Source organism: Ambystoma mexicanum, chromosome 7q (assembly GCF_040938575.1).
Source record: "Ambystoma mexicanum isolate Mex_15411 chromosome 7q, UKY_AmexF1_1, whole genome shotgun sequence".
In the NCBI taxonomy this organism is placed as follows: Eukaryota; Metazoa; Chordata; class Amphibia; order Caudata; family Ambystomatidae; genus Ambystoma; species Ambystoma mexicanum.
The window spans coordinates 404,896,645-405,040,823 of NC_090941.1; positions in this window are offsets into that span (position 1 = coordinate 404,896,645).

A 144,179-nucleotide genomic window follows, 5' to 3' on the forward strand; every position below is an offset into this window, starting at 1 on the left:
GGACGAATCTACAGATGCCTCTCATCCAGAAAGTGGCGATAAGGCCTCATTATGTGCCTTCGGTGCTGATGGATAAGACAAATCTGTTGAAATTGCTGCCCCCACTCTCTGGTGGGGGCGGGAAAATGGATATATGCCTTTGAGAACATTTTTGCAGGGGTCCCTTTATCTATAGGGGATGTCAAGAGTTTGCTAGTATCTGCAGTCGTTGATCAAGCAGATGGGGTGTGGGTGAAAGTGGGGTACCCGGGAGTAACAATAGATTGTGACCGACATGATGGGGCATCATTTAACAATGTGCGAGCACAGGTGTGGTATGCACTGCAGAGAACCTTCCCGGACAGCCCTGATTTACACTCAGTGATGCAATGCACAATGGGTGACGATGAAGATGCTGCGCAGTACATTTTTCGGGTGCCGGATATGTGGCGGGTGGAGACGGGCACTGCTTGGGACCAGTCAACCTCCCTCTTTTCCTTTATTATCAAAAGAGGCCTCCCGAAGAAGGTGCAGAAGGCCCTAGATAAAATTGCTGGGATTGAAGCCAAAGGTTGGCCAGAAATACAAAGCATCATAGTGCACCATTGTAGGAGGATCAAAGAAAGGAAGAAAGAAATCGCACAGGAAACTTGTACAAAATAGGTTGGTGAAGGTTGCAGCAGTAACAGCAGCCCTACCCACAGACCGGCAGGGAGACGGTGTAACGCTCACCTGATTCCCACGGAGGCGCGGGTCTTGGCAGGAAGGTGTCTGTGACTCGAAAAGTGATATGCAGGACTCGATTGGCTTCTGGGGGCGAACCTCTTCGCACTGTGTGTCGAACTCGAAGGGTGAGGTTTCTGCAGGTGAAAGAATATGGGGATTAAAGGTCTGGGTTGTTGAATGTCCCTATCTCTCTCTCTTCCCAGCTTGTCTGTAGAGCCCCCCTCCCAGGTCAACATGCTCACCTTAGATAGGTGAATGCTGGGCTCTCCATCTGCGTCTAGTGCAGGGTGCCATTGCCAGTTCCTTCACTGGTGAAACATTGGCCTCTTGACTTCAGAGGATGGTTACCGTCGTTGTCTGCACGACCGGTAAGTTTCTGGACACCTTTTGTCTTTATAGTCTTTTAATGCGTGGCAGTGAAGCGCCTGGAAATTCGTAAGTATGGCAAGCGCTCTAACTGTCTCTTTCCTTGCAGATTAGTTAGTGTTGAGAGGCGCCAGAGTATTTGCAGGCGTTTGATTGCGACGAGCGTAATGGGCGTGAGTAAGTACCTGCTTAATGTCTCTTTCTTTGTCTTTGCAGGCGACGATGCAGAATGAAGAAATCCGGAATTCGCAGCGTGCCGGTAAGTGTAACAATGCTGTTGTCTTTGCAGATGAAGATGCAGCGTGAAGAATCCGGAATGCACAGCGTGCCGGTAAGTATAATAATGATGTTGTCTTTGCAGGTGAAGATGCAGCGTGAAGAATCCGGAATGCACAACGTGCCGGTAAGTATAATTATGCTGTTGATCTTTGCAGGCGAAGGTGCAGCGGGAGACACGGCCGCTGCCGATGGATCAGGTGAGTAAGCACTGCGTGTAAAGTTCGTCTTGCTAACCTGTTGTTTCTGGTCTTTTGCAGGTGCTGATGTTGATCGGGTACAGGAATGGTAAGTATAATTCTTGCAGGTTCAGGATCAAAAGAAGAAAGGCTGGAACAGACTCGGTGAGCGTTCTGCTGCAGATGCAGAATAACGCGAAGCACGTTTCATCAATCGGGTGTGGTTTAAATAGCCTTGGAGTGATGAGGCGTCTTCTTCCACGGCCCCGCCTAGGTAAGAAAAGAGTTCCTGCTTCCAGAAGAGTTCCAGTGCTGTATCCAGGGAGTGGAGCTGCCCCACCCAGGTAAGAAAGTAGTCCCTGTTCACCAAGGGCTTCTAAGAGGCTGGTAAGTAAGCAGCATGGTCTGCCGCAGGTAAGTCCACCCAAGCACCTTCACTCCAATGATGAGCCCGGCGCTTCCAGTGCCGGGACCGATGCTTCTGATGAGCCTGGTGCCACCGGCGCCAGGACAAGGTCCAAAAGGTCCCTGTGTGGACCGGCTGGTGCCTAGGATTAGGGTTAGGGGCCTGCTTCCAAGGACGTTGGGCTGATCCTGGCTCCTTGGAAGCAGTGATCATGACAGTACCCCCCCTCAAGGCCCCTCCTAAGTGTGTCTTCTCCGGGGGTTTTGGCTTGTCGGGGTGATTCAGATGGAATCTCTTGACCAGACGAGGTGCGTGGACATGTTCTGAGGGTTCCCAAGACCTTTCCTGGGGACCGTATCCTTTCCAATCAACCAGATAGTATAATTTAGATCTGGAGATTTTGGAGTCTAGGATGTTCTTTACTTCGAATTCGAGTTCTCCGTCTACCAAAACGGGTTCTGGGAGTTCAGTCAATTGGGTTTCTGGTTGTACTGGTTTTAATAGGGAGACATGGAATACTGGATGTATTTTCATATGCGTAGGTAATTCCAATTTGACAGCCACCAGATTAATTATGGCAGATATGAGGTAGGGTCCAAGGTATCTCGGAATGAAGGTGCGGGGTCCTTTTAAAGGCAGGTGCTTAGTGGATAACCAGACCTGATCTCCTACAGCGTAGTGAGGGGCCTCTTTACGGTGCCGATCGGCTGCCTTTTTGAATTGAGCTTTAGCTCTTTGCAGATGGGCAGTGGCTTCCTTAAAAGCACAGGTGATCTCCGAATGCAAGTGATCCACAGCAGGTGCTTCAATTTCTTGGGGAGGATCCAGGTTGGAGGTTCTAGGATGGTGTCCGTATAATAGGAAAAAAGGAGTCTTCCCGGTTCCAGAATGAGTCGAATTGTTGTAAGCGTATTCAGCGATCCAAAGAATGTCCTTCCAGGGGTCTTCTGTTTGTTGGAGCATGCAACGTAGATATTGTTCTAGTGTCTGATTTGTCCTTTCGGTTTGTCCGTCAGTTTGGGGATGGTGACTGGTCGAAAGTCTTACATCAACTTGGGGTAGACGACAGCAACTGCGCCAGAAGTGGGAGATGAATTGACTTCCCTTATCGGAGACTAAAACCGAAGGAAAACCGTGTAAGCGAACAATGTTTGTCAAGAATTCTCGGGCCACTACTGAGGCTGAAAGTAGACCCTTCAGGGGTATGAAGTGAGCCATCTTGGAGAATAGATCCACGACTACTAGGATGGTAGTATATCCCAAGCATGGAGGTAAGTCCGTGATAAAATCCATGGACAGGGTATGCCATGGACAGGGAGGGATGTCAAGTGGCTGTAATAGGCCGGCTGGTTTCTGCTTTTGACTTTTATTCTGGGCACACACACCGCAGGAGATTACAAAGTCTCTAATATCCTTTTTCCACGATGGCCACCAGAAATGTCTTTTAATCTTTTCCAGGGTTTTGGTAATGCCAGGGTGCCCCTCCATTAGAGAATCGTGATAACAGGAGATTACTTGTTTTTGTAGTTTCTCACAGGGCAAGTGCAATCGTCCTCGGAAATATGGTAGGTCTTGGTCTACTGAGAATTCTTTTCCCTTTAATTGCCAGTCCTGCAAATCGGCCGGAGTTAGGAGTGATTTAACCGCGGTCTTGATGTCTTCAAAAGATTGAGTGCTGACCAAACCCAAAATCCTTTGGTCTGGGATTATGGGTATTGGATCTGGATTGATCAAATGTTCATCTACTCCCATCCGGGAGAGGGCATCCGCTTTTCCGTTCTTACTGCCTGGTCGATAAGTAATTAAAAAGTCAAATTCTGCTAGAAACAGAGCCCAGCGAAGCTGTCTGGAAGACTGAGCTTTGGCTGTCTTTAGATATTGTAAATTGCAGTGGTCAGTCATTACGGTGACTGTGTGTCTGGCTCCTAGAAGATAATGCCGCCAGGCTTTAAAGGCCGATCTGATGGCCAAAAGTTCCTTGTCTGTAATTGAATAGTTGATCTCGGGAGGCGAAAACTTGTGGGACCAAAAGGCAACAGGATGTAGTTGGTTTGTGACCGGATCTCTTTGTGATAACACTGCCCCCATAGCAAGACTAGAAGCATCCGTTTCCATGATGTAAGGAAGTTCTGGGCGAGGGTGTTTTAAAACAGGTGCAGAAATGAATTTAGCTTTTAAGTCTTGAAAAGCTTGTTCTGCTTCAGAAGACCACTCAAAACGTTTGTGCTTTTTCAACAGAGCGGTGATGGGCTGGACTATCCGAGAAAATTCAGGAATGAATCTGCGGTAAAAGTTAGCGAATCCTAACATGCTTTGAACTCCTTTTACAGAGGTTGGTGATGGCCACTTGATAATTGCATCAACTTTCTTTGAATCCATATGGACTCCGTTAGGTGACAATATGAATCCCAGGAACTTGACTTCCGTTACGTTGAAAACGCATTTCTCAAGCTTAGCAAAAAGATTATGTTGACGCAATCTCTCGAGAACCTTTTTAACGTGTCTCTGATGTTCTTCTTCAGACGATGAATAGACGAGGATGTCATCAATGTAGACAACAACACACACGTCTATGAGTTCTCTAAGGACATCGTTCATAAAATATTGGAAAGCAGCAGGAGCATTACACAGTCCAAAGGGCATCACTTGATATTCAAATAGCCCGTACTTGGTGCGGAAGGCCGTTTTCCATTCATCGCCCTCTTTTATCCGTACCAAGTGGTAGGCTCCTCTGAGATCCAGCTTTGTGTATATACATGCATCCTTGACTTGGTCCAGGAGTTCAGGGATCAAAGGTAACGGGTATCTGTTTTTAACAGTGATCTGATTCAGGGCGCGGTAATCTATGCAAGTCCTAAGGTCTCCTTCCTTTTTCGGAACAGAAACAAAGCCGATGAAGCTGGAGATTTTGAAGGATGGATAAACCCGTTAGCTAGGTATTGGTCCAGGTACTGTCTGAGGTGAAGGTTCTCTGGCTCGGTGAGGGCATAGATCCTGCTGCAAGGAGGAGTTGTTCCAGGTATCAGATCTATTTGACAGTCGTAAGACCTATGAGGAGGCAGGGTGTTAGCTTGATCCTTCCGGAAGACGCCTTGGAATTCCTGGTATTCGGGAGGTAATTTGGGAACCTCCTCAGAAGAGATCGCCGCCAGTGAAACATCAAGCCGAGGATAACAAGTGCTAAAACACTCTGGAAACTGAACCGTCTTTGCTCGCCAATCGATCTGAGGATTGTGCTTCTCTAACCAAGGGATTCCCAGAATGATCTGGAACTGAGGGGCCTTGATTACATCGAACATGATTCTCTCCCGGTGTCCATCTTGACTCACTAGCGTCACTTCTTGGGTGGCATGCGTTACTGGTCCGGAGGCTATCTCCGTGCCATCCAGAGTAGTGATGACGTCTTTTACTGCCTTAGGGACAAGGGGTAGATTCATCCTTGATACCATTTCACGGTCCACATAGTTACCGATTGCTCCGCTGTCAATGTAAGCTTCAATTGCATGCAAACGATCCGGACGTTCAGGACTAATGAGGACCATGGGTATCACGAAATGCGAGGTCATGGGACAGATCTTAACGCTCGGCAAGAGGACCTCTACTCTTGTCGGGCGAGGTCGTTTCCCTGCTCAGAATTTGTGGTACAGGTATCCGCGGCTCCTACAGTCTTCTTAGCTGGTTTCACTGGACAGTACCGAAGAAAGTGTCCTGAGTTTCCGCAATAGAGGCATAATTGCAGCTGCCTTCTTCTTTCCCGCTCTTTCTGGGTTAAAGGTCCTTTCATGCCCCCTATTTGCATGGGTTCCACAGTGTCAGCTCCCTTATTCGAGGTCTGTGGTTTAGAAAACACTTGGGTATCAAATCTGGAACGATCTGCCTTCCTGTTCTGTAGTCTATGGTCCAATTGGACAACTAAGTCAATATAGTCAGAACATTCTTGTGGAGGATTCACAACTTGCGCTAGCACATCCTTGAGCTCTCCACGCAGGCCTCTGTAGAAAAGCGTTACTCTCTTGTCCTCGGGCCATTGTGTTTCCACTATGAGTCTATTGAAAGAGGCTGTATAAGTCAAGAGGTCTTGATTACCCTGTCGTAATGAGAGAAGTTCATTGTCCAAGGCCTGCCCTTGTGCATGTCTTGCGAACAGTTTCTCCATGCTGGACTGGAAGGCCTGAAAATCATGTAAAACCGGATCATTCTGGGTGACTAAAGGGATCGACCAATCTGCAGCGCTGCCACTGAGATAAGAAAGCACGAAAGCCACCTTGGCCTGGTCTGTTGGGAATGCAGCTGGTCGACATAAGAAGTGCAGGCGGCACTGGTTGATGAACACTGCAAATTTCTTTGGATCACCAGAAAAGCGTTCGGGCGGAGCCAAGGGCACATTACCGGGCAGATTGATTTGCACTGGATTTGAAGCTGATGCAGAAGGATAACTCCCTCCTGGAACGGGCAAAGGTGTCTGTCCTGCCTGCGTTTGTAACAACTGCCTAGCAAGGTCCTCTGTTCGCTCCTTGGAAATGATCAGTTCTCTTCTTAGAGAGTTCGTTTCCTGACGAGCTGCATGTACTTCTGCTCTTAAATCCCCAAGCAACTGGGCTAGTTGATCAGTGTCTGAGGTTTCCATTGCGCCTGGGTAGGAGTTTTGTGGTGGGCTTCACGTTCTGTAACGCTCACCTGATTCCCACGGAGGCGCGGGTCTTGGCAGGAAGGTGTCTGTGACTCGAAAAGTGATATGCAGGACTCGATTGGCTTCTAGGGGCGAACCTCTTCGCACTGTGTGTCGAACTCGAAGGGTGAGGTTTCTGGGGATTAAAGGTCTGGGTTGTTGAATGTCCCTATCTCTCTCTCTTCCAAGCTTGTCTGTAGAGCCCCCCTCCCAGGTCAACGTGCTCACCTTAGATAGGTGAATGCTGGGCTCTCCATCTGCGTCTAGTGCAGGGTGCCGTTGCCAGTTCCTTCACTGGTGAAACATTGGCCTCTTGACTTCAGAGGATGGTTACCGTCGTTGTCTGCACGACCGGTAAGTTTCTGGACACCTTTTGTCTTTATAGTCTTTTAATGCGTGGCAGTGAAGCGCCTGGAAATTCGTAAGTATGGCAAGCGCTCTAACTGTCTCTTTCCTTGCAGATTAGTTAGTGTTGAGAGGCGCCGGAGTATTTGCAGGCGTTTGATTGCGACGAGCGTAATGGGCGTGAGTAAGTACCTGCTTAATGTCTCTTTCTTTGTCTTTGCAGGCGACGATGCAGAATGAAGAAATCCGGAATTCGCCGCGTGCCGGTAAGTGTAACAATGCTGTTGTCTTTGCAGATGAAGATGCAGCGTGAAGAATCCGGAATGCACAGCGTGCCGGTAAGTATAATAATGATGTTGTCTTTGCAGGTGAAGATGCAGCGTGAAGAATCCGGAATGCACAACGTGCCGGTAAGTATAATTATGCTGTTGATCTTTGCAGGCGAAGGTGCAGCGGGAGACACAGCCGCTGCCGATGGATCAGGTGAGTAAGCACTGCGTGTAAAGTTCGTCTTGCTAACCTGTTGTTTCTGGTCTTTTGCAGGTGCTGATGTTGATCGGGTACAGGAATGGTAAGTATAATTCTTGCAGGTTCAGGATCAAAAGAAGAAAGGCTGGAACAGACTCGGTGAGCGTTCTGCTGCAGATGCAGAATAACGCGAAGCACGTTTCATCAATTGGGTGTGGTTTAAATAGCCTTGGAGTGATGAGGCGTCTTCTTCCACGGCCCCGCCTAGGTAAGAAAAGAGTTCCTGCTTCCAGAAGAGTTCCAGTGCTGTATCCAGGGAGTGGAGCTGCCCCACCCAGGTAAGAAAGTAGTCCCTGTTCACCAAGGGCTTCTAAGAGGCTGGTAAGTAAGCAGCATGGTCTGCCGCAGGTAAGTCCACCCAAGCACCTTCACTCCAATGATGAGCCCGGCGCTTCCAGTGCCGGGACCGATGCTTCTGATGAGCCTGGTGCCACCGGCGCCAGGACAAGGTCCAAAAGGTCCCTGTGGAGACCGGCTGGTGCCTAGGATTAGGGTTAGGGGCCTGCTTCCAAGGACGTTGGGCTGATCCTGGCTCCTTGGAAGCAGTGATCATGACAGACGGGGAGGAGGGGCCAATAGCAATATGAGCTAGGATGGCAGCCACCTGGCCAGCGAATGGGCAAGAACAATGGGCCGGAGAGGAGCAGTACGGGTGGCCCCAGTGGCAAGGAGAACCTGAAAGAGGAAGAGGTGGATACCGGGGAGAGAGAGGGGGATATGGAGGACAAGGACCCCAAGAAGAGGGACAGGGAGCATGTTTGTCATATGGGAGGTGGGGCCACTTTGCAAGGGAATGTCACACCCGTCTCATGACGTATTATCAGAACACACAAGGATTTAATAATGAGCAACAGTACGGTCATCCCCACTCAGGCAGTCCCTATGGGTTGCCTATGGGAGGATACAGACAGGGAGAACAGGTCGACTCACGCTTCACACAAGAACACAGAGCACTGCCACAAGGGACACAACAATGACTAACCCACCAAAATCAAATGGGGAACTCACACAATAACCCTTTCGCCATTACTGCCAAAGGCGCACCAGCACTGTTTCGGGCAACGGCCATGGTTGGGGAAAATGCCTTTTCTTTCCCAGGGAAAAATACTCACCCAGACTATAACAGTCCACAGAGAGTGCTTGCGTGTCCAGTCCTATCAATACCCAATGTCAAGATGAGGAACCACTGGTGGGAGTGGAGATAGGAGACAGACAGTTCATCTTCATGGTGGACTCAGGAGCGGAAAACTCTTGCCTAATGGAAGGCAGGTTTCCGCTGTCGAGTAAAAATTTGGAAATGCAGGGATTTTCCGCGGGGCTGTGGTCACGTTTCCATACACTAAAGATTTGGATATAACTGTAGGGGGGGAAACAGTGCGAGCACCCCTATTGTATCACAAAGACTTGCTGATAAACTTGCTGGGAAAGGACCTCCTTAGCAAGCTCAATATGACAATTTCCTTCACTGAAAGGGGTATAGCATGTTCAATCCCAGCAATATGCCCCCTCTGGGTAATGCTGCTGATTAACACGATAGCCAATCAAGTAGCCGTCTGAGGGGTGCTCATCAACCCAAACATGTTTGTGTATGGGATACAGGTCCTGGCAAGAGTGGTGCCTGAAATAACACGATAGGAATGGAGAATACCTTCTGACTTTGTCTTCCACCCTGTAGCTGCCCCTGAAATATTACCAGGCACCATCCTCTCCTTAGATCTGCAGGGAGTACAAGTATCAGCTGGATGTATTGTGGTAATAGGTTTGGACACGCACGGATGCGAGTGGCGAAGTGTATTATGCATAGACCCAAACATAGCGATGCGCAATCTAACAGATGAGGAGCTGTTCACTGACAATGACAACGATGGGGAAATAATAATGGAAATATGTATGCTCTGTGACATAATGGTTCAAAACAGACAGGTAACAAACCCCCTCATGGCCATTGTCAGTGCACCTCTGTAATTTTTTGATGAAGACATGCAACCAATCCCTACGATGTAGGGCTCTTGCAAAAGGTGACACCCGTTAAGATTAAACTCAAGCCTGTTGTGTTGCTGCCCCATGTAAAACAATATCCCCTGTCACAGGAAGCAGAGGAGGGAATAAAAGAGACAATACATGCACTATTACAACAGGGCATCATCGTGCCATCAAATTCGCCGTGTAATACAGCGATTTATCCGATTAAGAAAGCGAAGGGAGGGGCTTGGAGGATGATACCGTTTTTACGCCCACTTAATGATGTCATACAGAAGGAGTTTCCCCTTGTCCCGAATCCCGCATCCATTTTGTGCAGTATTCCAAAATCGGCCACATTATTCACAGTGGTAGACTTGAAAAATGTTTTTTTCTCGGTACCACTCGATCCAAGCTCACAATACTTGACTGCATTTACACTAGGAGGGAAAAGGTACGAACATTGCAGATTACCACAGGGATACTGCAGGGATACTGTGAGAGCCAGAGTATTATTTACAGAATATTGCATGAAGATCTTGCCAATATTGATGTGAAAAGCACAGTGATACAATACGTAGACAATCTTTTGGTCTGTGGTGAGAGTGAGGAACAGTGCAGAGCTGGCTCAATTACATTACTAAACTTGTTGGCACACAAGGGATACAAGGTGGACAGAGGGAAGTTGCAGTACTGCCTAGCAGAAGTACTGTATCTGGGAGGATTCATATCAAAGGATGGTAAACGAATAATCCCAGACAGAGCAGCAGCAGTATGCGTGGCAATTAGGCCCCACAGAGTAAAAGACATGCAGAAGTTTCCCGTTACATGTACCTATTGCCGAGCATGGATACTTGACAATGCAGCATACACAAGGCCCCTACTGCAAGCAGTAAAGGAAGCACAAAAGGAAAAAGCAGCCATCACATGGACACAGGAGATGAACGCTGCCTTCAACACACAAACAGAACTTATTGGTACAGCCGCTATTCTAGCGACCCCAGACTATGAACGAGATTTCTACTTGTTGTCACACTGCAATGGAACACTCATGACAGCTGTCCTAACACAGAAAACATCTTTAGGGCAGAAGCCATTAGCCTACTACAGCGGCACCCTGGACTCCGTGATGCAAGGGCACTTCACGTGTGAACAAGCTCTTGCAGCCACCGCCTTTGCGATTGAAAAGAGCACCACCATAGTGATGGGATGCTCAGTGACACTGTTTGTTGAACATTCCCTGTTCGCAATTCTAGAACGGTCCAAGTCCACACTTATGACCCAAAGAGCAACCGCTTATGAAATAATATTTTCTTGCTCTAACATTCAAATAGTGAGCTGCAAACAGTAAATCTAGCCACATTTATCACTAAGCCATGCACGGTAGAAGGCATGCAAAATCTCGATAGTGCTACATACGAAGAAGAGGGTGACGACATTCCCAAAGCAAAGGAGAATGCCCTAGAAGAAGGTAAAGTGTATTTGTGGATGGTTCTGCATCTATTTGTACAGACACAGGTGAGAAGCATGTGGATGCAGCAGTAGTGAGACTGGAAGAGTGAGAGTATGAGATCATTGTACAAAATCGTCTACCAATGCACTACTAAGCACAAGCTGCAGAGCTTGTAGCACTAATTGAAGCGCTGCATGCAGCGAAGGGATGTGTAGTAACAATTTATTCAGATGCGGCATACGTAGCCACAACGGTACATGCTGGATTGTCTAGGTGGAGGAGGAGAGGTTTCAGAAGGGCAGACAGGTCCCCAGTACAGCATGCAGAACTTTTAAATGAGCTGATAGAAGCACTAGCAGAACCATCGGTAGTGGCCTTGGTAAAATGCCAAGCCCATACCAATAACAGTGACATAATCTCCTTAGGAAACACGGCAGCAGATGCCGTTGCAAAGCAAGCAGCATATTTTCAAAAGCCCCAAGCAACAGACTATTTACTGAAGGGTAACGCACAAGAGGAAAAAGTAGTTGGATATAAGTCACTGCCCATTACACAATTAATTGACCTACAAAAAAGGGCCCCAATTGAAGAACAAGGAGGGGTTGTACACAGTCACCCACGGATCTCCTTTGGCATCAAGAAAACACAGGTAAAGTAGTTATGCCTGTAGAATTATTACAGCTTGCATTCCAACAACTACATTTCCCGGCACACACTGCAAAACAAAACATAGCTGCAGACATCCAGGACGACTTGTTTGTCCCAGAACTGCAGGAATACCTCACGAAAATGACAATTGAATGTGTAGTGTGTCAAACATACAATTCTGGAATGATCCTCAGGACACCATGAGGAAAGTTGCCCTGTCCCATTGGACCTTCCTATGAGCTGCACATTGATTATGCAGACATGGGAGAAAGGTGCAATGGAGCAAGATACCTAATAGTGGGGGTCTTCCACTTTTCATGCTGGGTGGAAGTAGGACCCTGTGCGCATCTGGATGTGAAATGCGTGGTGATATTTTTGATGAGGGAAGTGCTTCCGCGTTGGGGCATTTGTGATGTCATACGCTCTGACAACGGGACTCACTTTGTCAACGACCACTTTAAAGAAGTAACAACTCTGTTAGGAATTAAACATAAGTTACGTTCAATTTTGCACCTGCAAGCGAACAGAGTGGTCGAGAAAATCAACGGCCTCTGTAAAAGCAGACTATCGAAGTTATGCCACACCCTTTAAAAGAATTGGGTATATTGCCTGCCATTAGCATTGTTTCAATTGCAAACACAACCAAGCAAAGAACACCACTTGTCCCTGCATGAAATAGTAACAGGAAGACGCCTGCAAACCACATTCTCGCCAATGAAAAGAGCATCAGATGCTCATAGGACTGCCACGATTCTGGCGGAGGAATTTAGAGAGTGTCTGACACAACTTACACGGCAGTGAGGAGTATAGCAAAGCAGGTTGCCCCATTCTTCACAAGGGAAAGCGAAACTGACACAAGCACTGCAGCAACAGGCAGTCCCATGACATAATGAATGCCCGGGGAGTGGTGTATGTTCGAAGTTTTGTGAGGAGATGGAATTCTCCAAGATTTCACAGCCCTTACCAGGTGGTATATTGCACCCCCTCTGCAGTGAAAGTTAAGGGCCTGAAATATTGGATACACCTCTAAGATGTTAGAAAAGCCCATGGCAGCGTACTACCAGAAGGGGAATAGCGAAATGAACAAGAAGTGGCTGTACCATAGGGGGATTCACTGAGTAGAAACAAAATATTTCCAAAAATATCAGCAATATGTAAAAGTGTACATTTAAGTACAACCAAATGATTAGTGAGTAGATGAAAGTGAACTATGAGTGATTGTATATACCTTTCTCTCTCTCTCTCCCCCTTTCCCACACTCTTTATGAAATGAACAAAAAAATGTTTTTGAATAACTGAAAGTGCACTTAAGCCATTGTATTTCACTCTGTAGGTACAAACATGGCAGAAACGAAGGTCCTCAATGACAACGTTACAAATATAGTTAGCAATGGGGGAAATGTTAGTGATAGTAAGGGTTCAAGGTCATCAAGGCGGAACTAAGAGCCCTACGGTTGATGACCATGCAAAATCGTTATGTCCTGGACCACCTCACAGCAATGGAAGGCAGTGTTTTCCGAAAAATCCAGAGTGCATGTTGCACATTCGTGCCTTCTGCAGGTACCGACAATGGGACATTATCACACGTGATAACTGCAGTACACAATCTCGGAGAAAGAATGAAGAAGGAAGGTGGTGTGCAGCCAAATGACTGGTTTGACATGGTTTTTGATTGGGTACCATCCTGGTTTGGGACTGCAATGAAGCTACTGGTACCCTTCATAGTATTTTTGCTGCTGATTTTGTGTGTGTGCCAGGTAGGGGTTCGATGTTGTGCAAACACTATGCCTAGTAGTGCAATGATGATGGTGACAATGGGCAGCCCAACAAAGGTGCCTCATGATGTAAAAGATGTACAAGTGCAAACAGGGGACAACCAGGAGCCCAAATACTGCACGACGGCTGTATACAACACAGGGGACAGAGTGGATCATTTGTAGCATACAACTATCAAGGAGCCCCATGAACTAGAATGGTATAAGGAGGTGTGGGTGGACCTAGCTGGGGATGGTGGGTGCATCTATATGACCTGTACTCCTGATGAATATGCAAGAGGGGGTCCAAGCCTGAGATCTGTGTGCAAGGCCTGGATGCCAATAAAAAGAACTCCAGCTTGGGATGAAGCAGTAATGGAGGCAGGGGAATGTAGGCGTACCAATAACCAAGGTTATTTGTTACTTTAGGAGTGATGAAAGGGGGGAATGTACGGGAGGAAGGGTCTTGTTGCCCCCCCTTGGACATTCCGTATGAAATAAATCTATTTGCTCATCCCATCACAGGGCGACGCCCCCCTTGTCTGTCAGTGACAACAGTAGAAGGAAGCCATTTGATGATACACTCAGACTCCATTTTGTGCCACCTCAGACTCCATTTTGTTTGCTAGGCCGCACAATGATCTCTAAGAAGCCTTCTCTCCCCTTGTCCAGAGCCACGCACAGCCTGCTCAGACACCCCTACCACCTCCTTCCATGTCTACACCACACCAGCCCTGTTCTCACGGAAGCCCAGGCATGAATTGTTGCAAACAGAAAATGTATTCTTTTTCTTCCTCTGAGTTCACTGCCCTGTGTGTGACCGGGGTGAATCTTGACTTGTGTACTCATCCGGCTCCACAAACCTGCTCCTGCCCCTTCGACCTCCACCTTTAGAAATGATTGCCTGCACAACCTTTTGCCCCTCTATCCTCCTTTCTCCTTTCATGTAGCAGTGGAGAGACCCTTCTCCATGGAGCACCCTAGATTGCCCCCAATATACCTAATCCTGCTTGATCATATATTCTTCATGGACTAACACCTATCAATCCATTCGTTTGAACCATGAGGCACCAGGACGAATAAATCTCAGATCGAAACCCCTAGATAAAGCACCTGGGAAGAAGAACCACCGCACCTCTGCCCCCACAAAGGCCTGAGTTAAGAATGTGTATATATTTGCCCATGATTTACAGGCGACCCCGCATTCTGGTACAAGTTTTATGTTTTGCATTACTCTTAGCATGCCAATGGGTATTCTGTAGTTTAGATTAGTTAGAACAATCACATCTTGTGGGACCAGCCTGACCTTCACCCCGTGGAGATGAGCCCAGCTGACCCACGTGCCCACAGACCACCCAAACTACAGCAATTAATTGGAGTCTGGCACTGTATACTGCAACATGCTGGGCTATAGGGGCCCACCAATGAACGCAGATATTTTGCACTGTATGGCATGACGTTTTTTGTGCATATAACTTACTCTTCATGTATCATTTGGCAGAGCGCTCTCAGAGCAGCAGAGTCTTCTGCGTGCATCATTTATTTTATATAAACTTTGTTCAACTTGCAATCTTTCTCCTGGTCTCATTCACTACTGGGGTGTGTCCATTTATTCTGAGTTTGGGATTTGCGTTTTGGGCCAATGACCAAGTTCACATGCTCAGGGGTCCCTGCGGGTGAGTCCGTTTTCTGCACTGGACTGTGTTTTGGCGTGATCACAGGTGCAGCATGCTGCTCTTCAACGGAAGAGGCACCTTCGTCTGGGGTGGTTGCACCTGTGGCAACTTCTACATCCTGTGGGCCCACGGTAGCTTGGGATGGGCTTGCTAAGGCAGCCCTCATGGCTTGTGGGCGCTGAGGTGGGGATCCACTGCTGGCTTGTGGGGGCCGAGGTGCAGAGCCACTGCTGGCTTGTGTGTGCTGAGGTGGGGAGCCAATGTTGGCTTGTGGGCGCTGAGGTGGGGAGCCACTGCTGGCTTGTGAGCGCCGAGGTGGGGAGGTGCTGGTGTGGTGGGGTGGAGATGGTGGTGGTTAAGGTACGTTTGTGTGGATGTCGTGATAAGCCTGCCTCCTCCTCATCCACGTTGCTCTCAGATGATGCCTGAATGCCTGTCGAGGACATAGGGTATGGCATGAGGACAGGGCATCTCAAATTATTTTCATGCATTTAAAGGCTTACCGCGGGGGGTTGTACAGGACAGTTTCTATCATGCTTGGCCCTGACCTGCTTAGTATTCATCATGTTGGTATTACTGGGGCATACTACGGGGGGTGTCAGTGAGGGTGGGTTGGTACTACACACGCCCACCTGACTTTGCTGTGGCCCCGCCATGGATGTGTGTGCCATGGTGCTTGCATGTGTCCATGGACTGTCCTACTCACAACTCTGGATCCCAGGCATCACCTAGGTGCACTGCTACAAGGGTACAGTCATGGGTGGCTGTGGTAGATCAGACGCACTGCACCCACTCACAGTGCCCAGCTCTCAGTCATGCACAACGGGGATGGAGTGGTGGCATATTTACTATGCAATTTGCAAGGGCGGGGGTGACTCACCTCCAGCCTCCTGGGTGCCGGTGCCTGCCTCGGCTCCTCCCACTCCCTCAATGGATGCCATATCGATGAGGGTGGTGCACTGCTCCTCCCATGGTGCCAGCTCCGGTGGTGGTGGTGGTGGCCCTCCACCGGTCGCCATGTTCTCACTCCTGTGCTGTGCCAGGAGACCCCGGACATGTACACGCAGGTTGTTGAAATGCTTCCTGCAGTCCTCTCCATCCCTGGGGACACGGCCCGCCACAGTGACCTTCGGGCTGATGTCTGGCCAGATGTGGGTGTGCCGCTGTGAGCTCGTCTTTTTTTGTTGTGGGCCATACAGTTTGTCCTGGTGGGAAATGACCTCCTCCATCAGTAAAATGAGTTCTTTGTCTGAGAACTTCGGTTTGTGCACCCTGTCCAGGGCAGACTTGGTCCTCACACGCTCCTGAGAAATGTTTTGCTGTTTGTTGGAGTGGGTGGCTTCCAGGTGCTCCAATTTTGGGTGGATTGTGATTTCCAAAATGGCCACCACTTTCTTTCACGTTCTGGCAGTGATGCATTTTCCGCTGCACTATTAGCGCGTGCTAATAGCGTGGCGATGCTATGGTAAGGCAATGTTTGCTGATTTTTCCTACTATTACTGCCTAACGCTATTTGCCTTACCGTTCAGGCCGTGTGCATGGGGCGTTGTTTGCGCCGTAACTCACAGCGTTAACGCAAAATCTGCTTGGTGGTATAAACGTCTGAATACCGCTAAACTTGTGATGAGGCCCAGTACCTTCAGAAAACATTACCAAAAACCTCATAAACATCAACGTCCTAATAAAGACATTCAAAAAAGTAATAGCTAAGTTTCAAAACACATCTGTTGAAATACCAGACCAAATATGTGTCTATTGTCAAAGACCGTTTTATAAAAAGAGCACAAAAATAATAGATCTACCCTACAAAATAGAAAACAAATAACAGACCCCTCAATAGTTTGCACGTACTGCATCACAAAGCTTGACAATAACCAAATGCCAACATGTGCTATCACTAATAACTTAGAAATATTTCCACTTGAGAAAGCTATCCAACAGCTTAACCTGTACAAGAGCATTATAATACAAACAGTCCACGCATTTCAAGCTATAATACGTCTTCAACCAAAATCAGCCAAATTACTTCCATCCAACTTACTAAAGGGCATCCGTGGCAAAGTAGTATATTTTCCATTAGATCTAAAAGAAAATGTACAAACTTTAGGAGTACAACAACCAATATATCAATCTTTGATAATACTAGTAAATGGTGTGCCAACAAAAGTCAAACAAATTTGGCAACAACTAGTCGACTTAAACAAAGTTAGACAAGCCCTACAATATATCAAAGAAAACAATGAATACTACAAAGATATAAACATAGAGGAAAACTTAAGAGAACTCCCCCAAATTATTCAAGACTCACCAGCAACTGGCCAATTTGAACATGTAGATCCTGTTAATGCAGCCAACATTTGAGACCAGTATCAATTCACCCACTATACTCCACAGACACAACTGGCGATGCATTAGAAACTTATCAAATGCATCAAGCCAAAAGATCCCCAATGAGCATATTGGAAAAAAGTGTAGAAGCACATTCTTTTCCTCTACTCTTTCCTACAGGAAAAGGAGGAAAATGTGAAATGTCCATGCGAATTAGTGCATCAGAATATCGCTCTTTAAGAATGTATTCTGAAGACCCCAGATTCAGACAAAATGTCAAATGCATTTTCCACCTCCTCTTTGAAAGTGAACTAGCAACTCTATGTTGTGGAGTTGCATACACATTAAAAACAAGATCTAACATTTTAGACATATCCGCAAACTGAACTGCTTGAAAAAATAAAAGACAAAGATGAAATTTTGCAGGCAAATATCACAAAATCTCTTGGCAAACATGCATGGTACAAAGAAATACTGGTTCCGACGTCACGCTGATGTACGTTGGATGCTAAGGAACCTAGGCCCACCCACATGGTTGGTTACTTTAAGTTGTGGAGAGTATTCATGGGATGATTTGCACGACTTCTTACACACTGCAAAGCAAAATAAAGACAGAATAGATATAAAAAACTGGAGAACACTGTTCTCTTGACACTGTCAATGTATCAAGGTACTTTCACCATTGCTTCATTGCCATGCTGCAGTTTATCTGCAATAACACTACCCATCCACTCAGAGAAGAGCATCACTTTTTTTTGAGAAATGAATATCAATCCAGAGGCTTCCATGTGTTAGAATTGCGGCAAAAATGGCCATTTACACAAAAAATCACGGCAAAAAGGCGGATCCATTATACCATTTAAGAGGAGCGGGGGACACCCCCGCAACTCCCACTCCCCTTAAATTGTATAATAGGGTTACACCTTTACTGGGTCAAATCACAGCATTTATGCAGTGATTTTTTGTAAAGTCAACATTTTTGCCATGATTTTATTACTGCATACCATCCAGAGGAGTACCACACATACACATGCTTTTGTGGTAAAAGATGCTCTTAGATTTGGCCATTATAGTGATGCCACTGTTTTAGAGTTTGTTGAAAAATACATTACCTGTGACATCCCTTCAGAAACCACAGATAGTGACCTACATACACAAGACTTACGCTTCCAAAAACATTTGTTTGACAAATACAGCTGATGTAGATATAAAAAAAGGCAAATACTATACTAAATGTCGCCTTGGCTTCCCTAAACCTGTTTGCAAAAAAGGACAAGCAAATAGCTTGTTGTCTTCTGTTAGACACAGCATAAAAGGCAAATCCCCTAAAAATGCATACAACATTAAAAGGGAGGAAGCATCCAAGTCCATCAATGATTACAATGCAATCAGACAATTCCAATGCAGTTGCAAGATATGTCACAGCCTATTTCACCAAAGCTGAGAAAATAGAACTAAAAGACCTCTGGGATGACATATCATCTGACAAAACACTATCACAAAAATTGGACAACTTCAGTATAAAAATGCTCTTCCATAAAGAATGCGGGTGCTACGAAGCTGCAGACCGTTTAACAGGTACAGCCTTACATGGCAAATCTGAACACATTGTCTGGCTGAACCTTGGACCAGCTTCATCCCGAAAAAGAGTACTAAAATCCTATCAAGAGATACAGAACATAGCCACAAATGATCCCAACAGCCTGGACATTTAAAAAAAATGATTTAATCGACACATACTACCCAAACAGAAGTACTGCTAAGGAAAACATGTATCTGTATGGCATTGCCCAAAATGACAACTACAAAAACAATGTCACACCAAATGACACAACTTGTAAAGAAAGCCTAGTGACACTCACCACACCCAGTCTAATTAATCATATAAAGTTATCATTCAAATTTCCACAACATAGAGAACTGTATGGCATGGCCCTACTACCAACTTTTTAAACCTTAGAAAAAAGAAAAAGAATTATTAGGTGACTATGACTGATTTGAAGCTGCCTTCAAAGCAAATGAAAGCAGTATAACAAATGACAATGTCAAACAATACAAACAAATGTTGGACAATGAACGCCAACAACAGGAAGAAATTGAAGCTCAACTAGAAAAAGACACTCCTAAGGGCAGTCAGCCTTCCCTAACAGAAAGCCAAGAACCACTTGGAGAACCACTCATTCTAAATAAAGCAGAAATAGCCATTACTGAGGTAGAAAATACCATGCATCAATACACACAATTTGAGGAAGACTTGTCAGTGCTGGAATCACAGCTAAATGATGAACAACTCACCATTTATCTAGAAGTCACTAACGAAATTGAACATGGTTTTAAACATGAAACTAAAACATGTAGCTGCAAAATTTATAAACCTCTGCTCCTGTATGTAAGTGGTGAAGCTGGTTCTAATAAAACATTCTTAATTAAAATAATCCTCAAATTTCTACAAAACTTAACAAACAACAATCTTTCGGCTCTAGTAACAGCCCCCACAGGTTTAGCTGCCTAGGACATAGGAGGTGTAACTTTACATTGACTACTGCTCCTCCCTGAAGAACACCAAAACCGATCAGATTACTACAAATTATCACCGGAAGCTGCTATTGAAGTACGCAGAATTCTAAAACAAATGAAGTGCTCGTGATAGATGAAGTGGCATGGTTTCCAACCTCATGTTGACTTTAATTCATCACAGAATGCAAAAAGTCATAAAAAAAACTACGAAGAACTGTTTGGAAGAAAACATGTTATTGATTTTGGAGACCTCCTACTGTTAACACTAGTGACAGGTCAACCTATTTTCAAAACATTAGGACAGACACAACGCTGTAATACCCTCGGCAAAATTGGAAATGTCAATCTCTGGCAACATTTTCGTTACAGAGAACTAACTCAAAACATGCACCAGTCTGCAGACTTCACATATGCTAACATATTAAACATATTAAAAAGCATTAACTCTGGTCTGCTTACTAAAGAAGCAAAATCCATCTTAAATAGTAGACTCATCCATGAGCTATATGGACAAAACACATCTGCTCCTGATGTCATGGAACAATTAACTCAACAAAATCTAAAATGCATGTCCTTAATGCCAACCCTGACAAGCTGTAGTCAATTCAACGAGAAATGTTGAAAAAAGGAAATGCAACCCATACTGCATATCATCTCCACAGACAAACTAGAAGTGCATGTCATGACACTTCCTATGTGCCAACAAGCAATAGTACAACTAAATAGCTTAGAAAAATGTATCTCCAACACAGCTGGATTGGAGAAAATATTGACTTTGTGTCTGTGGAGTAATTCTAAAATGTAACCTTGATGTAGAACGAGGTTTACTCAATGGAGCAATTGGTACAGTTGTTGGCTTCCAAACATATACACATGACAACAACATTCAGTTTGCCAACATCCACTTTGACAAAGGTAAATAAATTGGCCAGACAATAGCACATTTCCTTCTTTTCAAAGACATGTACATACTCAGAGAGCAATTTTCTCTATTTCTTGCATATGCTGTCACTATTCACAAATCACAAGGTCTAACCCTAGATCAAGTATTGATTGACATTAGCAGCACAGTCTTTAAAGAAGGTATGAGTAATGTAGTACTTTCATGTCTGTGTACACTCAATGGTCTACTCCTAGTTAATATTGATGCAAACAAAGTCAATGCTGATATTCCTTGCATCCCGGAATACAACAGGCTATGGGCACTAGACACCCCCAATCTAGATATGTACCCTGTACCTCAAAAACAAAAACTTTTAAAAAAACAAGTTATACAAACAGAAGCTATAGCATACCTCCCAACAATACAGCTAAAAAAACAACCACCAACTCCTTCTGCATCATACAATACAACCACAAAACGGTCTAGTACAAAGTCAACTGCTCGCCCATCAGAAAAGAATGATCCAAAATGTCTCTTCACCATAAACATCTGCAGGCCCATCAAAAGATCCACAAACAAAACTCTCTGGTCCATTTAAATTTGACAACAAGTCTTCTCTTTCAATTGCCACCAATTGTTCACAACATTTACTTAAACAGCTCGGACCAGTTGTGTTTGCAAATGCTCGTCCTTCACAGAAATGTCACAAATAATCCTGACAACACTTACAGTGTCTCAGGTAAAAGGCAAGAATTGGACTACTGTTCAGGAATGGTAACATTTACCATAAACACACAGGAATATCAACAATAATTCCTAATGTACTTACTAAAAGTACTGGAAACCAAAAACATCCCTAAAAATGAAATCTTCCAGATTTCATACATGTGGAAACATACATGCACTCTCTACAACCACAAGGAAAGTCTGGGGGTCATTAGAATGCAGTGCACTAGTTGGTACCACAGGTTTTGGGTGATATGAGGGCCTGCTGCGTTGGCACCCTTCCACTGGTGCCCCCTAATGAACACCAGGACAAGTAAATTGAAAGCTTGGCAATGAAGGTAAGCACAATGCACAGATCCAAAGGTTTGTTATTAAAGTCCATGGGAAAAGTCGTATTCAATGCCTTCAGTACACAGTTTATTGCTCGTAGAACAGCCGACACGTGTTTCGACCTATCCGGTCGTTATTAAGGCATGTATCCAGATTCAAGAGGAGCAAAATTGTGTGTAATGGTAAATGAGATTGTTACCATCCGGTAGAGCTCAAGCTTGAGATGATTCCAAGCAACGGTAAATCCACATATCCAGTCAGACTGGATATTTGGATTTACCGTTGCTTGGGGATTTGACCCCACAACTTGTGAGAGCATTATTGCTATAGAATTGGAATCATCTCAAGCTTGACCTCTACCGGATGGTAACAATCTCATTTACCATCACACACAATTTTGCTCCTCTTGAATCCGGATACACGCCTTGATAACGACCAGATAGGTCGAAAAACATGTTGGCTGTTCTACGAGCAATAAACTGTGCACTGAAACCATTGAATACGACTTTTCCTATGGACTTTAATAACAAACCTTTGGATCTGCACATTGTGCTTACCTTCATTGCCTAGCTTTCTCTCTACAACCATATTTCACAAGACCACATTCCTAATGAACGATTTGCATATGTATCCATACCAAATTCTGAATCTATTCCATTTCACCAGCTTCTGCAGAATGCAAATTATGGCATATTATGCCCTTATTGCAATTCAGACAATCGTTCCACCATACAAATAAACTCACATAGCCAATATGTCAAACTAATGCTTCTAAGGTACAATGCAGATGGTACCAAAAATAACGGTAAACTTACAGGCTTCACACATGGCCAATTATCTCTTGGAAAGAAAACCTTCACACCAGTAGGTATAGTATACCACACTGGTGCCACAACCACTTCAGGGCACCACAAGGCATATGTCAAATAAATAAGTGTTTGTTTTGAATGTAACAATACCTTTATTACTCCAAAACAGAGGTTACTAGCAAATTTAACAAATGCCTACTTAATATTCCTTCAACCCAAATTCAGTCACTAAACTATAGCACAATTAACAGTTAGAATACACCAGCAGGTATCTAACTACATCTATAATAATTCAATAGTACTTTTGAATGTCAATCTTGTTAGAATACACTAACAGGTATCTAACTACTTGAAAAATACCCTTCATTTCAATACACTTCAAATACGCCATTTCAATTCTTATAAGACAAAACAACTTCTAACCTCTAATGTAGTTAGAATACGCCAACAGGTATCTAACCACTTCAAGCATTCCCTTAATCACAACATACTTCAAATAAACATACGATCTCCCTTACACTCACGTAACTGTAATCAGGTTTTTTAATCCAGTATGGATTTTTGTCCAATGACCCAATGGTTATTTAATGTCAAAACAACAGCAGTGTGTCACACACTACTGTTATACCAAACATAGTACTTAGAATGTACTTTTTATGAGGGTCTAAAAAAAAGTATAGGTAAAATTGTATACTACTATAGCTTTTAAACTATCCTGCTCAACAAATTGTACAGTTTTTTTTCCACAGAAAATAAACCAGTACCATATACAGTCCTATTACATCATTCCTCCATATTACAAACATGTTGCACTCCCACTACATTACCTATAATTACTATACACATATTACTACTACTATGATGATTATGGCCATACTCCTACTACATTACCTATACTTACTATACACATATTACTACTGTGGTGGTTGTAGACAATGGACATATTCTTGGGGCCATGGCCTTCGGCCATGCCCCCAGAAACTGGCCACTGGCCTCAATCACCACAATACAATTGACTACTTAATCCTACTTCCCTATCATGTCTACACCCTCTTTCAGCCATCAAATAACCCCAAAAGTCTTTCCCAAGCTCTACCTTCACATCACTGTCTGCGAACTCCAGTGGTGTCTGCGGACAGCTACGACACTTGCCTGACCTTTTTCAACTGACAAAAAAAGCCCCACATCATCTTTTTTCCACCGCCCCACCCTTCCAAGCCCCACTTTCTACCACCAAATAACCCAAAATGTGTTTTGCAGACTTTTCCCCCACTGTGCTGTCCGCGGACAGCCGCTGGTGTCCGAGGATCCAAAATGGTAGGCGTTTTTAAAAAATATGACGCACTTCACGCTTTTTAGCAGGCAAGTCTGATGTCCGCGGACCTCACAAGGGCCCCTTGACCAATTGGAGGCCCGTCCGCTGACAGAACAGGGAAGTGAGTCTTTGGACCGAACTCAGATATCACACATTTTTTGTTACCTACTTTTTGGTCATATTAAATAAAACTACTGGACAGATTTACACCAAAATTTACAAAAGCACGGTTTCAGGACCAAGAGGCCACTCCTGCCGCAAATCTGGTGAAAATCCGTCCAGCTGTTTGAGCTGTAGGCGTGAGCAAAATATTTTTGCCATCGCGTCAATTGGAACAACCACACATTTTGGGACCCACATATTTGCCCCACCTGCACGAAACCTTGCCAGTCTTCACAGAATCAATCTAAGGGGGCCATATACTTTTTTTTTGCAAAGTTTCTTGAGGATTCAGCCAGGGGGATGTGAAGTTATAAGCCACCCAAAAAGTGCTCTTCCTGTGGTTTGAGTTAACCATAACTTCAGGGCCGCTATTGCAGGCCCTATAATGTATACCGATAAAATGTGGAATTGTTTTTGTTTCCTAAGAAGAAAATGTTGTGTTAAACTCTTTGCCACAAGTGGAGAGATAAAGACTTGCCGTCTAGTTGAACTGTTGGTAAAAGTCCAAGTGAACGACTTTTGAAGCGAGAAGAACCTTATAATCAAAGCTTGATTACAAAACAGAACTTTCCTATTTTTAACATGTGTTTGAAAATCCTGCTTTGAATCTGAAGAAGGTGAACTAACCCAGGTCACCAAAATATACGGTTATCAGGTGTGTGTTGGATATAACTGTGTTTATATTCCCATTATGAGTTTGATGCATGTATAAGTGTGAAGGACAGATTCCTTTTGTTAGAGTGTTTCCTTTAGGAGATGGAATGCACCATTTGTTGAGGTGAAGGAAAGAGGGACAGATAGAGAGACTGCACAATGCACAAGCAGTTGAGGAAGGCAGGTGGTTTAATGTGTAACTTTAGCAAAAAGCAAACGAGTGCACAGGTTCTAAAGATAGGGCTATGTTCAACCTTTGCAAAAAGCACACAAGTGCACAGGTTTCAAGCCACCCAACTGCCACAGCCAGGAATCAACCCACCATCTCTCTTGCCCCCACCCACAAAAGCCTATAAAGACACTATTTGATGTTTAAGCTGATAAGTATTGTATTGTTGTATGAAATATACTATCTTGCAAAACTCAATAAAATGTTGTTATGAAAAAGAAAAAAAAAGCACAGCTAGGTTCAGCTTTTTCAAAAAGCACACTAGGCCCAGGTTTTAAAAGCACAGCTGTGTTCAACTTTTGCAAAATGCACATGAGTGCACAGAAAATGGTTAGGGCAGCAGAGTGGCTTACATTGCGATGCAGGGCCAGGCTGGAATCTGGGAGTCAAGATTAGTAATATACATGGTAAAGGCAGCAGTATTTCAGAGCATGGAGGTTACAGAATGCCCATTAAGGTGTAATTGCGCAGATGCAGGAGATGAAGATGTTAACAGCATGGGAAAAAAAAGAAAGTCTGCATAGCAATTGGAAGAGTGCTGGCGACCAGGAGAGAAGTTCCAAAGACTGAGGCAGTCATAAAGTATGATCACGTCCTAATGTGGAATGGGTAACGTGTAAAGCCAGAAGAGGTGCCAGCAGCAGTGGGGAAGCATACCACAATACTAGATGTAGAGGGCTTACCGGAGGATGTGGAATAGTTGCTGCAGGAAGACAATGGTCCATGCAGTGGTGATGGTGGAGGGTTGTAAGGAAAGATTTCTCTTCACTGCACCTTTCCTTTTCATATTTATGGAACCCCTAAACGTTTTGCTTTTATTTTTGAATCTGACCTGGACAGTTTGCAGTGCAGTGAAGCCTTAAGCTTCACTACCCTGGCTTTTGCTCATATGTCATGGGGAAACTGACATGTCCTTCAGGCTGTCAGTACTGGGAAACATGGTTTCCCTTAGTCGTGTTACTGTGTTACTACTTTTGGTTACTTTTGTATCACTTGTGGTAACTTTTTATCATTGTACAATGCTGCTTACACTGCAGTACAATGGGGTGCATTTTTTGTTTTGCCCTAGACTAACCCTGAGAGGATTTTTGGTTACCATAGGTGTGCACAAGATTTTTTGCTTGTCCTTTTGCCATCTTGTTCTTTAGTCTTCTTCTTGGCCTGAGGGGTCAGGAAAATCCTTATAAGGACTTCCAGTGCACAGGGAAGCAGAAGCTTTGGGCAGGCTACTGGAGGGCTGTGTGTGTTTGCTGGCAGGATGTGGGCTGGGACTGTCTGGTCCCAATCCACAAACTGGTTTCGGTGTGTCTAAGTGGTATGCATGAATGTTCCCACCAGTGGTTCTGATTGGAACACTGCTAGGGTGTGTGTGTGGGCTAGTCCTGCTATTGACTAGTGAGGGCAACAGCTCTTACCAGGATTTGAGGAGACGAAGAGGACCCCTGCACCCATTCTTCAGAGATCCTGGGGAAACCTAAAGGAGCCAAGTATCCTGTCCAGCTGTGAGACCTAATAAGAAACCTGTGACCTGGTGACCAACTTCTGCATCTGTCCTGGAGGAGTCCTGTCTTGCTCGTGATTTTTAGCAGTCCTGTGTAGGAGCTGCGACCCCTGGAGTCGAGGGATCATCCATTCCTGATGTCTGCTCAGTGCCCTGCCAAAGGAAGCCTTTGGAAGGGCCCTGGAACCGTCCTGTGGCTGACCAGCTTTGATTTTGGGCTACCGTGCTGCTGGCATCACCGTTCCGAGTTGCAGCCTGATCCTCAGCTAGCCCTGCGAGGCTAACCTCTGCTAAATTTCGGCGCCCTAGCATCGAGGGGACCCGAGATAAGAGGGAAAGTCAGACTGTGGCTGCTGAATCCTTTTGCGTCACTGTGCTACAGTGACCACTGTCTGAAATCACTAACCTGACCAGAGTCCAGTCCTGAGAGCGGTCCAGCATCGAGTTTTTCTTCATTCTTCAATCAAGAGTCCTTGCAACATGAAAGGCACCAACCAGAGTTCAGCTCAAACCTGAAACTCCTGGCAATCAAGGACTGCGACCTTCGGAGGGAAAAGCAACCTCAGACCCTCTTGCTTTGTCCTGCCAAGTCCGGGGAAGAATCGGAGTATGGGGTAAGTTACAGAGCTTCTAACCTACCCCTATACTCCCATTATAAGTCAATGAACTTATAATAAACCTTAATTCTAACACTTTGGGCTTTGTGGACCATGAGTGCCTAATACATTCTAACCTTTCCTTTGCAGGATTGTAATTTCAGAGCTTCTAACCTACCGCTATACTCCCGTTATAAGTCAATGGACTTAGAGTGCCTAATACATTCTAACCTTTCCTTTTCAGGATTTTATGATATGTATCATGCCCTATAACAAAGTGAATGTATATATGGATTTAGTTTAATAGTGTTGTGTGATAACTCTACTTGCTAGTAGTCATTTTTCTATAGTGTGTTTTGGCCAATAAATAGTAACGGTATTTGTATACATCCTGTCTAAGTGTAGTTTGTGATTCTCATTGTATGACCTCATTGTGGAACCTTTACAAGCTCACCACCTCTGAAGATATTAGCCTAAACCGCCTGTGACTGCTACCTGAACTGGTTTGGCTACAGCTCCCCAGAGTTGTCCCTGTCACAATATAGGTTGGCCTTCTAGACATCTGTCCACCAGCAGTGAGGCGTGTGCACAGAGCCTCTAACCTTAAATCACTTTCCTCTGTGAAGCGGACCACAAAGGGACTGACAAGGGCAGTCAGCAGTACCGGCAGTGTGCGCTACCCGAGAGCGGTGTGTTTCTTCTACTTCTATTGCTGGAGGCGTGTGCAGTGAGGCGTGTGCATGGAGCCTCTAACCTTAAAATCACTGTCCTCCGCGAAGCGGACCGCAAAGGGACTGACAAGGGCAGCCAGCAGTACCGGCAGTGTGTGCTACCCGAGAGCGCTGTGTTTCTTCTACTTCTATTGCTGGAGGCGTGTGCAGTGAAGCATGTGCACGGAGCCTCTAACCTTAAAATCACTTTCCTCTGCGAAGCGGACCGCGAAGGGACTGACAAGGGCAGTCAGCAGTCCGCAGATCTGCGAGATCGCGTGACGGAAGGTGCCCAGCAGTAGAACTTTTCCGCCTTCCACTGCGGTTTGGGACACAGACTTGAGGAAAGCCATAGAATATACAGAGTCTGCGCAGTGGTCCCCAGTCTCAGTGGTCTATGGCAGCAGTGACATAGTCGCTAAAAAGGAAACCACCAGCGGACGCGTCAGAATCACGAAATCTATGCAGTGGAAAACTGCGTCAACCGGACCCCTCTGACAATACGTTTGCTTCCTCAGAGGGGACCGACCAGAATGCTTCCCAGGCGCCCCACAAGAGGAAAAAACCCTCTCCGGTTGTGAAGTCTGTCGGAGCTGAGAGGGCATCGCAACCACATGCAGTAAGTGTTTTCAATTTCCCTCCAATTGAGTTGGTGGGGACAGACCCCAGAAAAAACTTCCAAAGGAGTATTGGGGCTCCTGACTCTCATGAAGCCATTCAAACATCATCCCTACCCCTCTTACCTCCAGTCATAACAAAGGGATGCAGTCAGTCTCTTAACGCACCCCAGACGGAGCCGCCCCTGGGCCTAGGTTTACAGCCAGAGTCTAGTGGGGGCGGGATGGGGAAGGGACTGTGCCACGGCAGCTTGACTTGGTGGAGCTTCTGCGGCGGCCCCCCTTGGCTGAAACAGAGGCTGGAAGCATCGCCCCCGAGGACCCGTGGGCTGAGGCGGCCTCTGGCTTAGTGACTAACGGCAACAAAGCAGTTGTAACGATACATGACACAGGGGCCATGGAAAACCTGAAGACCCCTCGGGAGAGGAGGAGGCTCGCTATCCCTCCGTCCTCTCCTGCTCCTCCCCCTTTCTGTCTCCCTTTCTGTTCCTCTAAGGAAGAAGCAGCTTTTATCCAAGGAGAGCATCGAGATAGTGGTGAGCCCAAACTTGCCACGAGGAGTCTGTAGAACCCCTAGTCCCTCGAGACAACAACTTGGCGAACCTTCGACATTGAGACCTTGTCCTTTGGTGAACTTAGGGACCTCTATGGATGTTCCTCACTCTCCCCCTCCCCCGCAGGATGAACTAATGGCGGCAGGTGCTCCAGAACACTTCTCCTTACCGTGAGTAGTAGGGAGCTCCCATAAAATGCTTTCTAAAAGGTTAGTTCGACCAAAGGCTCTGACCAAGAGAAAGGGAGGGGTGGGAAAAGCCTCACACACTCGAATGTCGCAATCTCCATAAACACACTCAAGGAGTTTTTTGGTAAAAAAGGCGCCATGAGGGCGAATGCCAACAGGACTTTTCTGATGCAGAACTGTTGGCCATTGTTGAAGACACTGCGACGCACCTGTCCAACTTAAAACTATCTTCCAAGATTCTCCCCTAAGAGAGGGAAACACCAACAAGCAGGCCCAATCAAGTCCATCACCAGGACCAGTAAAATGGCACTATGGAAAGCCTCATCAAAGGTGCACTCACATGGAGGGAAGGGGGGCTGATGGGGTAACTGACCCCCCAGTGAAAAGGCTCCCACCTAGAGGAAAGGCCCACGGTTGATGCCCATGGCAGGCCTAACAATGCAGGTATTCTTCCTGAGGCAATGCCCATTGCTGAGGCTGCATGTGGGCGCAAAGAGGCCGTAGTAGAAGATTGCATCTTGGACTCTATCCCGTCTCTTCTGGAAAAGCAGATAAATGGTACACCGCCAACTAACGAGCCGCACAAGCTCTGCTCGCCTCAACTTACTTTGGAGAACAGTGCACCTTCACCACTCAATCTGGCCCCCAACAGATCCCCTCGAGCAAATAGCAATCATAATGGAACAACTAATGATGGGTTTGGCAACTTGAAATCAAAACCCTTGGGCCGGCACATAGTGTAAGATTTCCTCTGCAGCCGAGACGCTTGAGCGAAATCATGCCAAGGCCAGCACCGGATACACCTACAAAGAATCTGGACCCCATGACTATCTTGTCCACAGTAACGATTGCTCTGGCCCCTTTTGGGAAGCTATATGAAGCCATCAATGACACACTTAAAGATCAAAACACCTTGATTGCATTTATGCACACCAAACTTAATTACTTGGAACGTTTTGTGACTGCATCACGATCTTGTTGCCCTGATGGCCAAGATCATCTAGGAGCAACTAGATCGGCCCTAGCAGCTAAGGGGCCGGTTCCTGGTCCAAGGGATCCAAAAATGATCTCCTTATCTTCACAAGGAACTCAAACAACTGTTCAACACCAAACTAAGGGAGATCACATACCAGACAACCTGGGAAAACCTCCACTCGCTGAAGACTCAGCCCCTCAATCATCGCGAGTGTCATCCTTGCTCGAGAACCCTGCTTCCCTTTCACAACAGCAAGTTAAGGCCAGCCAAATAACATCACATTCGTAGCCCAATACCCTGAATAAAAATGGCTAGGTGGCACTTAATCTTCTGGAGGAGGTGTCAATCCAAGCAGCCTCCAAAGCAACAAACTTTACAGCAATCAAAATCCCATCGACCTTTCAAATTTTCCAGCACAAAGGATCTTCACTACCAGTGCAAACTAGAAAAAAGATCCAAAAAGCACGAACTCGACCACTGAGGGCTGTAGCGACATTGGTTGCCCCGACCATGGACAATACAAGAGAACAACAAATGCCCGACATAGACTCTCCACCACTGCAAAATAGAAGAGTATTTAAACTGAACCCCAGTGACAAGTGCACAGAAGAATTGTTCAGCCCAGATAGGTCGAGTGATGCCTCTAGCAGCTCAATAGACCTAATGAACATGAGTATCTACACCGTGGAAGAATCAGAATCGGAAATTCCGATTATCAGCCAGCAAAAAAGGAAAAAACCTGAAACCCGAGAAAATAGAGCAACAGAAGAGGCTAAAACAAAAGCTCTGCTTCTAGATTCTCCATCTTCTACTCCAGCGTCTCAGAATAAGAGGAATAACTACAGAAAATTGTCAACTCTACGGGAGGTCACCGGCTTATAAAGGGGAAAGATACTCATAAGAAAAGGGACGATCAGAGAGAGCATCGACAAAGCAGCGAAGAAAACTCTAATAGGGATGCCTCCCATGGCATCTCAGGAATCAGAGATAAGCCTGTGAATCATTTGAATGCTCATCAGGAAAAGATAAAGGTGAGGAGACACTCTGTGGGCAAAACAAAGGTACACTATAAATCCAGAGTTCATGACTTGAAGGGGCCAAACTTGGCCTCCCGTAGGGAGGAAAACCTTAGAATCACTCACCTGAATACAGGCCAAAAGATTGTTCAACGAGAACTTTTAAACTTCAAAGGATACAAGAAGAGCTTGACAATTGGACACTGAACAGGAGGGCATTAGCAAAACTGTTCCACAATTTCAAATATCTCTGCATCATCTTGAATAAAAGCAGTAAGGAAATGCCAATGCAGGACAACATTTTGACTAAAACACATCTTCTAATTTCTCAGTCCCAAGCAATTTCAAATCAATTCAGGCGTTTTACATTATCCCCAGTATTAATCTTCTACAAAACGAAAGTGGTCCCGAGCATAACCTACGGGGCGGAAGCACTTCCTATGCTACCGGCAACATTCTGGCCTAAAGTAGAAGGTCTCTTCTGGAGAATGGTCCTTAATCTCCCACAGTCCCTTCCAATTGCTTTGATAAGGAGGGAACTTTCACTCCAATCTTTGGGATCAATAGTGGCTCGGAACGAAATTATGCTGTATCGCAAAACCTTACTACATTGCCCCCCACTGATCCTGAAAGAAATACATCACACGTTCCTGTATTGGGTGGGTAGCTCAAGCGAGGAACTTATACACAATCCAGTAAAGGTAAAGCAACAGATTTTGGAAAGAGACTGGATTGACAAACCGGAAAAAGCAGCAGGCTCTAAATTGACACAGGATTTACCCCCCTTCTGGACTAAAGCAAACCAATCAAAATCTTACTTGCTAAAATGTCCGGACAAGAAACTCTGTGAGAATTTTTTGAAAATGCGTTTAAACATCTTACCCACAAGGGAAATACTGTATAGAAGAAAGCAATCCAAAGGAAAAACATGCAGATTTTGCCAACCTTCAGAGGCAATCGAAACCATTAAACACCTATTAATGCACTGTTCGGGGGTGTCAGCCCCCCGCTCTGCACACCTTGGATATTTGTTCGGAAATTCTAATTTCTATGATGAAGGTGAATGGTGGTGCCACCTAATGAGCAGGGAAAAGACGTCTTGGGTCATTTCAGTAGTGGGATTCTTTCAGGATATTTGCCTCCTAAACTGATGGACATGGGTTGCGGAAACTTATCTAGTCTTTACTTTAATTATAGACACTGGAAAAGCGGGGACAATGAGGCTTCAATGAAAGTCTGAAATGATTAAGTTTCATAAAAGGAAAAGGCTCTTGTAAAAATTGTTTTTTTAACAATTAAATCAAGTAATAATAAAAAAAAAAAGAAAATCAGTCCTAACAAGAGTCCTCGCAGCAATCCTTCCAGGCCGAGACAGGGCCAGGCAGGGAGAGCTCTGGCCCTTAGGTGAGGCCCTTTGAATGAGCCGGCGATGGCCTGCCGGCTGCTTCCCCTGCTCCAGGAAGTAGTCAGAGGAGCCAATCAGTACAGGGCAGCCATGTTTAAATAATGTTCCTTGGCAGATCTCAATCAAAGGTTGCACCGCTGAGGTGAGGTGTGCAATGGATGTTGAAGCCCAAATGAGAAAATAGAAAGACACTCAAACGGAGAGCAGCCTTTTAAACCCACGGCCTTTGTGGGGGCCAGTGATTGCTTGCCGTCTCCTTCTCCTGCTCCAGGAAGAAATCGGAGCAGCTGATCAGTGCGGGATTCGTCCCTGCCTAGCATAGCCGATGCAGATGCTGCGCAAAGTGACCATGTTTACATAATGCCCTTGCCCGAGCCCGATCAAAGGTTGCACCGCCAAGGTGCTGTGGGCAATGGATGATGAAGCCCAAATGAAAAATAAAAAGGTATTCCAACGGGGAGTGGCCTTTTCAACCCACAACGCTGGAGGGGGCTGGCGATCGCCTGCCAGCTCCTACTGCTGCTCCAGGAAGTAGTCGGAGCAGCGAATCAGTGCAGGGCACGTCCCTGCATAGCACATCTCATGCAGATGCTGCACGGAGCGGCCATGTTTAAATACTCTACCTTGCCATATCCCGATCAAAGGTTGCACTGCAAAGGTACTGTGGGCAATGGATGTTGAAGCCCAAATGAGAACATAGAAAATATAGGTTGTGTTGGTGCACAGAGTGTCTGAACAAGAAACAGAGTGTATGCTGTATAAGTGCATGTCTGAATGTGTATTAATGTGTGTGCATGAGTGCCTGGGTGCAGGCCTCTGAAATGGGGGCAGGCTACATTGGGGTAGCCAACATTGACGTGTCCATACAGTGGCCATAGCATTTTATCTTTTACCGGTATTATGGGCAAAGCAAACATTTGGAGTGTGTTTATGAGGGATGGGGGAAGGACTACGTTGCTGGAGGCAGCATGAACATGTTTTCTTACAGTGACATCACATTGTTTACTGCCATTATCGGCAAAGCCACCATCATAAGTGTTTTTACATGGGCATACTGGCCTGCATTGTGGCAGACAGCATGGATATTATTTTTCAGTGTAAAGGAATCTTTAGTGCATTATGGGAAAAGCCAAAATGAAGAGTGTTCTTACGTAGGCATACTGGCCTACATTGGTACAGCGAGTATGAACATGTTTTCTTACACTGGTATAGCATTTACTACTGACATTTTGGACAAAGGCAACATGATGAATGTTATTATATGGGGATTCTGGCCTACATTGATGCAGCTAGTATGGACACGTTTTCTTACAGTGGATGTCACTTTTTTATGGGCAGAGTCAAAAGGAGTACGTTCTTATGTGTGGATGCTGGTGTATATAGTCAGAACCAGCATGGACATGTTTTCATATGATATCATTACTGACATTATGGGAAAAGCAAACATGGGTACGTTCTTAAGCGGGGACACTGTGGCATATATAGGTGAACCCAAATGGACATGTTTGGGCAAGGTCAGCCTACAAATATTTTTACACTCACAGAATACTGGCATACTGCAGATATGGTGGACAAAGGAACAATGAAAATGTTGTTGGTAAATGCTCCTGTGAACTTTTTGTGACTTGGTATTGTGATGAAGCTGATGTCACAATTCCTTTCCTGGTGGTAGCCACCCCTCATGCGGCCAGGAGACGGGGCCCGCTACCTAACCCAGACCCTGGGGGTGGCTATGTGAGGGAGGATCGCATGAGGAGAGGTGACCCTCAGAGGGATGATCAGATGAGACATGGCATTCCCCCTTACCTTTTATGGATATTCCCTCCATTCCCCATGCCTTAATGGCATATTGTGAAGACCCCCTTCAGCATCCTGTAAAAGCTGCTAACAGACCTCATGAACATTTTCCATTTTGTGAAACAACATGTACAGAGACGAGGGAGAGGACTGCAGTGAGCAAGAATGTGAACCATAATATGCAGTCTAGTGTTCTGAAGAATGTGATTGGTGCAAGACACTTTCCAGCCTGGAGGTGGGAGTTTAACTCAGCTGCTGCGAGAAAATGGAGAGACTTCCTTTTCCAAGCGTCAACTTGGAAACCATTGAGAGACGCAGGGTGCAGTGCACAGCAGACAGGGTCCCCGACCGGGAACAAACCCTGAAGGGAGGCTATTTGTGGTGGCAAGAGAGGGACTGATGACCGAAGCACTTCAGGTCGGTCGGGCCAAGCAGGAAGTAGACGGGACAAAGAGCCGTGGCTGCAGAGCACTGCTGGCGAGAAAATAAAAATGGAGAGGCGAGCTTTAGCGTGGCTGCGTCAGAAAGTGGTGCCGCTTGTCTGTGGAGGTGCCCGAAGAAGAAGGAAGTTGAGGTTGGAACTGGAAGCCAGGACAGGCTATGTTTTGATGCAGTAAGCGAGAAAATGCTCTGTGTCACTTAGTGGGGAAGGCCGCTCGAGTTCAGCATATACCGAGGTGTGTACCCGGATGTGTGCTATTGGAGCGAGAGAACGCAGGTGATGTTGGTGAACCCAGATGGAACAAAGGAACTCTGAAACTGAGGCAAGGACAACCTGAAAGAGTGAATTGATTGCCAAGAGTGAGGAAAGAGAGAAATCCTCAATGGAATCAGTGTCATCTTCATCGTCTCTGTACATTGCCATAAAGTAACTTGGGGAAGACCCATAACCCCTCTACGGAATGAGAAAGAGAGGTTGTAACATCAAGTCCTGGCAGTAGAGTAAACCAGGCAAAGAGTGGATCTGGGATCTGCAACCGTAAAGAATTGTGATGTACAAGGGAACCTGGCAGGGGAGTACACCAGGTGTTTTGCAACTCTTGGATCTGCACCCAAATTGTATAAAGGAACTGTACAAAGAAGCCTGGCAGGGTAATATACAAGGCTTTTTGCGAGTCTGGGACCCACACCGAAATTGTGTAAAGGAACTGTATGAAATAATCTGGAACTTGCACCCAAGTTGTGTTATCTTGATAGGAAAATCCTGAGGAAGACTTGCGTCCTAAATATTTGAAATTGTTTTGAATGTGGAAAAAGGCCTGGGGAAGGGATTCATTTTCCCTAAAGTGAATTGCAACATAAGAGGAGGGAGTTATCCACTTTAACTATGAAGAACTTGGTTTATCTTTGAACTTCTGTTTTGGTGGAAAGAATCCTGGGGAAGGAGTCATTCCAACTGGAACTGCGAACATTATCCATTTGTAACTTTTGTTGGAGTTTTACCTTTTGTTGAACTTGAAAATGTGTCCACTTTCTAGGCAAAAGACAATACCTGTAATACCTTAGAATTCATTTTAAAATGTGAGGGTGTAGGATAGGATTTCGGACAGAGGCCATTTCTGCTTTGGACATTTTGACACTTGGCAGACCCTGTGTTTTAGTTGAGTTAGGGAAATACCTCCTAGATTAGGGATAGTAGTGCTGACACTGAGGGGGATTTTGCTTGATGTGAGATCTGGCAATAGTTGGCTCGCTGGCCTCACCTGCTTCAAACCCTCGGAATTTCATGAAAAAATACATCAGCACAGCTGCACCACTTTTTTTACTTGTAAAAGTAGATATACGACATCACAGAGTTAGGTGAGAGAGTTGACACAGCAGAAGCAGGACTCTCAGAAATCGCTGAAGACTCAAACCAATCCAGCGTGCTACTGGAACAGATTTCAAGGGCTACGCACAATTTAGAACTTCAAGCAGAGGATCATCCCGGAGATCTAATATACGTGTTAAGGGCCTGCCTGAATCAATTGGCAACAAAGATCTGAAAGAGACAATGCAGTTGTGCTTCAGTAGCCTCCTTGCGGACGTCCAACCGGAGGACATACAGCTTGACAGAGTGCATATAATCGGTCTCCCCAGGAAAGAGCCGGGAGCCAGGCCCATGGATGTCCTAATGACAATGACCTCCTACACAATGAAGGAGAAAATTCTCCGCGCAGCAAGAAACTCACAACCGGTCACCATCAATCAGGCCCAAGTCCAGCTGTACCAAGACTTGGCCCTCTCGACCTTACATAAAAGAAGACTAATGGCCCCGGTCACAAAGGCACTAAGGTCCAAGGGAGTCATCTACAGGTGGACATATCCCTTTGGCCTGCAATTCCCCTGGGAGGGCAAACAACATCGAACCACCACTTGCGAGGAAGGAGTTACGCTCCTACGCCTGGAAGAAGAGGAACAGCTCCCGGACTCAATCCCTGCCCGCAGCATCAGAAGCGTGAATCCAAGACAATGGAAATGGACCTCGATCCCTACAAAAAAGCGAGGAGCAGAGGGGAAAGAGGGAAGCCAGCTGTCGAAATAAACACGGTCACTTGGGAGGTTAAGCTATGTAGAACTGGTTAAAGGGGAGCATGCCTCCGGGACAATTGAGTAACAATTACAATGAATATCTCAGGGAACAACACTACCCTTGGACGGAGCGAGGGGGTAAACCATTTTGGAATCAATGCAGAACAGACACAGGTCCTGGCAGACAAACAAGAGGGAGGAGATTTGATACCCAACGCCCCGGCGCAGAGAAAGTTTCATGGAACTTTGTTCTGAAGGGTGCTAGGGGGTTCGGGGGTGGGATCCGGGGAGGGAGGGATGGGAAGCTGCAAAGTTATTCAAGTCTGAGGAACGGCATGGATCAGTATAGACCAAGGGAAAGGGATGATCGAGGGGGGAAAACAAATCAGAAGGCAAAGGATCACAGGCATAATTCAGATGGCTGAAATGAATATAGTCTCGCTCAATGTGCAAGGTCTCAATTCGACAGTCAAACGCCGTTCTATCCTGACGAGACTGATAGGCATGCAGGTTTCAATAGCTTTCTTGCAGGAAACACACCTCCTCCCTGAAGACGAGGGAAGACTGAAACACGGGGTGTTCTCCTGCCAATACGTCGCCTCTGGGGGATGGAAGACCAAAGGAGTTTCCATACTACTCGGGGCCAATGTGATCTTTAAAAAACGGGCGATGTATAAGGACCCGGAAGGGAGATACTTAATCTTAAAAGGGATGATACAAGATCAATTATACACACTAATTGCAATTTACGCCCCAAATGAGCGACAAGACTTATTCCTGAGAGAAGTGCTGAAAACTCTGGGGGGTTGGTGTGAGGGTCAGACAATAATAGGTGCCGACTTTAACTGTGTCATGGACCCCGCTTTGGACAAAACACTTCCACCCACAGCAGCAGATGCAAGAAACAGGCAGGCGTTGGGCAAACTCCTTAGGGGCCTGGGAGTTATAGAAACATGGAGGTTCTTCCATGGCCAACAGAGAGTTCACACATTACTCAGCGGTCCATAGGTGTATTCAAGAATCGACATGGTGCTGGTGTCCTCAACCCTGATCCCGTGCATTACCAAAGTGGAAATAGATGCCCAATATGTGTCAGACCATGCTCCAGTCCTGATACAAATGGAGATGGCCCAGTCCATCTATAAGAACCGTAGGCCATGGAGACTAAACAAAATGATCTTGAAAGACCTGGCCCTTAGGGCGCACATGGAAGAGACGATCCAGAACTACTTCCAGGAAAATGATAACGGGGAGACAAACTGGGGAGTAGTTTGGGATGCAGGGAAGGCCGTGATCCGGGGCGAATTTATCTCACGAACGTCAGCATACATGAGGGAAAGGGAACTCATCAAAAAGAACCTGGAAGCAGCACTAAAGGCAGCAGAAACTCAACACAAAGCTAGGCAATCCCAAAAAACACTTAGAGTGGTCATACTATGTCCAGGGGAGAAAAGCAAATAAGTTTCTGGCAGCTAAACTTCGCAAACAAAACTCCCGCAATCACATAGTACAATTAAAGAACCCTAAAGGGGAGCTGTGCAGCTCGGAGAGGGATAAACTCGAGATAATGGAAAGATTTCACCAAGGGCTGTTAGAAAGGGAGCACCTAGACCTTCAGGCACAAAGAGAGTATATCTCGAGGATCTCTCTCCCCCAGATCACACAGGAGGATAACGACACCTTGCAGGCCCCCATAACACCACAAGAAATTAGCGATGTCATTACTGCATTGCCCCGCAACAAAGCCCCTGGTTCAGATGGACTGGGGAGTGGATACTACAAAACATTCCGCGGCCAACTCCTGGGCCCCCTAACACTCTTGTTTAACCACATAAGAGAGTGCGGAACAGTCACGCCCGATATGGGAGATTCCACCACTATCCTAATACTTAAACCCGGAAAAGACCCCACAGATTGCGCCAGTTACCGACCGATCTCTCTACTTAACACCAACGCTAAGATCTATGCTAAGGTTCTCACAACCAGACTCGCTGAGGTCCTACACAAAATAATTCACCCTGATCAGGCGGGGTTCATAAAAGGGAGACACACACAAGACAACATTAGGCGGGCAGTAGATATAGTGGACCTGGGAAGTAGGACAGAGCAAAGGTTCTCCATAGCTGCTCTAGACGCCAGGAGAGTATTTCACAGCCTAGATTGGAAATACCTGGAGCTGGTGCTGCGGAAGTTTGGATGTAACCCCAGTTTCAGCAAAATTGTACTGGCAAATTTTCGCCTTCCAAGCATGACATTCATGGTTAATGGGAGCCCCACAGCCGCAGTTAAAAGGAACAGAGGGACTAGACAGGGCTGTCCACTCTCGCCCTTAATCTTCGCCATGGCGATAGAGCCCATAGCTGAAATAATAAGACAAGACCCTGACATACAGGGGGTTAAATTCGGAGGGAGCATACATAAAATAGCACTGTATGCGGACGATATAATGCTGTTCCTCGGGGACCCTGAGAATACACTCCCAAGAGCACTAGATACCCTACACGAATTTGCCACGATATCAGGCTTCAGCATAAACTTCACTAAATCTAATGCTCTGAATATTACGGAGAGGGAGGAGGTGGCCAAAGACCAGGGATCTAGATACCCACTAACATGGGAAAAAGAGTCAATAGAATATCTGGGGATCCAATTAACAAAGAACCATATAAATCTCTATGGGGCGAATATACCCCCATTGTTAAAACAACTGAGGGAGGACCTACACAGGTGGGACGCTCAGGAGCTATCCTGGTTTGCACGTATTGCGGCACTCAAAATGATACTGTTACCGCGCCTATTATACACAGTAAGCTTGCTTCAAATAGAGGTTTCCCCCAAAGTATGCAAAGCACTACAGGGAGACCTGACTTCCTTCATATGGCACAAGGCGAAAGCATGAATACAACGAAATATTCTAACAAGGCCACCACACCTGGGAGGCCTGGGGGTCCCGGATGTGGAGAGATACGCCCTGGCTTCACAAATAGCACCAATGTTGGCATGGAGGAGAGAGGACACATCAAAGGGATGGGTGGGAATTGAACAGGGTGTGACCACAATCCCGCTGGGAGCCTTGCACGGACTGCAGAAAGGCGACAGGGAGGCAGAGGGGTGCCTATTAGAAGCAACCAAGATTTCGCTGAAAGGTTGGGACTGGGCATTGAGAAGACGGAACATTACCCCAGGGATGGGCCCCTACCCCCCAAGGGCGCATAATCAAAGCTTCACGCCGGGCAAACGGCCCATGTTCTGGAAGAACTGGGGACAGGAGCAATCACTGTATTTGAAGGACTTCTTCCGGGATGGAAACCCGCTACTCTTCGAAGAGTGCAAACAGAAATTTGGTGTAGGAGAAACAGACAGATATACCTACATCCAGATCCGGCACTGGATAACACATAGGGAAATCAAGAAAGCAGCCACAAGGGAACCGGTGGGTCTGAAGCTAACGCTACATGAAGGGGATGAAGCGGGAGCTGTCTCCAAACCATACAAGCTACCGGACAAAGCTCAAATCAGTGACACCTTTCCATATATGGACAATTGGGCGAAAGACATAGGTGAACCCATTACTGAGGAGGAATGGTCCCAAATATGGACAAGGGCATGAAAGGTCTCCACATGCACAGTGATCAGAGAAACCGCACATAAGATTTGCTTTAAGTGGTATTTGACTCCCCACAGACTGCATAAGATGAACTCCAATTATCCTCCCACATGCTGGAGAAACTGCGGAGGCAACAGAGATTTATACCATATGTGGTGTTCCTGCCCGGAGGCGGCAATGTACTGGAAGGAAATCCTGGGCCACATAAAGGATATCACAGGGAAGCAGCTGCAGGAGCACCTAAAGATATACTCCTGGGCATGACGGTGGAAGACACATATGCGGCAACAGGAAACAATGCAACGCTTATCACCCATCTGTTAATGGCAGCAAAGATGACCCTGGCAAAGGCATGGAAAAACCCTGAAGGCCCAATAACAGCATGTTGGTGGGTAAATGCCTGGAACGTAATGGCCATGGAGAAGGTGGGGCCCTGAGGGACGGCAAGTACCTAAAATTCCGAGCTATCTGGGATCCCTTCTTCGATCACGTCAGAGACAGAGAGGCATACTTCTTCAGGCCAAACCTGCTAAGAGCAATTCACAATTGAACACGGACAAACCTAGCACAGGAGCCACGACGCTACAAAGAGCTCCCCCACTCAGAACATAACAATCCTAACCGATGGCAGAAGAACTGATCCATGCCAATGGGAAGCCGGGAGGGAGGAGGGAGTTAGGGGAGGGGTTAATGAACGGTTGCAGTTAAAGTTAAGTTACTTCCTGACACAATATGAAAATTGTAATTTCTAAAGTTGATATGTGGCCGCAATAATCGACTCGCACTAAGATACATCACTGGCCCAGATAATGTCTGTATATAAATTCCCCCTTTTTTTTTTCTTCTCTTCTCTCTCATTCTTCTCTTTCTTCTTCTCTTTTCCTTTCTCTTTATCTATTTTACCCCCACTCAGTCTAAAGAGCTACAGGAGCTTAAGCTACTCTATTTTTCTCCCAGAGGGTGCTTAAGATACTTAGAAACCCGATGAATTACAAAATGTTAAATGATACGCTGATGTTGGATAAAGAGATCAACTGCTGTATCATTTATAGTGACAAACTTTGAACTTGATCACTCACGAAAGTTAATTAATTTACTACAGCTAATGAATTGTGGACACTACGGAACTAAGTTGTGGATGCAATGAGTTGAGATGAACAGTGTTGTCACTTACAATGACTTCTGATGAATTCAAGGTTTTATTAATACTTCAACAAAAATATTGGCGGAAAAAAGAATTGGGGAAAGCAATGAATTATAAATATCTACAATGAGGAAATCTATGTTAGAATTCATTGTTACGGGCAAAGTATTTTCTGAATGCACCCTCATATGATGTTTACGTGATTTTAAGTTGGACTATGAACTAGGTTTGTTAAATGATGTGGGGGGAGGGTTGATTACTGTTTAATGAATTTATGATGTGATTTACTGATCTGTTTATTACTGTTTAATGAATTTATGAGGTACCTTATTGGACTCTTTATCACTGCTGCTTTCTTTGTTTTTATACACTGGAAAATCTAATAAAAATATTTGTTTTAAAAAAAAAAGTAGATACCATGCAATATAATGTTGGCCTAAGCACATACACATTGAACCGCGCTATGGCAGTTTCCAAAAATGCCATCTTGGCTGCTTTGCTCTAATTTTTGAGTTTTCATTCTAAACAGAGTGAGCGCTCGTAAAGTCACCGCTTTGGAAGCTTCCCTAAAGCATGCCCCCACACAGGAATGTCAAAATTACTGAGCACGCTGAACTTCACAACAGAGAACCTTGAAGCACTGGCAAGAACGTAGCTAATCTATAAATTAGGTGCCATTCTGTCTTCCTTGACTGTCTTGTTTTCCACAGCTAATTGTGAACGTGCAACCAGACAATTAAAGAAAAGCACGATTTACACCACATTCTGTTTCTAAGATGAACAGAGTACTGAGCAGACATGCAGACTGACCTTTCATCTTAGCACAAACATAGATAACGTAGCGTGAGGAATGTTATCTTGTACTGAAGAACACAATATCCTCCTACACTTGTCTTTGCTTTGCTTCCCAGACAGTAAATAGTCTATAGGATGGCATGGAGTGTTCGACCACATGTTGTCATGGAGAATTGCTCACGTTCGTTGGTCTTTAAGTCACAAGCAATTATCACATGATGAGCAAGCCGGAATTCGTCATGATATTGTAAGGGTGCATAAAACACCCGTAAGCACATACGTTTTTGCTCACTTTTCCTATGCTTGTATGCCGTGCATTTGTAAAAGTCAGTCAATAAACTGTTGTTTATACTTTTGTTCCTCGTGACTGGTGTGTCTTCATTGTTTTACAGTAGCCTCCTATTTCGGACTAACACAACCCCAATGCTGCACGCACCACTTCCTGTGCGTCTGATGCATCACTTAGCATAGTGAATGCCAAAAGTGCTCATATAGTTTGGCATAGCAGGCAGCACTCCAGTTCGAAGCAGAGTGTGCCATTCCTGCTTGCAGACAGCAGCACATGAACCAGAAGCACGCCATGTGCTGTCCTCCTCTGCAGCAGCGGTGTTCGGTGTGTTTGAGAGAGAGCAGGCTTTAGTTGAACTTGACCTCCTCTCAGGTGAGTTAGAATTCTGGGACTGGCTAGGCGGCATCGTGTTTCCCCAATTCGGAATCTGAATTCTCGCCTGAAAATGGAAATGAGCATTTTAGTTTGTTCAGCCAGCGTTCGCCACGTGTGTTAACTGGAAGGCCCTGATTCCAGGGCCTCGGCACTCCAGTTAACACACAGCGACTCATAACTGGCTGAACAAAATAAAATGCTCGTTTGTTTCAAATGAGCATTTCATTTTGTTCAGCCAGCACTCGCAGTGTGTGTAGGACCTTTCAGATAACACACGTGGCGAGTGCTGGGCGCTGACTGAAGCCTGAAGTTCAGAACAAAATAAAAGGCTAATTTCCATTTTGAAGCAGCCGGAGTCAAATCAGGGTTGAATTGGCCCATCTGCCACTCAGTCCGTAGCCGGGTCAAAATCATGTGTAGTCCCTGGGTGCTGGTTTCTGGCCACACCTGGGACGGTTTCAAAAATATATATGTTTTTAAACAAACAAAAAGCACCCGAAACAGCATAATTCATCAAAGCATGGTAACACATGTTACCTTGCTTTGATGATTCATTTGCATGCATGATATGTGCATCATAAATTATGATGCATGCATCATTCACATGCTGCTGCAGCATGCGGCCAACTGTGCACTAGACCTTCAGATGAACTTCACTGCTCTGCTGTTAAATCTGTTACCAGTTTAATGGTATCCACTACAGAACAATTGCTCATTTTACTATAGCCGATATGATAGCTCAGTGGGTTGAGCACTTGCTCCTGGGATGTGTGTGTGATCTGCAGGTTGCAGGTTTGAATCCAAACAAGGCCATCTCAGCTTCTCATCCTTCTGCTGTCGATAAATGAGTACCAACACAGGTTGCGTGATATTGTGTGCATATCTGTACCATAAAAAAGAGCTTAAGCGCAAGTGCTATACAATAACATATTATCATTTGGCGTTGGACATCTGCTTGCATTCACAATAATTAGACAATATGGATCTATACATAAATGGTACATATGGTGATCCATTCTTGTATGAAATGTATATCACATTAGTGAAATCATAACCATATTTTTCGTAGGGACAATGTTATTTGATGCCACTTCCTGTTTTGTCAAGGGTTGAAAGGTCGTGTTTCATCGCTTCCTGGGATGTCACTTTCGGGTGGGGTCAAATGACATCACTTATGGTGACATCATCAGAGGTCCAGGGTTGTGAGGCGAGGGGTGGGCCCCTTTTTTGAGGCGAGGGGTGGCCCACTTTTTCTTGGGTGTCCGGGCCTATTTCTTGTCCCAGTCCGGCCCTGAGTCCAACTGTCTGTAACTGTCTGGAAGTGAAGGCAATAATTCAATTGCTAAAAATAATGTATGTGAAACTGCCTGCTTGGCTTTCAATTTGTTCCGTAGGTCAGCATTGTGTTGTTAAACTTGACAGTCTTCTGTCTTTATTAACATACTTGCAACCCTCCCGATTTGGGTGGTAACCTACTGCTTTTTACATAGTCCTACCGCCTACAGATTTCAGTGTGCATTCCTACTGATTTCCAGGCCTGCCAACCTCAGGCCCAGACAGCCCAGCGTGAGCAGAGCAGCATCCCCGGCATCCAGAAGGCGGGCATGTTAAATGGGCCATTAATTTGATGGATGTATGCCTGACCAAACGTGACATAAAACAGACACTCTGCCCAGTCCCTGGGCACTGTGGGGTCCATCCAAGTGTTGTTGCTTTAAGGACCTCCTCCACCCCTTCAGATTACTGCATGTAAAGTACGGACACCAGTGAAATTGTAAAACACATTGGGCCTCATTACACGGTATGCGGTAACCATGGCACTATTAGCGCCATGGTTGCCGCCGGTATTTTACTGTGTCCGCCTTGGTGGATGGCGGAATTACCGCCCTACTCCAAGGTGAGCGGGGCGGTAATTCCCCATTCACCCAGGCACTTCCCCATTCCCATTTTTGACCCCATAGGGCTCAATGGGAATGGGGAAGGAGCTAATTATGGTACCGCAAATTGCGGTACCGTAATTAGCACCAAGGTCCCTTTGCAGGCCCGTTCCTTAACGACTGGTAAGACCAGCCGTTGAGGTCGGGTCCCGCAAAGGGACCTCGTAGTAAGGCGGTAAGGGTTTACCGGTACCAGTTCCCTTACCGGTACCGGTAAACCCTTACCGCATTCCGTGTAATGAGGCCCATTTTATTGTGCAATGGAAAATTGTGAAGGGTAAAATATGGAAATGTATATGTAAAACATTAACTGGTTTTTATGGAAACACTTCGACCCTGTGAGAGAAATACATGAAACACTATTTTATATAACTACAAACCACTGTGTTGACCATTTGCCATCAAATGGCTGCCCATGGCATGTCTGAGCAGGTGAACACTGCACCTAACTGGATGAGACTGCTAAACAGGTGCTTTTACTCCCACCTTGGTGATACTGAATCTGGTGCATCCTCAAGGTGGTACATGCATACCATAAGCCCACCAATATAGTGAACAGAGCAGAGTGTCTGTGAAATAAGGGGGCTGCTGCTCCTTAGCTGTTTGTTCCCCATTATTCAGGCCTACTCTAGACCTATTCCTGGGCCACTTGCACGTTCTCCACTCACCAGAGAAGTGTGTCTCTGGAACTGTGCTTGTAGCTCAGTGCACAAAAGAAGTAAAACTAAAGAACAGATCCAGGAAGGGAGGAGCAAGAAGCTCACATGTCAAGGGCAGTGACGGCATTGGGGGCCTTTCAACCTTTTCGGTTGAAAGAGGCCATTAGTCACAGGGAGGCACCCAGCAACTGCCCCATGTATGTTGCCAGTTAGCAGCCTTATATCACAGCAATATATTTCTCACTATATCACTTTTGTTCTGGTGGCTTGCCTCAGAAGCAGTATTTGTGGGAGCCCTTGCAGCCGACAATTTCCCTGGGGTATACAGAAGTGTTATCACCTCGTTGCTTTATCACACCGCTTCCTCTGCGGCAGGCACTTGCTGACATAGAACAATTTATGACTATTCAGTGGGTATTTCCTGTTTTAGCTCCCTGCTGCCTGGCCATCTTGTGATAATCAGCGGCTGTTAACCTCCAGATGTATTTCTTTGTCATTTCATTGGGTAAAGTTGATGTGACATCATTTCCTGTGATGTCATCATTATGCTACTTACAATTTTTGGAACGTTAAGTTTCCAACAGATTTTTGGTCACAGAATGTTAGCGTGTATGTATTAATTTTTAATTTTGTTAATGTTTATGTCGTCGTATCATGCGCCCCATTTATTACCAAGACAGCAGCCATGCCACGTGACACTGGACTAAAGGGAGCTGTGTGGCTGCATGCAGTGGCTCTAGCCCCTCTGCACCCTCGCTCCTGAAATTCTGGGCTACTTTGACTGGACCTGGCTGACCTACAGAGCCGTACCGGAAAGAACAGGACACAGAGAATAAACAGTGACTGGTGCCTGCGGCTGCACTGTTAGCAAAGGTGCAGAAATTTATATTGTGAAGTTGTAGAGGAGGTCCCAGACATGGCATGCACCCCTTCCCCTCATTTCGAGGTACCAGGAGCGTACTCGCCAAGGTATGTGACGTATGAAGAGCAAATGAGCCTACAAAGAGCTGCACTGGGACTCTGCCCAGCATACATCAGAAGATCCATACCGGTTGAAGCACCCATAACCAGACAACCCTGGGCAGCACGTTACCCTATCAGACAGCCATACCAGCCGCTGATACGAAATTAGGAGTACCTACAGACGGTCCATGAAGAGACCCAAAGAGCCCTAATGGAACGCCAGTAGAAATGACACAAGGGCCTGAACGGACTTGTGAATGACCAAAAGCAGCTATCGAAGATAACACGCCAGTGTGAGTAATTACAAAAATGAATGTAATGGACACAGAGAAGAGGCAATATTAAAACATGAGGAAACAGTTCTAGGAGACAAGATGGAAGCAACTGACCTGTTAAACGTGTGTAAATAGGCTTGAAACGCAAGATGCTAAGAAATTGATACTGCTTGCAATGCTTAGTAGAAGATATAGCGGCAAGCGCCAACCATATATCTACCTCAATAAGGCACATTGTACAAGTGCGACTCCATTTTGTAAAAGCAGAAATGTACCCAGGCGGCCAGAGGCCTGACAGGCCAAGTTTCGTAACCCAGCCAAAGGCAAGAGAAGGAGCGGAATCGAAACTCAACAAAGAGCGGCTCATGGCTAGGAAATCGAGGTCAACCAGAGAAGGGGAGGAGAGCGTCAGCTAACAAGACTCAAACTTCCGAGCATACCAGCCTGCCTCATGAAGGTCAAGATAAGGGGGGCCCATGCAGGTGGCGAGGCTGAAACAGAATTAAATGCACTAAAAGCTGGGAACTGAAGCAGATTCATGGTGAACTAACACGTGACCAGCCAGGCGCGAAGAAGTACCACCGCCTGATGTCATCCAGGAACGGGATTGCCATACCTTTTCCCGATAAGAGACTACAGTTTTGAGGCCATCCTTATCCAACTAATTGACACATCGCCCTAAAACACTGAACACTGATTGATGGAAAGGAGGCAGGGTGAAACTTGGGACACCAGGCACAGGGGTGTCCATTCTGCATGCTACTAATTAAAAGTGGAACTTTATGTCTAGGGGTGTAACCTGACAATGGACCAAGTTATCTGGAGTCCTATAGATACTGTAACCAATAAAACGTCGTAGTTGTAGTGACGTCTATCACGCGTGATGTAGAGGGATGGGCGTGTGCACTTTTATGTAAACCAGACCGTACATAAGTGGGAGCTGTGTGGCTGTATACATGCACAGTGGCTGTCACCAAGAAGAGAGCTTTTATGTACCGAAGAAAGCTCAAAAAGACTGACGTGTGTGGCTGCATGTACACCAGAACGTACACAGGGAGGGAGCTGTTTGCCTGTATGACCACCAGGCCATACACAGGGAGCTATGTACATGTGTGTGTGTCTGTGCTTTCAGCTCTTTGGTATGCGGCACAGTGGATATTTAGAGAATAATTTAGTTCAGGGTGTGGTTCAGGAAATGCACACTCAATAATAAGCCAGCCAGGGTGATCACCTATTGCACTTGCGTTAGAAAACCTGCGGCACAGTGGATATTTAGAGAATAATTTAGTTCAGGGTGTGGTTCAGGAAATGCACACTCAATAATAAGCCAGCCAGGGTGATCACCTATTGCACTTGCGTTAGAAAACCTACTATTTGCAAATCACCATGATATGTGCATCCACAATGCTACCACCCACAAAGCCCTTTATTGAAGACTGTTTCATCAGACTCAGCCATCAAGCTGCTCCATGTCCTGTATGAATACACATGTTTACAAATGAACAGGCTCTTTAGCTTTAAAGGAGAAAAGTAAAAGTTCAAAACCTTTTTCCTATTCTGGAGTCCATCACTTAAAACGTGAATTCCTCAGCCAGCAATGAGGTGTCAAGACTGGTGCTCTCAGAGAAGGGTGTTGTGATGATCTGAGACCCTTATGTGTCAGCACTACTTAGGCAGGGTGGGTCTCAGAGGGAGAGCCTCAGACCTGGGACCGCAGCATGTCCTCTAGAGTTTTTTGACAGATAAAATATACTGTGATAAGATTTGCCCGATAGCATGCACTTCATGTAAGTGATAAAGCCGGGATCGGAGACCAGTCTTCAATTTGGCAACTTGGCCACCTATCTTCTCAGGTTTAATTGGTAGATGTGAGCCTAAATAGTGTTTTGTGCTGAATCAACCGTGCTACTCAAGTGAAACATGCAGCGCAGCTGTGCAGTAGTACATGTACTAACGGATGTTTTTATACTTTGTCCTGCCCCTTAGGTCCAACAGGCCAGTCAGACGTGTAGACAGTGCAGGCGGGTTGTCTGGTGAAAAGTACAGTTTGGTCAAGCAGCAAGCAGTACTTGGTCTCCCAGAGAGATGCAGAAGCAGCCATCCCTATTTGCATTTTCAATAACCTGAAACATTACTTAAATTGTGCATCAGAAAATGCAGCTTCTGAATCAGTATCCAATATTCAGCTAAATGCTGAGGGTCAGTCTTCTTTGGATACAATGACTGTGACAGATAGGGAAGGATACAAGGTCAATGTCAATACTTATGGTGAGGAGGATGATACCTTGAGAGGCCGTGATGGTAACATTTACCACTATAAATTTGGGCTTGAATCTGAGCTACCAATTGGCTATTTCAAGTCACAATATTGCTGGTTAATAATTAGGAAGGGGAAGTTGGCATGCAGCGTGTGTGCTAAAGTTGGTAGCCAGAGTTTAATACACACACAGACCAGAAGAGTGCGATAATCTAAAGAATGGGTGCACATACTTGATTGCACGACCTCAACAAAAAAATGCCAACAAACTGCCCTTTGTAAGAAGATATATGAGCACACGGACAGCCATAGCCACCAGCAAGCACAGAGGATCAATCTCCAAGCAAAAGAAGGAGAGATTGAAAAAAACATAGAAAAACTAAATGCATGGCAAGAGGAAGTAACAAGTCACATTTTCCAGACTGCACATATGATAAGTAAACAAAACCGACCATTCACGGTCATGCCCATTCTTGTGGATTTGCAGATCTCAAATGGGTTATCAATGGGTAGAATTCTGCAGTCCAGGATAAGTTGTGCAGACATATGTGATTATATTGGCAATGAAATGAAAATGAAAATTACCAAGTATATTGTTGAAAATGATATGAAATTTGCCATTTTTATTGATGAATGCACAACTGTAAGTCACCTCTCAGCAATATCACTCTCTATCCGAACAATATTCAGAGGTGAGCCCACAACCATTTCTGGGAGTTACTTGAACTGGAACAAACCACTAAGGAAGCAATAACAAGAGAACTGCAGTACTGCCTCCTCAAGTATTTTCCCAAGATTAAGTAAAAAGAAACCTAATCTACTTCACTGCAGATGGTGCATCTGCAATGAGGGGACGGTGTCGGGGGTTGCTGCACAGTTGACGAAAACTGAAAACTATCCAGGTCTAATTGACTGGCCCTGCTGGAACCCTCGGTTAGCGCTGGCTGTGGGGTGTGCCTTGAAAAAGGTATCTGGAACAAACAACTTCAAAGCTTTTATGGATGGTCTTTATGCCCTTTGTCACAGCTCACCCAAAAATCAAAGGGAATTGCACATGTGTGCGGATCAGTTAGCGCTCCGTTTCCATGCAATAGGAAGAGTTCTTGATACGAGATGGGTGCATTGTAAAAATTACTTGGGACCTCTATCCAGCCCTTGCAGCTCACTTTCAATCAGCAGCTGCTGCTACAAAATGTGCTGCCCCCAAGGCAAAATATAGAGGCGTTGTGGAAAGGCTGACAATGGATTTTGTGAAGAACCTGGGACTGATGAGAGATGCTCTATGCGAACTGGCTGAACTGTCTTTGAAGTTACAATCCCACTAGATCCCTCTTCCAGAAGCACATATTTTAATTTGACATCAAATCAAGGTTTTTGAGGTACTGGCAGGGGGCATGCAAGCAGAGTTTACCAAACTAGCCACATAATATGCTAATACCCTAGAATTTGAAGGGGTGACATTGCCTGGATGGCAAAAGGTTGATATAGAAATCAACAGGCATCAATTCCTCCGAAGTCTAGCAAATGCCATGCAACATAGTCTTCTAACCACACCCTCATCATATGTTCCAGGTACTTCAGGGGACAAAAGGCCTTCAGAGTTTGAAAATGTGATATTGGCATGCAAGGTACTTTACCCCAGGTACTGGCCAAATGACTATGATATATTGTATGGGAAAACTCAAGTACTGCCACTTTGCAAATGATTTAATCTAACAGAAAGAGATATAGTGAGTGGTTTTCGAGAATATAAGGACAATGGTGGGTAGTGTGTACCAAAGGAAATGCTCCTGCTCATTAAAACACTGGAAACCACAGCCATATCTACTGCAGAATGTGAACGTGTGTTCAGTCACATGAACAATACTATCACACCAATTAGAAACTCACAAGGCATTAACAGAGCAAGCAATCTGTTTGTGCACCGCAATGGCCCGCCCATGATTGACTTCAATCCAGAAACGTAAGTGAAAAATTGTCTGCTGCAGGGTCAGCGGCATGCAGATCACACAGCTTGCCGGGCACGGGAGCACAAAGTTGATGAAGATGGGGGGAAAAAAGAATTATTGCTCATACTGTAAACTTTTGCTTTTGTCTTACAAGCATTTCTTTATTTTTCACACTACTGCTTTTAATTGCAATTGCACATGAACGTTTTTTTATCCTTAACTGAACTAAAATGCAAAATGCACACCTAAAATGCTTATGTTATCTAACAGATTATCTTTTTACTTTATCTGCCAAAATTCCTGTGAAGTTTATATCTAGAAAAACTTCCCCTGTTGATACTGGAGGCAGTTGGGCATTGATGGAACCCGTCCAGCATTTTGCACATGTTGCCACAAAGGCTGAATTTTCTCGGAAGCTAATAAGGGAACAGGAACACAGGGAGTTGTGATTTATACAGGATTACACGTTAAATTCATAATGGGAAAGCTGGCATCAGAATGTGACCACATAGCTTACATTGCATTCTTTATTGGTCCTAAATCAAGGCATGAAAATAAATCCAAACCATCTCAACTGCAACAGAGGTAAAAAAAAAAACTATGATCTAATTAAGGATCTAATTAATGCAGCTAAGGATGACTTATTCCCAACACACATTTATGCAAACTATAAACCTTAGCCACATGTTCACTGAAATAACAATGTTTTAAGTTTAAGACCAAATCTGTTAGTTGTAAATAAGCAGATGTTACTTACGTATCATCAGAGTTGCTCAATGTGTTACCCATTTTGACGGGAAGTGACCAGTGCATCTTCATAGTGACTGGTGCAATGTTTGTATAGTAGCCCAGCAGGCAAGTACAGGAAAATGTACAGGTTGGACACTGAAAATGTTGTCTTTTTGTGACCAATAAAGTAAGCCTGAGCAACAACATGTGCCAAGTTATTTTGGGACAGACAGGGTCTCTTTACTCAGTTTATATGAAAGTACGCCCAGGTGTTCAACAAAAATAAATTAAATAAATTCAGTCTACTTCCACTCTTAAACCTAACTCCACTACGCCTATGCCCGCCTCCGAGCACTTGCAGCCTTTCTCCACACACTATCAGATGATGGGATCCAACAGAGATTTAAGGGGCAATGACATAGATCGGGGGCACCATTGCCATGAAGTGATTTAAAATGGAGATGAGGTATGGTTTGGACAGGTGCATCATGAAATGTGCTCTTAAATTGTACCATCTCAAACAATTTCAAAATGTTTCTTAGTGTGGCACCCAACTCCTCCCATAGCCACACACGCACCCCTTAGCCACACCCGCACCCGTTTGGAACATTCGATCACTTTTGGGATCCCTCAGTAAAGAATTTCCATTTCCAGCACTGACTGGGATAGTGAGACAATTTCCAACCCCTTTATCATTTCAATAAATGTCTACAACAACACAATGAATCCTCTGTGTCTGTGTCCCATTCCTGGCTCCTCACAGCATCTTTTGAATTTTTTGTTTTGTTTCCCTATAAAAACGATTTCAAAATGTGTGGTATTTTGCACAATCTTTCACAGAAAGCGTGCAGCAAAATGCACCATTATAAACCATTTTTTGTCATTTGCATTTTGTGCACATGTTTATGGCTCTGCAATTAAAATGTCCACCTGCCACCACTGGGGTTAACTATCTGAGTAACTGCAATGCCTTTGATATAATCTATAGATATGGCTCATGTGCTGCACGTCTGCTACACTGGTGAATAACAATGTGATGCTTGTAATAATGTATGCTTACTCCAAACTCTAACTGGGGTCTGTTAAAGACAAGTGTGGGAAGATTTCTGATCCTGCCAGGGGAAGCAAATGAAAGATGATGTGTCTGCCCCATAAAATGTAAGTTTATCTTTTTTTTCTCCATTCACTTCCTCTTGGTTTAACCTTCTTCAATAGAAGCATTGAAAATTCATGTGTCTGTATTTTTAGCAGTGTTACATCGGCTTGAACAGTATATATTAGAACTTGCAATTCACAGTGCTTTACAGAAAATAATACCCTGTCATGTTAAATTACGGTGCCTGCTCCTGCCTCGATATGTCAAATTTATATTTTGTTTCTTTTCGCTTTTTTGGCCGCTGTGGCTTCTTTCATTTGTCAAAATGAACACTGTGGTTTTCTGCAGTCAGAAGCTGCACGAACCACAATGCTCGTAACAAATGACTGACGCCAGGGACATTCACTGAACAACAGGCGACAACACAACACCTGCAGTTTTACAGAAGAGGGCGGGACTGCTTGGAGAGGTATGGCTAAGTTTAACATGACTCCAATTAACCATCAACACCGTTTTCCAGTCCTGGCATTTGCTTTTATTTTACTTTAGTCCATTTTATTCAGTTAAATAGACAAAAAGACTACCAAGAACACCTTACACTGCTCTAGTCTCTCTTTTGAAAATATGGATTGGGTCTAGGTGGGTTCGGCAGGACCTGGTGACAGTAGGCCTCTGGGGTTCCCATTCTCTTCCCTTCATGGACTAGATTACAGTATATCCTGGAAGCCCGAACACTCTCCATTGTTTACAAACAGTCCGTACATTGGAGACAGAACTTTACTCTCTCCGGATTGAATATGAGAGTATTGTGTGTTAAATCAATATACTCAAGGGTTTTCATACAATCAATCTGAAGAGTCAGTAGCCATTTAGAGGTTGTGAGGCCCTTTCTTAGCCTATTACCCAAAAGGGCAGAAAGTCAGTTTTCTTGGTCGATTAGGAGATTTGGATACCAAGCCAATCTTCTCCAGAGCACTCTGTACTCCAAAGATAGCAGACCCAGCTCATAGCATATGGCAGTCATTGGGACCCCCTTTGGTAGAGAGTAAAAGATTCTACGCCACATTTTAGATTCCAACTTATATATGAGTCGTTTTGTTGCAAATGGAAGTATTTCAAGTCCGTAGATAAGTTTCGGCACAACTTTCAAATTATAAAACCTCAAAAGTGGAATGATCGAGTATTTGCAATATTTACATGTCAACTTTTTCATTTGGGAAATCAATTTGTCAGCTTTATCAAGATAGAAATTCCAGTACATGTAGTTGGTAGATCTACAGAACACTGGAAAGCCTAAATAGCATATGGCTCTTACTTTAGTTAAAAGACAGGTGTCAAGAGACCATTTGAATGTAGAGATTTTTTTCTGATTCGTAAGGCAAATTACTACAGATTTCTTTTCATTTATGACGAAACCATTTACCCCAACATAGAGTGAGAGGCCAGCAAGCTTTCTCTGAAGACCAATTGGAGTACCATCTACGAGTAGCAGGTCATCAGCATATGCACTCCAACTAGTTCTAATTCCCTCCACCATGGGGGAGATCAGGGAGGCCTCTTCGAGTGGAGCAGCCACATCGGAGATGTATACATTAAAAAGAGTCAGGCAAATAGGCACCCCTGTCTAAGGCCATTAAAGGTTTGTATCCGCCGAGAGAGGTTGCCTTCCATGTTAAGCCGGATGAATGGCAGATTCCTCATGAAGGTGAGAAAACAGAGGGTTCACAGACACACTGCGCCAAGGAAGTGCAAGCATTTACTGTGGTCTGATATTTATTCAAAAAGGTTGGGACAGCCTGACATGTGTTTCGAGCTCAAACATAGCTCTCATCCGAGGCTTAAAGTTGAATTGGGTAATTCAAAAGCCTTTTAAGGCATAAAATGCCTACGTTGGTGACAACTCTGATGCTTCGCGGATGTGGTCAATATCTGTAGGACAAAATAGAATGCTGAACTAAAAGGCTTGGTTCAGCATTCTATTTTGTCCTACAGATATTTACCGCATCCGCGAAGCATCAGAGTTGTCACCAATTTAGGAATTTTATGGTGCAGTGTGTCTGTGAACCCTCTTTTTCTATAATTGCTCCGTGGTAGTACATTGGCAGTGTACCCACACCTCACAGGACACCCGCTGCGTGGTGCTCACTTTAAATTTATTGTACAAGCGCTGTGGATATCTGTGACTTACCCAGCCAACCTTCATTATAATATCCTCATGAAGCTGTATCCCTCTATCACATCCGGCTCTATCAAAGGACACTCTTCCAATTCAGATCAGGGTGGGTACCCATTACGAGACCATCACATTTGATATGATCAGGACTGCACATTACCCAGTGATTTTGGGACTTCCTTGACTGCGCTTGCACAACCCGTACATTAACTGCACAGCGGGCACGTTCTTTCTGGGTTCAGAACACTGTGTCACCTGTTGCCTTTCACAGGGAGCTATAGGATTTGCTTACCCTTCTTTACCTACCTCAATGTTCCCGGTCAATCCCAAGGTTCTCAACCATGTCCTGGAAACCCCGGAGCCTTACATACCATATCAAGAAGTCTTTTCCAGCGCCCAGTACTCAGAACTGCCTCCACACCGCCAGTACGATTGTGCCATCACGCTAGTTCCTGACCAACCTCTGCCCTTTGGTCATATCTTCATTCTGTCAACCTGGGAAAAGGAAGTTCTAAAGGAGTATGTACACACCAATCTCCAGAACGGTCTCATTGCTGAATCTACATCTCCCACTGGGGCATCCTTGTTTTTTATCCCGAAGAAGAATACAGAGGAATTACATCTGTGCAGTGCATTGACTTTCGGGGTCTCAATAAAATCACTGTCCACGTTTGCTACCCCATGCCTTTCATCCTGGATAGTCTAGAGGCAGTAAAAGGCTCAAAGATCTACACTAAACTTGACCTACGGGGGGCTTATCATCTGATCCTAGTCAAAGCCGGTGATGAATGGAAGATGGCATTCCGCATGCCCTTTGAGCAGTTTGAATACCGATTAATGCCCTTTGGCCTCTCTAATGTGGGGATACAAGCTCATGTGTAGAGTAGTAGACACACCCATGAAGATATGGTAAATGGCGTTACGTTGATTGGCGAGTAGTTTCTAATAGCAAGCCACCCTTTGGGCGTGGTTTACACAGCGTTTTTCAATGGGACTTTCCCACTGAAAAGCGCTTCTGGAAAATCAGCTTTATTGTCTCAAATGACGTACTTCCCCTTACTAGCAATACATTGCGCGCGCGCACGCACACACACACGGATGCAACTCAACATAAAGCACCTCAGTGTCCTTTGTACCCCATCAAGAATAAGGCAGCTGTTTGTAATGATGGTGAGCTATGTTTTTTTAATAATATCACTCACTAATGGTAGACTGCACAATGGACAAAGCCTCAACTTTACAAAAAAACATGTTTTTAAAAGGGTTTCCTAGTCCAGCCAGATTACAAACGAGTTTGCTTTGTAACTATTATTTTTTTGAAAGTTTGAAGAGAATAGACGGTTTGAATCCCAACGGACATGAAGAAAATGGATTCTGTTGTTGTTTTGCAATAACTTCTGGGAATCTAATTGGCATTCCTAGTAGTTGGATCTATATCCGCAAAATAGAGTAATTGCATCACAGATGGGCGCAGGAACCGGAAGTGTAGCACTTTGTACCTTTCTCTTTTCAAAATTGATTGGTAGACCATCTAACTAACTGTCCCTTCAGAAGAATTGACTCTCCCTTAAGAGGGTAGCCAGGATTGTCTAACAATCTAACCTACCTCCGTCGACCCCGAGTTAATGACCCTAGAAAGGGGGGCGCCCACACGTGTACCAACAGATCGTAATACCATCCCTCACCGAAATTACCAAGGATGGTTAGTTAAGCACCCCCGCACCTGCCCCTGACTACGCCCATGAGACCTGATTGTTTGAACTTGAGGTATCCCCCGAACTGATGTATTGAGACACTCCAGATCGCATATCAATGTTCCGGGCCATGTATTGATCTAAGGTCAGTGCTTACAAGAGTTGCAAATCAACCAGACACATGAAGTGTGACGAATGGATGGGAATGTGTGGCCAAAAGGGCAAATGTTAGTTTAGTTATCAATCGTTGTTACAAGGCATGTCCGGCCCGGCACTACACCCCGATGAGCCCAGCTGACCTCCCACCCCACGTGGCGCAGCACCAACGTCCGCCAATCCTGGAGGAGCAGCTGTATACATTCTATACCACCTAGCCATCACCACCCAATCCCTAAGACTTTGTGGCCCCTATAGCTTACCTCATGCATGACGTGTATTTGTAATATAACCGACTGTCTTTGCTATTGTCAGACAGAGCGCTCTCGGAGTTTGCAGAGTCCTTTGCATGCCCTATATTGAAATATATAAAGCTCTTTTGATCTCACCTGCACGTGGTCCTGGCCTCATTCCCCTTCTGGGGTGTGTCCATTACTGCCTCTCACTAAGGGGGGTGCGTTTCTGGGGACACTTACATTCAACTCATACCCTGCATCTTTCAATAGCATTAAAACCTTGTTTGGCAGGCAGGAGATTACCATGTCCTCTCAAGAACAGTTGCTACATTTTCGCCAGGATTTGCAGGACCTTCTTACATATATTACGGGATTCAAACAAATGGCATCTGATACGCCTGGCTGGACGACGCACTTGTTACCTTATTCAGAAGAGGGCTTTCTGAGGAGTTAAAGGACGAGGTGTTGCGCATTCCACAGCCTGTAAACCTCACAGAAATGATGGCACTTTTCATGGAGTTAGACTAGCGTCTGCAGGAGTGCCATCAGGAAAGACGGAAATATCGGAATCCTTGTTCTTTGGCCGAATCTTTACCTGCTCATTCTAAACCAGTCCCCTGTGAGGAGCCGATGCAGTTGGGGGTTTATCATGGTCCTCTATCTCCAGAGGAACGGGTTTGTAGGTGCTCTAATGGACTTTGTGTGTATTGCGGGTCCAAGCATCACTTAGCCAATGCCTGTCCAATTGCTCCCCCCGATGATCGGGAAATGTCGGAGCCCGATTGTAGTGGGATCCACGATATGGGACAATTCTTCAGGTTCCCAGACACCAGACCCTCTCATCCCTGAGTGGGACCATTCACATTCCCCCATGTTAGTGCTTCTGGTTTCATTGTCCTCAGGGACTGTTGGAATCACAGAGGTCCCGGCTTTGGTTGATAGTGGGGCTGCTGGGAATTCCGTGGACGACCAAAGGGCCCAGAAGCAGGGGCTTCCCAGAGTCTCTAAGATTCCCATCAAGGCCAACTTGGACCATAGTCTAACCCTATTCACCTTGTCAAACGCGAGGGAGAGGTCAATGGAGGCCAAGAAAATAGGACTCGCAGATTTCTTACAGGCCTTTTCAAGGAGTAAAGTAAAAAGCAGGCCTCCTATTTCGGTGCCCATGCCCTTTCTGAAACCAAACTGGCGATCCAACAAAATTTGATTTGCTTCACTCCATTCCACAATACTTCTTAAGACTATGCCCGCAAAGGTTTTAGAGTCTGCGTCCATGATTGATATAGGACTGTATTTGCCAGGAGACCTCCTATCATCTTTTTTATAAACTGGGATAATATACGAAACCTTCCATGAGGCTCATTGTTTCACTGGGCTGACTCCTTAGCTCCTCTGTAATGGGTGAGGGGGCCACTGGGTGGGCACCCACTCGCCATTATGGGTGAGCCGCCAGGCTCGGTTTGGCCTATAGGGCAATAGGGCAATGCCTGTAGCAAAAATGCAAAATGCTAGTGTGGGCCAGTCAAAATGGGCCACCGTTTTGGCCAATATGGGCCACTTTGATTAGTTACTTCACTATGCAGTTAGTAATTTTGACCATTGTTGCTGAATAAATACTCTTTAAATATAACAATTTTACATTTTAACACAAAACACCCCCTTGGGTATATTCAAACAGTCTGTGACTAAAGGAATGAATATCCATTTATAACTGCGGGCCACTTTTTCATTGGTGCCTGAGACAGTTTCATGCTTCAGCCTGACCATGTGAGCCACCCCTGCCCATTTCTTCCAATCTAAAAAAAAGAAAAAAACACTTTTTTTTACCTTTCTTGCTGGGCTCTCACGGCCCCCAGGGATGCGGCTGCTGACCCGTGCCGGGCACGCCCCACAGTTTGAATACCGCTGCCTTAGGGGCAGCTATTGATTGTGGTAATACTAGGCAGAGCCAATGATACAATATCCACCAAGTGTGGGACTCCTCGATGTAGTAAATTAGTGATTCAATAGCAAACTCCTTTCTGTCCACCAAGGCTTCCATCCCTCTTGCTCAATTACACTGATTCTCTGGTATTCCTCCGTTCCCACTGCACCCCCCTATCCTTTGCCTTCAAATGGTGTGACTTCAACTTCGAACTCTATTACTCTTAGTGGTCATTCCTTAGGCACTACATCTCTCAAATCTGTAGACTAAACTGTTGTATTAATCTCAGCCTCTATGCATCTTTCCTGTGATCTTTAAGGTTTGGCTTAAGTCAGCCAGAGCGTTTGTGCCGTATGATGTGATTGGTTATTTATAACGCGCTAATTACCCAGAGGTTTCTAAGCACGGATCGAACCTGTGTTGCTCCTGGTCGTCTTGTTTCCAAGGTGTGCACGTTGCCCCTGAGCTATCCTCCCGAGAACGAAGAAATAAGAAATAAGAAAAGAAAAAATGTAAGAACGCGGTATGATGTGCCAAAAAGCCGTCACATGAATGCAAACAGAAGGTGCACCATTTTTCATTGGTTGTTTGGCGTGTCTTCTTTTATGGGACAAGGGGGGAAGAAGAAGGGGGAAGACAAAGCATTCCCCTCTTGAGTGGCTGGACAGCTTCTCCTGCCTTCTCTGATCGAGTGAGCTATTCAGCAGCAATTCCATCTCTCTCCCGAAGCCCATGCTCAACCAATGAAAGTCTACTTCATTGGGCTAATGTGAACGACTGGGAGTGCTGCAGCAGTCACAGTTTTGTCTGTGGTTTACCCGCATCGCCTTGGAGTCAGCTGCATTATGGGGCATGTAGTCATGTGGAATATTGTTCATGAATAAGAGTGAATTCTGGGTAAAGTGGGTAGGTATGTTAGGATCATTGTCAATGTCCAGCAGAAAGTGGGGTCGTTTGGTAGTCAATGACTGAAAGTTCGGGGTATTTTCTCCAAAGAAGCCTTCATCAATAATCTGTTTTTTTGGCATAGTCAAGATGAAAACACTATATTTCCCACAATGCATTACACTGATTCACTGAACAACCCTGAAAGATAATATGTACAGGATTAAGCACTTATGCACATGAATTCACCTCAATTCACAGTGATGCACTATGGGAAGCCAGGAAAATGCAATCTTCCAATCACAGGAAGACAAGGAACGTTAACATGAATTTTTGAGGCATCTTTTTGTAAATGGATTTGCAACGTGTTCTTCTGTAGGGTCCTCTATTCTAAGTTAGGCAGATGGTTCAAGTGCCATGTGACCCACTACCTGACTCTTCGGATAAAGGGTGGGATAGCCATGGGGGCTGGTGGCTGTCACCAAATAAGCAATGGCTTGGCGTGAGGACAGTGTAGGGAGAATTCCCAGGCTTACCCCACGACACCCAAGTTGTGTAGATGGCACTTGTCATATGAGGAAGACACATAGGGGCTCATTATGAGTTAGGCGGTATGTGTAAAACGTGCCGGAAATGAAATTAACGCCACTTTTAACATACTGCTGAATCATGAGTCAGTGTTAACACCACTGGCGGAATTAGGCCCGTCGGAATTAGCGCCGGTGGAATTACCACCAACATCTGGGGTAATTATGCCGGGGCTAATTCCACCAGCGGATTTACTGCCCAAATGAAAAACCATATTTCTGCCATATTACAAGTTGAAATACTACTGAAATACCACCAAAAATAGGCAGTAATTCCACCAAAACACAGTACAGTTACCTCCTTCTCTCAGGTGGAGGTACATGCAGATAGGTGCCAGAAATGAAGCCACAGGTGCACCCTATACACTCAAGAGGGCTACGCAAGACACACTCCTTCCGCAAACACACTTTCAACACCATGCTGCCACTAGCCAAGGTGAACAGGGACATGTATCTGCTTATGTTAGGCATTCAACTACAGATCTCCTCAAGTTCTGGAACCTTCTCAAGACCCTCCTTTTCTCTTCTTCCTTCCCTCTCCCCATCCACTGCTAATGTCCCCCTCTGACCCTCTGATGCATTTGATTGGCTGCCTGGTTCCTTCTGATTCATACAGGGCACCAGGCTCTCCTCACCCAGTCTACCCCAGCACCTCAGTCTCCCCTTTCCCCCCAACCTGCACTTGCCCTACCAACTCCCTACCCCTTTACTAGCCTGGCTGGGCCTCCACCCCTATTGAGCCCATTCAGCCCCTTCCTCACACTTAGCATGTGGACCTTCATTCCCCTGGCACTTGTCCACCCAGCCTCCCCTTAGCACTCTTCTTGCCCAAGGACCCTCCACCCCCGACTTCCCCCCTCCTGCTCCCACTTGCCCTTTCGCGTTCTCCACTCCGACTTGTGCTCTTTTCCCTCCTTAGTATTAGTGCATTCCGCTCTGACCGACACTTCCCCCCACTTCCCCACTCACCTGCACTTCTTGTTACTGCACTTGTACAATCTGAATGACACAAGGCTTAGTAGGGCCATTTTTGTTATTATTCATCCCTTCCCCGCCCCTTTTGTCTTGTTGCACCTTGAAACACCATTTGCTATAGGGGCGCATTATAAATATACAATAAATAAATGAAAGAGGCAGAAAGACCAGCACAGGGTCCAGAGAAGAGGAGGAGGAGGAGATGCCATGGAAAGTGAACGTCCATACCCAGGGTCAGGTTGTCACCCTGGACCATCACTGATGACGAGCTGGTCAACCTGTACCTACTGAACAGGTAGACCATAGGTGAGCTTCCCGCCGTAATTCAGCAGGACCTAGAGAGCAGGATATACATTAGTATAGCTGTGCCCACACTGCTGAAGCTAGCCTCTGCCTTGCAATTCCTGGGAACTGGCACCTTCCAGCACTCCGTTGTAGAGGAGCAGTTTAATACCTCTGCGGGAAATCCCAGCCCCTACCTCCTATATGTTGGAAGCCTGAGATTGTGCCATGCTTAATACCAGCAATTGTGCCAATTCCGCAGTGAGTATTCCAAAGAAGGTATCCTCTGAGAAAGTCCTATCAAATGTGTCCCCGAAGAGACGACATTCTGAGGAAGGATCTCCCTGAAGGAATATGAAAACGAGTGAAAGAGAAGCCAGTGATGTCACAAGAGGTGAGTGTGATGCCCTGAGGATACTGGCTGTTTGGATCTTGTGGAAACTGATGACGAAGGTGAGAATCAAGTAAACTTTCATGTGCAAAAAGAAGATTGCAAGTGTGCGACGCACTGCAGAAAATGCAAGCCGTTCAATGATTGTAAAGATGCTGTAATGCAAGTAGATTAAGTAATCTTAGAAGCTGGCTGTATGTAGTGAATAGACTGCAGGCAGAGCCGCCATTGTATAGAAACTGGACATCAGTGTCATTAATTTAGTAAGCCTGGACCCTCGGGAGGAAAGGCCAAGAACTGTGTCGCAGCAAGAATAAGCTGAGATTGTGGAAACAAATGTCGAGGCTGTCTGGCCTGGTGTCAAAGCTGAAGCAGCCAAGATCGGTTATCTATTCTAGAAGGCAGTGAACGTGTGAAGCTGAATCATCCCTTGTTAAGGTGCAAAGAAAGAACACCAAGCGTGCCAAGTTTTATTTATTTAAGATATTTAAATGCTGCAAAATGGACCGAATTGTGGCCTCCTGTCACGTGAGCCAAGGATGGAAATAGAGTTGAGTGTGTAGTCCTAGAACAACGATACTGAGTGCCCATACTCCCATATATTCCCTGATACAAGAATACTTTGCAAGGCCAAGTTCAAAAACAATCTTCATGGCAGAAGGCATGAGTGATGAGATGTTGGGCCAATTGGGTGGGAAAGTAAAGTCAAGTACACCTCCTAGCACCTGGGTCTGAGGTAACATGCTGCTAAGTGAACCAAATGTTCCAGACATAGCACGAGCATGCCAACCAATTATAGAGGGCCATATAATGGAGGGCCTTATAGTTTGAGAGCCAATGATATACTGTGTACTTAATAGTAATGAAGATGACATGTTTTAGAGGTAGGCATAAGTTGTCCACCTGACAGTAAATATCCAATCACAATCCCAGCCCATATAGAAAGTATACTTAGATGTTCCCCTTGAACCTATCACAATCCCACCACATGTGCCTCAGGAGGAATGTCCCTCTACCCCTTATGTGGACATGCCAGCCCCTGAAAAGGCAGACACACTGCCTGTGGGTGCTGCACTGGCAAGAAGTGGGCCGGAAGGGATCAGAGATGTACGCATGGTTCATCAAGTGCTCATGGACAATTTGTTTTTAGCACATTTCTTTCCACATCCTATGCACCACTGTCAATATTGTCACGTAAAAATTGAAACACATTTAAACAGAAAGGAATGTCCCAGCATTGCTTCGAATTAACTCATGTTTAATGTGAACATTTACAGACACCCTCCCCCTGCCCACACCTCCAACCCAGCACACTGTCCCCCTCCCCCTCCCTACAATGCATTCCTCAACACACCCTTCCCCCTACCCACAACAACATCCCAAACAGACTCTCCCCACAACACCATCCCCAACACACCCTCTCCCTTACCCCCTTCCCACAACAACATCCCTAACACACCCTTGTGCTTATCTACAAATGTCCAGTCACTTGAAGGCCTCTTTCCCTTACTGGTGTCCCCCAGCACATTTGAGGCTAGAATGTACCCTGAGAAGCGCATAGGAGTGCCTGTCAATAAACACTCTGTGGGGTGATGGAGCTGGATTGCTCAGACTCTTGATGTGTTGCATGGTCAACTGCATGGTGGCCTGCATAGCCTCACCAAAGGGTGTGATGCCTTCTGTTAATTCCTGCACCCTCCGTCCATAGACAGTAAGGGCATCAGATGTTGCAGCCACCTGATGTCGGTCACGGTCCATGGCCCTAACAATCCTGTGTGTGGCACCCTGGACACAGTCCTGCATCACCTGGAAGTGGAGGACCTGCATGTCAGCAAGTGTTTCCAGGTGAACCTGGCGCTGTTCCATCTGGTCCAGCCTCTTCAACAGTGCTTCATCCTGTGTGGGATGTGGGATGGGGAATGGGTTGAGAGCTATGGCGAGGGCCAGGGCTGAAACACAGTGACCCATAGAACCTAAGTCACCCTCTGACAACTGGCCATGCTTGCCATGATGCTGGCTGTCCGCTCAGATGACGTGAGGGTTTTAAGGGCATGTTGGGTGGTTGGAAGAACAGTGCCTCCTGCATGTCTGCCAGCAGCTGGCTCCCATTATGTCCACATTGCGCAGCTGTTGGGGGGCTGTTGAAGGTGCCAGGTGTGCAGTCCCTGTGGCTGTGCCCCCACCACTGCCAGTGGGTGCTGTGGTGGAGCTATCACTGGAAGGGCATGGTCATTTGCAGACCATTGCATATGAACACAAGGTGGTTGTAGTGGCTGCTGACTGTGTCCACGCCATAGGCAGGTGCTCTTGCCATTTGTGCTGCCAAGGTGACCGTTCCATACGGTTTGGCTGGGGGTCCACTTTGGCACTTAGCCTTTCTCTGCACACATGGGTGCTGAACACAGTTGCATGTGCACCCATGCAAATTCATACTGCTGTGCATGGTCACTGTGCACAGTTGCCCACCTACCCCTGCATGCAGTGATGGCATTGGCCCTGGCAGCGCACAGGGAAAAATTACATTCTGTGCAGCTACCCACCGCCCAGTGGGTCTGTGGGGCTTATGCCACCTCCCCCCAGGCGACTGGCTGGATCCCCCATGCTTGAACCCGGCTCTGCTTGGATACGCATTGGCCATGTGGAGGCCTCTTACCCTGTTCATTGGGCCTATCTGAGCTAAGGGAAACATACTTGGGTTGGTCGTTTGCCCAGTGCATTGTTAGGGGAGGGGGAAATTCAAACTCACCAGATTGGTCTTGGCTGCAAGCTCCGGCCTAAGCTCTAACAACTCTCTCAATCCCCTCCATATGGAGAATGGAGCTGGCCTTCTACTCCCACGGGGTCAGGACAAGGCGCTCCATGCTGCCGCCTCCTGTGGCCCATGACTCCTGCCAGCATTGTGAGAGGAGGCTGCGCACCCTGACCTTGAGGTCATTCCATCTCTTTCTGCAGTCCACCCCATACCGAAGGGTCTGTGCCCACAGCTGCCACCTTCTGGCTGATGGACACCCAGATGGCTGCCTTACCCTGCCCACCATCTCATCAGTGAGGACCTGTAGCGTTCCCTCACTGATTTTAGGTTTTCTGAGTCTGTGTTCAGGCACCTTGGCCTTAGATCTTTCCCGGGATATGATTCCTGTGTCCTGTTGCTGTGGATGACTACAGGAAGTGGGGGATTCAGATTGGATTGAGTTTTTCAAGATGTCCACTGCTGTGCTTCCCGTTCTGGCGATGATGCTATTTCCGCCGGCTGAGTTAGCACATAATGTACAGTGTTAATGGTAATTCCACTGAATAAGGGCAGATTTCACGTTGTGGGGTCCGGTTTTGGCAGTAATTACGGCAGGCAGTATTACCATCAACATCAATGGTGTGTGAATGCTCCCGACAAGTTGTAATGCAGTGGTGACTCTGCCAGACACCACTCCGTAACAATAATTGCACTGGGCAGAATTACAGCCGTATTACCGCCCAACTCATAATGAGCCCCATAGCCCTGTCCTTTTAGTGGACTTTTATGATTCAGAAAAACATAATGACAGTGTCAGCCCCCTTGTAATTATTGAACCCCAAATCATACCATGTTCCAAACTGGTGACCCCTCCACACGTCCCAGGCAGATTAGAGGAAATTATTACATAAGATTTAAACTATCCGTATTCCCGGTTTTAAACTGGACTGGATTCAAATAAGACAGGTGTGCACATGTGAACTACAATGCGCTCTGAAACATTCATCAACATACTCCTTTTTATATTTTGATAGGAGACATTTCTGCTGGTTCTTATTTAAAACATAGTATAGCTCATTCAATGATTTGATACAAAGTGTAGTTGTTTTGTTTACAGGCTTTTTCTTTTTAAATAATGCAAACTGAGGCCACAAGGGGCACAGGGATGACAGCAGCATGACCGTGATGCTCTAGGTCCACCGGGGAGAAACTGGCAGTCCCCAGTTCTACCCCCCGATCCACAAGCTCTGGCCAGATTCATCCATCCAAAACCTTTCCGGTCCCTTCAGTGAAATGTGGGTCCAATCCGAGCTTGAAGTGTAGAAAAATTGCCTGCTATTAGGAGCCACTGAACCCATCCGACGAGAGCTCCCAGGCAGACTCCACGTGATGGTTGGCATATGCACAGAACCAAACAGAGGCACACTAGGCCTCATGTCAGTGGGGCAACATGGAGAAGAGCCACTGCGGCCGCATATCCAGACGGGTAAAATGAGGTATTGGAATTACCCTTGTAGGCTGACTCACCAAATATCAGGACAGCTCTGTGACCACCCCTGGTGGGCTGGGCCATTACTCCTTGGTGTGTGCCATTATTGAAGACTCTGAGGAGGCAGTGTGATCTGGTGCTGGAAGAATCTGCAACCCATGGAAGTGCATGGGAGAGAACTTGGATCCTCACTGAGTGTAGCCGGTGAGCACAGTACGAGGCGCAGGACCCATCAAGGTCTCGACAGCCAGCCTGTTTCTGGAGTGAGGCAGGAGCCCAGCGGCAGTGACGCAAACTAGGGTGTGGCGTGGGACCTTGGTGCATACTGTCTCTCGGTGGGTCCAAGGGCTACCCAGAGTGGATGCATAGTCCTGGAAGCTAGTGCAAGCTGACGGTATAGCGGGACTCCGGGGACAAGGTGAGCGATATGACCAGAGAAGTGACCATAGTCTGGAGAGGCATAGGGACTGTGTCTACAGTCAGAAAGACTATTTTGATATTGATGAGAAAGAGGGTTGGGTGCTGGTGGTGGCGACTCCCCTCACGTCCATATTTGTAATTTCTTTGTGTGACCTGAGAGAAGGGGATCCCGAACACCCCATTAGGGAAAATGTCAGTGGCACGGGGCTGAGAGTGGCTGAGGAAGGTGGTACATTCGACTCTTGCTGATCGGTGCCTCTGCATCACGAGTTGACCCAGAGGCTGGGAGCCCAAAGGGACTGCTCACCCAGTGGGGAGCCCACCAGTATAGGAGTTCCACTTGGCGGGATAGGGTCCAATGGTAAAAGCCCTTCCAATTCAGTAACCTCCATTGACAGTAAGTGTAGTCTGGAAAGGAGAACTGATTTAAGCAAACTAATGGATTTGGAAGATCAGAGAGTTAATGGATAGGATTTCCCGTCTGAGTCTCTTTCCACTCATTTTCCTGGGGCCGGGAGCATACTGTGCTCTGAGCATACAAAGACAGCGATGAGAGCCAAACAGCATTTCTGGTCCACTTCAGATTGGAGGTACTGAATTGTGAGGGATGTGAGAAGGAGTGGATAATCCATAGATGAGCTGGAAAGACACCCTTCAGAAATGTAAATTCGCTTCCCCAGAACCTTCTATCCAACGAGTGATTTCTGCTCCAATCTCCAATGGCGGAAGACAAGATGTCAACAAAGCAAGATATAGCAGCGGGTATCCAGTCAAATTTTCGAAAACACATTTTCGAAATGCCATTTTGTTGAGAAAAAAATGGCAAAAAAAGAATTCTGATTTTTTTTATTTTATATGTTTTATTTTTGTTTTGTTAGTAAAAAAAGTGTCAAAAATTTTAAAAAACGGGGTTTGGGGGGGCCCCATTTAAAAATAAAAATAAAAAAAGAATATTCCACATTTTTTTTGACCAGCATTTTGTTGTTAAAAAAATGGTATTTCGAAAATGTGATGTTTAAAAAAGTGACTATAAACCATAGCAGCAATACTGGAAGAAATCAGAGGCATACGGTTGGATTTCGGCCATTGATTGGACGGCTTCAACAAGAAAGTAAACGCTATGGACGACATACTTCAAAGATTGGAGGCTAATCAGTCGTCTGCTGAAATCTTGGAAACCAAAATAGATATGAGACTCTCAAAAGTGGAGAAAAGGGAATAGGAGATGGCTCTTAACATTGTCAGCTTTGACAACAGAGAGGGACATAATAATTTAAGATTCTTTGGCTTTCCAGACAACGAGGGGTGGACGGAGAGAGACATTGAAAGGGCTATTAATGAAATGATCAAGACATTATTTGGCAATGAAAGTATTACCAAACAAACCATTGACAGACCTCACAGAGCAGGAGGAGGGGCTCGGGGACAACGATCGGTATTGTCCAGATTTCATTATGACTCAGAAAAAAAACAAGATCCTTGAGAGAGCCTGGAGAGAGCGTTGGCAAAGATTATCATATTCCAAGACCAATCTCCTTTTACTTTGGCTAGATGCAGGTTATATTCTCCCTTGACTCGTTGGCTCAAAAACAATGGGGTGAGATACAGATGAGGGTTCCCCTTTTCAATGGCATTTCAGTACAAAAGGTACAAATATAAACGAATTCCTCAAGGCGACAACCGCTGGGTTTCTAGTTTCTAGTCAATTGATGGGGGAAGAACCATCTCAGGATTGAGTTCAGCCCTCGGGAGTCATGGAGGGAGGGAAACAGGAGATCACTAGATGTAAAGGTAGACGGCGCATTCCAGGCTCCCATAAATTCAAGAAAACAAATACTCCACCATCTGCAAATTCTTATTCATGAGCCAAGGATGGAGTAATGATACATGCTAATGATTCCCAAGTGTTGACATGTCAAGTCAATTATTCTTTGTTTAGGGAACACTCAAGGGATTCTCCTTTGTGCTCACCGCGGGGGAGGCAGAGAGGAGGATGGTGTGTTGTGTTGATATAACATAGAAATTAGCTGCCTCTGACAAGGGGGGTTTGTTGAGATTTTGGGGTAAATGAATGGGAGAGCTTGGGTGCTCTTCATACAGATCAAGGGGTGGAATATGGGCTCGGGAAGTTGGTGGTCCGACAGCTACCGGTGATCCAGTCCAATCATGGTCTTGCCAATGGCACAGGACCAGACGCTGCATGGGGGGATTAGGGAAAGATATCCTTGGGGGGGTGATAGGGTGTTTAACAGTTTATATGTACTTGGTGGTCATTCAGCAATGGTGGAATACTTCGGGTAAAGTCAATTTGGTAAGCTACAGTCAGAAAAACAGGGAAAGAGGAGTAGTGATTGTGCAGCTGGGGGGGGGACCAATGATTAATCCAGATTGTGCACTGTATGTGGGCTCTTTAAATGTGAGAAGATTAAACTCCCTGTCTAAAATATCCTTGACAACTCGAGAATGTATTCGGATGAAACTAGATCTGTTATGCCTACAAGAGACCCATTGGTTGAAGGGTAAGGAGTCTTCACTGAAAGCAAGTTCCAGAGGGGCAGTCTACCAGGCTTCTGACACAGCTAAAAGAACAAGGGGTGGTGATAGTGGTGGTCGGCAAACTTGGCCTAGTGGTGGAAAGCGAACTCAAGGACCCAGACGGGTGTTCTTTCTTTCTTAATGCAATGGTGAAAGGACATAACCGTACAGTGGGATTGATATACTGTCCTAATGAAGGCCACATTGCATTCTGGGAATCCATTAAAAGGAAGCTTCAGCTATTTGTTGACGGCCCGCTAGTATTTGGGGGATTTTCTTATGGTTCTTGACCCAGTAAGAGAAAGAAGGTGACTGGCCAGACCACACAACAGATGTGAGTAGTGCAGTCTCAAAAATGTCAGGAATTAATCACAAATTGGAGCTAGAGAACTCCTGGGTCCACAGAGGGGAGGGGGACACCCCATCCACATACTACGCACAAGTTCATGACTCCTACTCTAGGATAGACTACATACATATTTGTGAATATCGGGCTGAAGAGATATGTTACTCACTCGGCCACCATACCAGTACTGTGCTCAAACCACGACTAATGGCCTGATTCACACAAGCTTTTTATAATGGCGGAACCCCATAGGAAAACGCTCTGTGAATCAGGCCTTTAGTGAAAATCGAAATTGGTGATGGATGTGCAATGATTTCTTGTTGGAAGATAAGGAGATTGCCCAAGGACTACTAACCAACATAATAGAATATTTCAAGTTTAATTACCATGGAGAGGTGGGGATCTCCGTAGAGTGAGAGGGATTTAAAGCTACGATAAGGGGTGAACTTTTAAGGATTTGATCCTGGAAGAAGAGAGAACAGCTTAAGCAGGAGGCGGAATTGAGGGGGAAAATCGAGGCCTTGTGTGCAGGTGTTGTGTCAAATCAATATTTGTCACCATCAATGTCAGTAAACCTTAAAATATATAAATCACAACTGAAGGCCCTTTTGATACAACAAACGGAAAAGGAACTGATGTTTCTGAAACTAAAATATCATGAAAAAGGGGAGAAGACTGACAAGATTCTGGCCTGGAAATTTCAGGAAAACGTAAAGCTAAAATGGTAGCAACCTTGCGATCGGAAAAAGAGCGGGTTTATGATAATGCTGGTATAGGGGAAGAATTTAAAAAATACCACCAAAGCTTATATACAGCTTATATACAGTGGAATACAAAGGTGACGACTCGCACATTGATCAGTTCATTGATAGTCTGCCTATTCCAAGGGTTTCACAGGAGATGGCAGCCTTGCTGGATCTCCTGGTGTCCACTGAGACGATGATCCAAACCATAAAGAAAATGAAAGGGGGTACTACCCCAGGTGATGATGGTTTCTCAGTGCATTTTCTCAAGACATACCGCTCCAATGTAGCGCCTTACCTAACTAAAGTGTTCAATGCAGTACTGGAGGGGGGGGTTCTCCCAGGTTGCATGCTAGGAGTTATAATAGTGGTTCTCCCAAAGCAGGGTAAACGTCCAACGCTAAGTCCCTCATTCAGGCCAATCTCTCTATTGAATACAGATGTGAAAATGTTGGTGAAATGTTTGGGTAATGGGCTGGGCTGAGTGTTGGTGTCACTTGTGCCTGGTGACCAGGTTGGTTTCATCAGATGTTGGCAAGGCTCAGATAATGTTCATAAGACAATTGATTTGATTCACCACACCCAAGAACAGGATTTGTATTCATGGCTGGTATCAAGAGATTCCAAGAAGGCATTTGATTGGGTAGAATGGATGTATATGGGTGTCACGGCCAGCAAGGGCTGTGAGTCGATTCTCAACCTACATTCACGGCACAGAAAGAAACATCGGGTTACAGCCTCATTGCTATGCAGCTTTGCCATTTTATCAGCGTTGGTTGTTACCATGGAAACGTTTGGTGTAAACACCCTTCTAATCACGTTGCTTTTCAACAAGCCCTCTGTGTGTTATGGTCATGTGATAGCATCATGGGCCTTGCTGCCATTGGTTGCGGGAAATGAACTGTATAAACCTTCCTTCTTTTCAGAGACGCTGCTTCTGATTGAACTCAAGTACTGATATGATGCTCATTTGTTTCTTCAAAGTCTGACTGCAGTTTTCCTTGACTTTTCTACGCCTGCCGATTCTGCTTGTCTTACTGCCCCCACATTTCTAGACCACTGTCTGTTTACTGGATTGTCTGCCTCACAGATGCCTGTTTAGTCTACTTGGTAAGTGACTCAGTGTGTCCCTCATCACTCTCACTGTGCTCAATATAACACAAGAGACCTAAAATCTTTGGAGAGGGAGGACACTACCTCTCCTGCTACATATCACTTACTGCTAATCTCTCCTTCACTTCGAGTTCCACCTCGCTCATTCACCTCTACAATCAAATGCAACCAAGAAGCTCCACCCGGATTCCTTTTGCATCGACTGTGCAGGTTTACAGGATGCTTTGCAGTTACTCAACCATGCACCAACCCGGACCTAGTACAGCCATTGTTCCGTTCGGGGTATTCTCCATACTAAACTTCTTTCCCTTTCGTTGTTGGTTGGACTTCCTTCTGGATTTGTCACGGTCTATATGAACTTGGTAAGCTCTGTTAACAGTTGGATATTTGTATACATATTCATTGGAACTATTAGTGACTGTTTATTGTCTTTGGTTTTTCCCTTTCCTTCTAAAAGGTGGAACGAATTTAGAATTCTTATTTAGCATTCCGCAGGGGAGAAACATCACTTATCCAGGGTTATAGCCATATTGGAGTTAATCTTGTGTATGTTATTGTTCCACTTTTGTGTTCATATTTGTGCTGTATTTGATGTTCACTTTTAATCCTCTACCATTTTCTTTTCAGCCTGGGTTACAACGGTGTGGTTCTCCCGCTCTTTCATTTGATTTCTCCCTTCGTCCTTTTATTTTCAAAACAGAAAAGGGGTGTATCTAAAGGAAATTCTCCCTCATTTCCGAGTGAGGAAGAGACCCCAGCCAGGTCAGGCCCGGGTCTATCTTCCATTTCCCAGTCTGAATAATCTGGGTAGTCAAGACAGCGGGGCAACTGGGTGAGTACTTGCCAATATTAAAGGTATTGTAGAGAATGGGTTTTGAGAACAACTTTAGTCAACGGATATTGGCCCTGTACAGAGCTCCAACAGCAAGAGTTCTAGTGAATGGTGTATTGTCACCTCCTTTATAATTATTTACAGGAACAAGACTTGGATGCCCCCTGTCTCTGTTAATGTATGCACTGACTATGGAGCCACTAGACATTTCCACAGGAGGAAACCAGGGGATACAGAGAATTCATTGTATGGTGATACATTTTCACATGTCATTATTTGCAGATTATATTCTGGCTTACTTGGCCCAATTAGGAGACATATAGAGTTTGCTCACTGAGCTACTGACGCAGATAGGCTCCTTTGGCTTCTTCTCGGATCAATGTGAGTAAAACCAGTGTTATGCCGATGCGTAGCACTGGGTGCAGTATAGAGAGCCATAAGAGGATTTTGGGTATGAGAGTGGAGAAGAACTTGATTCTGTATCTGGGAATTCTGATTTTTCAGAATTTGGCGAACCTATGAAGATAATCTTCGAACCTATTTTAGAAGCCATTAGATCCGACTTGAAATGATAGAATGACTTTGATAAAGATGAATATCCTACCATGTTTGCTTTATTTGTTTACGGCCCTTATGATAAAACTTCCTGATAGTTACTTCATTAACCTTAATGGTATGGTCGCCAGATTCATATGAAAGGATAAGAGGCTGAGGGTTAAGAGGACAACATTAACACTTATGAAAGATAATGGAGATTTGGGTTCCCAGAATTTCAAAAGTACTACAAGGCAGCCCAATTGAGGGTGCTTTTAGAACACATGAGAGATCACGTGGGCACGTACTGGTCTTACCTAGAGGATCTGTATACCCACTCCAATAAAGTTAGAGTTCTACAATGGTCTCCCACTAAGGTGATCCCAGAGATGATTAGAACTGACCCATGCTGGGGAGTCTTGAGGTCCCAATGGAAGAAGGGTGGCCTGAACGATAAATTATCATCTTGGCCCTCATCGATGAGTTCATTGTGGTGTAGTCCTTTGGATTTGGCAAAACTGTGCATTTGGTACACTCAAAAGTGGTCTGATAGGGGACTCTAGAGAGTCAGGCAACTGTTACAGAAGGGCTTTTCAAGGAGTATGAGGTCATCTGTGAAATGCTGGGGCGGCGTGCAATTAAAATATTTGAGTACATATAGTTGAAAGGAATTCTGGCCAAATCTAGTTGTGGCAAAGATTTTGAAGCCCCCTTACACTCTTCAAAATAATGATTTATAGTGCAGTCACCAGGAAAGGGATTCTCTCCAAATTATACAAAGTCCTTATAACAACCGACATTATGGGGAGGGAGAGGTTTATTCTTGTGTTTGTTTCATTTTCACTTAAAGGAGTTGATTATGGTTGTAAGGTGAATCTGTTTTTAATAAAACTGCCAAAAAAAATGTAAGTTTAAAAAGAAAATGCAAACTGAACATGTCTTATGGTAATGTATGGAAGGTGTGTTTTCTATTAATGATTCCTTTGCCTTATCATTGCTGCTTTTGCTCAGGGTTTTTTTTTAAAGGGAAATTGAAAAATACCATGTAGTTTAAGTGTGATAATAATTTCTACATGCTGGCACTTATTGTGTGCCTTTTTACTAAAGTATTTGCCAACACGTGCTTCGTACCTCGAAGGAACATTTTACATGAAATAATATCTCTGAAGTATTATTTTTGGGATTGCTTCAAGTCACTAATTCTAGAAACAAAATATATATTTATAGCAATAGCGATTGGAAATTATTTTTTGGTGACAAGAGTCATTAATATTATAAAGACCTTTGTCTTTCTTTAATTCTAGTGCAACTTAAAATACTAATTATAGTATATCAAAGAATTAGACAGATAAATGTGGTGTACCCAACCCAAAATCTTTTAGACAGATTAGTAGAAATGTATGATGTGGTTTAGCAAGAGTTTGGGTGTCAGAAATGTCCAGAAACAGTGTAGTGAATCCTGAATATAAATATCTGAGTCATGACGCACAGAGATCCTGCTGCTCTCTGTTTCCAGTGAACCAAAGAGGTCATCCTCCAATTTAAATCAAGTATCAGTTAGGGGCATAAATATAATTAAAATCATATTCAATTGTAAATGTACTTAAAAATAATTCTGATAGGAAATCATTGAAGGCTCCACCCACTCCAGAAGTTAAAATGACCACATTGTTATTATTATATATGTGCATTTTAAATCACAATACCTGTGATGAATCTAAAAGGCAATCAAGTCAATATTCACAGTGGCGTAAGAAACAACATCAATATTTATTGGAATATAAAAGTAGCACAATTCATCAAATCTCAGAGTCATACTCGAGTTCATAAAACCTTTTTAAGAATTAATTACATATCAAACCACCATTGTGCAGTCTAAATAACCCACAAACCCCAATGGGGGACTGAAGCTCAAGACTGGAGGTTTTGCCTGCATTAGTAGTTCAGTAACATGAAAACTGAGGGCACGCTCAAGCCAAATGTTTGACGTAATCCATACAATGTTCTGAGAGAAATGACAGAGAAAAGGCACTACGTAGCCCCACCTGTATTGTGGGCTAGCCTTTGTCTGCGTTGTCGGGTCGCCTGTATATCAGGGAATATAGAATAAGAGGACACAAATTTCTTTTTGTTTTTTTCCGGATGAGCAGTGTCAAAAAACACAATTCTGTAATTTCTCACAATACTTTTTCAGCCAAGAGTGCTCTCCAGATCACCTGGGGTTACTGACAAAACAGACGAAAAGGAGAGAAAAAACATTAAAAAGCTGGTAAAGCAACCACTATGGTATTCTCAGCAATATTATGACATTAATAGCCTATACTCCACGTGCTAAAACCTCAAGTAAAATGTGCACTTAAACTATGTTGTGAAGATTAAACAGTTGGCCGGGGCAGTATACTAACTATTCATCCCAGCTAATGTTATGTATCGTGCCTAGAATTACTTGTGTACAGGCGGCTTATAAATTCCTCATCATATCATATCATCATGTAGAATGTGGCAGATGTGTTCTTGTCATCCCTACTTATGTGTCTACCAGTTTCTGAGGTTGTGTGTGTAATACCACCTTCTTCAGGACAGTCTGACCTCATCTTGAACCCACAACCTATAAATGACCATGGTGCCTAATTGGTTATTGTTGTATATGTCTTGTTGCGCCCTCAAGCCCCAGGGTCCATGGCTGCGCATAATAAATCCTTTAAAGTAAAGTCTTTGTGGAGTGGTTAGCTCCCAAGTTTCATATTCAACTGACATTTATTTAATTTGCCAGATTATTCCTTGGTGTTAATCCTTCGTTTGCCCGGCTGGGCTGTGAATGTGCCAGCACTATAAATGGAAAGGACTCACCTTCTGTTTCTTTTTTTCAAAAGGTATCGTACATCACAGGGAAGGCACTAATATGTAAAATATAAATACTGAAAAGGAGGGATCAATGATCTCTTTTACAGATACACAGCTTCCTATTAATTTCACAGTTTCTTTTTGGTTGAAATATTTTTTTCATTGTTTATCTTGCTTACATTGTTTGGTCCTCAGATTGGTACCTGGCAAAGGTGGAAGGGTCATCAAACATGTGTCCTCATGTCCTTGTTTCCATGTGACAGAGAACCTGTCTGTGATATTATAAAGTTGTTCTCATTAGTTTATGTTTTGTGTATATGCCTCCAGAATTGTTATTCTGAAATCAACTATTTATCTATTTTGTTTTATTTAAGCGCAGTGATGATGAGCTCTTAACAAGTGAATATAAATATAGATATAAACATTGTGTCCGGTTATTTCCAGTTAATAACAAATAAGCCCCATAGTTAGCAAGTGTGGGCTCATGAAACATACATGCCATTAGTTGCTCGTGGCTGCAGAAAGCACCATCTAAAATGGGCTAAAAACCAAATTTGTTAAACTAACCAGCAATAAGAAAATGGACAAACAAAAAAAGACATCCAGAGTTTCACCAAAGAGATAGTCTATCCTTATCTCAGGGCTGATTATCAGGGTCGATGTTATTGGAATGATCCCAATGGCCGTAGTAATGGACAGAAATCCTATAAGAAAAGAGTTACCTTTTCTGATACGTCATCAGACGAGAGTGGGACCTATTTCAATAGAAACTCAGGCGGCTTTAGGGGACGTAATTCGAATAGGGGACAAAATAAAGGAAGAAAAGGAAGACAATATTAGCAATGTCAGAATTATGCCCAGCCCTGCAATTTTGTTCCACAGGGTTCCTACACTCCCTTCCCTCCACAAAATTTACCTTTTCCTCCATCAGATCAAGGCCTGATACTAATACCCAATTTCTGCCAAATCAGGAGACGGGACTACCGGAGATAGCCAAGCCCTCAGTGGTGTAAAATATTTCAAAAAATGTCAACAAGAAATATTCATCTTAGAAAAGTGTTTCTTCTTCATCCCTATGAAGAACCCCACCAAAATGGAGACTGAAATTGAACTACGTAGCAGGGTATAGATACTAACACCAATACCCCCTTCAAATGTAAATCTTCCTTCGCCCCCACTCTTCAAATGGTCTCGAAGGAAACAGCTATCTTCGAGAGGGCAGTATTAGAGTTTTCAATTCCATCAATGAATCCTCCCATGGAGTAAACATGGGCCCAGTTACAACTTCATGAAAAAGGAGTGGGACTGCCTCTGTCAACTGAAAGATGATCAATCAATCATCATCAAACAAGCAGATAAGGGTGGGGGTGTTGTAATCTGCTATGCGGACAAATATGATGAAGAAATAATGAGGCAATTCAATAATTCTGACTATTACCTCAAATTGAGGGGAGATCCCTCTCAGAGTATAAGCAAAGAAATATATGAAATTTCCCTACGAGCCCGGGATGTTGGAGTAATCAGTGAAAAATAATTTCAGTTCTTGACAGCGAAAGGTACCAGGACTCCTCTTATGTATATATTGCCCAAATACATAAAAACCTGTTCAATCCTCCTGGGCGACTGATCATGTTCCTTTGAGGTTCCATCTTAGAACCGATCAGGCAATTTCTCGATTATTTTCTCAAACCGCTGGCTGCTAGTTGGGACACTTATTTGTCGAACACCACCAACGCGATCATACATTTAGAAGGTCTGTCGTTCAATCCCGAGACAGATATGTTGATTACATTGGATGTAGAATCTCTTTACTTCAATATTCCTCAACTAGAATCGCTTAATGTAATGAAGGAATTTTTTGATCTTAGACCAGTTCGCCACAAAATTCTGACTGAATTTTTGATAGAGCTTCTTGAAGTTGCCTTAACTAAGAACTTCTTTCGATTTAAGATGGCGTTCAATTTACAGATAAAAGGAACAGCAATGGGGGCAGCATTTGCCCCCAACTATGCAACTCTATACACGTGGAAATTTGAGAAAACATTCATACTAGACAATACCAACCCGTTTAGGTCTGCCCCAAAATTCTATAAACGGTATATAGATGATATCATCATCATATGGGACTAAGGAAAGGGCAATTATGAACATTTCCTAGCATGGATCAATACGCTGAACACCAATTTGAAGTTCAAGATGTCTGCCAGCAATCAGTCCATAAGGTTTCTGGATTTCTTGATTAAGATTGATAATGGACAGATTATAGTGGATCTCTACCGTAAGGAGACTGATAGAAACACCATCCTTCGGTTTGACAGTTTACACTCTCGAGCCCTCCTAGAAAGTATACCATATGGACAGTTTTTAAGAGCTAGACGAAACTTACCAGAATGGAGGACTATGTATTGCAGGCTGGCATAATACAAGATAGGCTATTGTATAGAGGCTATCCTTCTCACCTTTTAGCACAAACCTGCAAAAGGGCAAACAATCAACACAGGGAGATATTGTTGGCTAAGAACAATCAGGACATTACTAATGTGCAATTAGTTTGTGCCATGACGTTTAATACACATCATAATGACATTAAGAAAGTCATTTCTAAACATTGGCAATTACTGCAACTCAATAATGCCCAATTTATGCATTTAAAAAAGGTAAAACATGTGAAGAATTGCCTCTCACGAGCTGATAGACCCACCTTTGATAAGAACCCTGCGACCATATCAGCCCTTTGGGGATCGAAGCCTATAAGCAGACATTTTCTGTTTGGCTTCTTTTTGTCTATGCAAATTAACCACTGCATGCACTTCGGTTACTATTAATTGCAAGTCTTGGTATCTTAAACATCACATGACTTGTAATACTAAAAATGTCATCTATACTATCACCTGTGCCTGTTTAAAAACAAATATAGGAAAAGCCACTAGACCTATTAAACAGAGACTAACGGAGCACAGATCAAAGATTTAAACTAAAACCATGGCATCTCCAATAGAAGCCCACTTTCTCGAATATAGTCACAGGTGTGATGATCTCAAATGGTGGGCACTTGAGCGGGTCAGGGGGATTGATTCCCATGGCATTGCTACTAGACTAGCGCAGAGGGAACAATGGTGGATGTACAATACCCAAAGTTACCAGATGGGGTTAAGTCAGCAAGAAGAATGGCTACACTGTGTCCTGTAAGAAATTAGCTTTTGGGACATGGTCATCATTTGACCTGAGGTGCTATCTATATTCATTAGGGTATAGGTAGTGTTTAATCCACATTGTGGCTTTACACTCTATAGGTTTCACCATGGACATTTATATCTCCTGATCAGTGACATTTATTAATGATGTGCCACCTGTATTCATTGCGGTACATATAATGTGCTATCCACATTGGGTTTCCACACCCTCTATAGGCTTTGCCATAGATATTTGTATATCCCTTGACTATCGTCATTTATAAACGATGGGCCGCCTCACAAGCACAGGTTTGTGTTTATACATCTTTTGTCCAATTTACTTCACTCGTTTGGGAGCTAATCTTTATGTCGCTTCACAAAAACTAGTGTGAACAAGTTGATGGCTATTGAGAACTTGTAGTCCTGTTCTTATGACTATGCATTGTCCATTTCAAGTAGTAAGTACAATTTAATGTTTACACATGTTGCGTCCTATTCATTCCCTTTGCGGGCAGTCTACTTTTGATGCTGCATTGAAAAGACTATTGCGGATATGGAGACAGTCAGCTAGTTTTTGCAGTCCTGTTTCTATGACAATACTACGTCCATTCCAACGAGCGTACATGGAAGTCCACCCTTTATGGTCTATATATTCTAGACCATATTGGAAATGGTGCCATTGCCGCTGAAACACCAGGGTTTTGTTTTGCATGCCCCTTGTAACGGGACTGGTAAGCATAGCACTACTCTTTCCTTTTCTTTTCTTTTCCCTTCTGCCCGCTTTGTCAAGGCATTGTGAAATTGACTATAAGAGAAACTACAACAGGCTTATATTTACCGCAGCCTAGTGTTAGTATGGGTGTTATCTCAGTCATGGGAAACAAGTCTGTGACTCGCTATTGTTGTAGCCTGGCTCGCTTTCCAATTGAGAATGCGTCACGCCGTCATTTAGTGGCCAATGCCAACATTCGCTACTTTAGTAGACTTGTTTACGTTCAGGCAGAGAATGCATAATGAGGATGGTGCAATTACATTTTCATGTCCCATGCCAACAGTTGAGTCGCTTACACTTGATTAACATATATCAGATGGACATGGTTTTCGCAATACGGGGGGGTGCCAGCATTTGTGAAATACACCGTTATATTGCATTGACCCTGCTTTTATTCAGGCATTTGAAGTTGTCCTGCATTTTTCTACATTGCATTATGCTAGTTCAGGACCCTAAAGTTTCCTACATAGCGTATTTTTCATTTTCAATTAGATGGCATAATAGAAATCTATGGACCGCAAACTGTTTCTTTGTCAGGTGGATCCCATTGACTTCTAGATCAAGACGTTTGGCACTGTGTGGAATCACGAATGTAGGTTGGTGAGGTCTGCCTTCAGTCACATGTAGGGCATTTTGTCTTTAGGAATTTCACTCTTTGAACTAGGGATAGTCCTAATCCCAGTGTCATGCTGTTTATATCTCCAAAGATAAATTGCTAATTATCTGTATCTTGAATGGGCTGGAGTATGAAGTTATTTACCTCCATACCCACACTTGAAGAAACAAAGGTACTTTTTGTGCTTCAAACATTTAGATATTGAACTCATTTCGGTGGAATTGAGTTGTAGGCTCAGTCTGGTTTTAATGGAGTTTAATTTTATTTGCATTTTTTATGTTTCATTTTTCAGAAAATATTGATCTTAATTTATCAAAGGGCGATGTCCTATGAATATTAACAAACAAGAACAAGTCGGGATATTCTTCCAATATTGTACATGTGTTTGACTATATATTGGCGTATTTTTGCCCATTGGTGTTTGGTCCTGAGGAAGACGAATATCAGTTTTCTATAACTAAATATAAATAATTGTCAAAACTACAACTAAACAGAATATTTTGGGATATGTTTGATATCTATTCAGTGACGATACCAGTAGTTGACACTTAGCACCTTCTTTGTTAGTACTTATGCATTTGATTAGCACTTTATAAATTACTAGAGAGGACCATAGCTATGAACCATATGTAAAATAGGTAAAATATGGGAAGCTGGTTAGCTTGGACTAGGTGTGAATAGCATTCACTTTGAAGGGCTCTCGTATTAGAAACTGTATAAAAAAATATAAATATAACAAAAAATCTGTTTCTATGATCATGCTTTTTATTGGTGTAATATTAAATTGGAATGTTTTTAACATTACCTAATGTTTGTATAAACCATAGGATGAATATGTGGTTAATATTTATTAAATAGTTTGCATTGTATTAATAAAACATGAATATATAATGATCTTTCTTGACCGAGCTTGCTCTCTCCTTTACCGATAAGAGTCTTTTTGCTAATACTTTATACTTTTTTTGTTGTTCCGTGAGACAATCCTCTTCTTGTTCATTGATCTATTTTCTTCCCCATGACCATGATGAAGAGGAGACCCATCGGTTTGGTACTAGAAACCATAGTTGGCATTTATCTTTGGTCTTGATATAGTTCTTGCAAAAGAATGACTGCTGAAATTCATTGGAATCGCGGGTGTGCCTGTGACCTACCCATTACTCGCATCGGCATACCTGCTGCGCTTTGTTTACCCACGTCTCCTAGTAAACAGCTGGTCAACAGTCCAGATGTTAATGTCTTCTATGTGCAGCCATGTGGTGCATGCATGTAAGGCCCTCAGAGGAGGCAGTGAGCCATCTTGTAGTGAAAATTAGCATGTATTGTCAATTAGTTTATGGGACGTATACGTAATGTGTGGCAATTTAAAAAAGGAACTTATAAACTATGTGTGACAAATAAAGGAACCTAACGAATGATATAAATATTATGTATAATTAGGCAAAAGTGTTTCATTTAGTATCATTTTTTCATTTATCAGTGCCCACATTGTTGATATCTCGTGGAACTCTTATTTGCATATTACAATGTATGTTAGTTGCAAGGAGGCGACTGCAGGGAGTATATAGATATACTTCACAATTTAAAAGCATAACTTTCAACATTCCCACCCTGTTTTTGTCTAGTGACACTAGTCTAAATAGTGCAATATATGCCAAAAGCAAGATGATGTGATGATGTAGGTGCCTCATATTTCCTCATTCAGAGTTACCAATTATTGTATACTGTATTTTCCGGGATGGCTGATTTATCAATGCTATACAATGGGTAAGTGATGATACCCATCAGAGAGAAGTCATCAGAGGGTGGCCAAAGTTTGCCATACTATATTTTCATTGAGACCACATCAGTCAGTGCATGATTGGAAACCACATCGCTGTTCCCTCTTCAACAGTAAAGCCTGTGTATTGCCACCCCTTTTGGGGGTGTGTCACTTTTTCTATTATTGTCCATTTTAGATCGTATTCCATATGTTTTTGTTCCAGGAAGTGTTCTACTAATGACACGTTGTCCCATCTAGTTCATATACATGTTTGTGTTCCTGTATCCTTTTCTTTTAATCAGTCTGCTGGTCATGCTGATGTATTTAAGCTGGCAGGGGCATGTGATTAAATAGACCACATCACTGGAATTGCTGTTTGTGAAAGCCATTTGTCAATTGTGGTGGAGCTAGAGGGTTGTGGGCAAACTGAGCATAATCTGCATGGTTTATGTCCTGTCGGGCATGCAGTGTTCCATAGAGTTGGCGGGTGTGTCATAGGACCCCCTGATTGGTATGCTCCCACCAATGGGTCCCTGTAAGGAACTCATGGTGGCGACAGTAAAGACAGACACAAGTGATCACAGTTCAAGGGTGTTTATTAAACTGTAAGTGCAGGGTGGAAAAACGGCTATTCTAAGCCTAAATCTAAGATGGGTGCAAGCGTCAAACATCAAATGAAAAATAAGGCAGTCCTTGTAGCGTTGTGTCAAAATAAAAAGGCCTATACTAAGAAAAACCCAATTGCCAATTCCTTACAACTAATTACAAAAAAGAGTGTGGGATAAGGGTTCAATAACAAAAGAAGTGTTCACAAATAATACGTTAGGATGTGGTTGCCAGGGATCTCCCTTCCCCACGTTTTCAGCACGGCACACGGTGGGACCTTGGAGCACAGCACACACTCGAGCCTTCTCAGCACAAGCTAACAGTTCAATTTCTACTATATGGTTCTTCGATGTTTAAGTCTCCTTTCAATAAAAGTCTCTTGCCTTTGACGGCCTGATGCATTTAACAAAAACAAAGTTCTGTTTCACATATACTTTGGGTGATGGCTTTACCTCTGGCTCCCCTCTTCTAGGCATAGTCCCTTTACCAACTTGTATTCAACCAATCGATTAAACAGTTCCTTTTCAATGAACTTTAGGTAATAACTGTCCACCCCAGATCTCCCTCTTTCAGATTCGGACCCCTTTTTGATGTTTGCCTCCCTCCTTCGGGGTCACTGTCACTTTTCTTGCATTCACAGGTTTCAATGTCTTTTTAAACAGTTCATCAGGCCTTGCCCTTGGTTGTCGGCTTTCCTCTTCTGGGTTCACTATGGCTTTGCACAAAGACAGTTCACCTTTTAACTTTCTAGTCTTAATGTCTTCTCAAACAATTCTTGTGGACATCCCTCTGCTGGGTTCACTTTTGTCAACGCATTGTTTCTTGCGACTTTAAACTTTGCTATTCTCGATTGGCATCCCTCCATTGGGTTTACTCTTGCCACTTCTCAATTCCCTTTTACTTTTAAGGATTGCAGGATTCACTTCCCTTGCTTTCTTTTGGTGCTGGGCTCACTTCCCTAGCTTTCTCAATCATCTATCGGTCAAAGACGGTACAGAGGATTTTACAAGACCCCTGTATGACTATTTTGACCTTTCTTTGCCTCTTCCCAAGGGCTTCTGGTTACAGTAGTTTCTACCTCCGGGTAATCGGACAGAGTTTCCTACTTGAGCACCCCCATGGTGCCGTACCCCTCTGTTGCTGATTTTCCCCTTCTTTCCTCAATTGTATCTTTAAAAGTTCAAATTAGCCATTGGCTACTTTTCGTTCAACACAATTCAGTCTCTTATCGATTCTCCCCTCGACTCACCGGCTGTGATAAACTGTTTTCCTTTCTTTGTCCTTGGAGTCAAGGTTGGTACCACCAAGACCAGTGTCCTTCCCCGGATAAGTTATCAGCAGAGGAGGTTCTCATGTACCGTAGACATCTGCTGCAACACTCACTGGCTTTTATTTGCAGTCTTATGTTTCTGATTGCAGAGGTTTTATAGGCCTGGATCGGAAAGGGCAAGGTCACTTCTCTCCTTGCCACCCTCTCTGTATTCGCCCTCCTCCACTTCCTCTTGAACTTCCATGATGAGTTAGCCATCACATTGTGTGGTCTGCCTTACCCATCCTGTGGTCTTGTGCTCCATCTTTTATCCCTGTGGGGAAGGGCAATGGCCATCATGTTTGTGTGATTTTGGTCAATTGCCTGACTTTGCCTGACCCTTTGGTTGGAACATTTCATGTGAACAGTTCTAGAATTAGTCCGTTGTCTTTCATGTTGTGCGAAGGTGTTCGAGTCGGAAAGGGGGAAGTTACAGTAATTAAATATCCTACGGGTTATATAGAGGACGAAATGCTGTATGGGATTATAGTTCTCTTGCTAGGGGTTTGGGTACGTTTGGAAGGGTGAGATATGTATGGTATGTGGCACAAACAGGAAAAAAAACAGGAATGACCAGGATTATTGTCATAAAATAAACACGGGGTTTGGGTGAGCAGAGAGTGTTTGGTCTGAGTAGGTTGGGAATGCAGGAAATGATAATCAGAGAGACGGGATTGATAGCGTTTTGTCAAGGTAGATTTGGTGTTCTGGAAAGAATAATAAAGGGGACTTGAAGAAGAATGACAGAGTATTCAGATAGGAAACAGGGAAATAGGGATACTGGGGAATGTGTTTTCTAAGTGCAACAGGGTGTCTAATAGACTCACCAGATGTGGAGGGGATGGTGGATTAGAGAAAAGGGGATTCATTGGATGGAGGGAGGTTGAGTTGATACAGCCCACAAAAGCCTTAATGGCCTCATCTTCCTTGTCCCTTTCCCCGGCATAGTACCACGTCTCACCTGGGGCATTCCCCCGAGCATAACCACAGGCAACCCTACCCAGGTTGCAATCTGAGAGCACCAGCCCTTGGCTGGCCATCTGAATAAGGGATTCTCGAGGTCTACTTGGCAGAATACCCTCAGGTTTCTCACAGTCCCGAAGGTTTCCCCATTTTAAAGCAAAATGTGGTATCGGCAACTGTGTTGCACCGACATTCAAGATTGGCCATAATTTCAAAACTTGCTTTTTTATTTCATTGAATTTGGATCAATAGGTAAACACTGCAGTAATTTGTTGTTCTTGCATTGGTCTTTAATCCTACAAAAGTATGTAGTCTTTCGGGATATTCCTTGCCTTTTTGTTGCTCTCTTAAGGAGTTTTTTGGTGTATCCCTTTTGCCTTAGCCGGGCCTTGAGTGCCTGTGCTTGATCATCATATCTATCAATCCTTGAACAGTTTCACCTGTAACAGAGATATTGTACAAAGGGTATGTTTTCTTTTACATTTCAGGGGATGAAAACTGTCCAACTGCCACAGAGCGTTCCGATCTGTGCTTTTCTTAAACACTGTGGTGCATAGATACCCATTATGTGCCTTGATGTCCAAGTCTAGGAAGTATATAGTTTCCTTTGAGAAGGAAAAAGTAAATGTTAGGTACCTGTTTCTAATGTTAAGACAGTGTATAAATTGTTCCAGTTGTCTATGGTCACCCGTGTAGATCATCAGAACATCATTGATGTATCTGCCCCAGAGGATGATCTCTTTCAGTGTGTTGGTTACTATCATAGATATAGGTATTCTCAAAATGGGCAACATACAGGTTCACAAGTGGGGTGCAAAAGTTGCCCCCATTGCTGTTCCCAATAGCTTCTCAAAGAACTCTTCTTTATATATAAAGACGTTTTTCGTAAGGGCAATCTCGGTTAGTTGTAGCAGTAGAAGTCGTGGGATGTCTGATGATGGGGTTCTTTCTTCCAGGATCTTGTTGATGACAAGTAAGGTCTCCATTTGTGGGATTGACGTGTACAATGACTCTATATCCATTGTTACCAGTATCTGTGTTGTAGGGTCAAACATGATATCTTTGACCAAATTCAATACTGTAGTGGTGTCCTTTATATATGATCTCATCCATGGTATCTCAGGCTAGAGAACAAAATCCACAAATTGTGATAGTGGTTCTAGGATAGAGTCGATACCGGCAACAAATGGGCAGACCGGGGTTGGGGAGACCCCCATGTGTACTTTAGGAAGTGTATAAAACACCAGGATCTGTGGAAAGTTGGGGCATAGAAATTCAGATTATTTTTTACTTCGATGTCCTTCACTAGCGGTTTCCTACACTATCGATGTTTTTAGAATTCTGATATTGTTCATGGGATCTCCTGCAAGGTGTTGATAATGCTGGTCATTATTCAGCAGAGACATCACCATGTCATCATAGACTTCACTGTCCATTATTATGATTGCCCCCCCTCTTGTCAGCAGGTTTGATAGTAATCACACTATTTTGGCTCAAGTTGTCTAGCGCCACTCATTCATTCTTGACAGATTTTGGTAGTCATGATGTTCTTCCAGTTTGATTTCTTCCAGGTTCTTTTGCAGGGCCTTCGAAAGTGATTGATTCTGCCGTCACCACTGTAAGGTAACATTTAGATTTGTCGTGTAATCCTGTGGTATGATGTGTCTTTTCCCTATTGTCTGTTGTTTCTAGGTCCCCAAAATACTGCTTTAGTCTGATCTTCCATAGCAGTTGGGCCATTTTAATGAGTGTATTGAATGAGTCATAATTCACTGTTGGTACAGAGCTTAGACCTCTTTGGAGTACTTGTGTTTCACATTTTGTGAGTGAGTGGTCTGACAGATTAATTACTAATAGTTCTTCAGGGGGAACATCCCTCTCCCACAGTTCCTGGTGATACTTGGAGTGGAGAGTTTTGGTCTTGTCCTCGATTGCGTCCTCATCCTCTGCCTCACTGTTCTTAAAAAGGCCTACTTTGTCTGCCCTGAAGAGTATGCTCAATATGCCCACAAACCTCTAGGTCCACCACAATAGACCTAGGTTTAAAAACACCTTGGTGACAAATGGGTTTCACAAACTGCAATGCCAGTGCTGTCTATTTAATCACGTGCCCTGCCATCTTAAATACATCAGCATGACCAGCAGACTGATAAAAAAAGGATATAGGAACACAAATCCTGTATACAGACTAGATAGGCCAACGCTCCAATGCCATTAGTAGAACACTTCCGGGAACAAAAACACACAAAATCTGATCTAAAATGGACAATTATAGAAAACGTGACACGCCCTAAAAGGGATGACGATGCAAAGGCTTTACTATTGAAGAGGTAACAGCGATGGATTTTCCAATTACGCACTGACAAACATAGTCTCAATGAAAATATAATGTGGCAAACTTTGACCACCCTCTGATTGCTTCTCTCTGATGGGTATCATCACTTACCCACCGTATAGCATTGATAAATCAACCATCCCGGAAAATGCAAATAATTGGTAAATCTGGATGAGAAAATATGAGGCACCTACAGCATCACATCCTTTTGCTTTTGACATATATTGCACTATTTGCACTAATGCCACGAGACAAAAACAGGGTGAGAATGTAGACAGTTATGCTGTTAAATTATGAAGTATATCAATATCCTCCCTGCAGTCGCCTCCTTGCAAACTGACATACATTGTAATACACAAAAACGAGTTCCACAAGATATCAACATAGTGGGCACTGATAAATAAAAAATTATACTAAATGACAGACTTGTTGCCTAATGAAAAGAATACTTATATCATTCTTTAGGTTCCTTTATTTGTCACATATAGGCATAAGTTCCTTTTATTTGTCACACATAGTGTATAAATTCAATAAACTGACTGACAATACATGTTAATGTTCACTACAAGATGGCGCGCCGCCATACAAAGCCTCCTCTGAGGGCCTAACGTGCTTGCACATAGAATATAATATTAACATCCGAACTGTTGACCCTCTGTTAGCAGGAGATGCAGATAAAAGAAATGCCACCTCGATCGGCGCTTCGCCAATGCGATTAACCGGTAAGTCACTGGCGATCGCAATGCATTTCAGCAATCATGCTTTTGCAATAACTATATCAAGACAAAGATAAATGCCTACTACGGTTTTTAGACCATTTTAGATGCTGGTTTGCAACCACAGGCAACTAATGGCACGTATGTTTAACAAGCCCACAATTGCTAACCATGGGGCTTAATTGTTAGTTAGTGGAAATCACAGGATACAATGTTTATATTTATATTTATACTCACTTGTTAAGAGCCCATCATCACTGCACTTAAATAAAACAATATAGATAAATAGTTCATTTCAAAAGAAGAATTCCAGTGACATGAGGACACATGTTTGATGGCCCTTCCACTTTTTCTGCATACCAATCTTTATAAGTAAGATGAAAAAATTATTTCAATCAAAGTAAAACAGTCGAATAGGAAGCTGTATATCTGTAAAACAGATAATTAATCCCTCTTTTACAGTATTTATAATTTAAATTTGAATCCCTTCCCTGTGATATAAGATACCTTTTTGAAAAAAAGAGACAGAAGGTGAGACCTTTCCATTTATAGTGCTGGCACATTCACAGGCTGGGCAAGCGAAGGGTTAACAACAAGAAAAGGTCTGGCAAATTAACTAAACTAAATGCCAGTTGAGTATGACTCTTAGGAGCTAACCACTCCACGAAGACCGTGCTGAAGGTGGTATTACACACATAATCACCAAACCTGGTAGACACATATGTAGGGGTGGCAAGAACACATCTACCACATTGTTCATAACATCTGCTAGGCCGAATAATAAGTATACTGCCCGGCCAGCTGTTTAGGCTCCACATCATAGTTTATTATATAGTTTACTTGAGGTTTTAGCACCCAGGGTATAGGCTGTTAAGGTCAAAATATTGCAGAGAATACCATACTGGGTACTTTACCAGCTTTGTAACTTTAGTAGAAAAAGACAAAATAAATAATGATTAATAAATTGTGTCCTAATATTCGGTCCCCTGATATACAGGCGACCCACCAGCACAGACTAAGGCAAGCCCATGATACAGGCAGGGCTATTTAGTACCTTTCCTCTGTCCTGTCTCTTGGAACATTGTATAGATTACATCAAACATTTGGATTGAGCGTTTTGAATAATATAAGCCAAAACGCACATGCAATTCTCCACAAACTTGCAGAAATTGATCACTGTTGTCATCTCTGGCTCACCCTTAGTCTGTTGGTTGTCTACACAATTCATTTAGTGTGTGCCATATTCGCCCTCATTCAATACCTTGGTTTGTCTCCCCTCATTTGTCGTGTTACTCAATCCTATGAACCACCACCATGCATTAAAACAATATTTAAAGCATATCACGTCAATGTCAATCATACCAAACCGCCTACCAATCTTAGGACAAATGACACCCAGCTGGTCTGTGGACTTATTACCTGTCGCTCAGTACCAGGTCATGCACTGGACATCAATGACCTAATCACCACCAGAAACATGGCTGTACAAGGCCTCCGGTACAGTCCACTAGCTAGCTGTCCTCCCAAGTTGTACCATCTTCCGTAAAGACCATGACCGATGCCAGAGGAAGTGATGTTGCCATTGTGGTGAAAGACTCCATCCCCATCAGGCCGTTCACCTCCTCCATTGAAGGAAATGGTGATATCATCTCCATTAAGTTGACCACCTCACCCTTCAGCACCATTACTATCCATCTCATCTATCGCCCTCCAGGTCCTAACCTGCATTTTGAAGAGACCTTGCTCCATTTCCTGCGAGACAGCATTAAGGCCTCCTCGAAAATCCTCCTCCTTTGTGACTTCAACATAGGCCGTAACGAGCCAGAGGATCCTCAGGCCTCCTCTCTCGCTAACTACCTCACAGGGGTAGGCTTTCTTTGCCACTACAACTCCCCCACTCATGCTAGGGGATGCACGCTGGACTGGATAGCAGAACTTAGCTGCTCCATATCCATCAGCTCCAACTCCCCATGTCCTTGGTCTGACCACAACATCATAGACTTCGTCATTCCCCATCCGAAGAAACTGAAAAAAGCCATCATTTCAGCTAAATGCTCTGCCTTCAATGCCAGAATCACCAATGCCAAGTCCGACACTAGAGAGATCTTTGCCATCCTCAGGGAACACGAAACCCCTGACACCCCCACCCACCCTGATCAAAGATGAAGCTTGATGCACCAAGATCCAAATGACCATGCTAAAAAAAGGACACCCTGAATGATAAAATCCTCATTATTCAAGCAAATCTACACACCCCGCCCAATGCCACAGAGGGTGACTTGGCTCCCCCATCTTGGACCCATATCGTCCCACCTTTCCACTTCAATGAAATCTCTGCACCTGAAGTCCTTGCCATCATGAAAAGTCTCAAACCTTCCAGATGCAAAGGGGATGTCTGCCCAGCCACCATTGTAGAAGACTGCTTGGAAACCCTAGCACCATTCCTCACTGCCTTCATGCCTCATTCACCAGAGCAACAGTACCATCCAGCCTCAAAGAACCGTGGGAACTTCCGCTATTAAAACAAACTAGGTTAGACACTGAAGCGCCCAGCAACTAAAGGCCCATCACGACCGTACCCTTCTTGTTGAAAATTCTGGACCGAGCTAAAAATGTACAGGTTCAGGCATACCTTGAATCAAACCATGTCATGGGTGCATCAATCTGGATTCTGCCCGGGACATGGCCCGGAATCAGCGTGGCTAGACCTAAAGAATCAAATGAACAAAATCAGCGATGAGGGGAAGCCAGCACTCCTCCTCCTCCTTGATCTATCAGCCGGCTTTGACTTGGTGGACCAAAATATTCTATGCCACCATCTCAACACTGCAGCCAACTACGCCCCAGAAGCAGCCTTGTGGATAGCCTCCTTCGTAGAGGGAAGGGTTATGAGGGTGTTTCTGGAGAACGCTAGTGCCCATCGCACACCCCTTTCCTCCTGGGTTCTACAAGGCTCATGCATCTCCTCTAGCCTCTATAATATTTTACCAGACCGCCTGGTATCATCCTGGATTCCATCGGCATAGCATTCACTAACTATGCCGATGACACCCAAATCCTGCTCCCACTGTCTGGTAACTATGAGAAAGACTCCAACACCCTTAAGGGTGCCTATTCCACCATTCAGGCCAGGGTGGTGGAGAACCGTCTTTGCCTGAATGGGGATGAGACTGAGATTCTGCTAGAAGGTCCACTGCAGTCTAAAAAAATTGTAATGATCAATATACAGCCTTCAAAGTTGATGACATCTGAGTCCCTGTATCCTCCATGGTGAAGACGCTAGGTGTCTACCTTGACGCGTCTCTTGCCCTATCCTGCCAGGTGAACGCCATTGCGTCCTCCACAGCCTACACCATGAAACTCCTAAATTCCTCAAGACCCTTCCTATCCATGGACAGTTGTCTGACTATAGCACAATCAGTCCGTGGGTCCAGAGTTGACTATTGAAAAGCCCTCTTCGCTAGTACCTCTGCTAAAAAGCTACAGAAAATGCAAGTAATTCAAAACAATGCCCTTAGAGCAGCCCTCAATATTCCCAAACAGGATCACATATCGCCCGCAAGAAGAGCAGGCCATTGACTCCAAATCTGTGAATGGTTCATTTTCAAAATGATGTCTTTCACGCATAAGTGCTTATCTAATACGGCTCTTCCATACCTTTCGCAAAAAATCCCATTTCCCAGTCTTTGAGGCCCACCAGAATCCTTTAAGTGCACAGTCTCTGCCAACCGAAAATCAAACGGTCCAAAGTTGGGGGCCTGAGCATCCCCTACATATCAGCTAAACAGTGGAATGCCCTACCACCCTCACTAAGAGCAGAACCATCCTTCTGGGTCTTTAGAAGATCACTTAAAACCAAGTTGTTTGTTTAGTTGGATGCCTTTCATGTCTGCTTAATGCATTCATGTCTGCTTACTCTATACTGTTCAGTATTATGGCTTTTTCTATCTGTACCACAAGTAACTGGTTCTGCAAAAGCGCCTCGATGCCCCTGTATCATATGTGCGCTTTATACATTAAATCAATCAATCAAATAAAATAAATATTCATACTCTGACTATAAACATGTGAAGGCTAGACATATCAATGAGTAGACAAAAGACCAACTAGTTTCGGCGCTCATCCACAGTTATAGTTACAGGGTAATTGAGATATATATCCACCTAATGGATGTATAATATAGCCAGCAATGGTGTATGGCATGAATGACACAGCAAATATTAAAAAAATGAAAACACATTTTCAAGAATGGATAAGACCAGGTGAGATCATGGAGTATTAGCTTAATTGGGCCCATTCATTCTTTTACGTACACAAATGGCATGCTAAGTAGCACCAAGGGAGCAGTATGATGTCCCCAGTCCAATAATTTTTCCACATTCAAACTGCCACACTTCTGAAAGATTCAGTAAAGAATATACTTGAAGTGGCGCTGCACCCCTACTTAAGACATGAGGGTTGTCAGAGGGTGGTGGCCATTTGAAGAGAGTGGAAATACAGTGCAGGAGGCTGGACACAGGAGGAAAGAGAGGAGGATGTAACACTGGGGAGAATAGAAGTATGAGAAGGTGATGTGAAATTGGGGAAAAGAGAAGGAGGCTGAAGAGAGGAGGTCAGAAAGAAGGGGACAGAGGCAGAGGGGGGAGACCAGAGGGTTGAAGTGCATCAGAAAAAGACAAAAAAAGGCATAAGAAAAGAGTGGAGGAGGTTGGGAGGGAACCATTGCCAAGGAGGATCTGAAAAGATAAAGGGGAGACATAGGCATTTTATCATGTGAGCTTTAGCCATCACGATTTACATCCCGCATGGTTCCAAATCAAGCAAGCACATCACGGCCACCCAGTAAGCAACCGTTTTTTTGTTGTAAAACTATTGATTCCTACAACGCACAATGCAGAACACTATATACGTGGATCAAACAATCTAAGGATTCACCATGTGGATTACCCCAAAGGGAGACCTACTCAAGGCCCAAGAAGAAGGGACCCCGCCGAAACGTCTAAGGACAGCAGACTCATTGCGCCATCTCTGTCCCCTTACAATTGATACAAACTGTTTGATTCACATCTAGACGTAGACCACGTGTTAGGTCACCCTCTAGCCTGGCAAAGCAACCTAACGTGTTACGACTAGTTGCTCTTTAGAGGTGAAATTTGTATATGTTTTATCACAAGTCACTATAGGTGGTGATAGTGCACAAGGTTCACTGCACCATTGTGTAAATATTTAAAGAAAAGTCCAAAAGTTTTGATGATGTTTCTTTCACAAAAAATATGTGTTTAAAATGATACAGAAGTATGTATATCAAAAAAAGCAAATGAACAGGCAAATAATTAAATGCTGATTCTGTATTGTGTTGAACATGACAGAATAATAGTGTGTTTACAGAAACTAACAGGTAAACCCTTGATTCCAGACGTCAGGACAACCCCCATGTGTCTATAGGCATTTTATCAGCCTAGGAGAATGGAGGGGAGGAGGAACAGACATCTGGCGGAGTGACAAGGAGGTGGTACAGCAGACGAGAGGAGAATACAAATGTGATCCAAAGAGAGACAAGGAAGAGGAGGACCTGTCAGGAATGAGATCATTCTGATCATCAAAGAGCTTGAGGAAGGCGGGTGCTAAGAATCAGGCCCCCCAGACAAAATAAAAAGACTGCAACATCAGCTTAAAGACCAGTTTAAGGGGCCCTGGTGGAACTTTGGCACTACTTCGGGCAGTACTCCATGAGCAAGGATCTTTTGTAAACCACAGAAACCAGGACAAGAAGAAGCCATCCTCATCTGAGGAAAAGCAAAGCCAAGAAATGAGTGTAGGATAGCTTACGCCCCCAGACTGTGAGTGACTAGGATACCTCTGGGATGGGACCTTCGACTAGAGACATTGCACTGTCCCAGTAGAGCTTTTACTTGCGACAAGAGGCTTAAATTTCCTTTATTGGAAGGCACGGAAAAGGCATCCTGTGTGTAGGTGATTTTGAGTTAGTTAGTTCAAACCTTTTACTGGTCCCAATTAAACAGTTTTCTTTTTGTCTGAGAAACGTCTGTGTTCGTCGCTCGTTGATTCTTCTAGGTTTTGTGGCAACCTCGTTTTGTTGGCATTATCCAAACTCACGTTTCACTACCATTTCTTCAACCTTCTTTCACTCACAGTATATTCCATTTACTTCATTTAGATTTTATGTGAGCAGTTTGAAATCGCTCTATTTAAATAATCCTGGGGCACTTTTTTCTTTGTGCAAAAGACGTTCTGAAATGGATCTCTCTGACAAGCCATACCCTCGACTACTTCAACCCCCACGCCCCCCGTTCCCCCCCCTGACACCCCTGGAACACTTTCCGAACCCCTGGCTCTCCACCACCCCAGTCCACTCCCCTCAACTCCCCTCTTCCATTTTTAGGGGCATACTGCAGGAACCTTTTCCACTCGTGGTCATACCTGCCAGCATGCCCCATTCCATCCAGTAGCTATTGTGCAACTTGTGGTACTGAATTTACCATTATAAATCCAGGACTACAAGACTGAGAATGCGAAGAAATCACAGCCCAAGATAAGCACCTCAAGAATGGAATGGGGCATGTTGGCATGTAGGTGTCTGTGGCAGTGCGCTTCCCATGGCATCTAGTCCTATTAAGTTATCCCTTTTGTGGGAGGCCAGCTGGTAAGTGGGACACAGTCTTGGGGGGGGCCATTTTATTAAGTGAGCTGTAGTGCATTCTGTAATAGGTAGGCTGCCGTGGTTGTCTGCACTCTGAAAATCAAAGTGCATTCAGGCAACTGTAGCAGGTGGGGACAACTGTACTGAGGCGCAGTGAATTCTGGTTCCTGTAATCCACAGTGCAGGATTCTATACTGAGTGAGAGAAATCTTTGGAGATATGCAGCTCTGTAATGGAATGTGCAAAGGGTGAGGCACATGTGATATGGAATAGAGAGTTATATGCAGGAAAACGTGTTGAGTGAGGCAAAGTGAAAACCAGTGTCGTCATCAGCAATGAGTGGGACGCAATGAATTCTGTGACATGTAGTCTTGTTCCAATATCATTACGTAGTGATTCAGAGGGTAAAATAGAACTTCTGCAGTAAATGAACAGATTCAATCCTAGGAAATGTAGTCCTTTGGTGCCTGTGTACTTTGTAAAAGAACAAACAATCTGACATGTGCACAATACTGCATGGTATGGCAGTATCTGGGTTGATTAACTATTCCTGCATGTCACTATATAAGTAAGAAGGTTCCCAACTGCCGTCCCTGTATGGGACCACCTTCTCTGCTTAATCTTTCCAGCAATCTTCCTGCAACCCTTAAGGAATTATCCAAAAACAGGACTATTCATCCAGAACTTGCTGGATAGATTTGTATCTGTGCACTTGACTTTCACCTTTTTCCCACCTCCCACCTATGACTTGCAGTCGTGTTATGCTCTCTTTCAGAGATGCTCATAAGTCAGTACATGGTGTTCACTATAAAAGTATATAAACATGGAATGTTTTACCTAATATGAAAGGCTGTATTTGGCCTGGGAGCTGCACCTGAGTAAGTGATTACTATACCTGGCAGCCACGTCTAGAACTGGGAATAGGCTGACTGTGGGTAGGTGTATTTGGCATGCCCAGGACAAAGGAAGTTAAGCTTGATGGCAGAACCTGTGCATGTAAAGCTGTCCCTGATCTTGTGCTGGTTGTAGCTAAGCATGTGAGAGTGAAGTGGCATTAAAAAAAGTCAAACCTATTGGATTTGTCAAGTTTGTTTTGTATTATTATTACTATTATTGTAGACATGTAGACCATGGATTAGCATTTCCATTGAGACCGGACTCGTTCCTTACTACCCCAAGTCAGGAAAGACCTCAGTTTTAGGAACATGAGTCTTCTTCTGTGTCCTATAATGAACCCCTATTCACAGTAGCAACCATAGCTCCCCCTTCATTTTTTCCACCACTGCCTACCATCTGTGAATCCCTCCCTCTCTGGCTTTCTTAGTTCGAGGTTTATACACCAATGAGGTATGCATGACTGTGGCAGGAACCCCAGCACTGTGGTGGCTTTGAGTAGGCGTTGGTGCGTTTCCCAACAGTGGAATGTCCGTGGAAAGGTTTCCCTAGTTCCCACAAAGATCTTGTAAGAATTGTAGCCAAAGGGCGATCTTGAACAATACTGGGGCAAATGTTTAAGGCTATGGCAGTGCATGAACAAACAAGAATATGTTCTTCATACATAGACTATAGATAATGTAAATGTATAGGCACTCACTTAGATTTAAAATAGTTACATCGGTCCTTTTGAGAAACCTGACAGGAAGAAGTGAAGTCCAGTTGCAGAATCAAAGGGTATTTAGGAGGATGTGCAATTGACAAGGGGTCTGATTCGATGCAACCCACCAATCAAGCCAAGCCAAGGACTTATTCCGCCTCAGGCCTAGTGCCACTTATCAATCTGGCCCCCATGTAGCCCCTAGACAGACATCTAGAATGTCCATGCATTAGAACTGGTCGGACAGCCAGCCAAGCATTCAAGAGTACGTATAGAAGCATGTGAAGGTTGCTCTCACTATGCAAAAGTCCTTATTTGCAATTTAGCTCAAAACAGTAAAAGAAAACTGTGATGCATGCTGGTCTGTAGCCTGTTTACATTTTGGATCCAGCTCACTGAGAGGGTGCATCTTCTAATGTATATCGCCCCGACTCTTATGCATTGTTTGTTGAGGAAATGAATAAAATCAGAACCATGATCCCATTTTTAGAAGGATTTTGCTATGTCCTCTGAGGCCTCTTAAGTCACAGGTGAAATACAGTGCATGATCTGTGACTTTGCCCTTTCCCCCTCACACTGACAAAGGACACCTTCGGGATCGTGGTGTCCAGTGCTGCCCACATCAGGCAAGTCCTGTCTTTTTCATGATGCTACTCCGAGCAGCAGAAAGAAGATGTTAGGTAAACTACTACACAGCTAGCTCCCACTGGAATTTGACCTCTACGCCAAATATCCCCTAATCTCACATTTTACATTGATTGATTGATAGCCGGTCAGATAGCACAGCGAGTAGAGTGCTCGCTTTGACATCTGTGTAGAGCCTGCCCTTGCAGGTTCGAATCCTGACAGGGCCACACTCAGCCTTTCATCCTTCCGAGGTCAATTAATAAACACCACGCACTGTGGGTAATTAAGCAGCGCTCAGGTACCTTAGGGTTTGTAGCACTATATAAATGCAAATTATTAGTATTACTTATTATATATAGGGTACTGGGCGTGGTGTTTGCATTACATGTTAGTGAAAGACCGGTGAACAGAACACCAATTGTTTACACGTAACTATGCCTCCATTCAGGGTGACACCTGAAACAGAAAACGTCAACTGTAAAGGTTTACTATCAATCTTAACCCAGCAAGGACATCAGCTTAGATATAAGGATAAACTTATTCTATGTCAAGACGGAGGCGAGCATTAAGCTTCATCTTCTTTATTCTCTACTCTCCAGCAGTTTCAACAAATATAACTTTGTAAATTTTCAATTTAAATATATATATATATTTTTTAAAACAAACATCAAATCCCATCAATCCTGTAGTCCCTTAGTCTCTGGCCATGTGACCTAGTCCTTCCTGTTCCTCTGTCCTTCCTCTTCTTTTCCTGCTCTCCACAAGATAAGTACCTCTTTATCTTAGCTCCGTAATATTCGCTTGACAAAACGTGTTTTATGCCATTAACATAATTGGAATTGTACACCATGGACAATAATAGAATAAACATGTATAGTAGTGTAAGAGGATTCAATTCAACACTACAGCTAAGTCAATGCCTAGTCTGGGATACTGAATGGAAACCCTTATTAATGTATCTTTGTGTCCAGTTCATGAGTTCTGGATGACTACCCCTATATAACACCCCTCTCTTGGAATACCCCTGACCCCACTGAGCCAAGAAGTAGTTCTGTTTTGTAAGTTTAAAAGGTTTATTTGAGAATTTAAACAATATATATATATATATATATACATATATATATATATATATATTTATATATATATATATATATATATATATATATTTATATATATATATATATATATATATATATATATATATATATATATATATATATATATATATATATATCACACTTTATAATAAATTAATAATTGAATATCACACTTAATCTGAGCAGTAATCAAAAATGGATAGTCTGGCACTAGCACACTTCTTTATAATCAATGATGAGTGGTTATAGGATGGATAAGATAGCAACAATACTTTTCGGTTTCAAATAGATGTAATGTGGAATGACAATGCAGTACAGAAAATAACTTGATAGGATTTCAGCAAAAGACAATGTAATCACTTTCTTGGACAATTCACCCCCCCCCCCTTTATGCAATGTAAGGAGATGAAGATGAAAAGAGGAGCACACAGTTCTTAGGAATGCAATCAAATATAATTCAGTTCAATTCCCCCCCAGCAGCTTATACAACAGATAGGAGTTTTGAAACACAGGCAAAATGCTTTGAATATGGTGACAATGCAGTGAGGAATATGCTGAAAATGGTTTTAATTCCCTTTAGGAGGTTCAGGGTGAGTGAAATATACTTGGGATGAGTTCAGGCTCACTTTAGCAAGGATCTAGGAGTAACTAGCAGGTTAAACGAATTTTTGGCAAAGGAAAGCAAGGAAGCTGCTGTTTTCACACGTGGCTGGATTTTTTACCAAATCGCGAATCGCGGCAAAATTCGTGAATGCGTGAATCATGATTACGGAAAAAGTATAAGGAATAGCAAGTCGGTTCTACGCCTGTTGAAAAGCTGAGATTCTAAGCTTTCAGAGGTAAGTTAAACCAAGTTCCTAGCACAAACGGTTCCAGAGATACAGACGATTTTGTGAAGGTTGTTTTTAGGATTTGAAATTTTAAAAGTTCAAAGCGACAGGTTACAGCTTGCAGCTAGAAAATGACAGGTGACAGCTTTGCAAAATAACACGTGACAACGTCTAGGAGGCAGTTCTGGTTAGATTAAAATAGTTTGGATTAGATCATTTTAACTAAGAGATTGGTTCTGCACAGTTCTGCTAGGTACTCACAATATATTTTTGAGATAGGCCTCGCCACGGATCTGGTCAGGTTTTGGACTGGACTCCGGTTCTGGTCTCGGCACTTCACAGTGATCTGGGTCAGCTCTCTGGTTCTGCAAACAGCGGTCTGGGTCAGCTCTGCTCTGCTGGTCTAGCCTCTCTGGATTCTGGATACTGCTCTGCTTTCTGGGTACTGCTACAGGTTCTGGAGATTGATGGATTTGAAGTCTGGATCTCTGGATATGAAGTCGTCGGTCAGCATGCTCCGCAGCAAATGGAATTGAATGTCTCTACCTGTCCCAGCAGTCTCTTTTTATGTGTTTTGAAAGTGGGTGGAGAGGCTAGCTTTCTAGGCCCAACCCCTTCAGAGTTCTGATAGGTTGGAGAATTATTTGCGTTCTCACTGGAGAGCAGGATTGTGTGTCAGAATGATGTCATTTAATGGCTTGCAGAAAGGACACTCCCCTGTCAAATGACACACAAATCTATATTTGATCAAAATACACATTTCTCAAATACATAGTGGTTTGTCATTGCATGTACATATTACCTATCACATGAGGTAGTCTCTGTCCCAAATCTGCTCTTCCTGAGGGCTTGCATTCAGAAATGGCAACATTTTGCATTTTTTAACTGGTTTTGCAATATTGGTTTTTCATTAAAAATTATACAAATATACACGGCCTGTCCATACATACTCCAGTAAATTCCCATGTCTCTAGCTTAAACACAGAGTCTGTAGTATCAATAAATGGCAGGGTTTTGCCCCAGAACATCACACAAATTGGAGTTTGGGCTTGAATCGAAGGTACATTTTTTAAATCAAGGCTCTCAAAGTTATACATTCCTGTCATTTGATTACCAAGAGTTATCAGTGTTTCTGTAAAATATATATTTTGCTTTCAATTCAGTTCTCAGAGTGTTGGAGTCCGCCTCCAAGACTTGGGTGGGTCAGTGACCATGCCTCTGCTGGCAGGCAGGCCTTTGTTGACAGGAAACAGTCAAAATCAACATATTCTATTCAAGTGCAAGAACCTATTGTGTGGTCTCCAGGAGTCTGAGGTCAGCAGACCAGGGGGTCACTTTGCATTTGGTTATTATGACCATGTGATATCCTGGGCTGTGGTGTGAATCTCTTGAGGTGAGAGGGTTTCCCAGGCTTCTGGCCTCTGGGAACAGCAGGTGGCTAATTTTTGATTAAAATGCAGCCTTTGAAGTCAGCTGAGTCAAATTCCTTTGTCAGCAACTGCACTCAGTTCTCCTGTCAGAGTTTAGACCGATAGCGCTGCCTTGAGGATTTTGTTTGTACTGCATCCATTTTTGGGATCTTTCTTGGATTAATGCATTCCAAACAGGAATGGTTCTTACATGGTAGTAAATAATCCTTGCTTAACATTGTTTTGATGGGGCTCCTTACAGTAAAATGGTTATGTGGAACCCCACAAAAGGGTTGAATCTTTAAAGTGTCCGATGAGCCACGATTTCAGCAACTTTTTGACATCAGTAACAGTGGATTTTGTTCACAAAGATCTTTCTTTACACTGGTGGGTGGCAAGTTAGGTAACCATTTTGGTGAGCACACAAACTGCGTGGTTCTCCTGGATTCTGGCGCACATGTGGGCTTTTTGGCCATCTTGGATTTTCTAAGCCCACAGCACCAAATGTTGCAGCATGATAACTCACACGTGGGTCAGGACACCCAACAGTAGAGCGTGCGAGCGTTAGTGTTTTAGTGTTTAAAAGGGATTCGGAGGCCCCATGTCGTAATGTAAGACACCTCAGGAGCCGGCTGTACCCCCTAGCAGAGCGCGAGTTCGCAGCCCCAACCCTTGGAAGGGCAGAGCTCTATGCAGGCGGAATACTCCCCGCGAGCCGAGCAGAAACGGCCACACGCAGCGAATGCGCCAATAGCGAATGCCTCCTACTCGGGGGCGTGGCTTTAGACAGCGGAGCCGCACGATTATAGAGTACTACCAGGCAAATCGGAAAGATATATCCTGCAAACATACATATTGGATAAGGAAGGTGCAGCCTCGAGCGAAGTGAATCATGGACGCGCCACTACACCTAGACAGGTATTTGATTCAGGCACCGGCCAGCACAATGTCGAACTTCGAGTGGAGCGAAGAGGAGCAGGAGGCAGTCTACCAAGAAGACCTAGCCCATAGTTTCAAAGAAGTGCTGGGAGATTCACTGACAGAGGCAGTGGCACAAGGAGTGCGGTCTTTACAGGAAAGGCTAGATACCATAGAAATATTCCTGCGCCAGAAGGAAGAACGCACCGAGCAGGAAGATAGCGCGTCCATGAGGGCAACGTCTAACGACCCTAAGGGGTGTAACAGGGTCCGGAGGAGCAAAGACTCTTCTGACCCCCCGGGCCAACCGACAGGGGCGAGCGCAGGAGCCCCAGAGGCTACGGACGCGTTCCTCAGACTAAAGGAAGTGTTCATGAAAGATTCCCAGGTGCCGAGCCTCCGGACCCTCTACCCAGGGGAAGACAATATGGGTTGTACAGAGGAGGAACCCCCAGAAGGCTTCCCAGACGAGGAACCACCGATATCCCCCATATCCACTCAAGCGGATGCAGATAACGAAGGGGATGAGGGGATCCAACCTCCGCCTAAGAAAAGGCAACAAAAACTCCACCACCTAGAAGATGACGAAACGGCGGACATGTTCCAACCGGAAGAAATCAGAAATCTGAGATCCTCGGAGTGGGTGCCATCGCCGAGAGTGGCGAAATACATGACGCAGAGATTGAGGAAAGCTCTCAAAAAAGAGGTCAGACAAAGACTGAGGGCTGAATGTCCGAGACCGGACCTGCCGGGCAAAGTGGCGGAAGCCCCGGAATTGGACCCTAAAATGTTGTCGTTCGTCTCCAAATCGAACAGAGACCCAAGAAACGGCATAGACCGCTCCTGTAGAAGCTGCCAAGAAAAACTCCTCGACCTGGCAGGTCCGCTAGCCAAAGTAATGGACCTCGCTGAACAAGCCAGAGATACAGGCGAGGAGGTAGACCCAGGAGTGCTAGCGAACTGGGCCCAACGGGCCGTATGTATACTAGGAAACGCGAACTGCACGATTTCATCGGAGGGCAGGAGAGGTCTCCTCTTGAAAATAGACCGGAAACTAGGAGACCTGTCGTCATACGAAGCCGGCGAGGCAGCGCAGGGCCTATTGTTTGGAGAGACGTTTGGTAAGGAGATGGGGTGGTTCGTAGGGACCTACACCTCTCTGGAGAAAGCTCAGGCTTCGATGAAGAAAATCTTCCCAGGGAGAGTTTTTGGCGGGGCCGGTCACTACAGAGGTCGCTTGACCGGTCGATACCAAATATCCAGAATGCCTCAGTACAACAGAAATCAATACTGGGAATCCAGGCAGCCTGATACCTTCTTTCCCCCCAAGAGGCCGCTTCCCTAGAGGAAGACGAAGCAGAGGACAGGGAAGATGACAAAGCTTCCCCACAGGTGAGAAACTTTGCATATCCACCAGTAGGGGGGAGGACAGCGATATTCTGGGAAAACTGGCGCTCGCATTCCAGCGACACTTGGGTCCTTCAAACGGTAAAAGGCATGTGTATAGAATTCACAGAAACCCCCGTTCAGGACCAAGCGCCATGCCCCGTAGTCACTACGCTGACCGAGAAAGAGCTGCTAGACTCGGAATTGCGAAACCTAGCAGAGAAACAGGCGATCAAACTTTGCATAGTGCCTCCAAGATTTGTGAGCAACATGTTCCTGGTTCACCGAAAAGACAAAGTGAGACCAGTGATAAATCTAAGGCACATGAACAGCTGGGTGGCCTACAACCACTTCAAAATGGAAGGAATCCACCAGCTCAGAGATACGCTCAGACAGAACGACTGGCTGGCGAGGATAGACTTGAAAGACGCCTATCTGACGATTCCTGTACAGAGGGATTTACGTCCATTCCTAGCATTCGACTGGGACGGGCAGTTATGGCAGTTCGCAACAATGCCTTTTGGGCTCCCTTTGGCGCCGTGGTGATGAAGCCGGTAGCCGCAGCGATCAGAGAAAAAGGAATGTGCATGATTATATATCTAGACGACATCCTACTGATGGCCGACAGCAGAGAGACTCTAGTCTACCAGACCGAATGGGTAGTACACCTCTTAACTTTGTTAGGTTTCCTAGTGAACTGGGAGAAGTCGGAGATGGCTCCAGCGAGAAGGATAGAATTCCTAGGGTTTATTATAAACACCAGGTCGGCAACACTGGAACTCCCGAACAAAAATATCAGAGACATAAAGAGAGAAATAAGAGCATGTCTCAGCAAAACAAGCATATCACTCCGCACCGTAGCGAGAGTAGTAGGCTTATTAGCAGCGTCAATACAAGCAATCTTCCCAGGGCCATTACACTAACGAGCCCTTCAGAGGCTGAAGATACAGCATCTTCAGCAAGGCCTACACTACCACCGACTGGTACTCTTAGATCAAGAGTCCAGGACAGAATTGGAATGGTGGTTAGCGAACATGGAGGCCTGTAATGGCAGAGCCATCTTCGGCGACCGCCCTGACCTGATAATAGAATCAGATGCCAGCAGAGCAGGCTGGGGAGCCCGGTGCGGGGATCTCCATACAGGAGGGAGATGGAGCGCATCGGAACTCCAATTACACATAAACTGTCTAGAGTTACTAGCCGGATCCTTTGCGATCAGGTCATTTACGAAAGGGAAAGTGAACTCCTGTATCCTGCTAAAAATGGACAACTTTTCGGCAGTCAAATACATCAACCATTTAGGTGGGACAAGGTCCAAATTGCTGGCGGAAATAGCCAAGGATTTCTGGCATTCCTGCCTAGAATCAGGGATCTCGGTGGTAGTCGAATACTTACCAGGTTCGTTGAATGTAGTGGCGGACTGGAACTCCAGACATCTCTCAGACTCCAGCGACTGGATGCTGGACCGGATGATTTTTCAGAAACTGGAAAAGATCTGGGGCCCAATATACACAGATCTGTTTGCGTCCAGGCTGAACGCTCAGAAAGAGAGGTTCTTCAGTTGGAGATTGGACCCAACGGCAGCCGGAGTGGACGCTTTCCTACAAGATTGGAGGGAACACACGCTTTACGCTTTTCCCCCATTCATAATGATGAACCGAGTACTAGCAAATGCAGAGAGACAGCGGACCTGATAGTGGTAGCTCTGATCTGGAAATCCCAAGTATGGTTCTCAGCACTCATGGTACTATTGGTAGATTACCCGAGAATACTGCCCCAAGGAGAACACCTCCTCACGGACCCAGCTGGGTCATATCACCCTCTGAGAGTGAAGGGGACACTGCCATTGATGGCGTGCAGGATAGCAGGAGACGCTAGAATCTCCCGGGCATTTTGGCACAAGCTGCAAGTCTCATCGCAGAGTCATGGGCTCCATCGACTCGAAGGAGCTACGACGCAGCTTGGAACAAGTGGTCGACATGGTGCAGAAGGAGAAATATTCATCCCGTTTCTGCCCCTCTAGTCGAGATCTTGAATTTCCTAGCGGAACTCCTCCAGGACGGCAAAGCATACAGAACAATAGGGGTGTACAGATCTGCGATATCAGCAGGCCACCTACCCGTGGAAGGAGTACCGGTGGGAGAGAACATAGCAGTAATTCGGCTACTAAGAGGAATAAGATTGAGGAAACCACTGCAACCGAAATATGAATCTCTATGGGACGTAGCAATAGTATTGAAACTATTTGCGGACTGGCCCGACAAGTATCTCTCTCTAGGACAGCTGTCCGAAAAGCTAGCCATGCTACTATGCTTGGTGTCATGCAGGAGAGTAGCAGACGTGAGAGTCTTAGAAGTGAATAGGAGAACGTACGGGCCGGAAGGCGTGACGTTCAGCTTAACCAGAAGAACTAAAACAGATTCTAGTACCATCAAATACCCGTACATGCAGGAGCACCCGAAATGGTGCGTAGCGGCATGTATAAAGGAATACGAAAATAAAGCAGCCAAACTAAGACCAGCAGGGACGACTCAATTATTAATTGCGCGCAGAAAGCCACACAGAGGAGTAGCAACAGCCACCATAGCACGGTGGGTCAGAAACATTATGAGTTTAGCAGGCGTAGACATGACAAGATTCCGGGCACACTCAGTCAGAGGAACGATGGCCTCGAAAGCACTAGGACTAGGTGCATCATTACAAGACATCATGAAAGCCGCAGACTGGGCTAGTGATACGACATTCAGAACGTTTTACTACCGACCTATTAATGCAATGGCAGCAGTAGTAGTAAGAAGCTTTGAACAAGCTTAATGCTCGCCTCCGTCTTGACATAGAATGAAGATTCCCCCTGCTTATAGCGCTGGGAGCTCTTGATTCTATTAAAGACAAGGAGGCAAGCATTAAATTCCCATCCCGAATACACAATGAATGCAATAATGAAATACAGGTTGTGAAGTACTGTTGATAATTAACATGGCTATTTCTTCCAGAATAAGGTGTGTATTCCCGCCCTACTGTATAGCATTTTGTTTCTTATTGACTTAGGAGATGAGCAAAAGAACAGCTGAAAGCCCGTTTCGGAGCAGGTCACTTAGAACAGCCTCGAAAGCTCGTATGTGAGAGATCGAACTGGTACAAAGCAGGAAGTTCAGCACAAGTTCAACAGTTGAGTGCGCAGTTAAAGACAAAGGACAAGTTCAAGCAGTCAAAGAAGAGGAAGGACAGAGGAACAGGAAGGACTAGGTCACATGGCCAGAGACTAAGGGACTACAGGATTGATGGGATTTGATATTTGTTTTAAAAAAAAAAAAAAATGTTATTGAAAGTTTACTAAGTTATATTTGTTCAAACTGCTGGAGAGTAGATAATAAAGAAGATGAAGCTTAATGTTCACCTCCTTGTCTTTAATAGAATCAAGAGCTCCCTGCGCTATTAGCAGGGGGAATCTTCATTGTTCTTCTTTCTCAGTTCAGGCTCCTGTTTATTAGATGAGTCAATTGTCGATGGATTTAAGGGCTGCAGGCATTCATTAGATGGTACCTTAGTTTGTCACCTGTAATTAATTATCTTTCATGGCTTTGTCAGGCTTCCTCGGACCTGCGATGGAGCCTCATCAGCCGACAATCACTAGGTCTCCAAATAGCTCAGACTTCCCTGGAATAACTAAAATTAAGGTGTACAGTCATGTGTAGAGACTGGACAAAGAGGGAGGGTTTCAATAAGAAATAGACCCATGATAAGTTAAGAAACATCCCGAAGCACAAGAGAAAGCAATGACAGTTAATCAGATGATTAGATTGTTAGGCTACTGGGGATACCCAGCTATCAGAAAGCCCTCCAGCTGTCAGGAGAGCTATCTCCCCAGACCAGCACAGACGCAGTGTCACAGGAAGCATCGCCAGAGTGGCTGGAGGGGGCCAGAAGAACAGTACAGCAAGAGTGCCCTCTTCCTCCTCAGAGAGTAGACATGTGAGAAAGAGCCCTCTAGTCTTGGTTGGGTGCATATACCACAGAACAGCACACCTAGCTAGCAACAGTCTACTTCCCCTGGGAGACTGACCAGGCCGCATAGTCAAAGTGTGCCACAAGCCAAACACTGGAGGTAAGCAGAATAGATGGCCACCACCCCTGTGCCATGCTTGCCTGGATATGCAGAGCTACACAGGGAAGCTCAGGATAGCCTATCCAAATGGCATAGAGAGTTTTTGCCGCAGTAGAATTTTTCAAAGTATAAATCATTGAATTTTTTACTTACAACATATTTTGCCGCAAATATATGTGGGGGGTGGGTTTAGGTGAATAATTAACGTAATGGGTTTAAGGCGGGGGGCTGGGGAGGGTCTCCCCCACATATTTTGCAGCAAATTCTTCCAGCAAAAAAATAATCGATGATTTATACTTCTATTAAATAAAATTGTAGAAATCACATAGAAACGTCCATACACGAGAAAAAGAGGGACTGAAAATTCCAGGCCTGACTGGCATTTCATGTTTTGTAACCACTGTGCAGGGTGACTTCCACTGAGAAGATGGTGGCTGATGCTGAAAGACAGGATATAGCCCCTAGATCCCTCCGTCAGGAATTCCCGACCTAGGCCAGAAAGATGTTGACCAGCAAATCCTAGGGAGATTTGAGGGCGGTTAAGGTTTCCTTAGATTTGGAGGTGTTTTACCTTGAATGACCGAATGGGAAATATATGAACAATTTTGCATTACGGACATTTCTCATTCAATCATTTGCGTCACGGTTATTACTCCCACGGTAAAACAACCCCAATTCTGACACAGAACACCCATAAACATATCTGGTCACATAGATTATAGTTCCGTTGGTCTGCACACATCAAAACAACTCCACAACTAACTTGCATGTTACCTATCTCTCCACAAAACGAACTCAGCCCTCAGCTTTTTACGGTTCATCAGAACACTTGGAGAACATGCAAATGGCAGCAGAGCACATTATACATTTCTATGTTCCCTTCATTCATAGTACATGAGTCGTAGGGCTTCCACCACTCACTGTCCATGAGTCCTCAGGCTTTCTCTGCTCACTGTCCATGAATCCCTGTCCTCTTCCACAAACTGTCCATGAATCCAGTGGTCAAGTGTTTCCTCCCTTCATAGTCCTTAAGACCCTGGGCTACATCCACTCATAGTCCATGAGGCCCACACTATCTTCCTTCACTGTCAATGAGTCCCTGTGCTTCTTTCACGTACAGTCCATGGGCCCCTCTGCTTCCTCCACTCATACTCCATGAATCCCATGCATTTTCCTCTTGCCAATAGCCCATGAGTTCCTGAGCTCTTCCCACTCAGAATTCATCATTATCTGTGTTCCCTCTTTTCACAGTCGATGGTTGCCCCTGTGTCCTCCACTTATAGACCGAGTCCCCATAATTCCTCTCCTCATAGTGTATGCATCCCTGTGCTCCATCCACTCATTGTTCATTGTACCTTCCACTCATAGCCTATAAGTGCCGGTGCTCCCTGGTGTCATTGTCCATGAGTCCCGTGCTTCCTCCCGATCATAATTCATGAGGCCTGTGCTCCCTTCACTAAGTGTGTATAGTTCCCCTTGCACCCTTCCCTCACAATACATGAGTCCCAGTGCCCCCCCATAGCCCAAGTGTCCTCATGCTACCTCCTTTCATAATTATTAGGTCATCATGCTTCCTCAACTCATAATGCATGAGGCTCCATGTTATTTCCCCTTGCAGTCCATGATCCCTGTGCTTCCACCGCAAAATGTACGTGTCCTCTCCCCATGTCGACATGAGTGTGTGTTTACCTTCTCCTCATAGTGCATGAGTTCCAGTGCAACCTTCACTCTTAATTCATGAGTCCTTCTGATCCCTTACTGTTTAGTCCAGGAGTCCTTGTGCTGCCTCCGTTCATGGTGCGTGAATCCCATAAGTAATTGTACTCACTCAAATCATTGTCCAAGAGTCACTGTGCTTCTTCAACTCATGGTCCTTAAGTCCCCATTCCCCTTCCGTCACAGACCATGAGTCCCTGGGCTGCCTCATAGTCCATGAGTTCACATGCTCTCTCCCAGCATAGTCAATGAGTGCCCATGCCCTCTCCTCACATAGTCCATGAGTTCTGATGCTCCCTCCCCTAATAGCCAATGAGTCATCGTGCTTCCCTCACTCAGTCTGTGGGTCACTACCCTTCCCCCTCATAGTCCATATGTTCCTGGGGTTCCTCATCTCATAGTCATCAGTTTATGTGCTCCTTCATCCCGTAGTCCATGACTCCATAATCTCCCTCCCCTCATATTGTATGAGTTTCTGAACTCCCTCCACTCTCAGTCCATTAGTCCCCTGTCTCCTTCCACTCACATCCATTATTCTCATGCTCCCACCACTCACTAAGAATCCCTGTTCTCCCATCATATTCTATTAGCACATGGAGATCGTTATTGACCTTGGGATAATGACCCTTCCCCATTTTACGGACTTCGGCTTCGCCTTGTGCCATAACTTGATGGCTGTTTATTATCCTGTGATAATGGCCCCTCCCTCGAGCTATACGGCTATGTTGATCCTGGCACTCCATCAGATCACAGCCCATGAGCCTCCTTCTCCATCCACTCAGAGTCCATGAGTCACTGTGCTCCCTCCTCTCAGAATCCATGCATCCCTGTGCTAAATTCACACATTGTCCATGAGTCGCCATGCACCTTGCGCTCATAGCCCGTAAGTCCCCATGTTCGGTTGCCTCATAGTCCAGGAGTTCAGTGCTCCCTCCCTTCACAGTCCATGAGTTCTTGTGCTCCTTCACCTCACAGTCCATGACTCCCTGATCCATTCACTAATGGTTTAGCCTATTTGCTCCCATCTACATGCTCCATTAGTCCATCTCATAGGCCATCAGTCCCCCTGTTCCCTCCTCTCATAATTCATGAGCCCCACACTACCTCCCTCAACAGTCTTGAGTCCATGTGGGCCTTACCCTCAAAGTCCATGAGTCCCCATGCTCTCTTGATTTATATTCACCCTTCTTGCTCCACTCATAGGGCCTTATTACAAGTTTGCCGGTATCGCACCAGTAATTCTGGCAAGATACCAGAAAAATTCCACTTCCATTTCCGCCACCTGATATCCCGGAATTAACAGAATATTACAGGAAGCAGAAAGGGTTTTAAATCCCCATTCGATGGAGTCCCAGAGGACTCCATGGAGGGGATTGCCAAAATTACCAGCACCGGTAATACTGGTGCCTGTAATTCTGGCATGTATTTGCCGGTAGGGGTCTGATTTACCTCGAGCATTTTGCTGGAGGTAAATCAGTGCTACCACCCGCAAACATGTGCTTTGCCGGTCTGGTAATATTGCTAGTGCGTAATTACCGGCAATTATACTGGCCATTTTACCGGACCGGCAAAACTGTAGTGAGGCCCTTGTGTGCCCTCTTCTAATAAACCATGATTCTCTATGTTCTCTCTGCTAATTTTTCTAGCATACTAGAAATTCATTGTAAGCCATTTTACGATAGCATTACATGAAAATGACCAGGCAATCAAAATGAGCCCACATGCCCAAAACATATAATTTCACAGCTTTTTCAATTAGCTTCATCAAATGTAAAAACAATCAACACTCATCGTCAAAATCAGACCAAATTGTGTAAAAATGTAAGTGTGTAGGTCCATACACCACCTAAATCCATGAACTAAGCCTCCTTCCTCCCTTTTCTGTAGTGCAAGTGGGTGTTTATGAATGAGGTGTTTCCTTTTGGATTCCAAGACCCCCGCCCTGTGAGGACAATCACACTTTCTGCAGATAAGCTCTGACAGCCTCTCCCCATTTCTGGGGGAGCAGCCTCCTAAAAGTAAATAAATACTGCATACCTGCTTCAGAATGCATGATTCTTTTGAGGCCTTTGGAAATACTTGGAAGACTCTCTTGCCATAGCTTCTGTTATACTCTGACATGTACTGTAAGCAGCCTTCCCATTCTTTGCCTCTGGGGTAAAGAACATATTTTTCATTTGTGTTGTAAGTGTCTGTCTAGTGTTCTGGTTCGTCGTTTAACTCTTGCACAGTTTTCTAATGCTTTCTAGCACAGATCAGTACCTAGTAAGAGTCAAATATATTGCTAATTTAAGATTACAGACTTGTTTCATTGCCATCCTACCACTGACCACCCCACCTCCAAGATCCCTTTCTTTTTACTGTAAGCAAGATTTTCTTCACCCTTCACCTCCCTGCAGCTGTGCCACTCTCTTTTGGGCAAGGAGAAATGCACCCAGCTTTGTGGACCAGTTTGAGGAATCCCGACACTCGACCGTTTAGCGTTCCTGCTCCTCATCGTATCAACCTTGTGTGAAGAAACCCATGTAGGGAGACAGCAGCATTCTGAAACCGAATGTGTGGAGCTTCCTCAACAAATTAAGGAGGTGGCTGTGGGGTGGAGGTAGGAGTCGTTGGATTCATTTTTGGCCATTGGCTGTGCGTGCAGAGTGAGAAGATATTTGAGGACTTTTGGAGACACATGGGTATACTTCTGCATGAAAGGGCCAGGGATTCCAGAACATGCCTAATTGACTGATGAATTCCTGACAAGATGCAGTTTATTGCCTGGCGGGCATTGCTCTTATTAGACTGTATTTCTATACTCTGGACAGGGACAACTCTGAGAGCTGTAGCCAAACGAATCAAGGAAGCATGGTCAAGGCAAGGTCTCAGGGAGTTATGATCTTGCTCAAGGGTCAACAATGAGTCCACAAGGTAAGTAATCAAGGATTATAATTAGACAAGCAGTTGTAAAAAATGCTATTTTTATTTACAACGAAACAAACACTATAAAAATGACTTTGAGCAAGAAATAATATCACACAAACTAATAATAAAACACATATATACAGACCCCATAGCCAGTGCAATAAAACCACAATACCCTCACCCCACAATACAAAAAGGAAAGGTAATGGTTAGATTAGCAATGGCAGTTCACAAGAAATCAACCCTAACTTTAGAAGTCCAACCCTAAGTTGACTGGAGCCTTGTGCCCTGAAAATGCACAAAGTTCCAAGTAGATTTGGGAGCTGGAAAAAACTAGATGAAGTGTCTTGTGAATGGGAAAATGGTTCCAAAAGTCAAGTATGTATCGATTCTAGTAAATAAAAAGACGGTACCCATCTTTCGGATGCCAAACACAAACAAAGGTAAAACTTTGAAAGTATTCCAAACTTTTGCAGGTGGACATGGGGGGGTAAGTATAGCTGGAACTCACCCCCATACTCCAGTTTCTCTTCATGCTTGGCAGGTCTTTAGAGGGTCATCAGAGGTCGCTTTTCCTGCTGTTGGTTCCATTCCAGCACAGTAGTCGCAGGTGCAAGAGATGCCCTGGTTGGACAGAGAAGCTGGTGCAACCTGTTCCGGTCAAAGAATGCAGCTCGCACCAATGCAGTACTCCTCTAAGCAGTCGACCAGACACACGGAGGCCGGTTCTGACATTGGTCACCCATGCACGGCAAAACAAATGGACACATGTGTCACAGTCATAGCCAGCCTCCTATCTTGGGTCTCATTGAAGCTGGAATGCTGACATTTTGCAGGTGGGACTCTTGCATCATAAGCTGAGGATCGACACAGTACTGAGCCAAAACGCGAAACCACAATGCCTCTACTGCAGTAGCCCAAAAAGGAGTTGGTCAGTTCACAGGATGGTTCCAGGAATACTTCCAAACACTTCAGATGGCTGGATGCCAAGCAGACGTCGGGAATAGTTGGTCCCTCCACTCCAAGGGTCGAAGTACATTTCGTCTTTTTTAAAAGTCTTGCACCATACAGTTTTTTCCAGATCTCCAGAGAATTCAGCGGCGTTACAGCGGCTCGGGTGGTTTTAATAGATCTTTGATGCGCTTTGTTGTATACATTTAAAAAGGTGGGTAGCACCTCCACAAATCTTCGGGTGTTTCTAGCTGTAAAAAATCACTGGAGCTGTGTTTTAAATGTTCGTATAAAACGCTGTACAATGGAGGCTTTAACTTCAGTGTGTGTAACAAAGTGATACACCCTGTGTTGCTTCAGAAGATTCTACATCGGCTTATTTAAAAACTCCTTACATGCATCCGTCTGTAGTTTAGAGGGAACTTTGTTGTTGTTAAATATGCGCTTAAAAAATGATGCCACGTTGTGGCCCGTCTTGTTCTTTAAAGCCTCAACATAGGCGTATGTTGATAGAACTTCAATGACGGCTAGAACATAGCGAAAACCATTGTTAACTTCGCAAAACAGACTCAAATCCATAATATCTGCCTGCCATTGTTGATCGATGTCACATACTACGGTCATTTGCCATTTAAAATGTTTATGGTCCGGCTTGTTTAACGTGTAAGCCTCCCCCCCTGCAAGCCACTTCTTGATGGCTGCTTGTGACACCTTCTCACCATCGGTTTGCAGTTTATAGCACAGGCTGTCAAGCCCTCCATAACTACTGACACCTCCTTCATCATAATATATTTTTGACAGTTCTGGCCAGACAGGTTTGCCCATAACAGCTCAACATAAAGACACACACAGTTTTTCTAAACAAAAGATTTGTATTCACATTTAAAACGACAATTTTTATTCAGAATATATTCACCTTAGAACACTAAAACAATGGGTCCTGTTATACATTTTGTAATACATGCAAACAATGCACAAACACATTGCATGCCGCTGCTTCGTTAAGCCAGCATGTTACACTCCATTAGGCGCTCATTTATATATACTTCATCCCTGCCCATTTGGGAACTGTTTTTTTATTGATGTTTCCAACATCAATCGGACACATGCGTCTAAACTGCTTCATTTTCAAAAGAGGGTTATTTGCTACTTCTATAGCCTATAATGTTTAGCTATGTATCGTTCAGTTCCTGCACCAAACCTTAGCTGTGTTAGCGGTTGCGTCGGACGCATCATTTCTACAATGCATTTAGGGCCCAACACAAAACATATTTTACATAGCGAATTATCTGCATAAAATATTTCCAAACATTTGTAAGCATTCTGCTGGGTATCATTCATTTTATGTCTGTAACACCATCTTTAAAAGTTTTAAACACGCCCCAGTGACGATGACCGTAATCCCCTGAGTGACACAAATATCAGTTTGTAGAGGAGCTGTTGTGTCCATATCGGTCTCCATTAGCATAATACATTCCTTACACAGACTGTTCGCCCCCAAGCTTTCAATTTATTTTGAACAACAAGCACAATGAATAATAGCATTGTCTTTTCAGCTATCAGGGACGTCATTTCACCAAAATGCCAGGGGTAGCGGAAGTGACATCACATGACCCTTGACCCCCTGATGCCATCACAGGAAGTGATGTAATTTGACATCACTTCGAAGTGATATCGCGGGAAGCGATGGAACACGACCTTTCACCCATTGACAAAACAGGAAGTGACATCCCATAGCATTGTACACTACGAAAAATATATATCATATAATGTGATGTACATTTCATGCAAGAATGGATCGCCATATGTAGCGTTAAGATCAGTGTGTATAGGCCCATGTTATCAAATTACTGTGAATGCAAGCAGATGTTCATGACCAAATGATAATGATGTGTTATTATATAGCACTTTCGCTTAAGCGCTTTATATAGAAAAAATATACACCCGATATCATCCAACCTGTGTCGGTACTCATTTATCGACCTCAGAAGGAAGAAAGGCTGAGTTGAGGCGTTTAAGAACAGACTAAATCAGTGACTCACCCCCTGAAGTGTGCCTGAAATAAACCTTTAATGAGTCTAGCAATTATTGTATAGAATTCCAGAAAGACACGTTAGTTGGTATTCCTATTCTTTCTTATTTAGAGTCAGTGCTGAAAGTGCTAGACTTGTGTCACTCCTGTTCTTATTTTTCTTATTTGTTTTTTTAAAGGGCCTGAACATGAAAGCCAGCCACTCCAGAAGCTTGCATTACAAAAAACGAAAAAAAAATATATTTTTTTAATTCATTTTTTTTTACAGAGGTCGCAAGGGAGCCCACAGAGGTCGCAAGGGAGACCTCAGAGGTCGCAGTTGCGACCTCTGGCGACCCCCAAATGACGTCCCTGGCAGCTATTGGTCTCCATCAGCGAAGGACAGGCCTTGCACAGGTTACTTTCAAAATACCCAAGGTTTTCAAGTTGGTTTGAACAGCAAGCACAGTAAATATTAATAGTCTCAGCTGCATGCTGGTTCTCCTCTCTCCCACACACATGCCCCTGTATTTCATCAAGGCTCAGGGGGGGCGGAAGCAGCCTCTGTCATCATCGCCGCTTGCAAAACCATAGCTTTGCAGTCCTTGTCTTCAGAGCTCGCATCGGCCACGGCTGGCTGCTCCACAACCACATCGTCATTGTCCCAAAACTCTTTAGGTTCATAGTCGGCCATTAAATCCTGAACATCTTCTATCCCATCATACAACATAAAATCCACAGAGCGTCCTGGTGGTTTTCTCCCCCTCGTCATAACCGTAGCTGTTCATAATAGCTGTTTCCCGAATAGCCCCTATGAAGCTCAAGAAGCGCTTTGCTTTCCAGCTCAGCACAAAAGCTAGTATAAAAAACACTGTATATAATGAAATATACATTTGATATAAAATTGATATCAGCTTTGATACCCGTTTTATATTCAATTTATATCAAACCCACATCAAACCACATCAGAAGGGCAGGATTAATACCGGAAGCAGGGGGCGTTTCCAGCTGTTAAAAGGTCATCACTTTAAAAAGGGGGCCCTATGTACCACTTACGTACTTAACTTCCTTGTATTGTGTTTGATTTGTTTTCTTGTGCGCCTTTGGCATTCCTCTTCAAAATGGCATAGCATAGTGTCTCTCTGGTCACGCAGTCTCTTCCCAAGTTTGCCAGATTTAACTTATCGCCTGCTGTTTACTTGGAATTTGGTGAAAGTAGGAAAATGCACCTGTGTACTGTACGTGCTACCTGGTAATTATAGGCTATGTGCATCAAGAATGAACTCAAATTGCCCAAGAACAGCACACAGGGTACATGGTATAGTTTACATGTATTAGCCTTTCCACAAGGTATGAAATGTTTGGCCGAAAAAAACACAGACCTATTTCTCTTGGAATGTCGCAGTATCTGACAGGAACAAACGTCATCAGCTCCACTCTGGACCTTTTTAGATTATATCCATGTCTTAACAATAAACTCGCTGTTTAATAATGCCTGTGTGTACTGTTTTAATTGGACAAAGCTGCCAAATTTGAACTTTCGCGGATAAAAGGGAACGACAACAACTTAGCATCCAATTAACCTACATTTCCCTCAGCAACATTATACAAAAGAGAGTCAACTAAGAAACAGAATCAGGAAATGCCTCCACATTTTAATTCATGTGGAGCCATAAACAATTCATAGCTGACTGCTTCCTGTCAACCTCGCATGGACAAGAACTGACACTATGTGGCTATGTTTAAAACAATATGTTTTTTGTTCTTTCCCTTTAATCAAAATGACAGTTAAGCTGCAAATAAAAGTGCATCTTTTTAACAAAAATAAATAAACCCGCATGGTATCCCTAGCATGCAATGTTTCTATGAATGCAACATTGCTCTTGTAAAATGCCATTGCTTATAAGAAATGTTTCCTTAGAATTGATGTGCAGAAAGTATTTTTTCCTGCAGTTCAGGTCTATGAAAGCAGAGGTTAGTGTTTCTGACTCTGCCTGCAATGTATATGACCTTGGATATAAAGCAATTAGAACTGATAGCGCGGTTCGTATTGCTTAATCATTATAGCACATACAGGAAAGGATTGGCACTACCTCCTCCCATTAAACTGCTTTGCTATGACAAGAATGTAATGTTGAGCAATGAAAATCCATATTTATTGCGCGTTTGGGGGAACACTTTGTTATAAATGGAAGTCGTCGATACTGATCAGTACAAAACATTTACTATACAGAATTATCTACACGGGAGATTAAATCACCATGTTAGAATTAAACCTATTACAGCTGGGTGTTTGAATCGCGGAACGCATTCATCTTTTGTTGAAAAAAATCCCAATTCGTAAAGATACTGGTTGCAGTGATGAACAAAATCACTGGCAGCTGAGCAATTATTCTGATCTAAGATACACGTGTGTAGTGTGTAATATGAGGCATGCTGAATATTATCACAGCATTTCCTTAGCTCTTTCCCCATGTAGCAAGGCCTTTCCCCCGAATGTTGAACTCCGCAATATTTCTGTACAGGAGTGATGACATGCTATTATATATAGAAATGGAATTTAAAAGAGGTTGTGCCTTTTAGGGCACGCCTTTATAATTTTATAATGTAAAGGAGAGGCTTTGGATGGTTTGTGGTATTTTTTTTAATGCCAATAAAAGTTTAATATTAGGGCCAGGCATGCCCAGACAGAGGAATTAGACGGCGAGTGTTAGGGTTTGGTGACGCAATGATGATGCAGGAGTGGGTTTGGCCTTTAAGGCTTGATGTCATAATTTTATAACAACTTTTATATAAAGTTGGAGTAAATTTGATAAGCTTTTAAATAATTGATATAAACTTGAAGTACATTTGATAAGCTTTTGAATAATTGTATAGAAAGCTGGCGAACATTTGAAGGCTTCACAGTAGATTTAATAGAGCTGTAATATAAAGCTGGGTGACATCATTTTATAACAGCTTTTATATAAAGTTGTATATTTGATAAGCCATTGAATAATTTTATATAAAGTTGGCAGACATTTGATAAGAACTTTTAATATTTTATATAAACATTCTATATATCTTACATTATTTTTATATAAATCTGGCGGACATTTGAAGGCTTGATAGTAGATTTAATAGAGCTGTAATATAAAGCTCGGTGACATCATCATTTTATAACAACATTTATATAAGGTTGGAGTACATTTGATAAGCTTTTGAATAATTTTATATAAAGCTGGTGGACATTTTCAGAAGACTTTTGAATCATGTTTATGTTAAACTTTATATTATTTTAATGTAGAGGAGGCAGGCATTTTGATAAGACCTTGAATACATTTTATATAAACTTTATATAATTTTGATATAACATTTGATTGAAAGGTCCGGCTTAAGGTCGTGACTGCATTGGGGGTGGGGTTTACAACCCGGATAAATAGTTTTTTGCTGCAAGCTGGAAAACAGTGCTTTTTGAGCTTTACAGGGGCTATTCAGGAAACGTGGTTCTACACTGAATGCAGCGATGATGACAGAGATGGACTCCGCCCCCAGAACAATAATGAAAAACAAGGTCATGTGTGCAGGAGTGGGTTAAACCAGGCTGCAGCAGAGACTATTCTTTTTTTTTTAGTTCTTTTTATTTGCATATAATTGAAACATTTTTTTAGCAAAACAAAAATCTCATTCCTACATAATGTCCACCCTCTCATTCATGCATTATGTTCACCCTAAGACTATTCATACTTATTGTGTTTGTTGTTCAAACCAGCTTGAAAACCCGGGTTCATGGAATATTTCGAAGGTACAAAAGGGCATGTTCAGGATAGAACTTAGGTAGGCGTATGCCAAGCTGTAAAGGCCTGATAGTACATCCTCCCGTAGCACTAGGCAGGTCAGGGGAGTTGCTGGGGTCAAGGAGTCGCGAAAGAGCAAAGGTGGTTATTTAGTTGTATTAATGGATCATGGGCCCTAGATTGGACCTGACCTTTGCTGGGCTCTAGTATTGACGGTTCTTCAGATTTTGTTTGGTTGCAAGATCACAGGTTAGTGTTGAGGCATGGCCCATACCTCATTGGTTTTGTAGAGAAAAAAGTGGGGTATTAACCTGGATACCGTGTCTTAAGTTTGTTCAAAGGAGAAAGATTTTGATTTTCCACGCAGATTTGAGCATTGCTGTGCTGGTTTGTGAAAGGGTTGATTTATTTCGATTTTTCTATAAAATACACAAAGGGTTCTTGGGGCCCCATGTGGTCAGCCGACACGTGTTTCTCAAGGCTGATACGTATTCAAAATCATAATTTGTGACAGTTTGTGGTTTAGGTGACATGGTGTGACGTGGTGTACATAACATATATGCAAGGTGCATGGCGTTATGGTGAAACACAGTGGTTAATGCATTGCATCATACATTTTCATTATTTGTAACATATTTTTTAGAGTCAGGTCCATCATAAGTGAGAACGGGTGAGAGAGATGAGAAAGGGAGAGAAGGAAGGAGGCAAGGTTAGCATGGGATTTGGGTGAGAATTAGTTATTTTGTCTAGTCAGGATTGATGTTGTCCTTACCTGTGTATTTCGGTCCGGTGTCCCCTGTGGGGTTCTCATGGAGAATTGATGTAGTCCTGTATGTACAGTGGCTCCAGTTGGGCCCTGCTGTGAAAAGATAATGAACTGGGTTAATGATGGTGGGGCGCGGTTCCCTTATCCTATGGTCTCAAGTACTCTTGCTGAACTTGGGCCATTCGGTTGTGCTGGTGCCCTTGTGAATTAGTGGGGAAGGGGGGGGGCACCTGTGGGTGGGAGAGCCTGGTAATAGGCAGGGATGTTTTAACCCTTCTGACTAGTGGCTCATGGTGCAGGTATGGTGCATCTCCCTTAGTAGCAATCCATATGTTGGGATATCGCACGTGAGGTGGACTGGCAGTAATTGCTGCGAGCCGCAGTTTATGGGAAGGTGTTGTCTGCGGTAGTGGTGAGGCTTAGTAACAGGCTTGGGGGCTATGAAGGAGGAGGGCTGAATTGGTAGGTTGCTAACGTGGGTTGTTGGTGCTTGGATGCAGGTTGTGGGCTTGAGTGGGTGGCAATGCCCTGTTGGATGCTTGGCACAGTGTGGCAATCGTGCACATGTTTGGGGGTGGCCAGTTGGCTGGGATGGTGGGATGGTGATGTCTGGTGCTTGGCTTGTTGGCTGGATGAGGCCATGGGTATGGTCTGCACGGGCGTGCACCTAAGGTATCGTGGCTTCCCTTCGATGCGGCTATTCACCCTGCACTGGTTCACTTACTGTTGGGTCTGGGGCTGATTGGCTTGGGTTGAGGGAAACCTTGGGCCTGGTGGCGGTTGTCCTAGTGTGACTTGCGGTCCTGGGTGGCTTGGCCTCTACTATCCAGGAAGCTTACCTTACGTTTCATCTTGCTGGTGTAGTACGCTATGTTTTGTCTGATATGTGAGATATGGTCGGACTGGGGGATGTTGAGGGCCGCCCTGAAGGCATTATTTTGTAGTACTTGTAACTTGTGCAAGTTCCCTTGACTGGTGCCAAGGTATAGAGTATTACAATAATCCAATTTGGACATTGTGAGTGCTCTGGCAAGGGTGAGACAACTGTTGGTGTTCAGGAATGGTCGACATACATTAATCAGTTTAGAGGTATATTCCGTTGAGGAGGCCGTGGCTTTAATCTGTCTTTGAAGGTTTAGCTCAGAATCAAGGTAGAAACCTAAAGTTTTAGCTACCTTATCTACTTTGATAATGCTGTCATCAATGTTGAATGATGAATAGTTAGGGCCTAGTTTGTTGAGTCTTAGCTTGGAGCCGATAAGGAGGATCTCGGTATTGCCGTCGTTGAGACAAAGAACGTGGTTGGCCATCCATCCCTGTATTGTCTTTTGGTAGTTCCCTGTAAGAGCGATGAGTATTTGCGTATCATCAGCGTAGTTTGTTTATGATGCGCCTAAGTCATCTAGATGGTCGAATAGCAGCTTTGTGTAAATATTGTAGAAGGTGGGTAATATGCAGGATCCTTGAGGGACTACACAAGTTATAGGGGATGACAAGGCTGAGGCGATGGGTGAGAAAACTCTCATAGATCTGTCTGCCAGGAAGGAGTTGACCCAAGCAGCAGCTTGGTTGGAGAACGAGGCAGCTGTGATGAGATGGTTGATTAAGATATCATGGTAAACTGAATAGAACGCTGCTGATAAGTCCAGTAAGCGGAGTAGGGCAGGCTTGCCATTGCCTCTTACCTCATCCATTTGGATTTTCAGGTCCAAGAGGGCTGTTTCTGTCCCATGTCTTAGTCTGAAGCTCGATTGCCTAAGGCCGAGGAGGTTGTATGATTCAAGGTGGTTTTGAATCTGAATGTATGCTGCCTTATCTAAGATTTTTAGAAGGAAAGGCACGGTTTGTTTGTTTGTTTGTTTATTTAATATAGCACAAAACCAAACCTGCAGGTAGCCGGGTGCAAACATTACAAGGATACTTCAGAACTTAGTTACAGTGACAAGCAAAATAGGCAGTAGGACAGTTCAGCAGCGTTACAGTCTGAATATACTCATACAGTTAATGCCAGGTGTCGGAAGCATAAAGAGCTAAGTAATAATCAACCACAGTTTTGTAGTTCCGGTAGGATCCAGTGAAATTCCTAGATACTAGCAGTGATGATTTGGCAGAAGTTTGTTGTGATATTAGGGTCCAGGTTTGGCTTTTTGATGAGCGGCATGACCCATGCATCTTTGAGATTTTTTGGGACAGAGCAAGAGGAAAAAGAGACATTTATAAAAGAGGTGATGAAAGGTGCAAGTTCTTTGGCCCTTTCTTTTATAATGGCTGCAGGGCATATGTCGCCTTGAAACCTGGACGATTTAAGGCTTATTATGATGGATTCCACTTCTAAAGTGGTGACAGGAGTGAATTTGAAGGCTGTGGTAGATATGGATGGGGATGTAGGTTGGGAGTTCTGGTTATCTTTCGGATCGCTAGGTAAATTAGATTTGGTAGTAGTGGAATTCCGGTTAGGTTGGGTAGAATTGGGATTACTTGTTTTGGTGGTAGCCGAGAGGCTAGCTTTCTTTGCTTTAATTTTGGTTTGGAGTAGTGTGATCTTATTGAGTAGTGCCTTCCGAATATTGGAGCACCAAAGGGTGTCTTTCTTGCAAGAGTCAGGTGGTGTGATAGGAGATTCCAATTCTTTGAGGATGGTGAAGAGCTCCTTAGTATTTGATTTGGCGTTAGAGATCCTATTGTTATAGCTATCCCTTTTAGTTTGTAAGATGGCAGTTTTGTAGGTGGTAGATGCGATGATGAATTTGTCTTTATTTTGAGTGGACTGATTTTTTTTCCAGGATGCTTCGGCGTCTCTTTTTACTTTTCGTAGCGATTTCAGTTCAGAGGTGAACCATTTATTGAGGTGCGCTAGAGGTTTGGCTTTCCTTAGCTTAAGGGGGGGCTATTTGGTCCAAGGCTTCTAAGAGAGTCTTGGTGTAGAGTTCTACCATAGCGGCAGGGTCAAAGTCCAGAGGCAGATGATGCTGAGTAATTGGTTAAATAAACGGGAGAATACTTTCTAATGAGATTAGGCGGTTGTTCCTAGTTAGTGTTGGCAGGGCTTGGAAATCCTTAGAAGGAGGTTTGTAATGGAGAATTTCGAAGGAGATGATATTGTGGTCAGACCAGCCGCATGGTGTGTTGGATAAAATTTTAGTATTGCAATTGAGGTCTAATACCCAGTCTAAAGTGTGACCTCGCAATGTGTCGGGTCAGAAATTCATAAGGAAAAACCTAATTCTGAAAAGGTATTTTGGATGGCTTGTGCATTGGTATCCAAATTGTCATATAAGCCTAAGTTCAGGTCTCCTAAAGGTAGGATTTGTGAGTTAAGTTTTGTATTCTGAGTGAGGAGGCTGGTTATGTCGTCCTCAAAGGAGGCTAGTTGGCCAGGTTGTCTGTAGATGGTGTGTATGAGGAGTGTCCGTTCTGCTGAGAGCAGGAGTTTCACAGAGAGGAGTTTGCCAGAAGTAAACTGTGTATTGGCGCTTTCTCTGATGGCTAGGGTATTTCTAGCATTGATGGATATGCCTCCACATTTCTTGGTCGTTCTATCAGCCCTGAAGATAGTATACTCATCAGGGACGGCTAGCATCAAGGCTGGACCGGCCGCTGGATGCAGCCAAGTTTCTGGATTGGCCATGAACTCTAATTTCTTAGAAATTATCAGGTCTGAAATGTATAGAGCATGAGCAACTAACAATCTTGCATTAATAAGGTCTCCTTTGATAGTGGCTCCTTTTGGTTCTGGTGTAAGGTCGTCAGAATTGTTTGTTGAATTTGCGATGGGATGTGCAGTGGTAGAGGTGTTGGATCGGTTGACGCTCTGTTCCTTATGGTAGGTAGAGGCAGCAGCTGTCGTGCGGGAGCCAAGTCTCTTGTTTCTAAGTGGGACAGGGCAAGGTACCTTTATGGCGATAGGAGTGTCAGACATAATGGGGTTATGAGTTAGAGGGAAGTGACCGAATGGATTGGGGGCTGAGTTACCTGAGTTCTGTTGCGATAGTACAGTTGTGAGTGTACAGAGAGTGGTTAGGGGTAAGGTAAGTGACCAATAATGCCTATTGGATAGCCAGGTGCAAGGTGCACTCCCAAGGGTGTATCGAGGCTTCTCAGTAGTCGCGATGAATGTAAGATGCATTGAATAGATGACTAGGAGCTACTTGAGTGTTGGGAAGAACAGGCTGGGTGAATCACTGGTCTTGGGTATAATAGGAGTGATATTAGTACCTAGTAAGTTAGGTTGCTGGAGGTATTCAGGGTGTCTCGTGGATGGCCTAGATGCAACACGCTGCGGTTGGAGAGGCTATGATCACTATAAGGTACTATATACTGTGGATAATGCTAGACGTCTATGTAGGCTGAGGGCAAACGGAAATAGCCTAGATGTGCTAAGTGATATCAGGATAGGCTATTACGATATGCAGTGTTAGACCTGTCTTCTGCTGATGGAGACCGATAGCCTTAAAGGCAGTGCTATTATTCAGTGTGCTTGCTGTTCAAAACAAATTGTAAGCGTAGGGACTAACAGTCTGTGTTAGGCCTGTGTTAAGCTAATGTAGACGGATACTGACACAACGGCTCCTCTTCACGCCGATATTCGTGCCACCCAGGGGGATTATGGCCATCGTGGCTGAGGCGTGTTTAAAACAACACTTTTACAGATGGTGTTACGGACATACAATTAATGATCCCCAGCAGAATGCTCATTAATGTCTGGAAATATATTAAACAGATAATTTGCTACGTAAAATATGTTTTGTGTTGAACCCTAAATGTTTATTAGATGTATTGTGCTTGGTGCAACCACTGACACAGATAAGGATCAGTGCAGGAACTGAACGATGTGCACCTAAAACATTATGGGCTATAGAATCTGCGAATAACCCTCTCTCTTGAAAATTAAGCAGTTGAGATGCATGTGTTTGATGGGCGTTAGAAACATCATTGAAAAAAAGAGTTCCCAACTGGGCAGGGATAAAGTACATACAAAATGAGAACCTAATGGAGTGTAACATGCTTGCTTAACGAAGCAGCAGCGTGCAATGGGTTTGTGCGGTATTCAAATGTGTTATGAAATCTATAACAGGGCCAATAAATTTAGTATTTTATTTTGAATATATTTGTAATAAAAATGGTTGTTTTAAATGTGAATACAAATCTGTTGTTTATATAAACTGACTATGTCTTGGGGGCAAACACGCCATGCATAAAACGGACATAAATATATTATGACATAAAGGTGTCAAGAGTTTATAACAATGCCTGTGAAAATAAAAAAAAACATTTGAAAATAACAGAATGCTATAGTGTGATTAAAATCAATTCCTTTAAAAGTTGATGTACTCAAAACACAACTTATACGTCTGAACAAAATAAACGTTTAAAGGTTATGTATGTGGCGGCATGGATTGGCACCATGACGGCCGGTCTGGCTTTCTAAGAGCTCCCGGCCATGTCACGCGCCTAACGGAATATGCCCCAGTGAAAGCGACTTCCAAGCAGATCGTCACAGCATTGCCGGTGTCGGAAGGGCTGCTGCACACAATGGCCAACTTGTAGCCTGTGGAATCGCCTGTATCCCATGGTTTCACTGACTTCCTTCTGAACAGGAGCCATGGTGCCCTCCACACACTCAAAAGGGAAGTCGCAGTGCCGACGAGAGAGTGCTGAAGAAATCTCCTCCCTGACCCTGTGGAGAGCTAAATGCACACAACCCCGCTATCGCTATGTCCCCCCAAAGCTCCGGAGCCTCGCACCAGTCCCAGCTCGGCTACCCCTTGCCGAGACACCCCAACACCAGCTGCTTTTCTCCCCGCTGCTGGTGATTGCCTGCCCTGCTCCTGCGGCCTGGGATCTGAGCGGGGTCTGCGTCCACCTGCGGGTAGAGCAGAGAGAAGACATCGTGGGGGGCTCCCGCTCCAACATCTCCTGCAGCTAACCAACAGTGAACCCGGGGTCCTCCCGGTGGCCTGACCACCGGCCAGCCTGATTCCTCCGGAGCTGCTCTTGTGGTCTGCGGGTGGCCTGCCTGTTCCGCTCTGCAATACAAGGATCCTCCAGTGAGTGGTAGGCTGCACACGGCCGGGAGCTTGAAGCAGCTCCTCAGAGGCTCTCTCCCGCACTAACAGCCCGTCTCCTCCTCCCAGCTGCATCCTCTGCTGGCCTGAACTCTATGCTCGAGGTGACTCTGGACTGTTGCCGCTGGGCCAGCGCTTGCGAGATAGAGCCCAATACCCTAGTGTCCACATCTAATTGGAGCCACAGTTCGAGGTAGGGCAGCACCTGCTGCGCTCACAGTTGAAAGTCTCCGGTGGCCTGGGGCCCGTGTTGCTTTCCCCTCTGCTAGATCCGGCGCCGAGATTCCTGGGGGACCCATCTCACAAACTATAGCCACTTGGGGGGTTCTTCCCTGCTCCTCGGGCCAGCTCCTCAGCACATTCCAGATTGGGGCATCATCCAGTGAGGCGCCATTCACTTCATTGGCCTTGGGAGTCTCCCCCACACGCAGCTCTGGCCCTCCTTTGAAGCTACGATCATGGCTCCTGCTGCTCGGAGGGTACCGGCAAGCCCTAGGACACTGCATCCATCAAGTTATGTCAGCAACCATTCACTTCCCCTGGCGCCAGGTGCGTTCATACTACTCAGAGCCCACGTCACGCTCCCCTGTTGCGGGAAAGCAGGGGTGGTCATGGCCCAGGCAAGCAGGGGCTGGGGGAGCCGGTCTCATACCTGCAGAGCCCGATGCCCTCCTCCACAAGAATAGCTTGAGCTACTCCTAGCACTGGGCCTCCCCCTGGTTCCCGTAGAACCCTGCAATCCAGGATGGCTAGAAACCCCAAGCCCCCGAAACAGGCGGACATTGCCTCCCTACTCTCTGCAACCATGACGGAGAAACCTAAACGTGGAGAGCCCAACAACCCAGAACCTAGCTCAGGGGCACACAGAGAATCCAGCCCCGACCAAGCAGCACAATGAATTACAAAAGGTGATCTCCAAGACCGCCTCACTGCGATTACCAAGGAATACCAAAAAGAGGTTGAGGAACTAAAAAGCAAGATCTCAACCCTAGACAAGCGGGTGGGGGAAATTGAATCTAGAACTGAGGAAATAGAAATCACCCTCTTTGAGTAAAACTTCGAAATCGGTGAGGGGTGGATAGAATCGCGGTGTTGGAGGCCAGGTGTGAGGCCCTTGAGGCCCTTGAGCTAAAGCAAGACGACGCCGAAAATAGATCCAGGCACAACAACATCTGTTTGTGGGGAATCCCACCACGGTCCCAGATGAGGAACTATGGGCCTATGTTAATGACCTCCTGCGCTTCATCCTGACCCTTCCAGACAGGGCCCCTTTGGAACTCGACAGAGTGCATAGCACAAGGGCCAAGCAAAGCAACGCCTCCCCTTGACATCTTGGTAAGGGTGCACTCCTAGAGAATTAAAGAAGAGATTATGTGTGAGGCCAGAGGTTCATCCCACATACTCTTCAGGGACGCCGTAATCTCTCTATACCAAGATCTAGCCGTAGTTACCCTAACAAAGAGGAAAGCCTTGAAACCACTGACTGAGTGGCTCCGCGAAAGCAATGTCCCATACCGTTTCGGATTCCCCACAGTCCTTTCCTTCGAATGGGAAGGCAAACCACGACACATCCTCTCTCCCAGAGAATCGGCGTGGTTCGTGAACCCGCAGGAGGACCCAGACATGTCCGAAAAACCTGCACAGGACATGGAGGGGGGACAACGGGAGCCCCTAAAGTCCTGTACCCGTGTTGAGAGGCGACACAGACCGCGTGGCCCCCCAGCTAAAAATAAGAAGAACAACAACGGCTAAGCAGGGGGACTGTCTCACAAGGCACTGAAATCCAGTGACACCTTTGGTCTGCTGCATTTCTGCCTCCCATACAAAGCAGAGGCCTCCGCGAAGGGCATGTTTTCGCCTTAAACTCAAGGATTGTTCCGAACCCCCAGAAGGCCCACCCAGTATGGGTGCTCACCACTTCGGCAGCCTGATGCACATGGAAGGCCCTGTGCTTCCAGTAGCTCCCTTGTGGCCCAGCAAGCAAGAAAGGTCCGAGCCACAATCCTTTTCAGTTTCACTGGTGATACATGAGGCGCTGTTGCCTCTCCTTGAATTGGCGCATTGGATCGGCCCCATGCCCCGTTGGCTGAAGGCTGGTCCAGAAGTTTTCTCAGTTGTTGGGGGGGGATGTTTTTGGGAGGGGGGTCTGGAGAGGGGGAATCATCACAGAAGAAAAGCAGACAAAGCATGATGGACATTACACAAGGGGAGACACTAAACCACCCAATCATAGGAGCAACAGATGGGTACCCAACATAAAATCCTCACCGTAACGACCTGGAATGTACTAGGCCTTAATGCCCCTAGAAAGCGGAAACTAGTGGAACACAAACTTACCCAACTCTGGTCTGACATCATCTGCCTCCAAGAAACTCACCTCATAGAGCCCGACGAGAAGCGCATACATTTCTGACGTTACTCGAGACGCTTCTTTGCCTCGGCAAAGCAAAAGAAAAGAGGGGTTGCAATTCTACTCAGTAGCAACCTGCCTCTGACCCAGGTCACAACCAAGAAGGATCCAGATGGTCAAAATCTGCTGCTTAGGGGCCTTTTGGTTCAACTGCCTATTACCCTACTTGCAATCTACAATCCTAACAAGGATCAAGGCCCCTTCCTCCACAAGCTCCTACCAGTTATAGCCTCCTTTGCCAAATGCCACCTGTTGATTGGGGGTGACTTCAACCTGCCACCGGACCCTAGCCTGGATAAAACACTCCTGCCATCAAGGGAGGATTTTAGCAAAGCCCTAGCCATGGCTGAATTCCTGAGGAAACGGAAACCATCGATATATGGATACTACACAACCAAGGCGCGAGGGACTACACATTCTTTTCGCACGTCCACAAAGGATACTTGAGGATTGACCTGCTACTTGCCTCTAGCACTCTATCCCCCTGCGCAGAAGAATTCCGTATAGGGCATATCACTATCTCAGACCATGCACTTGTTACTCTGAGCCTACGAGCACAGGAGTTCCTGAAGCCCCCCCAAAGAACATGAAAATTTCAAGATATGATATGATATGATATGATATGGCATTTATAATGTGCCTATATACAAGTGTTTTAAGGCGCGACGAGGCAAGGGAGGGGGAACAGGGGAAGACAGATAACGATCCTACTAGGCCAGGTGTCATTCAGATTGCGCAATTGCATGGGAAGGGGGAAAAGGGAAAGTGCGAGGGTGAGGGGGAGAGGAAAGTGCAGTACATGGGATAGAAGGATAAGAAGAAATAAACGGCCAGCTAGTGGCAAGTGCAAGGTAAGTGCAGGCGTAAGTGCACGTAGGGGGACTGTAGGGATACAGCAACAGTCTCCAAGTGCAGGGTTGCCAAGGAGGCAGTGCAGTTGAGCAACTGGCAGGGCAGGGCCTGTGAGCAGAGAGGGAGGCCATGTAACCAGTGCAGTTTTAGCCAGTAATCAGCAGGGGAGATGAAGAGAGAAAGCAGACACAAAGAGGAAGGTTTTGAGGTGCTTCCAAAACCGGCGATGGTTCTCCTCAAGTTTCAGGGAGACAGGAAGGCTGTTCCAGAGGGAGGCCCCTGCCGAAGAGAGAGATCTACCACCAACTCGTTGCTTGGAGAAGCGACTGACCCTGAGGGAGTTGGAGGCGGATGAGCGAAGAGATCGGGAAGGAAGATATTTAGGAAGCGAGAGTTGAAGGGATTTCGGCTCCAACCCCCAGAAGGCCTTGTGGACAATCCGGAGGGTTTTGAATTTAATCCTTGCAGCCACAGGGAGTCAGTGCAGAGATTTCAGTCCTGGAGAGATACAATCCCTGGGCTTGAGGCCAAGAACAAGTCTCGCAGTCCTGTTCTGGATAAATTGCAGAGGGCGGAGAGTAGAGGCAGCCAGATTTAGATAGAGGCTGTTACAATAGTCCAGCATAGAGAGAACCAGGGCTCTGGAGACAGTGAGCTTCTGGGGGAAGGTGAGGAAAGTAAGAATACCTCTGAGGAGGTGCAGATGGTAGTGGGACTTCTTAGAGACGTCAAAGATATGAGGACAGAAGGAGAGTGTGGAGTCGAAGATGACCCTGAGGGTTTTTGCCTTGCAGGTGGGAGCAGGAAGAGGGCCAAGAGAGGCAGGCCAGAGAGCTGCAGGGAAGGAGGGAGTGGGTGTGCCGATGAGTAGGATCTCAGTCTTACTGGCATTAAGGCAGAGGTCATTGGCTGCACACCACACCTGGATAGCAGACAGACAGTCAGAGATGAGGGAAGGAGATGAGGAGGCCGAGGGTAGCCTGAAAATGAGCTGGGTATGATCTGCATAGAACTGAAAATTGGGGCAGAGAGCGGTGCTGCAGTGGGCAAGGAGTGCCAAGTATTGGTTGTACAGCCAGGGAGAGAGGTTAGATCCCTGGGGGACACCGCAGGTAGAGAAAAAGATATTGGAGAGGAAGGACCCAAGTTGGACCTGGGAGGGTCGATCAGAGAGGAAGGAAGTCAGCCATGCCAGAGCCTGACCAGTGATACCCAGGTTGTCACGGAGGCGGTTGAGCAGGATGGCATGGTTGACAGTGTCAAAGGCAGAAGAGAGATCAAGCAAGATGAGGACACAAGGGGTGTTAGAGTCGAGGTTGGAGAGCAGGTCTTCACGGATGTTCAGGAGAGCAGTTTCCGTGCTTCTGGTGGCTCTGAAGCCAGACTGGTGGTCATGGAGGCAACCAACAGATTCAGTGTAGAGATTAAGCTGGGAGATGGCCAGTTTCTCCAGGAGCTTGCCCAGGAAGGGAGTGATGGAGATTGGGCGGTAGTTGGGGTCGGCAGAGGGCTTCCTAAGAAGAGGGTGCACAAGGGAGTGCTTCAGAGGGGATGGGAAGATCCCCGTGGCGAAGGAGTGATTACAAAATCAGCCAGGGCAGGAGCAAGGGAGTCGATGTGGTCCTTGATGGTTTTAGATGAACAGGGGTTCAATCAATCCTGAGTAGGGGGAGAAGGCCTAGGTTCACAAAGCAATTTAAATACTTAGCCGGTGCATATTATACAGGATAAAAGACACCTACATTTGAGAATCCTGAATAGAGGGAGAAAGGCGTAGGCTCACAGCAGTTTCCGTGCTTCTGGTGGCTCTGAAGCCAGACTGGTGGTCATTGAGGCAACCAACAGATTCAGTGTGGAGATTAAGCTGGGAGATGGCCAGTTTCTCCAGGAGCTTGCCCAGGAAGGGAGTGATGGAGATTGGGCGGTAGTTGGGGTCAGCAGAGGGCTTCCTAAGAAGAGGGTGCACAAGGGAGTGCTTCAGAGGGGATGGGAAGATTCCCGTGGCGAAGGAGTGATTACAAAATCAGCCAGGGCAGGAGCAAGGGAGTCGATGTGGTCCTTGATGGTTTTAGATGAACAGGGGTTCAATCAATCCTGAGTAGGGGGAGAAAGGCCTAGGTTCACAAAGCAATTTAAATACTTAGCCAGTGCATATTATACAGGATAAAAGACCCCATAAATTTGAGAATCCTGAATAGAGGGAGAAAGGCATAGGTTCACAAAGTAATTTAAATACTTAGCCGGGGCATATTATAGGTATTTGAAATGGACCAAACAAGAAGACAGGAGACAACACAGCAGTTAATGGTCCGCTAGGGATGACTGTAGGGGGGGGGCAGGACAAAAGGTGGTGTGGCAGCAGGCAGAAGGCGTTCCCTGCGGACACCTGCAAACACAACCGGAGCTGCCAATCAGGGAGCCGTCCTTCGCCTAAGCGGGCTGCCCAGGGAAGGATAGTGATAAGGGGAGGAGGGGCCAATCAGGGGGGGTGGGCGAGTTGAGAGGCGGGTGGCGGGCGGGAAGGAAGGAGGAAACAGGAGCGGGAGGAGGGAGGCCAAGATCAGATTCTGTCGGACATAGCCATTAGCGCAGAACTCGCAGAAACGCTTATGAACTACTTTAAGGAGAACTCAACAAAGACACCTCTATTGCGACCGTCTGGGATGCAATGAAACCGGTCGTTCAGGGGGTGGTCATGGACGCCACAGCAAAATTCCGCCGGCTAAACCAGCTGCACCAAACCAAACTGGAGAAGAGGGTTGCGGAGCTGGAGAGTAGTTTCAAAAAGCACCCAGCCAAAGCCATTGGACGAGACCTCAAAAGAGCGAAAGCGGCGCTGGAAATGCACCAGGCACGGGCTGCCAGAGCTTTAACATACACCAAACAATTCTACTATCTCAACAGCAATAAAGCAAATCGTTTCCTGGCTCATTAACTGAAGGAACTGCAGGCAAGGAACTATATCCAATGCCTGGCGGATGATGGCTGAACTCTGTAACACATAGAGGCAGAGAAACTCGACTTAATGACTCAGCACCACGAAGACATCATATCAGGGCCCCGACAGTAGTTCCGCTCTTGACTCAATTTCTGGCTGCCACCCCAAAGCTGCCGTCTCACCCGTTGCTGGAAGCTCTGGAGCAACTAATTACAGTGGAGGAAGTAATAGACACAATCTGCTCCTTGAAAAACACGACCCCAGGACCAGACAACATTTTATAAGACGTTTGCTCAAATCCTGGCGCTGCAACTGGCTAACTTGTTCAATTCATTCTTGGCGACGGGTTCTACTACAGCATCCATGGAGGAGTCTTCTACGCTCCTTATCCTGAAGCCAGGCAAGGACCGCGCACAGTGCTCGTCGTATATACCCATCACGTTGTTGAACAACAAAGCCAAGTTATTCGCAAAAATCCTGGCTAACAGACTGACCCCTATCCTTCCAGATATCATTAATCTGGATCAGACAGGTTTCATCCCGGGCCAAAACTCCCAGGACAACATCCGAAGAACCATCAACATCATTGAGTCTGCAAACAGGATGGGCTCGATTCTGGTCGTCCTCTCTTTGGAAGCGCACAAAGCGTTTGACGTGCTGGACCGGGGCTATATAAAAGAAACGCTTCTTCACTGCGGATTCGGTCCAAACTTTGTAAAATGGGCACTAGCTAATTACCAGCACCCGTCCACCCACCTGAGACTGAATGGGGCCAGATCGAAGAAAATCAAGGAGCATCACCCTGATCGACGCGCTACCCCATATGAAAGATCTCACTTGGAACACAGTGACAAGTTGGAAAAGGGCAGCCCACCTCTGCAAATGCAGGAGCCAGACAGGTCCGCTCACTCCAATCTGGGATAACCCGGACTTCTCCCCTGGGATCGCTCCGAATAACTTCACCAAGTAGCTGGAGGGCGGGCTGAGGACCCTGGGAGACTTTTTTGAGAACGGGAACCCGCTGAACTTCGAGGCCTGTAAACCCAAATTCCAGATTCCCGAGACGGAGAGATTCTGATATACTCAGCTCAGGCTATCCAGTGGAAATGCCAAGAAGCTCAGCAGTAGAGAACTAACCGCCCTAGAACGAAACACTCACAATGAGCCCCCTTAAGGGGAAAGTATTGACGCTATACAAATTATTAGACAGAACCGACCCGACCAAAAAAAAGCCCTACATGCTCAAATGGGAAAAAAACATTGGCAGATCCATCGAGCCCGAGGAATGGAACCAGATCTGGTCCCGAGTCCACAAGAGTTCAAAATGTACGACGAACGGAGAAGGCACTTGTAGTGTGCTACAGATGGTACCGCACCCCAGAGGTCATGAACAAATTCAACCCGGCCATATCCCTGCAGTGCTGGAGAGGTTGTCCCGACCCAGGCTTGTTGTTTCATCTATTCTGGTCCTGCCCGAAATCCACTCAATTCTGGAGATCGGTCCTAGAGCAAATCAAAGGGATAATGGGCCTCACAATCCCATGGGATCCGGGAAACGTCCTCCTAGGAGTCACTGGTGAGGGTCAATACCCGCTAACGGGCCGCATGGCAGACTTATACACCCAGCTCCTAACGGCCACAAAGCTCTCCCTCGCCAGACTCTGGAAAAATCCTGAAGGTCCAGCCATACAAATGTGGTGGTCGAAGTGCTGGGAAACGGTGGCGGCCGAAAAAATCACAGCCATTAGACTTGGCAACACATCCAAGTTCGACCAAACTTGGGCCCCCTTCTTGGACTACACCCGGCAATACCCGGGGATGGCGAGACAGCCCCCCAGCCTGTGTTGGATGGGGAACCAGGACTGAAAAAGTACAAGCCGAGGTATGTAAAATACACTGGACTTGCGCAACCAGTGCAGAGCCCCAGGCTAAAGCACGGCCACCTCCTCTGACTCCGAATTCTGGAAGGGCTCTCCCTTTGACAAAGCCTGCACCCAGGTTGCAGCTATGGCCCGCCCTTTGGACTATCCTAGCATGGAAATCTTCGGTCCCCCTGACCTCCCCCTTGCCTTGGACCGCCCTCTCCCTCAAAGACATTCCTTGTTATTGAGTTATTATGTTTTTCTCAATTTCTTGTTCTCTCTCCTTTCTTTTGTGTACACTTTGGTCGCATGCCTGCTCCAAGCAATGCCATACTGCTGTTGTATTCTTAAGCTTGCATGTACAAATACCAATAATCGGATATGTGGAAAAAAAAAAGTGATGTGTGTTATTAATTTGAATAAAGAGGACAGCATAATAAAGAACCAGACCATTTTATGATTTGTAAAAATATTTCTTTATATATAAAGAAAAAAGTTATGCATAAACAAAACTCTTTCCGCAAACTTATCCCACAAAGAATAAAGACATAATTTTGTCAACAGCCAACGGGAAGTGTTGTCCTCAATGTGTTCCATAGGCAAGCATATTCCCTGATGTTTATAGTAATCATCAATGTAAACCCACTTCCTGAATCATCACAGAGTTGTCCAACCAAGACATGGATGAATGAATCAAAAACAAGAAAAATAAAAGAACAACTCCAGGTGTTGGGACCCCACAAACATTCCTTGGGCCCTTGACGATGAACAACAATAAATATATCCCATTGATGAACCAAAAAACAAACAACTTTGAATGTAGGGGCCCCCCAAACATTCCTTGGGCTCTTACGATCAACAACCAAGATAAACCATCCTCGGGCCCTCACATTTTGTAGTGCCGGTTGTCAAAACTCAGCGCTTGATATTTTGGTAGCAGCAGCTCCTCTGGTGTATAACCAGGCACAGTCTGCTGTGGCTGTCTGCCACCCTGACCCATTGTCATCCTACCGTGCCTACTTCACCTGCTCCAGTCTTCTGCTCATATCATCAAGTGGCCCTTGGTTGTGGGACAAATCAGCTTTAAGAACTATAGTCCTTCTGTGAGACTGCTTGCTGATATACCAGCCCTCCGTGGACCCTGGGCAGTCTGCCTGTCTACTCTTCAGTGTGTGTCCTGAACTTTTCCATTCTCTGTAGCCTGTCCAAGGGCCACCATCGGTCTATCACGGACACCTGTTACAACTACACTCAGTCTTGTAGTGGTCCTCCCTTGAATGTTTTTGTTTGCTTTTCTATACTATCTTTAATTGTTTACAATGTTGTTTACCGGGTTGTGCTTTAACATATCAGTTTGGTCAACCTTCTTGAAGGCGGCATGCCCAACTTGCCTCTTAGTTGGTATTCTACTCTATTGCATTCTAGTGCTGATCCCAACACTGCATTTATATTCCATCAATCACGATAAGTAAATGTGTCTTTCCATGTCTAGATCTATTCCTACTCATTGGTCTTCATACAGACCTCTTTGTTTTCTTGCTTCTCGTAATACTTCCTATCTTCTCTATCCACCCTTGGATTCTGGTAATTATTCCATTATTAGTAGCCTGCGAGGGTGCAATCAGAATGAAACAACCATTCTGATTGCTCCTTGCTAAGGCATTACCCAACTGGGAATCCCTCGGCTGGGATTCCACGGCCATTGAACCCGGCGGGGGGCGTGGCAGACCCTCAGCCAATGAGAAGGTTCGAAGCGGGGCCATCTCCGCTCCGAGCCTACCCACCTCTTAGAGGCTGCCTTCGCCCCCCGCCGGGGACTCAGGTAAGCGTTTTTTTCTTTTTCCCCTTTCCTCCTTCCTCCCTGCCCTCCCCACCCCACTTACCTTCTGCCTCCTTTGTCCCCGTTGGAGGACGATGGCAGCCTCCAGCCGTGTGGAGGCTCAGAGCAGCCAACGACCCCTGCCGGGGACACAGGTATGTTTTTTTTTCCCTTCGTTCCCTTCCTCCCTCTCAACCCCACTTACCTTCTTCTCCTTTTTTTTCCGGGAGCGGACGCGCTGGGAACACTTCTGTTTCCAGCGCGTCCGCTCCTGATGGCCACCATGGAAAGGGAAAACGGACTCTGTTTTCCCTTTCCCGTCGGCCATTTTCTTGGTGTTTTTTTTTTCTGTCCCAAAATGTTTTGGGACAGAAAAAAATGCTTTTAGTGCCCCGGTCACGCAAATCTTGTGGGCCGGCTTACTAAAAGCAGTATGACCCAAGCAGCGGGGGCATTACTGACTCAGGTAATGCCCCGGGGCCTTCGTTAATAACTATATAACTATGGGCCCTGGGGCATTACCTGAGTCAGTAATGCCCATGCCGCTCGGGTCATATTGCTTAAATGTTGCATTCTGGAATGCTCGGTCAATTGATTCTGCTATTCCCGCTTCTCGTAACCAGGACTAATGGCTGGCAGAGGGACTCCCAGGACCCCCCTTGTTAATTTGCATATTTAAGTAACTTTGGTATTTAAGTTACTTTAAGTAACTTTGGGTCTCACCCTAAGTTACTAGGGGAATCCAGACGTGGACCCCTTGCTCACTATTCTTAGAGAGGCACAGATCCACCCTACTGATGAGGTCCAACCAGACCGAAACACGTGTCTGGGGTTTCTGTTGGTACTCTTGTTCAGAGGAGAATTGCCTAGCATTTCGGTGCTGGACTGCCCCAGGGCAGGACAAAGACTGATATGTTTAGGATATTTCTTCTCTGTGAAAGATAGTGAGCTAAAGACTCTGGGTAAGTCTCTCGTAACCACGACTAATGTCTGGCAGAGGGACTCCCAGGACCCCCCTTGTTAATTTGCATATTTAAGTAACTTTGGGTCTCACCCTAAGTTACTAGGGGAATCCAGACGTGGACCCCTTGCTCACTATTCTTAGAGAGGCACAGATCCACCCTACTGATGAGGTCCAACCAGACCGAAACACGTGTCTGGGGTTTCTGTTGGTACTCTTGTTCAGAGGAGAATTGCCTAGCATTTCGGTGCTGGACTGCCCCAGGGCAGGACAAAGACTGATATGTTTAGGATATTTCTTCTCTGTGAAAGATAGTGAGCTAAAGACTCTGGGTAAGTCTCTCGTAACCAGGACTAATGTCTGGCAGAGGGACTCCCAGGACCCCCCTTGTTAATTTGCATATTTAAGTAACTTTGGGTCTCACCCTAAGTTACTAGGGGAATCCAGACGTGGACCCCTTGCTCACTATTTTTAGAGAGGCACAGATCCACCCTACTGATGAGGGCCAACCAGACCGAAACACGTGTCTGGGGTTTCTGGTGGTACTCTTGTTCAGAGGAGAATTGCCTAGCATTTCGGTGCTGGACTGTCCCAGGGCAGGACAAAGACTGATATGTTTAGGATATTTCTTCTCTGTGAAAGATAGTGAGCTAAAGACTCTGGGTAAGTCTCTCGTAACCACGACTAATGTCTGGCAGAGGGACTCCCAGGACCCCCTTGTTAATTTGCATATTTAAGTAACTTTGGGTCTCACCCTAAGTTACTAGGGGAATCCAGACGTGGACCCCTTGCTCACTATTCTTAGAGAGGCACAGATCCACCCTACTGATGAGGTCCAACCAGACCGAAACACATGTCTGGGGTTTCTGTTGGTACTCTTGTTCAGAGGAGAATTGCCTAGCATTTCGGTGCTGGACTGCCCCAGGGCAGGACAAAGACTGATATGTTTAGGATATTTCTTCTCTGTGAAAGATAGTGAGCTAAAGACTCTGGGTAAGTCTCTCGTAACCAGGACTAATGTCTGGCAGAGGGACTCCCAGGACCCCCCTTGTTAATTTGCATATTTAAGTAACTTTGGGTCTCACCCTAAGTTACTAGGGGAATCCAGACGTGGACCCCTTGCTCACTATTCTTAGAGAGGCACAGATCCACCCTACTGATGAGGTCCAACCAGACCGAAACACGTGTCTGGGGTTTCTGTTGGTACTCTTGTTCAGAGGAGAATTGCCTAGCATTTCGGTGCTGGACTGCCCGAGGCAGGACAAAGACTGATATGTTTAGGATATTTCTTCTCTGTGAAAGATAGTGAGCTAAAGACTCTGGGTAAGTCTCTCGTAACCAGGACTAATGTCTGGCAGAGGGACTCCCAGGACCCCCCTTGTTAATCTGAAAATAAAAGGATCACATTGTTTCATGGAGGCCTGCGCGGAGAGCTTAAAGATGTTATAGCTCAGATAGTATATCCACCCCAGGCCTGCGCAGACTACATAGACTTAGTGGTTCAACTTGATCACAGACTTCAAAATAGAAAAGCAGATCGGCTCAAGTATGAAACCAGAGTACCTATCAAGACCCACGTTAACTCCAAGAGTACTGACGTTTCCGAACCTATGCAAATTGGCAGTGTTAAAGGACCATTAACGCAGAAGGAACAAGAGAGAAGGCGACAAATGCAACTTTGTCTGTATTGCGGAACTTCCGGTCACTTTCTTCAAAGTTGTCCAGTTAAACCACCCAAGAAGGTAGTTGGAGCCACTGATAACGAGTTATTGACACCTGGTTCGGGAAACGACCTAGCCCGACAAGCGTAGGGGTCCACTTGCCGAGCTTGAAAACAAACTCTTTGACCTCGCATTTTGTCATGCCAATGGTGCTTGTGAACCCAAAACAGCCTCAGCAGTTGCATGCTATAAAAGCATACATAGACAGTGGAGCTATTGGAAATTACATAGACCGTGAATTGGCTTCCAGGATTAAGCTTCCACTCCGCCCGAAAGTAACCCAAGATGTAATTACTACAGTTGATGGAACCGAAATAGCCTCAGGGCCTGTAACGCATTCCACAGTTGAAATCACTCTGGTGGGTCAGGACGGACATCGGGAAGCAATCGTGTTTGATGTGACCAAGGCCCCACAATTTCAAGTACTTCTTGGAATCCCTTGGTTAGAAACACATAATCCGAGAATAGACTGGCGAGCAAAGAAGATAACTTTTCCTGATTGTGAACCAACCTGTTACCCAAGGAATCCAGCTATGGGTCTAGCCTCTGTAACTTCCACTCCTGTACAGCTACCATCTGAATACCAAGAATTCAAAGACGTTTTTCAGAAAGAGCAGGCTAACACCTTACCTCCCCATCGATCTTACGATTGCCAAATCGACTTGGTACCCAATGCACAACTACCTTGTAGTAGGATTTATGCTCTTACTGAACCTGAGAACCTGCATTTGCGCCAGTATTTGGATCAATACCTGGCCAATGGTTTCATTCGCCCATCAAAGTCACCAGTCTCTTCCGCTTTGTTCTTCGTACCTAAAAAGGAAGGAGACCTTAGGGCCTGTATTGACTACCGCGCCCTAAATCAGATAACGATTAAGAATCGTTACCCTTTGCCCCTGATACCTGAGCTTATCGACCAAGTAAAAGATGCTCGTGTGTACACCAAGCTAGATCTCCGAGGAGCTTACCACCTGGTACGTATAAAAGAGGGCGACGAGTGGAAGACTGCATTCCGCACCAAATTTGGGCTCTTCGAATATCAAGTAATGCCCTTCGGTTTGTGCAACGCACCTGCCGCCTTTCAGTACTTCATGAATGATGTTCTTCGGGAACTTATCGATGTTTGTGTCATCGTTTATATTGACGACATCCTGGTGTATTCCTCCTCAGAATCTGATCACAGAAACCATGTTAGGGCAGTTCTTGAGAAATTGCGCCAGCACAAACTATTTGCCAAGCTCGAAAAATGCATTTTTCATACCACAGAAGTGGAGTTTCTCGGATTCATCCTGACACCTCAAGGAATCCGAATGGACTCGCGGAAAGTGGACGCCATTCTCAAATGGCCATCTCCTAGCTCTGTGAAGGGAGTGCAAAGCATGCTTGGCTTTGCCAATTTCTATCGGAGGTTCATCCCGGAATTTTCTCGAACTGTTCAACCCATCACAGCTCTCCTAAAGAAAAACAAACGCTTTGAATGGACTCTTGAGGCTGAACAAGCCTTTCAGGACCTGAAAACCAAATTCACCTCTGCACCTGTATTGAAGCACCCGCGCCCAGATCTCCCTTACATCGTGGAAACCGATGCATCCAGTTCGGCCATGGGAGCTGTCCTGTCGCAAAGAGACCCAGAAACTAACCAACTACACCCTGTAGCCTTTTGGTCCAGAAAATTCTCTCCACCTGAACTCAATTACGCAATTACCGACAAAGAACTACTGGCTATTAAATCAGCTTTCAAGGCTTGGCGTCACTATCTTCTCGGTGCAAGACACACCATCACCGTAATTACGGACCACAGAAATTTGCAGTATTTAAAGACGGCCAAAGCTCAATCTTCGCGACAACTCCGATGGGCTTTATTCTTTGCGGAATTTGATTTTGTAATTACCTATCGCCCTGGCTGCAAGAATGGTAAGGCAGATGCCTTATCCCGGATAGGCATGGAAGAACCCAATTCGAGTTTAGAACCTGTGCCAATCATACCGGAACAAAGAATTCTGGGCTTGCCTTCATTGTAAACCATTGAGGACATCCAAGCTCAAGTAAAACAGCTTTTTGACTCTTCTGCCTTACTGGAATGGAGTCAAAAGGGTCCTCACTACACCGTTAAGGATGATTTACCCTACTTCCAAGAGCGGTTATTTCTGCCAAGTAAAGAATTGCAGGAACTTGTCATTACCCGTCATCATGAATCATTAATGGAAGGACACCCCGGTATCGCGAAAACAGAAGAAACGAAAACGCTGATTTGCACCGAAGTAAAACTCCTCCTTACCAAGTAGGAGATCAGGTATGGCTAGCAACTAAACATCTACCCCTCAAGGGTGAGCGAACTTTTAATCCCAGATTCATTGGGCCTTACCCCATCAAAGCTATTATCAACCCAGTGGCCTTTAAACTCGATTTACCATTCAACATGCGGATTCATCCCGTTTTTCATGCATCTCTTCTAAAACCAGTACAACCTGGAACCAGACTGTCTGAGCCCCCAGGCCCTGTCCAAATTGTTGGAGAATTAGAATTCGAAGTGAAAGACATTTTAGATTCCAAGATAGTTAAGTCGAAACTCTTCTATCTTGTTGATTGGAAAGGATATGGACCTCAGGAAAGATCTTGGGAACCCAGTAACTATGTTCACGCACCACGATTAATTCAAAGATTCCATCGAAGATTCCCGCACAAACCAAAACCCCCGGAGGAAAAGACCTTGGGAGGGGCCTTGAGGGGGGGTACTGTCATGATGCCTACCTCTAAGGAGCCAGGCCGGGCCCAGCAACCCCAGAGGCAGACATCATTTTTCCCAGGGAAGTCTCAGCGGGCCCAAGTCGGGGCCCTTTGGACTCAGTCCTGGCGCCTTAGGCGCCAGGCTCATAGCGGACCCCAGTCCTGGCGCCTTAGGCGCCAGGCTCATAGAAGAGGATATGTGTTTAAGTGCTTGGGTGCACACTTACCTAATGCAGACCTTGCTGCTTCATCCAGGCCCTCTTGAGGCCTGAATGGGACTACTTAACCTGTAGGACTACTTCACCACCCGGGTGTGGTCGGGGAAGGATACATACCTGATTGGTGGAAGGATACATACCAGGAACTTCTTCCAAGGCTATTTAAACCCCACCCGAACAGCCACACATGCTTCGCGTTGTTCTGCACCTAGCAGCTGGACGCTCACCGTGTCAGCTCCTGCATCCTGACTTCAGCCACGCCTGCCAGCACCCTGGAACACCTGCAAGGGGAGAAAGGAAGAGAATAGGAGAAGAAAAGCCCTTACCTGCTAAATCTGCATCCCGGAGTCATTTCTCCAACGGCCCTGAAAAGGAAGACATCATTTTAAAGGCATTTCGTTTCGATCGCTGCAGCGCTGCATTTTACTCACCTTTGCAAGGCGCTTCCATCTTCAGCAGCGATCTTCCGGATTCAGCTACGCCCCGGCGCCTAGAGGAAAAAAGACAAGAACAAAGGTGAGAGGGAGAAAAGGAATAAGGAAAGCTCAGTTTCCTTTTAAGTCTTACCTGTTGGATTATTCCCAGTGCATTTCGGGTCCTGCCGCTTCCTGGCATCTCCGGACCCCGGCCCCTATGGGGAAAAAAGACAAAGACATTGAATGAGCGAATGCAAAGACATTACCTGAGCACTCATCCAGAACTGTTTCACTTCGGGTCGGCGCCATATCTCCGGCACTCCGAACCCCGGCCCCTAAGGGGAAAAAGACATAAGCATTAGCGCTTGCTGCAATTAGACAACGAACATTATTATTAAGCTTGAACTTTTGAACAGAACTTTTACAGCGCCTTACCTGAACCGTCAAGCTTACCTGAACTCCCATCAATCCTCAATCCAGTGAAGTAACTGGGTTTCAACACGCCCCTGCATCAGAAGCAGGATGGAGAGCTCATCCTTCCAAACCCTAAGGAGGGTATCCAACGAGCCAGGGAAGCCAGCATAGAGGGGCCCTTCCTGTCCATCTTCAGAGTTCTGCGCCTTCGACGCCGCGCCTCCGTGGGAACCAGGTGAGCGTTACATTTATAACGTGCCTATACACAAGTGTTTCAAGGTGTGGTCCAAATTCTATGGAAACTGTTCTTGTATCTGTTTGCGACTCTCTACTTTCTGGCCGCCATGCAAAACACTCTTCTATTCTTATACTTTTGGACTTATCCGCTGCTTTTGACACAGTGGATCACACATTATTGCTTCTTGCTTTCTCCTCCTTTGGCTTTTCTGGCTCTGTAATTTCATGGTTTCAATCCTATCTTGCTAATCGCACCTACTCAGTATCCTAGGCCGTTGTTAGTTTGGATTCCTTTCCTCTTCTACACGTGGTCCCACAAGGGTCTGTCCTTGGTCCATTTCTCTTCTCTTTGTATACTTATCCTTTAGCTAACAATATCTCTTCTTTTGGGTCACCTCATCACTTTTATGCTGATGACACCCAACTTTTCAATACTTTTCTTCTGTCACGTCTCATATACATTCAAATCGTTCTGCTTGTCTTTCCGCGATCAGAACTTGGACGTTGAACCATTTTCTCATCCTTAATCCATCTAAGACTGAAGTTCTGCCGCTTTCATCTTTTTAACATCCAGAAAGTTAGACCTCTTCTTACCTTCACTGCTACAAAGCTTCTAATTTCTTCTGTAATTTTCTCTCGATTATTCTACTGTTCTGTTCTTCTTTTTGCTCTTCCAGCCCTCCCATCTAGCTCCCCTTAAATCTATTTTCAATTCATATATCCATTTCTCATATTCCCTACCTATTTGTGACTCCATATCCCCTTAGTGGCCTCTCTTCGACGGCTACCTTTTCACTCTCATCTTCAACTCAATTTTATTAGCATTGCATTTAAATCTCTTTATGGACTTGCTCCTATCTAGCTTGCCTCTCTTGTTTCCTTCTATGTCTCCTCCCACACTCTTTGTTCCCAAACCCACTTTCTTTTAACTGTTACTCATCCCCATTGTGCTTCCTTTCGTTTCTGTTCTTTTACTCTTATGGCTCCTCTTTACTGGAAGGCTCTCCCGCTGGTCTATTCATTCTTACTCCACCTTCCATTCTGCCCTAAAGACCTTCTTACTTCTGCCTTAATTGCACTGTGAGTTCTACTGTAATCTATATTGTTTTATTGTATTCGCCTGCTCATTTTTATTGCACTTTAAAATTGTTTTTTTACAGTACTTTAATATTGCACAATCTGCGATACATTCCATATCCATGACATCAGCATCTGCCGTTTGCAAGTGTCCACATGTCAGACACAGTGCTGGAACAGTGCAGAGACCATGATGGTTTGTCGGACCCCCAAGCAGCATTCTCGGGCCGTCAAAATAGACACCTTAGCAGACTGTTTTTCCAGAAGAGGCCTGTTGCAACATCCAATCGTTGAGAGCCATTTCTACAAATAAAACATAACAAATATTGAATCAGTAATATTAATATTTACACCCCAAGCCCAAATATAACATCCTGAATCTCAGCAACCTTATACATTTTCAACCAACTGTGTGATCTGTGACACATTGGCAAAAGTGTCAATATTGCAGCAATATTTCTTTTTAAATCATGACCCACAATTAAGAAAGCAACACAACATCACCCACACAACCATCAGGGCCAGGACGACCATCTGGGTCGGTTGGACCACATATCGGACACAGAGCCTATAACCCTGGTAGGCCCTGATGGTCGTGCTGTCCCTGATGGTTGTGCTGTCTCTGATGGTCCTGCACCAACCATCAGGGACAGCATGACCATCAGGGCTAGCACAACCATAAGGGACAGGACGATCATCAGGGACAGCACGACCATCAGGGCCAGCACAACCATCAGGGCCAGCACAACCATCGGGGACAGTTGGATCACCTATCGGACACAGAACCAATAAGACATTTAGAACCCCCTTTGATAAATGATTCTCTCTAACAAGGCACTGTGCCCAGTTGAATACATTAATCTAGAATGCTGGCTGTAAGCACATCCTGCCTCAAAACGTGCAGAGAATATATTTGGTATAAACATTACTTCAAAATACATTTCTGCTTCACTATGCCTAAATAAAGGCCATGACTATTTGCTATTTGTCAATGTATTTTTTCTTGTAAACATGTTCATACAGTTCCCAGTCCTAAGGGCATTTGTAGCAATTTCATGTGTCACTGTGGTTACTTTAAACACGCTTCACTATGCCTATGTAAAGGTCATGACTATTCACTTTTTCATTGTCTTTTTTATTCTAAAATTAATTCATGGCCCACAATTAGAAAACCACACTTCACAAGGCATATATAGCGGGTGTGAGCAAATGGTTACAGTCAGGCCTCAGCATTTTAAAAATAAGAGCCCTGGTTTTAACATTCTCCATGCATGTGCAGTTGCCTCATACTGGTTCTAGCCTTATGAGCATATGAACTGTAGTTTAAAGCAACAGTCCTGTTTGGTTATGCGCTATCAAGAATGAATTTTTCCATTTTCTCCACAGAAAATAAGGCCTCTACAAAACCGTTCTGTGTCGCTTCACCCTAACTCATATATCTTGTGCTGAGCAAAGTGTACACAGTTGGTTATAACCAGGCCTCAGCATTGGAGGAGTTTATATAATTGCATAAAACCAAAATTCATATTTAGAGAAGTTTACAATGAGCTCTAAAACACAAAAACTTTGCAGGCAACTTCACATATATAGATAACCCCTATCCCTGGGGTTTTCATTTACACATAGAATGCCGTTTCTCCCTCTAACAAAACTACCAAAAACACAAATCTTGTTCTAAAATAAAAGCTCTGGGGTAACATTAT